We start from the raw sequence: 144,179 nt of genomic DNA, 5'->3' as shown, positions 1-144,179 counted from the left end.
GGAACTCAACTGAACTCTTAAACTACCACCCAATAGCTTTACTCTCTCCTTTATCTAAAATAATGGAAAAATGTATCCACCGCCAACTACTAGACCACCTACTCCAAAATAACATACTGGCTAACTATCAGTACAGCTTCAGGCCTTACCATAGTACCACCACAGCCCTCTTATCCTTTTCCAACTGTATTAACAATAACCAAAACAACAATACTCTCTCCTCAGCACTCTTTATCGACCTATCAAAAGCCTTTGATATGGTCAACTATCAGCTTCTCTTGAATACATTTAAGTCTTTCTCACTCTTTATCGACCTATCAAAAGCCTTTGATATGGTCAACTATCAGCTTCTCTTGAATACATTTAAGTCTCTCTCACTAGATACACAGGCTTTACAATGGTTTAAATCTTACCTTGAAAATAGGCAACAGGATGTTCTTTGGGAAAATAATCTATCCTCTCACCTTCCTATTACCCTAGGCATCCCTCAAGGTTCAATCCTGGGCCCTCTCCTTTTCTCAATTTTCATCAATGATCTTAATCTCATTATTCCTCAAGCTACATGTATCCAATATGCTGATGACTCCATGCTAATATGCTCGGCTACCTCTACACCTAAACTCCAGTCTATTACCCAAACAGTGCTTAACATAGTAGAAAGCTGGTTCTTACAGCACAGCCTTCTCCTGAACCCTAAAAAGACAAAACTACTACTCTTCACTCCCACACAAAGGCCCCCCCCCAATTGACTTCACAGTTATATCCAATGATGTCTCCTGACCCAACTACCAAGCTCTTAGGGTTAACAATAGACCATAATCTTAACTTTGACACACATATTAACTCAACAGTAAAAACAGTTAACAGAAAATTAGGCTCGCTCTACAGGATTAAACCCTTCCTTACTCCCAACAGCTAGAACAATTATTGCCCATACCCATCTAATTTCCACCCACCTCTATGCCTCTCCCATCTGTACCAACCTATCAAAAAACAACCTTAACAAACTAGCTACCTCCTACAACAATATTGACAGATTTGCGACTGCTTCCTCTTTTAGGACTCACCACTGTCAAAACCTAAAGCAACTAGGTTGGCTGGCACTACATAATCAACTTCAGATGCAACAACTTACTATTGCCCATAAGATCCTCTATCTTCCTAAAAATACTTCCATACTTACTAGCCTTTGAACCCCCGACAGTAATTTGACAACCCTTCACTCAGCCAATAAAGTGCTAGTATCTACAGTGAAATCCAAAAATAAGGCTGGGGATTCACTGTTCTCCAACACTGTGGGTAAATTCGGGAACTTGCTTCCGAAGGAACTCTCATCTCTCTCCTCAGTGAAACTGTTCAGAAAACAACTCAGAGAATACCTTAATAACCATTTGTTATGCCCATGTAGTAACCCAGACTAATCATACCAACACTTTGTCTGAACCCTACCTATATAACCATTTGCAATTTAATTCCAATTCTCTCTATGCCTCTGAGAGTAGACCTAGCTAAGCTAATTCAGTCTTTACAACTTTCTCTTACATAGGATCCACTTCAAAGTATGTACTGGTATAGTTTACATTTTACAGTATGAACTTGTGTTCACATATAAATACCTATAAAGAAATTCTTTATCTTTCTTATTACATGCTACTTTAAAGTTGCTATGCTACTATAGTATCAGTTGGATGACTCACTGTTAAATACTACTGTACCTGAAGATGCTATATTTGTTAGTGTGTTTTCACTTCTCGTTCTTATTATGTGCTACTTTATAATTGCTTTTTTATCTCTTTCTTATTATCTGCTACTTTAAAATTGCTATGTTGCTATATAACATTTGTATTCTTCACCTTAAAATAGTATTGTACCTAAATTTGCTAATATTTTACTTATCTGTACCTGAAGTTGCTAAATTTTGCTTATGTGGAGCTTTTCTACCCGGACCTTTACTGAAAATGGACATATATCCAGTTAGACCAGCCCGGTCAACAAATGTAAAATAAATAAATAAATAAAATAAAATGTTCTGACTCACTCTACTATATTATCCAGGTAGTGACATTGTTTCTGGGGAAAGAAAAAGCACATAGTAAATTAGCATTAGTTGTGGACTTGGACTTTTGCATTTTTATGTAGCTCCACTAGCAAAACAGCTCCCCACTCTATGGCTGGTGCCCAGGTAAAGCTGTAGCAGTTCAGCAGATGCAGAAACACTCAGGCTTACCACACTGCAGAAACCTCTTGAGTACAGGCTTCCACAATGTGGTAAGCCTTTCTGAATTTCAGGGCTCCAGAAAAGTTAGATATGCCTACACACTATCTGCCAACCTATAGTACAGCACAGCACAAAGTAACATGTCAGCAATGCAAATGGCATACATAAACTTTATTTTACACTATTGCTAACAAGAGTAAAACTAAAATGCAGGCTAGGTTACTTGTCATATAGCAACACTTCCTGGAATACATCAATCATCCCATCAGCAGTAGGATGTAACACTGCTACTTTATTATATTTGTCCTTAGATTACTGAGAATTTCTTGAAAAATCAAGTTGTGATTAACAGCAAAACAAACCTACAAACATTGTGAAAAATAAGTGATATTTAAAAGGTGTAAATAGCAATACTTTTCAACAAAAGCTGTTCTAATGGTGAAAATAGCCAATATAGTTAAATAATAGTCAAAAGATTTAAAGTGTTTTACGAGTACTGCAATATATTGAAATGGAAAATAAGCATTTAGATTATGTACACTTTCAAAGGCATTTTTTAGCATTTCTTGAAAACTTTAAAACATATCAAGAATCATCAACATTTTATTAGACACGACTTTTCATATGATGACAAGCAATAACTTTCTAAGTATTTTTTCCCTTTTTAATAGTTAGTAAAAACTAAAAGAAAAATCTAGCCAAACTAGAGTTTCCACTGTAATTCCTTAAACCTCTTGTTTTAGAGTTGCATGGGATATATGCAAATGGCCCTCTGATAAAGCCATAAGAAGGCTGAAACATGAATGTCCATGCCTAGTGGGGTTTGACTTTATTGGAATAAATTTGTCCATAACAGTCTTAAAAAGAAAAAAGTCATGGGCATTCAGAACTGCCTTATAGCTGAAACACCTGAAGTCCTTAAAGGGTAATTTGCATATATTTCATGTGCCTATGATACAAGAGGTTTAAGGAATCACACAGAGTGGAAACTCTAGCTTGGCTAGAGTTTTCTTTTACATTTTTATGGATTGGTTTGGCTGTGTGACCTTTACTCATTGTTTTAGTTTTTAATAGTCAGAAAATGTAACCCATAGGCATAGCTAGGGTGAGGCTAAAGGGGCAGATTGCACAGGTGCAAGCTGTTAGGGGGAGTGATCAGCACCATAGAACTCAGAGCCAATAATCATTTCAGCAAACATGGTTAAGCAGGGCCATAGCTATACCATCTGACAATGTGGGCGGTTCCCAGACTGGCCAAATTGAGGGAAAAAAAGGGCTTCCAAAAATGAACTTCCACTCTGAACTGTACCAAGTTACCTGCCACAGTTACTAACAGACTTGGCTAAGCAAACGCAGTGGCAACATTCCTTTAAGAATGTACAATGCCACCCAGCTTCTTAAATGAATACTGGTACTGCATACGGTCCCATTGGCAGCTGTTAATCGTGCCCACCAATAGCTTCCACCTAGAACAGCTACCCCCTTCGCCCCACCATAGTTATTCCTATGTGATTCATAAACTCATAGCACAGTCAGCTTTTTGTCTGATTAACAGTGTGGTTGTTTAAATGATTTAAAAGACTATCTGTTTATCTATAAAAATGTAAATCTGTGAATCAATTTAAAAAATATGCTAGATACTTAATTTCCAGCATCACAATCACCCTGGCTTGGATTCTGACTTCCTACAGGAGAAGGAAAATGAGAAATTTACCACATACAGACCTATCAGTTTAATTTTGTTTCCTAAATGACTCTACACTTCCTTCACTCAGTCATTCATCCCGCACTGTATGACTTCATCAGGATACCATCAACGCATAGTGACATTGACTAAAACATCAGTAGGTACAAATAATCATGTTAATTTTAGTATAGTGCTTTGAAAGGCAGGAACTCCAACCTGGGAGATCTCACATGTTTACTTATCTAGGTTACTGCTCAGACGTGCATCTGGTTACAATGAATAAACAAAACAAACTTTTTGGCTACGCTCATGTTCAGCCCATTATTAAAGCAGAACACTAAGTGTGACTATGAATCTGAAGTCAGGCACAAACCTTATAGGCACAGTTTTAACTTTATCGCGCGCGCGCGCGCGCGCGCGTGTGTGTGTGTGTGTGTGTGTGTGTGTGTGTGTGTGTGTGTGTGTGTGTGTGTGTGTGTGTGTGTGTGTGTGTATGTGTGTGTGTGTGGGCGAGGGGGGCTAAAGGAAAAATATGACTCAGTGCAGATTTACTTTAAAGTCACTCCTCCCCTTCCCAAAATACTAAGACACATTTGAATTTAAGTCAATAAGTGAATATCTTCAAGAGTGTTTTAAGACAAAGGGCTGACTGTGCTATGAGTTTATGAAAGAGATATACACATGTAAATAGCTGAATAGATGCTTCTATCTCTTCAGAAGTAAACACAACACCAAACTTAAGCAATGCACTCTGTGGTGGAACCCTAATATAATCAGACTCGATAATTAATGTAAAATCTCAATGTATGCAAAAATAAATTTTACTGTCAAGATGCCAATAGTGCACTTGATGAACTTGAACTGCAGACCCTGATGAAATCAAGCAAAGCCAGATATGAGGCAAAAATAGCAATCCAGGCGAAGAATAACTACAAAGTCTTCATCTGTTTTAGAAATCAAAAAAACAATGCCCAACACTGTGCTGAAATAACAATAAAGGATATCATGTACTCAGACCAAACAGACATAGCCAATATTGGAGGAGAACCTCCTGCATATTCACAAAACAAACAGCTCCAGAATTACCCATTCTAAAGACTTAAACCTTGCCTGTGATATAAATAGGACCTGGTGGAGAGACAGGTATGTATCCCAGAGACTACCCCGAGTTCCTCCCTAACCCAATTCAAGTGCAACTTAGATAACTGGATGGGAAACCGAAAATTCATCCCTGGTTTGGCACCTATGTTTCTAATGGACACAGGTAACCTGTAAATGGTTCATCTCCTAGGCCCATGCTTACACTGATCAAGGGTATCAGAACTTGTCAGAGATTTGGGATGCATGGCTAGGCTTAAAAAGGCCCTTGTGGTTGTTAGCCTAGTAAACACCTATAAACCTATGAGACAAATTCAGTTCAAACTTCATGCCTTTCTCACCTGCTATATTCCCAAAATAACATACCTGCATTGATACCGCCCTCAAATCTCCCAAGAATAAGTCCTTAGGTACTATCCAGGGCATAGAACATTACTTCTATGGGGCCAGATAACATACCGAGCTCCCTACTTGTTAGTCTAAAACATAGCTTGTCAGACCCCCTTTAGAGGTTATTCAATATTCAGCCTCCTAACAGGCATTATGATGGATGTGTGCAGGACAGCAACAGTAATCCCCTTGTACAAAAGTGGCGCATCAACAGACCTGGCTAATTATGGATCCGTAAGCCTGACTAACCTCATCTGTAAGTCTTTGGAAAGGATCATTATGGAATTAGTAAATAAGGACATAGATAACCTGCAGCCTCAAGCTAGTTTAAATTTATCAAGGGAAGATCCTGGCTACTTACCCTGGTTGACTTCCTCAAGAAAGTTCATGAAGAAATGGATGAGGAGTGAGTACAGAGCAGTTCACACCATACCTTTCAACTTTTCAGATTTTTGCAGAATGTCCAGATTTTGGCCCCTCATACTTTTGGTCCATTTTTCATAAAATTGTGCTTTTCTGGCAAATTAGTGGTAAATCATTAAATATTGAAGTTCAAAAATAATGGCAGACATTTGAGTTTCCGACTTCATTTCCTTCAGAAAATTTGTGTAAGGCAAAACTTGTTATTCTATCAAATTTCAAGTTTGTAACAACAATATTTAAAAATTGCCCTTATTTCGGGGCCTTTGTCCTACTTTTATTTATGGCTTTATCCAGATTTCTTGCTCTATGAGGTTGAGAGGTATGGTTCACACCACATACCTAGATTAGACCTTGCAAAGGTATTCATCACCATGCCATATTCAGGTATCACAGATAAATTCTCCCAGATAAATATAAATCCGTATGAAATGACAGGATAGCAAGCTGGCTCATGAATAGAATCCAGGAAATTAGTGATGGCGGCGGTACCTTCTCCAAGAGATCTATCACTAGCGGTGTACCCCAGTTTCTAGTTCTTGGGCCACTTCTCTTTGACATTTAGCTTTATGGCTGACCAAGATTGTAGCCAACAATTAACTTGGTACTATCATAAACTCCCCAGAGGGCACCAAAATGCCCCAAGAGGGCCTTTCATAACCCAATAGCTAGTATCACAACCATGGATTAAACCTAAATGCCAATAAATGTATAATTATATCCTTTGGTAAGCATGACTTCCCTTGTAACTATCACATTGACATCATACGGCTGAAAGTTAATCCTGTAGTAAAGGATGTGGGAACCTATGCTGACAATTATCTGTCCATTGATCACCATGTATGCACTGTTGTAAAGAAGTAATTTTTCATTGCACAAGTTATATCTAATGGTATGTACTCAGCTCTCCTCAGGCCAGTCATTGAATATAATGCCTCATTCAGTACGTACCTGTCCAAACTCTTCTCACAACTGGACCAGCTACAACACTTTCTCACTAAAAAAATCAAGGGCCTAAATCACATAAACTATGCAAACCATTTCAAAGCTTTGTCCCTCTACCAAGTATCATACACGCTACTAACAGGTGACCTTTGCCTCATGAAGACAGCCTCAGTAGACCCAACCCTTTTAGAGATCTTACACATTTGTAAGTCCAATAAGTACCTGCTCAAGGGATCTCAATCGCTTTTACAACACAAATACAACATGTTGGAGGAAAATGTATGTATCACAGAGAATACCTGTTCTGCAGGACTGCCTTCTACTTCACATAAAGCAAAGTACTTTCCATAATCTATTCAAATGCAGTGTTGCTGAATGGGTGGGAAACTGCAAATTCATCCCTGGTTTAGCCCCTGTGTCCATATACAAAGGACAACAAGTAAATGTTCCAAGAGTTCCTTGTTCTGCCCACCTCTGGGTTATTTGTATGCTTAATATAAAGGGTAAAAACTACCTACTAAGGTTAGTAAACATCTATAAACCTGTATATGTATGCATGTTTCTGAGGGACAGTTCTTTAATATGAAAATGAATACAACGTATGCTGATTAGGAAATACAACAATTTCAGATTAACAACTACAAGATGGTGTATTATCATGAACTAACACTCATACACAAAACAGAATGATGTATAAAAAGCACTTTACCATGACAACCTAAAGAATTACTATAGGACTCAAAAAGAACACAAGTCTGTGAAAACAGCAACAGCTTTCAGAAGATGTTACTTTCCTGCCTGGAATTCTTCTTGCAGTAGTAGTCAAACTAAGTTTCCAAAAGGCAGCTACAGGCTGAAAAAAATGGTTTATAAATAATAACCATACCTACTTCAACTTGAATCCCACACATCTCATATGAAGTGCATCTGACATCAAAGAGTAGAGGCTTGCACATCACACGTTATGTGGACTTAGATCCAGGTTTTCACATTTATATCTGAACTGTACTCTTTATGCATTAATTACTACCTTTAGCAATCCATTATCTTTTGGTAAAGATTTGAAATGGCAGGATCTGCTAGAGTCCCAAAACAGAGAATGAATTGCCAAGAAAACAGACTTACACATGTTAAGTCCAAGATGGCCACTTCCTGGAATACTACCTTTTTTTCCAGGGTATGGTCATCTCAGAGTTGGTATATATGTACGTTCTGGGGGTGTGGAGGGCTTGCCCCCCCCCCCCCGCAAAAAAAAGATGTTTAATGAAGAACATAGATTTTCAAGATTTGCTCTTCTCCTAAAGTTTTCATCTTTTTTTTTTTTTTTTGGCTTATCAGCAAGCAGCATTTTGAGTGCTGACATTTTGATAGGGAGCCTTTATCTAGTGTTTCTACTTCTGTAATGTATCAGCTTAACAGTATTTATGTGTTCTTCTTATTAAATGTCCTTTCATTTATTACTTCTGCCTGTTTTTCTGGGCTGGAGCTAAAACTGGGCTGTTGTGATTAGAACTCTACCCCAATCAATAGGGCCAGTCTTTTAGCAACCAGACTCATTTGGTCGCTCCTATAGGGAGCCCTGCACTTGACTGTGGCAGGATCATGTCTTAGTTGGACTATATTTGGATGGGAGATTGGCATAATGGTTAGGATGTTTACTTGACAGACATAAGGTGTGGGGCTTGATTTCCACATGGGGTAGTTTGCGAGGCTTAAAATGGCCCACAAAGGCAGTCAGCCTAGTGTGAACCTATGAACAAAGCTTGCTTAAGAGTTACTACTGCAAAGTGGAAGGCATTTTTATGCCTGCAGTCTTGCTTTGGAAGTATTTACAAATCTCGTCAGTGGAGCAGGCTACATTTCTTGTCAGTCATTGCACTAGTGGCTGATATGGTGTTATTACTACTGCACTTTTGTGACACTTATATGACTCTCAGTGTTAGTTTCTCATTCTCCCATAGTACTTAGCTGCTGTTGCTGAGTAATCAACACGGTTTTCAACCAAAAACTGAGATTGGATTAACTATCCAGTTATTGTTGCTGAAGAGACTATATGAATACTGAGACTGGCATATATATATATATATATATATATATATATATATATAGATATATATATATATATATATATATATATTATTTATGACTGGCTCTTACTGAATAATATTATAATAAATAACTGTGAAATAGTCTCAGGCAGTATAAAAACAGATACTAGTAAGCAAAACCAAAAAAAAAAAAAAAAAAATGAATAGATACTGTGATGTGAGCTAATTTCTAATCACCAAGATGTATAACAGAATGTCACCATTTAAATAGTATGGCAAAGAAACAATTGGTGTAGAATTGCTGAAAAAGCAAAATAATCCAAGAGAAGTGAAACATAAGAGTGGAGGAAGGCTGACTGATATGGATAGAAAAATGTTTCCACTAGGCTAAAACAGGAAAGCATTAATAGAAACAGTTTGGCCCATAAAGGTACTGAAAGGATAACATAGTGGGGCCAAAGATATAAAAATGTAAAGGTAGAAAATGGTTGGCCTTGACTGGGGATAAGTTTGGGGGGGGGGGTGCAGAAAGTTGAATAATTTATGTGAGTTTTGCATTTTATGTTTCTATATCCATGTAGGTTTCCATCTGCGAAGGATGTGTGTGAGGAATACCATTAATAACAAGAGACTTGAGAGGATGACGGTGACAATTTTTATTATTATTATTATTATTATTATTATTAATAATAATAATAATAATAATAATAATTCTGAAGAAGTCCAACAGTTCTGTGGTTGCAACAAGATATGAGAATTAACTAGGTAACGGACTTAAACAGTTCAGAGCAGATGCAGAAGGTAAATATAAACCCATGAAGGAAGAAAGGGGTGCTATGATATGAGAACATACAGCTGAGTTTAAAAAAATTCTATCTCACCACCACCATCATCAAGCTCAGCCCCAATCATGCAATTGTCCAAAAGTCATATCCCCTACTCTGGAATCATAGATAAATTTACTAAGCTGGGCATTAATCCCTAAGTCACTCTATGGGTTGCCAACTGGCTTACTGACAGAACCCATTCTATAAAAGTAGCCAACTCCAAATCCAGCTCCAGACAAGTGACAAGTGGAGTACCTCAGGGTTCAGTCCTGGGACCACTCTTGTTCAGCATCTACGTCTCTGAAGTACAGGCCAACACTAAAGGACTCTGGCTAACAAATTTCACAGATGACTGCAAACTGGGAGCCATTACTGAATCTCCAAATGATGTGGATATTCTGCAAAAGGGCCTTACAGGAAACAGATGCTTGGTGCCAGAGCCATGGGCTCAAGCTCAGTGCCAAGAAATGTATAGTTATCCCCTTTGGGAAAAAAACATGTACCAGTGAATTACCACATAGGTGGCAGTACACTAAACACCAAAAGTGTGATAAGAGACTTAGGGACACAGGTGGACAGTGGTCTCACCTTCGATAATCACATCGCCACAACAGTCAGGAAATCCTTCTAGGTGCACACCTCATTACTAAGGGCTTTTCATCCAGAGAAAAGGAGGTCATTATCCCACTGTGCTCATCCCTCATTAGACCCATTATAGAATACAGCACCCCGTTTGGTATGTACTTCTCATGACATCTGCAACAACTGGAAAGGCCGCAGAAATACCTCACTAAAAGAATCACAGGCCTAAAGCAGATGCCCTATGCTGACCATCTAAAAAAACTCCAGCTATACTCTGTCACATATCGTCTACTCAGAGGCGATCTCTGCTTAACATACAATGCCATGTTAAACCCAGAGCTGTTGGACATGCTAACTTCCAAGGCCTCAGAGCCACACGCTCTAGGGATCTAAACCTTGTCATCGCAATGAACAAAACATGCTGGAGGGACAGATTCCTGACCCAGAGACTCCCCAGACTCTGGAATAGACTGCCCATACATATCAAGCAGAGCACCTCTTTGGCTCTCTTCAAAAGGAACCTTGACAATTGGATGGGAGATAGGAAGTTCACCCCAAGGATCAGATCAGTCGCCCTGCTAGACAGGGGTCCAGGGAAGAAAATATTGTGGGAAGAAATAGCCAGGGAATTGTTATGGCTAGGCTTGTATAGGCCCTAGGGCCGATAGCCTAGTACCAACCTATGAACTTATGAACCTATGAATCATAGCAACCAAGCATATTGGGCATGGAAGTGAAAGTTGAGAAATGTGATGAGTCAGAAGATTTTTTCTGGTTTCAGGTTTCAACTAAAGTTACTTCACAGTAGCGTGGTCTGTTTAGTGTTGCGTGTTTTTTTTTTAAATGTAAGATGATAAATCATGTATTTATTTATTTGATATTTGTTTACTGGGAAAATCCAGTTGGGCCAAAAAGTGTCCATTTTCAGATGAGGCCCAGTGAGAAAAGTTCCACAATCACAATCTTTCACAAATCAATTATAGATATTTTAAATCACAAAGTATTATGTAACACCACAAAACAGAGGAGTAAAAAATGTTGTAATGAGAAGAACATAGAACACATGTTTTTTAGTAGAGTGCAATGAAATGCAATAACATGAGTTGGATAAAGTATGTGAGGAAAAACTCAGTAATCATATTATTTGTTACACAGATTAGTATTCGATAAAGGAGACCTGATACAATTCTAATAAGATATTTAAAAGAGATATTAGAGATTACATGATTAGAGTCAGTGAGAAAAAAAATGAGTGATGTTTTAGAATGACAGAGGGTGCTCATATTACGGTTACAGAAGGAAGTAAGGATGGAGAGAAAAAGGAGATTATAAGAGAGTACAGGGTAGGGCATCTTCAGGTAGCTTAGGTGAATAGGGTGGAAAGAGAAAGAGGTACAGGAAAGATCTGCAGAGACAAAGTGGATATGGTAAGGTAGTGGCGGAAAAAAGAAAGGAGTGGAGTAGGAGGTTGGAGGGGATGGTGAGGTGTAACTTATGCTGAGAGGGGTGAGAGAAGTATAGTGAGTAAGGACAGCTTAAAATATATAGTAATAACATGCATTCCTCACACCTAATTTGGAATAAACTAAATCCCATGGCCAGAGGGAGGAAGGAGGTTGAAATGGGCTGGTGGGTGTGATATGTGGTGTGGTCAGTTGAAGGGACCAATGAAAATGGTCTAAATTGGGCCCACAGTTGCTAAGGCTGACCTTGTCAACAAATTTGATAAAATAAATAAATAAATAAATCCAATGAGAATACAGTCTATAGATACTGTATCTCAACTCTGAAAAGAGGAAATAGTCACAAAGAAATGAATTTGGCACAGAAAAGTAGCATTAGTTATTGTTTGCCGCAGACATGGTATAACCTATATGCTTAGTTATTTGATCAGTCTCAGAAAATTTGCCATAATCAGTCTGACCATCCATTTACATAAGAAACAACCCTTTTCAATTTCAATGCCAATAGTTATAATACAACTCACTTGCATAACAAAAGGCTTTTTGACAAACTTCTCTGTCCTTTAGTGAGTAGAAAAAAGCTCACAACCAGAGTTCCCTGATTACAGATTTTCTATTTCCTTCAAAATAGAATAAATTAATAAAAAATTATTCTTCTCTCTCAGTGACTATAGTTACTCATCCCATGCAAAGAATTATGAAAATAAATTATACTTTATCTATATATATATATATATATATATATATATATATATATACTTATATATACTTTATATATATATATATATATATATATATATATATATATATATATATTTATATATATATATATATATATATATATATATATATATATATATATATGTTATCAGACAGAATGCCACCACCCTTTGATATGGACCACTGTTTTATAGGCAGCAATCTCATACCCAGTAATATCTGCTGAATAATGCTTCAAGGAGTACTCTTTCCAGTACGAAGGACTATGTAATAGAAAAATGGGACAGGCATTGCTGAGACCTTTGACTACCAGCATGGGAACTGTCAATGCCATACTGCATATGCTAGTGTGTTCAGCACTGTAAACTCATGTTAGTTGTTCAGTGCCAAGCTGCATATGCTAGTGTGTTCAGCACTGTAAACTCATGGTAGTTGTTCAGTGCCGCACTGCATATGCTAATGTGTTCAGCACTGTAAACTATTGGTAGTTGTTCAGTGCCATGCTGCATATGCTAGTGTGTTCAACACTGTAAACTCATGTTAGTTGTTCAGTGCCATGCTGCATATGCCAGTGTGTTCAGCACTGTAAACTCATGGTAGTTGTTCAGTGCCGTACTGCATATGCTAATGTGTTCAGCACTGAAAACTCATGGTAGTTGTTCAGTGCCATACTGCATATGCTAGTGTGTAGAGCATGGTAAACTCGTATTAGTTGTTCAGTGCCATACTGCATATGCTAATGTGTTCAGCACGTAAACTTATGTTAGTTGTTCAGTGCCATACTGCATATGCTAGTGTGTTCAGCACTGTAAACTCATGTTAGTTGTGCAGTGCCATACTGCATATGCTAATGTTTTCAGCACTGTAAACTCATGTTAGTTGTTCAGTGCCAAGCTGCATATGCTAGTGTGTTCAGCACTGTAAACTCATGTTAGTTGTGCAGTGCTATACTGCATATGCTAATGTGTTCAGCACTGTAAACTCATGGTAGTTGTTCAGTGCCATGCTGCATATGCTAGCATGTTCAGCACTGTAGACTCATGGTAGTTGGCTTGCGTGGTGAACATTGTTATTAATGTGGCAAGCATTTGTAATGGAAAAAATAAATAAATGTTTTAAACACTACCACAAGTATTTTTTTCTACTTGAGTGGCTAAATCTGTTAATACCAGTGCAGTACACACCTACTATGCTGTAACCTGTACCCAGTATTTTTACTGTATACAGTGCAGGCATGAACAGGTTATGCCAACAAAGTAGGATGATGATGTGGCATTTAAACTCTTCATTTGTTATTAAAAATAAAAATAATTGCTTGGTATATTAGTAGTTGTTCCATTCATTAATAAGCTAACTGAGATGTGTTAACAGTCCTGAACATAATTAAGTTCCTCTAAGTATTTTGTTTTAGACAAGCATGGCTGGCTGGCCATGGGCCTTCCTGAAGATATGGACCCTTTGCAGACACTTGAACCACCATATTCTATTCTGTCCTTGCCCAGAGGCATCTCATAGGCTATTTTTCTTTGTCTTGACAGTCTGCAAGTGTTAGCCACCATCTTTTTCCAGTTAGTCAGGCAAATTCATACCCGGATCATCAGTTTTGGCCACTCTGTCATAGTTAAGTAGTATATTGTTTTTGGATCTAGCTAATCTTGCCCATGGTTGGGATGTTCTTATCATGAGAGTGAAGCCTCAGTGACCAAACAAGCTAGCTGTGGGTAAACCTTTATTGCCCACATCCAAATATGATATATTTCTATTATGCAATGACATTGTTTTAAAAAGAACTGCCTTACATTTTAATAATGTAATTGAATAGTGGAACGTCATACTGCTTCATTTCCTGAGGTCTGTTTGAAATGTATTAGGATCCTTGTATATGAGGAAGCCTGCATATTACACCTCTGAATGCTATTATTGTCACTTTCCTTATATATATTTATATATATATATATTTCTGTATATATATATATATATATATATATATATATATATATATGTATATATATATATAGTTTCCCTTTAGAATCTCGAATTGCTGAAAGCTCGAAATTCATAAGCTCGAGCCCAGAATCTCGAGTTTTCAGCAACTCGAAATTCTAAAGCAGACGTAGAAGACATTCAAAAATGTCTTTACAATGTTTTTGCAGGGGGACAAGCCCCCCTGCACCACCCACACCCCCCTACTTAAATATGCCAACTCCGAGATCGCACTACAATGGGAATGAGGGAAATATATATATATATATATATATATATATATAGACATACATACACACACATACACACACACACACACACACACACACACACACATATATATATATATATATATATATATATATATATATATATATATATGTATACATATATGTATACATAGATATGACATACTTAACAACAGCTATCTGTCCTGCCATGTTTCCTTTCAGAATAATAACTCTGAATAGGATTTTATAGTATATGCAATTATTTGATGGGAGAATTAGCATTTTTAAGATGAAAATTGCCATTCAGTTTTTGAGGTTAGTTAGGCAGAGAAAGTGGCAGCTGTAATTTTTGTGTGATAGTGATCTTTATTTCAACATGGCTGTGGAACTACATTTTCTAAGTAATGCTGGCTTTATCCTAGTAAGCTGGTAATGTCTTTATGTTACTGTTTTATTATGAGAGATGCTACATTGGACAAACGACAGCCACAACAATTACAGGAGTGGTAGATGCAGTAATATTTATTTCAGTGTGGTTACTATTTCCTTTCTGTGAATAATGCAGGATTTGCCAGGGGCATACTGACTGGACTGTCTAATAAACTCTTGCATTTTCAGTTATTTGTTAGTTGCTACTGCACAACTTTCAATTTTTTAACCAATGACTTGGTAGTCACCAATGACAGCAATGACAATGATAGTCTCAAAGTCTTTTCTAAAGTCAAATACACCATAGCTATAGGGTCCCTTCTGTTTACCTCAAAGGTAACCAAATCACATAACCTCAATCTTCACTGATAAGATGTCTGGTTGGTATAGCCACAGTACGTCCCATTTAAGGAATAAAGGATTGTATGCGATACACCAGCCTATTTCACAGGATATTTTCCATAATATTCCTTTGGACGGGTATGAGACTGTCAGGTCAGTGATTCCATTGCTCTTTTTTGATCTGACTTTGTGAAAGGGGGCCACAGTCTGGTCTGCACCCCTCACCTTCATAATACAACTCTGGTGTCTCCCTGGTGCTTTCACAGTAGACAACCCAGATACCCTTGAGAACTCTTTGAGGAGGATGGTAGCCCGATCACCTGGATTATACACCTTATCTACCTTAATATACTTGTACATCTTGTCTTTCCTAGCTACAGCCCTATATATCCATTTTTTAACCTTCCCATACAAACATTATACACTTTTGTTCCTTTGTAATTACCAAGGAAAATTACTACTTCAGGACTTTTGCCTGACCTCTAATATTCTCCCCACTTCCCAGTCCACATTTTCATTTATGTGTGCAGTTTGGTACACAAAAATAATATTAGACACGTCATCACAGAGACCATAAGATGCCTAGCCATATACACCTTTAATTAGACAAACTTAAAAGTCTTTGCCACCCTTGTAAAGTACTCAGTACTGCTTACCTAGTAAATTGACCAGGGCTTTACATGATAAGCCTGATGTAAATGTATTTCCACACATGCAGTCATTGAGGCAAGCTTTATATGTATGAGCTGTTAAGCCTTTTGTACTTAAGGAACTTATCAAAAGAATAATCCTAACTTTCCAGAGCACTGCTTCCCATATAATGGAAGTTTGGGGCATGTTAATTATCTTTGATGTTATATATACGTCTTCATGAATTTGGCACTTAGAGGGATCAGATCCATTTTCTGGATTCCTAGCTCTATTGAAACATGCATTAATGTCATTAGCATCTCTCTCTCTTGCTACATAAAAGCAAACTAGTTTTTAATGAGTTCCATCCCTTCCTAGGCCATTTGTTCACGTGTGTTTTTAGTGAAGCTATTCAGCTAGCAGCTGAGCTGTGAATGGGAATCTCCAGTCTGAGGACTTAGTCACTTTATGTATGATAACCAGCCTTTGACACTTACAGCTTACTCTTCAACAAGGTGAGCACCATGTTATCAGTTGTAGCAGTATGAACCAGAGACCATGCGTAAAAGCCATAATCAACGTGCGTAATCTCAACTCATGAAAACAAAATACTGTCAAATTCACATGTGGTCAGAAAGTTAATTTTCGTAAATCTAATTCAAATTCAAACTTATTAAGTGCTTGTAGTGAAGCACCAAACAATGAAATAATGCAAACATGTAAAGAAGGAAAAAAATAAATAAAATAAAATGAGAAAATAATAATAATAAATAAACACTCAAAATAAATTACTGTACATAAAATGATGTTAAAATCAATCAGTATTGTATGTTATAGTATATAAAGGGCTTTTAAGGGACATTAAAAGCTGGAAGTGAGCAGCACTTCCATTTGCTATTGGGGAAGAGGTAACAAAATGGCTGAATACAAGATGCCTCCAGACACATGCCAGGCTTTTCCAACAAAAAAAAAAAAAAATGCAAGGAAAAGGAATATAAGGCCTGGAAGGCAGTAGGACTCTAAGGGTTCCTTAGTTACCACAGTTTCAAAATACCGCTGCTTTTGGCATGACATTCTTCCTTTTCTTTTTCTTACAGATACTTGGAAATAACTGGCTTTATTATTGCTATTTTGCTGTTCATAGGTATATACTAGGCTAATGATCACCAGGGTCTTTATAAGCGTAGTTGAGCAATCCAACCCAATTGTGACCCCATGGGCATTTATTAGGAGAGGATATTATACTTAGTAAGTTCCTAGAGGTTATGTGTGGGGTTTGTTAGTTTGGGCATTACTGCCTGGCTTTGTCTACCAGAGACATGGGAGCCAGAACTGGGCTGAATTTCTGATTTCCAATCCATTACTCAAGATTACACTTAAATAAAGTTAGTGATGATTTACATGGATCAGGACTCTGTTCCAGAGCAAGGGGATCCTCTGAGACATATATCTGTCTTTCCAACGCATCTTATTTATGTCATTAGCAAAATTAATTCCTTGGATTTAGGGGTTCTGGTGCTGTTCATTTTGAGGATGTGCAAAAGGTCTATCAGTGCTGGATCCAAGAATGCCTTGCATGCCGGGCCTAGTCTAGGTCTCAGTAACCTGTAACAGAGAGAGACTAGAGAAAGGGCTTTAAGGTGTTCCATAGAGGAGAATGTATTTATACACTGGATTCTCCTAGTAAGGAACCTTTGTGGACATTCTAGCTGTTGCATAGGTCTGGTCAGGTACATGCTGAAGGAGGCATTATACTAAATGTTGGGTATAAGTGCAGAATAAAGTGGCACTATCACTTTCCTGGACCTTGATGACATGCCCTTACTTATAAGCTGGGTGACAGAATTATTCTCTTACTGCCTTGGCCACATGTTGGACTATGGCCAGATTATTATCTACATATCTTCCCAGATTCCTGACTACTGGGTCAACTCTTAGGAGTGTCTTATTGATGGAGTAACTAGTCTGGGTGGAAGTTTTCCCAAAAGACACTACAATGCATTTCTTGGCATTTAGTTTTAATCTGTGACTTTGACAGCAGCCATTTCTCCGTGTTAGACCCTGTTGTAGGATGTTTGTGTCATGAGGGGATCTATGATAGCTTCCAGTTTGCAGTTATCTGCAGACTTGGTCAGCCTACAGAAACAAAATTAATGGAATTCCTGAAAGCATGAAGCAAAAACTCTGCCAGTGCCTACAAGCACTCTTTATCATTTTGTACTTAGTAACTGGCATTTTACTTGCTTCATCCTACCATCAAAAAGTTAATTATTTTTTACCAAGAATATCACAAACTAAAAACAAACATGAAGGAGATATTATACCAAGATGCCCATGTTCAAATATTCTGTATGTAAAACCATACTCAGCCTCAGTCAGGGCTGTTATCCAACTACCTACATGAAAATCTACAAGGCTTTGGGTTGCCATGAGTGCCCTAACCTCAGGACATTAAGCAGATTTCAAGTCACTGCAATCGTGAACACAAATAATGCCACTGTGTCATTTGGATAGCCAAGTGTTCTTTGTACTAACCTTCAGAAAATATACCCCAGGATTCATGAAGGTTGGCACAAGGACGGCGTTAGCCTTGCACCGACAGTGCGGTGTAGAGATGGTGCAGCAGCACCACATGCATATTAATGAAGGCACACTGCCACAATGTCTACATATATAGGAAATGTGCACAAGTGCAGGGGGCATGTCTAAGCGCTGCACGGAGGAGTGAACATGTCGGCTGCAAATGCGCAACCTAAAATGCTGACTAGTACAGCCTGCCTCTAATAATAATCACTCCTGTCAGTGTCCGTGGTTACTGAAATGTATGCAAAGCATACAAGACAGTTTTGCGAACACCAAAATAAAAAGTAAACACAAAGGCACGTAGCTGAATATTGAGTCCCCGTCCCTCGAACAAATGACATTTAAAACCCTGTGCCTGTATTCCATTGTAGTGTTGATTGTTATACCAAGTGGAAGTGAAATGCAGCATGTTAGTATGCCGCTGCCCTTTGCTATGCCTAGCCCAATGGTTAGGGTTACCACCTGCCCCACTCTGTGAGGGACAGTCCCTCTCTGGGCAGTTGTGTTCTTACCAAAACTATTAAAAATGTTAAATGTCCTGCAATTGTAGGACATAATTATGTCCCATATTTTATGTAATAGTTCCATAAAATACTTAAGTCTGTATGTAAAATACCTAAATGTTACAAGAAACAGAATAAGCAACTAAACTGCTACAACAATAAGCTTTCATTTAGACATAAAACTAAAGTACTATCCTTTGTACTGACCATGGGTATGTGTTCTCCTGTAAAATCTGATGTGTGTCCTGAAAATGTCTCACTTTGGTCATTTGAAATGGTGGCAACCCTACCAATGGTCAGAGCAGTCACTCAATATCTGCCCATTCGCGGTCCAAGTCGTCCTTGTCTGAACGGCCCAAAGATGAACAGGTATTACCCGGGTCTACCTACCATGTCATGAAAGATGAGTATTTGCATGTATCTATGTGCGTGAAGTACAGCATGTGGAAGATCAAAAATGCTAAGGTCATCCCCACAACCATATTGGTACCAGAGATATGTAGTGTACACAATGTGTTCTGTTGTCTGTGCCATGGGCCATCAACCAGAGAAGTGATGGATGGTGTGTGTGGAATATGAGGGTGGGGGTGACGGGTAATGTAATAATTCGCCAAGGAGAGACTGGGTCAGATGCACAATAGGTGAACTGGAGGTGTACAAGGGAGCAGTGGGTGAATCAGAAAGAAAACCAAAAAACAAACATTCACATCCGCAATACAACCTGACAGGCCATACTGTAGAACACAATCCCACAAACATATGAACATTAAAATGTGCGATACACATGTACAGAAACATTACTGGCTCACACCCACATAATGGTCTGGCCTGAACTGAGCCATCCAACCCCAACATACCTGGACATAATTGAATACCCATCATCCCCTCCACAGCACCCCCACCTTCCTGAACATCCACCAAAACCACCCATACTTGGGCTACTAGCTTGGCGCAGCCATATCTGCACATAGTGACCCCTACTGATATCTAATAGGCAGTCTCACCCTAGGCAGTCTCAGGATTGCAAACTATGCATCCCTTGCATGTATAACCCTACCTCATTTTCATAAATCCAAAAGAACTGTGGTCATTGGTCCCCAAAAGTTTTGGATATCCCTCATGGGATAAGTATCTGTTCTAAAGATTAGACATGGTGGCACGACATGATGTCCAGTCCCGTAGACATCTGGACACAAGTTGTATGAGCAGTAGTTGTCCACAACCCTGCTCAACCTCCAGCCAGTCCTGCAGAACCTACGACCCGGGATTAAACACTTGACCGTGATGCATGTCTCCCCACGTTCATTATCGGGAATATATACCTTTCACATTTGCATAGCTACACATCACACATACATGAATATAAGTAGTTGTCAAGTATGTGTCCAGTTCATAAATATGTATACTGGCAAATGTATTTATGCGTCTCAGAAACATATGAATAGTAACATGTTCTATACATATGTACACCACCCGACTGTCACATTTGTTGCCTGTACTGTGGAATGGCTGTAGTAAAGTCATATATCCTAATTACCATCCACAGAGAATGTATCACAGATGGTTTAGTGGTAAAACCAGTAACTATGGTGTTCCTGTTCCCGGGTCCAAGCCATGCAAGGTCTAATTTTATATGATGGCCACAATAATGGCAGTCAGATATAGGGTGATTAAGGCACTTTAAAGCAGATGTAAGTAGGGTTACCACCTGTCCCACTTTGCGAGGGACAGTCCCTTTTTGGGCAGTTGCGTCCTGACCAAAAATATTAAAAATGGCAAATGTCCTGAGATTGTAGGACGTTATTATGTCCCATATTTCATGTAATAGTTGCATAAAATAGTTATTTCTGTATGTAAATTGCCTAAATGTTACAAGAAACAGAATAAGTAACTAAACTGCTACAAGAATAAGCTTTCATTTAGGCAAAAAAGTAAAGTTCTATCCTTTGTACTGACCATGGGTATGTGACGGCCTGTAAAATAAGATGTGTGTCCCGAAAATGTTCCACTTTGGCCATTTGAAAAGGTGGCAACCCTAGACGTAAGCGGGTATGCAAGCGTGTATGCATGACGGTAAGTTACGGTAATTCAACAGTATGGGAAATGTAAATAAGCATGTAGGTGTATATCCATGTGTATGTACAGACAGATATATATATATATATATGTATGTATATATATATATATATATATATATATATATATATATATATATATATATAAAAGAATGAACATGGTCACAATATAGCAGTCATAACAAATGTGAAGGGAAACAGCAGCAGAACCCCCTGTAATATTTAGTGCTATCATATCAGGTTGGCCAGAGGTGAGCCTAAAGTGGAACTAACTATGTCCCCATGCTAAGTCTCACTTTCAAACAGGTACAGGGCAGTCCCAGTCAACAGTTGGATGAGCCAAAAATCAGAAGACTAATTAAACACCTTGACCATGAAATGAATGTATGTCCCAGGACTATAAGCTTGGGACGTCTGAATATACTTGGAGTGAGCCAACATATGTGACGTGTCTAAAGCTGTAGGGAATGGTGCATGTGTAGTAGTGCAGTTTTCCCAACAGGAAAATGTACACCTGCTGTGTTAGTGAAGTGTTGAGGCGTGTGTTCAGGTAACTATGAACCATGGGTATACATATAAATGAAGCAGAACACCAATAGTGTAGTGGTTAGAGCATCCGACTATCAAGCAGACATTGCCAGTTTGACTGCAGCACACACCATTTATGACGCGTAATCCGTATACGAGCATATCTTGCTAATTTTATGCTGTATAACGATATAATACCATTTTAATATGAACTGGGGTGACGTATCACAGTAAGAATGTAGAAGGTTTTTGTGTGACATGAATCAGCGGTTAAATGGAAAACCGCAGATGAAAAGTGTTGTACTCACCCTTTGTCCAACGGCCCTTGTTCTGCTCAGCAACACAATAAACCGCATTGGCCAGGCCTGACTCCAGGACCCTTCACATCACAATCAATGTGATTTACCACTAAGCCATGGCAGTTATACCTAACTTCGATGTTATCACAAACATAGCAGACAGCACAGTCATTCAACAGTATGATCAAAGTAATTAAATTCACACATATATATATATATATATATATATATATATATATATATATATATATATATATATATATATATATATATATATTTACATATATATAGGGTAACCACCTGTCCCACTTTGCAAGGGACTCTTTGGGCAGTTGTGTCCTGTACAATTAATGTAAAATGGCAGATGTCCTGAGATTTAATGACAAAATTATTTCCTATATTTATGTAATAGTTGCATAAAACAGTTATTCTGTATCTGAAACACCTAAATGTTATAAGAAACAGAATAAGCAACTAAAATGCTACAAGAGTAAGCTGTCATTTAGGCATAAAAGTGAGGTTCTGTCCTTTGTACTGGCTGTGGGTATGTGTCGGCCTGCAAAATCTGACGTTTGTACCAAAAATGTCCCACTTTGGCCATATGAAAGGGTGGCAAACCTACATATTTATATTTATATTTATATATATATATATATATATATATATATATATATATATATATATATATATAAATATATACACACACAGAACGAACATGGGAACAAGAAAGCATTCATAACAAATGTGAAGGAAAATAGCAGTGGAACTCCCGTATTATCTAGTGCTAACATATCAAGCTGGCCAGAGGTGGCCAAAATCCCTGCGTCTCTAACCACAGGTAGGATGCTAACAGTGGGAGTAACCTTGTCCATGTGCTAAATCTGACTTTCAAATGGGTACAGGGCAGTCCCGGTCCCCAGTCAGACAAGCCTAAACCCGGATGACTACATGAACATCCTGACAATCAAACACACGTATGTGCCAGGACTATAGACTTTGGAGATCTGAATATACTTTGAGTGAGTCAACATGCGACACGGGTCCAGAGCAGTAGGGAATGGCGCATGTGCAGTAGTGCAGTTTTCCCAACAGGAAAATGCTGTGTAAGTGAAGTGTTGAGGCGTGTGTTTGGGTAACTATGAACCATGGGTATACATATAAATGAAGCAGAACACCAATAGTGTAGTGGTTAGAGCATCCGCCTAATGAACAGGCATATACATATAATTTTCCTTGTGGAATGAATGTCGTTCTGCTGTAAAGCTGACATTAAAACATGTAAAAGTGAATGTGAGTATCGCATGGGACTATTAACCAGATCCCTTCAATCAAAGTATTACTGTCATAATGAATAAGGCACAAGTAAGCACAAATAAGTGGCAGTAAACATATGTAACACACAGTAAGCATATGCGAGTGCACCTGCACGGGTGTAAGCAGCGCCCAGCATAGGAAATGTATATATGTATGTACAGATGTAATATATATACATATATATATATATATATATATATATATATATATATATATGTGTATGTGTGTGTGTGTGTGTGTGTGTGTGTGTGTATATATATATATATATATATATATATATATATATATACACATTTTATAGATATATATACATATATATATATATATATATATATATATATATATATATATATATATGAAGAATGAACATTGTAACAATAAAGCATACACAAAGGATGTGAAGGGAATCAAGAGCAAATATGGTATTATATAGTGTTGTCAGTGTATGTCATAAAAAGCTGCCCAAGAGTGAGGAAGATCACTGCTACTCACACCACAGGCAGGGTTTTACCAGTGAGAGTAACATCGTTGAATTGCTAAGTCTACTTTACACACAGATGGAAAATAGTCCATGCTGGGACTAACAAAAATTGTAAAGTGCAAATGGCCGTAATCCAAAACTCCAGCAAAGGCACGTATGTGCAAATATTACATGCCGGGAGAGCCTGTGAATACATGAGGTGGGACAAAATATGTGTAGGGCCCCAAACGATCTGAAGAGGGCAATATTTAAAGGTGTGTCATGGCTGCGATAAAAGTGGATAATGGAATTTACGCGTGTAAATTCAACACGGGTGGGGTGGAGGAACTATGGGTATGAAATTATGGATCCAGGCATGCCAGGGTTGGATGGCCCGGTTCTAATTGGACCACCCCATGGTGGTCAGCGAGTTCGTAATAGGTATATATGCTTACACACATGCAGACAACAATATGTAGAATTACATTCTCTGTAACACATGCATTTCATTTGTTGACATAAATAATAGGAATGTGTACATACAAACATCGACAGTAGATGGAATAATAGGCTGTGCAGAAGAGGGACGGGACGAAACTGCTAGAACGCAGAGGTGTGTACAGTGTCCAAAGTCAGTGCTGTGCTGACGATAATCCAGTATGAGGTCTTCCCCACACATGGAAGCCTTCATGTGATCTGCCCGGTACGGCAACGACAGGTACTTAACCGGTCTAATTGTAAGAGAAATACGCTGAACACATACATATCTAGGCTCCCATGTTGAACGTGTGCGATACCGCATAGTCATACATATTAATGAATTGTAGTGTCATGTTAACGGGAGTAAAAATGTAATAAAGTCTAGAGTCTAATCCTGCCATAAACACTTGCATGTCCCATGTGGATCAGCCCAATAATTGTAAAATGTATTCCTTTGGTCGCTCACATCAGCAATGTTCATGGACTAAACGTATGGGAGGTTGGAGGTTACATGGACTGAGTAAACTGGATGGGATGGCTCTATAGGAATAGGGTGTAGCTAGTGTGTAGTGGTGTCGATACACAGTGAATCCAACAGGAGAATGAATGACAGCAGTGTTAGGGAGGTGTTGGGGTGTGTTTGGGGAACCAAGAGCCATGGGTATATGGGTATATATGCATATGGAGCGGCACAGCAATAGTGCATTCGTTAGAGCAATCCCCTAACGAACAGACATTCTCATACCAAATCACACTGTATCACATTCCAATTACCATTGGTAATCTGTACATGAACATTTTGCGACATCTGTCCACTGTATAACGTACTAAATACCGATTACAAGATAACTGGAGTGAAGTGTCGGTGTCATAATGAATAAGGCACTAGTATACTGGTGAGGCATATAGAAACACTATTACGCATGAGTAAGTGCTTATGCATGGGGAATGTATTGGTTTACAGACACACACAGATATATATGAATATATATACATATATGTATAGACATATATATATATATATATATATATATATATATATATATATATATATATATATAGTTGCAGACATACATATACGTATATATATATATATATATATATATATATATATATATATATATATATATATATATACGCATATATAAATACATAAATACATATATATATCTATATGTGTGTGTGTGTGCATAGATATATAGAGATATACAGCTATGATAGGAAAAAGCACACAGGAATGACATTTGTTCACAGGCTATGGCAATGGAAGTGAGGAGCCCAGGCAAGACACATGACACATGCAGCATGCCCTTCCACCACCCCCTACAGTTGGACACAGGAACTATACACGCAATCAATGTAAAGTGTCCACTGCTCCCCAGACCACCACCTAGGATATGATACAGCAGTTACAGGTAACATATGTTCAGTCTGGGCATATGTTGGTGGGAGGTCCAATAAACAAACATCTACCCCCCCCACCCCCCAGCTAGGTCGGTGAGACATACAGACACCCAATAAAGGTAAATACACCACTGCTTCCCAGCCCACCAGCAGGAAACTACCAGTGGGAGAGATCTGTAAGGTCTACACTTGAAACATGGACAGTGATGTCCCTTGTGGGACACCAAAAATTAGTGATTGGAGCCAAGCCTTGTAATGATTGATGTGACCAGGCTGTAGATGTACACGGACCAGTAGGTTGTGCAAGTCTGATAACACATGGGTTGACACAACATACGACATGCGTCCCAACATGGGGAGAGTGGGCAGTGTGTAGGGGTGTGTTTATACCCCACCTACGCCCACAGTAAGGATGAGTGCTGTAGAGGAGTGGCAGGTAGGGGAACTATGGGTATACGATTATGGGCCTAGGCATGCAGGTGTTGGCTGCCAGAGCCATATTAGGACCGCCCCGTGGATGTAAGTAATATTCCGATGTGGGCATAGCAGATGCCCATACCTCCCAAACCTTAAGAGCACATCCACTGGATAGTCCGTAAACCATTGGGGGAACACATAGGGACCATACCATTGAACTGTCCCCGATTACCAGGGACATCCATGATTATGACTCAGAATCTAACTCTGTCCCACCTAAACCCTCCTAGAACTAGTGATATTAGGAGGAAAGGTGGCAGAATACACGTAATGAATAATGACAACATGTAAGAGTCATAAACAGCATGTACCTCAGACAATGTGTATGAAAACATATGCTCTGGGTCTGTCAATGTTTCAGGTTAATAGCACCAAACTTCTAAATGTGTCCCTGAGGTTGTTATGCAGTGTCCCTGATTCAATGTTCATTCTTTCTCGTTCGTATGAGCGGTCTGCTAGTGACAGAAAGTGCATATTCCGCCGACTACCTTAGAAAGATGATAGAATAATAGGTTGGGGTTACCACCTGTCCACCTTTGCGTGGGACACTCCCCTTTGGGCAGTTATGTCCTGCAAAATAATTGAAATTATGGCAAATGTCCTGAGATGTAGGAGAAAGATTTCCTATATTGTCTGTAGTAGTCGCATAAAACAATTATTTTGTATCTGAAACACCTAAATGTTATAAGAAACAGTATAAGCAACTATAATGCTACAAAAATAACCTTTTATTTAGGCAAAACGGTGAAGTACTCTCCTTTGTAGTGGCTGTGGGTATGTTTTTCCCTGCAAAATCTGACGTCTCTACATAAAGGTCCTATAGGGTTGCCACCTTTTCAAATGCCCAAAGTGGGACATGTTCTGTAGAAATGTCAGATTTTCTAGGACAAAACATACCTACAGCCGTGCATAGTACAGAACTTTACTTTTTTGCACAAATAAAAGCTTATTCTAGTAACATTTGAATTGCTTATGCTACTTCACATAACATATAGAAGTTTCATATATAAAATAATTGTTTTATGCAACTATTAAAGAAACTTAGGATATAATTTTGTCGTGTAATCTCAGGACATTTGCTATGTCTTGATTATTTTCGCAGGACACAACTGCCTAAAGAGGGACTGCCCCTCGCAAAGTGGGACAGGTGGTAACCCTAAAGTCCCACCTTGGCCAACTGAAAAAGTGGCAACCCTATAATAGGTATGCAGTAGCATGACTCAGCTGACGGTTGTGGCTCCCAAAACCCAATTACTTGTCTGTATTGAATAGTCTCGGTTCCCATGTATCAGTCAGACAGGAGCAAATTGTATGAGGAACACACAAATAATATGATTAAATCACTGGACAGGCCGCCAATTCCATACAGTCGAATGCCATGCCATTGCCTAATGTGCAGCCATTCCCGATACTGTAGGCATGTAATCTGATGTAATAGGCATCACAAGGTAATATTGTGGTCCTCGCTCCCACCCAGGGTGTGAGTGTTAGATGCAAGCACCAATGTTGGTGCATTTGCAAGTGCAGGAGCGAGCGGGTGTATGCCTGTTTGGCTACCAGTATGCGAGTATTGCACTGGTAAAGCAATGTAGAGGCTAACCGAGTGTAAGAAGCTATAACCAGAGGTCAGCATTGCTTAACACCGTGCAAACCCATGCACACCCATTCCCAACTGCTTTAATGTGCCTTACTCCCTCCATATCCAATGGCCTTGTTCTGCCCTGCAACCAAATAAACATCCTCTGCCAGGCTCGGAACCAGGACCCTGCACACACAGCTAATGTGATTTACCAATACGCCATGGCAGATATACAGACAATGGACAGTACCACAAACATATCATACAGCGCAGTCATTCAACAGTATAGGAATGTATCCCATCATGTAGATGTATATGTGAGTGTTTATGTCCAGCATATAGGTACATACATATATAGATATATATCAGGAACATACCATGTGGCAACAAAGCATTACAAACAAAGAAACAGGAAACACCAGCGATACCTGTATTATGTAGTGGTGTTGTTCTATGTGACCTCAAGACTCCCTCAGACAGACATGTGTCATTCATGGATCACCTTTAAAATCCTGAAAGCTCAAAATCCTGAATCTCAAAATCCTGAACACAAAATCCTGAAAGCTCAAAATCCTGAAAACTCATAATCCTGAATCTCATAATACTGAAAAACATACAGGACACCAACACAGACTATATTGCAGCTACACTACACTGCACATACACTACTATCTATCCACTTACCCTAACCCAGACCCTAACCCTAAGGTCCGTCACTATCGCACACTCACCTCACCTGTGCCCTAACCCTAACTCACTTAACCCGCCCCTAACCCCAAATTCTGTCACTATCGCACAATCACCTCACCCGCACCCTAACCCTAACTCACTTAACCCACCCCTAACCCTAACATCCATCGCACACTCACCTCACCTGTGCCCTAACCCTAACTCACTTAACCGCCCCCTAACCCCAAATTCTGTCACTATCACTTTAATCACCTCACCCGCACCCTAACCCTAACTCACTTAACCTGCCCCTAACCCTAACATCCATCACAATCGCACACTTACCTGACCTGCTCCCTACCCCGAATGTCCACACAATCACACGTCAGTGTTGGTGTCCTGTATGTTTTTCAGTATTATGAGATTCAGGATTATGAGTTTTCAGGATTTTGAGCTTTCAGGATTTTGTGTTCAGGATTTTGAGATTCAGGATTTTGAGCTTTCAGGATTTTAAAGGTGACCCGTCATTCATACACGCAAATAGTTGTACATTGGCCGTATACATCACTCTGTGCATGTAATGTACATTAACACAACAGTACCCGTCCAATCATTATGTGTGAACCAGTACTCTTGCAAGGTGCTGTATGCAACATCATCATCATGATAAAGGTAAATGGGGTAACCATAGAGGGACCGGTAGTGTTGTGTGTACAATGGGGTCATCCTCATCACGTGTACCTGGACCATTTAGGAGTGATGTGCATACCAGGATCATGCGCCTGAGGGACAGGGGTGAGGATAACAGGAGTATGTTGTGATGCATATTACAAGGGTTACATGTGTCCAGTGGGCACGTGTGTGAAATGGACAGCTATGTATAGGGCAGATGCTGTCCTAGGAGCTGATTGGCCTTATGTTTCCGTAGGTGAGGGTCGGATGTAGGGGAAGGAGTGCAGGTATGGCCATGGAGGATAGGTAGGTTAGGATCACAGACAAGACAGCATACAGGATTGGTATATGACACATGTGGGGGGATACACCCCGGACGGGGATGGGTGTTTGGCATTCACAAGCCCATGGGAACAGTGAGATGGAGGTCCCCAGCCATGAGCAGCTGCCACTGTACCTAAACAGCTGCAAATGAAGCAGTGCTGGGGGCTGTCCAGGAGGGGCAGCATCACCCTGTAAATGTGACACTCCGCCCTTGAGCTTGCGTATCTGGCTTCGGAACCCCTTAGTGAGCCCTCAATGCAACACGTCCGGGACCACACAACAGCAGACATGTACCTGTCTGGTCCTGCTCCCAGGGGGACGGACATGCTCCATCCTCAGTGGTGGTACCACCAGAAGGTGGTGCAGAGCCAACAGAGGTTGATGTCCAAGGCTGGACCCAGATGTGCTAGTGTCCGGTGCCATGGTTGGCTGAAGTGGGACAGGAGGTTCTGCCGGGACCTCCCAACTCATTCAGCCTATGGTGTTGCAGTTTAAACCCACATATGGCTTAGTGATAGACAACAGCATACAGGATTACCTATGACAGTATGCATAGATATCACCAGCAACCCAACACAACAGATGGTATACATTTGCAGAGGGAGCACAACACATGCATATATACTGCATGCCAACTGTACAATGTGTAGTAGATGTGTGACCGCAGCTATGAACAGTTGCCCATTATTGGCTTGTCACTGGGAACCCCAGACAGTGTCTGTCATACCACTGTTTCATGTGACACATGTCCAGTCAGGGATGCGATGGCAGTGACACATCCCTGTCATCATGTACTGTCTGCAATCCTCACACTATGCACCTGCTGTGCACAGATGTGTGTTCAGTGTGTAACACAGGAAACAAATGGTTGCACACAATGACCAGTTCACAGATGGCCCTACAGATGGGAGTCCCTCATGAACAGAGTACTGTCATGTCTGTATTAAAACATGCAGAATAGCCATTACCACACACATGTTAAATAGGCAGTAGTCTCAATGCAGCATAGCTACACTTACATGCTGTAGTCATGTGTGGCACATCACCCTCCTGTCTTTAGGCTATTTCCCACTGTGTATGATGTTTGAGGTGCATCCAGATATCATCTGTGATGCCGTCTCAGAACACCACATCCAGGTACCACTTACAGTGACTGTCATGGCCAAATACCAACATGTTTTCCATAGATAGTGTACTGTGTTTATCATGCGAATGGCTATGGGAACACCATCACAGCTGTTCAACATGCAATCGTTTAGAGGAGGACTGAAATAGGTGCAGAGGCCATCACCTGATCATGTCCATCACTTACAATACACATGCTGCTGCTGAGCAGGTGTACACCTTTATATCCACCAGAGAGTGTGTGGGTGGGACAGGCAAAGTACACCAGAGAAGGGCTTGGAGACTTAACCGTAAGCATCGTCTGCCACACACCTAACAGTACAGGGGACAAACCCCTCACTGACTAGTCATTACTATTACATGTGCATGATGCTACTACATGTGCCACAAAAGTGACATGTTGTGCTGTAAGAACATATATGTATGTAGGTGAGTGACATCTGCAACAGAGATATAGTGTACATACATTAGGTGTGGCACACATGGCTGTCCACGTGAACAGATGCCATTGTCACCATAACCACACTCTCTAATGGACACGCATTGACACTGTTTGCCAGGGCCACAAATATACAACCTAACTACTTAGTTTGCCACACTGCAGTAATGCACAGGACTACATGCACCACAGGGGATATCTGGAGGTTCTATGGGCTAGGGCATGTGAAAGTGTTTGACATCTGTTGGTATGCCAACGAGGGTTATACTGGGAGTGACTGTGGTTGGGAGCATCATAACCCACACACAGACACAAGGTGCCAGGACTGACATGCATGTATGCATTGCTTCATGGGTGTGTAGTTATTGGCTGTGCAAGATGGCTGTACAAGGCTGGGTGAGCTGTAATCCTTGGCATCGCGTCACCCGACAATGGTGTGCAGTGCAGGGGTGTAGTGTCTGCAATGTCCCACACAGATGGGTACTGCATGATCTGCCCTGACATCCTGGTTACCAATGTGTATGGCCATAGCTTTGCAATGTATGCCACGTCTGTGTTTGATAGTCCTTCACATGGACATTGCCTGGGATGTTCATGTCCCACAATACTGTGCAGTGACATGTACAGGTGTACCTGGTTTGACAGGCACATGTGTACACAGACTGTTATCCCCCGATCTGCCAATACTGGCCTGGTGTGGCAAAACCTGCTTATAGTGAGCAGGTTGACCCTGGACCTGCATTGATAGTATGATACAGGTATTCCCTGGTGTCAGTGGCATTGGTCCATACAGGGCACATGTGTATGGCATTATATGGCCTATGTGGATCACATTTGATGGCACCACATATGTTGCAGGCATCCAGTGGGGAACATAGTGAAGGCACATTGTCCACAAATATGTGCCTATTGTACCTCTGTACAGGGTGCCATGTCCTCTGCAGGCGACTGCATTCACACCATGCCTACTATATGTCATCAATGTGCATGGTACTAGCAACATAGTGGGATATCCTAGGCAAGTGTGTTTGTGAATGGCACATGGTTGCAGGACATATACTGGGTACTAGTAGGGTTGTATACTTTGTTCACCAGGCCTTTTGCCAGATGTAGGGGTATGGCTTGCCAACACAGTCCCTTGGCTGACTGACAGCTGTACTCCTCATGAGTTGGCCAATGTGTCATAAGATGGACACCATATAGGAAAACTACAAAATCCACTCTCCAATGGTAAGGCACTCACAGCCACCTCTACACAGGCTCCGAGAGACAAACACACACACTTGCCATGTCCTGTATACAAATCCCTACCTACCATATCACACTGCAGCAATATGCTTTTAGGGCACGCGCTACGGTGAATACTGGGTTACAGTGTTACAGCACACCTACACGTGTATACCTAGGTGGGTGACAACAGCAGGATTGACAAAGGTGGTCATGTGATTTGTACAGAGAGTGCATACTCTACAAAGAACTGTACTTGTCTCACGAAGGCAGACACACACACACACACACACACACACACACACACACACGCACACACTTGGCATGTCTGGGATTAGAACACCGACCTAACTACCTTAGCGCACTACAGCATTACGCAGTTACAGAACGCACTACCCAGATTACTGGGTTACAGTACTCCTAGAGGTGTATTTCTAGGTGGGTGACATCATCAGTCTTGCCAAAGGTAGGTATAGGAATGGTATGGAGTGTGAGCAGTCTAAAAGCATTATTCAGTCCTCAGGCAGATGGGGACAAACACACACACACACACACACACACACACACACACACACACACACACACACACACACTTGGCAAGTCTAGGATTAGAACACCGACCTAACTACTTTATTACACTTCAACATTACACAGTTACAGAATGCGCTACCAAGATTACTGGGTCACAGCACTCCCAGAGGTGTATTTGTAGGTGGGTGACATCATCAGCCTTGCCAAAGGTGGGTATAGGAATTGTATGGAGAGTGAGCAGTCTAAAAGCATTATTCAGTCCTCAGGCAGAAGGGTACAAACACACACACACACACACACACACACACACACACACACACACACACACACACACACACACACACACACACACACACACACACACACATGTCAGTGGTGGGAACAGAACACCTGCCTATCTACAGATCACTATTACAATGCTACATAGTTATGAGTCACACCATACAGACTACACATTTCAAGGCTGTCATTATGACCTTCTCAGAATGCGGACATCAACAGGGATGCTGGCAGTTAAGATGTACATACCTGTAAACCTGTATATTTAATGTAGGAATCCATCCTGACCTGGAGTATGCCCATCTGTGGAATGGATGACTACTATCAGTATACAGGGTTACAATCTCCATGCCCATACACATAGAGGCACAACAAGGTGCCACTGGGCATGCTCACACACTTAGTAGCACAGGGCTGTTCAGAATGCACTATATGTCCATCTACACAAGGTTATACTGGGCATGCTCATACACTTAGTAGCACAGGGCTGTCTGGGATGCACTCTGATTCTAAACATGGAAGGCAACAGTGGCCATGCTATTACAGTTAGACATAAAGAACACATTGTAATGGACTCTGGTGTTAGTAGTTGTCATTGTTAGCAGGAACGCTGCTCTACATATATCTGACACTGGTCTTATACACAACATCTGCTGCTGTCCGTCACCTTAGATGTACCATTCTATACCAAGCACAATACTATCACTCGCAGTGATCTCTGGATAGGAGTGGCAACTGCTTGACCAACACAATGAGCCTTACTAGGAGTAGCAACTGCTTGACCAACACAATGAGACAATATCCTGCTGTAATTACAAGGTTGTCCAGTATTTGTTATTCTGGGATGACATGACTGAAAGTAGACAGGCCTTTGTCACATACCACATGCATCCATGATTCAAGGGAGTGGAGATAATACCTAAGGCACATTCGCCCATATAGTGCCATTCCAAGGCAAATGTCCTAAACACAGGATAACACCCTGACACCTAGAGGACAACTGCATTGTATGCTTATGCTAACCAGTGCTAGATGTGTAGCATCCGTAATCACAGCTGCTCTCTGTAGATCCAACAATGGGGAGTACTGACATCTGTGCAGTGAGGAACACCTGGCTGAAGGCTCTGTAGAACACAATAGCACTACCACCATATACCTCAGAACCAGACATGTGGGCCATAACACAGGTACGGACCGCTCCAGGTGGTGGTGTCCCCACATACATAGAGGCCACTCACATGTACTGACCAGTACTCCCACAAAAGGCATCACAGATGAGTCAGGTGCAGGACACAGTGTCAAATGCTGCATTCTAGGATGTAAACCTCAGACACCATCATGCCCTCGGACCAGCAACACACAGCCATACATTTGGTAGGACATATAATAGTACACCACCATGTGACCCTTGACCAGTGGACTGTACCAAGCTCTACATCAACTGTGCAGAGTACCCATGTTCTGACACAATTGCATCATGTGTTATGCAATGCAATGATACCACTGTCTGTAACCAGGTCAGCTGTACACATACCAGGAGTCCTCAGTTATTTACAGCATTAACAGATGACTGTTGCTGTACACCAGTAAACACCCTCATTTTTGGATATGACATACATGTACCTGCCCTGGATATGTACATGCCACACACACACACAACATAGATGTAAATAGCATAGCTGTTGTTGTTTTTTGTGCAGAAAGGTGGCTACAGCCATTACACACATGTGCATGGAATGTAGGTCCATGGCTGCTGAATACTAACAGTACATAAGGTGTGATATCAATGTTGACAGAGGTAACATTCCCTCTGTACCGGTCACCCATTACACCTATCATATCATACAACAGTCCATGTGTCATGTATGTCATTACATATGTCCACCAATTGCAATGCCTACAAACATGCCCAAATGACAGGATTGTAGGACCTACACACATGTACATGTAGTGGTGTGCATTCAGATATCATGCATGTGCAGTTGCTGATGTATGCAGGTGATGTGTATCTTAGTACATCATGCAGTTGCAATGCAGCCTCAACATTGCCAATTGTATATGGTGATATGCTGAATGTATGGAAAGATGTACCTCAGGTATGGACAGATGTGTGGAAATAACTAAGTGGTGGGGCATCCTTGCAGATGGATGATGTTCTTCATTCCACATTGCTGCAGTCCTAACTATTGGGTAGTCCGCTGTCCAGTCGGCCCGAATACCAAAGTATATGGCTGACGTCGGTCAGGGCGCATTAGACTGACGTCAGTACGTCAGGGTACTAATGCGCATGACCGACATCATATCCTCAGTCTTTTTTGCCACATGGTCCGATGCAGAAGCAATTTTGCGAGTGCAGGTTGGCGTTCTGAAAGTTTCTGAAGTCAGAGTTTCAGACCGAATCAAAGTTGGTTAAGTACCCCGTTGGGGAATATTTTGTTTTTTTCTTGCCTCAGTATTTAACCGGATGTCAGAAAAAGTGAATAACTGTATTTCTTGTGGGAAACAGATACCTCATAGGGATTACCATACTTTGTGTATACCTTGTTTAGGGCCTGAGCACGACGTTGTTGGATGCCGCTCTTGTGCTAGATTTAACAAACGCACTATTAAGAGAAGGTTAGACTGTGCCAGGTTAGTGTTTGGGAAGCGTTGTAATTATAAAATGCCGTCGGATGCTCCGGCTTCGACTAAAAGCAAAGATAAAGCAGCAAAGCCTAGGGTGGAGGAACCGACAGTCCCAGGCCGGTTCTTTGGAAGGCTCAGTGGAGCGGAGGTTTTGCCAGGTGTCTCTTTGGAGTCTCAGGAAGAGACTTTACTGTTACAGGATGTATCCTCTCAGGAAGTAGGCCAGGCTGAGGGGCTTCTCAGGTGGCTGTTCTTCCCTCTTCCTAAGGTGGTTAGAGCCTCTCCTTCAGTTTCCAAGGCTTCTTTGAGGGCAGGCCAAGTTTAGCTTCTGTGGGGTTTCTCCTAGTACTTCAGGATCTTTGCCTAAGAAACATATGCTTAAAATGGCAGAGGATTTGATTACTATGATTAGGGGTTCTATGCCCCTCCTGATAAGAGGCCTAGGGTGGAACCTGAGTTTGAGAGTTTTGAGCAATGCTCGGAGGCTTGAGTCTTCAGCTGAAGACTTGCAGGAGTACCCTCCTTATTCTGATTCTGATGTGGATGATTCTACTCCTTCTGCTTCTCCTCCTGAGGATTTTTCTTTTCAGAGACTCTGCATTCCATGAGGGAGCATTTTAAATGGGAAGGTCAAGATTTCTCTGTTTCCAGGAAAAGGCTTAGGGAATTCTTGTTTTACCCCAGCATAGGCCTTTAGCTATACCTCCTGTTTTGAATGTGGTGGAAGATGTGTTTGCAGAGGCTTCCCTGAATCCTGATTCTTTGCCTCCTGCCCCAGTTAAACCGGATAGGTATTATAGGGTGCCTGAAGCTCATAAGTATCTTTTAAGAGTCCTAGGGCAGACCCAGAAACTGTCTCTCAGGGGCCTAAAGGTGTGAAGGCCTCAGTTGTTAAAAATCCTGTCCCTCCTGATAAAGAGGCAAGGGCTTTGGATAGATGGGAAAGAAAGTGTATACTTCTTCCACTTTAGCCATGAGGGCGTTGAATTGTCAGTTTCACATGTTAAAATATCAGAATTATCTTCTTTCACAGTTGAAATCTAAGGTGGATGCTCTGGCTGAAGGTATTGAGTGTAAAGAGTTGCAGGATTTAGTTCATGTGTCTGAACAGGTCGGTAAACATTCTTTGCAGTGTGGTTTTGATGCTGTGCAGGCCTCCTCCAGGGTGGCTGCCACTGGTTCTGTTCTTCGTAGGCACACCTGGCTGAGAGATCAGAATTTAGCTGAGCATGTTAAGACAAGGATTTTGGATGCTCCTTTACAGTCTGATGTGTTGTTTGGTTCGCCTGTGGAAGCAGTTTTGAAGAAAATGGAGGACAAGGCTAAGTCTATGCAAACTGTTAAAGATTTTTTACAGGTGCAGCCTCAGTTTAGTAGAAATTGGCCTACTAAGGGATGGACTTATCCTGCTTATGATTCCCAGTCTAGGGGTAGGTCTAGACGTGGTAGGGGCAGAGCTCAGGGTTCTTTTAGGCCTAGGACAGGGAGTTCCCTGCTCAGACTTCTGGTGAGGGCAGGGTCAGTCCTTCGTAAGCAGACCCAATGACCTACCTTTTCAGCTGCCAGTACATTCTCGCCTGGCAGCACCTTTGGGAGGAAGGCTGTCTCTTTTCAAAGAAAATTGGGATTTAATTACCCAAGACAGATGGGTTCTGGATATTATTCACCACGGTTACAGGTTTTATTTCCATACCTTGCCTCCTTTCAAAGGCATGCCAGACATTCCTCCTCTTCAAAGGACAGAGGCTCACAAGCAAATTTCTCTGTTGCTCCAAATAGGGGCCATTCAGTCAGTTCCTGTGCGGAAAGGGGCCTAGGATTTTATTCTCGCCTGTTCCTAGTACCAAAGAAGGGGAACACGTGGAGACCAATTCTGGATTTATCTATCCTCAACACTTATCTGGACATTCCCAAGTTCAAAATGTTGACGTTACAACAGCTTTTACCTCTGCTGGGCAAAGATCACTGGATGGTAACTTTAGATCTCAAGGAAGCTTACCTTCATGTGCCAATCAGACTAAGTTGCAGGAAGTATCTGCGTTTTCGAGCTGGAAATTCTCATTATCAGTTCTCTGCATTGCCCTTTGGCTTATCTACTGCGCCCAGAGTATTCACAAAGGTTCTGGCTCCAGTGATAGCTTACTTCAGGCTAAAAGGAATCCAAATCTATCCTTACTTGGACGACTGCCTGATTCTGGCTCAAGAAAAAGAAGATCTTCTACAGCATCTGGAATTTGTCATAGCAGTGCTAAGATGCCTAGGGTATTCTGTGAACGAAATAAAGTCCAGTCTAGTACCCTCTCAAGACATGTGCTTTCTGGGTGTGAGACTGAATACAGCAGCCCAGATGGCCTTTCTAACCCCGGACAAACAAAAGAATCTTTCCAGTTACTTCCATCATCTATCTCTTCAGTCCGGGCTGACTGCAAGGACAGTCCTTCAAGCCTTAGGGTTCATGGCATCTTGTATTCTGGTGCTTCCCAATGCCAAACTGCATATGAGGAAGCTACAATGGTATCTCAAAAATCTGTGGACACAGCACTGCCAGGATTTGGACACTGTCATTCAAATAATACCTTGCATTCAAAAGGAATTTTTGTGGTGGGCTCAGAAATGTCACCTAAACAAGGGACTCTCTGTGACCCGGCCAGAGGCAAGTCAGATTCTAACGACAGATGCCTCAGATGTTGCTTGGGGAGCTCATCTAAATGGAAAGTGGATACAAGACAAGTGGCCTGCCAGACTACAGCATCTACATATCAACATGAAAGAGATGTTAGCAGTTCAGTTTGCATTAATGGCTTTCAAGGAGTTACTTCTTCCAGGGCAGGTGTTGATTCTAACAGACAACACAACTGTCATGTGGTACATCAACAAACAAGGGGAACACATTCTTACCCATTGTGCAGACAAGCAATGATTTTATGGGAGACTGCGCTCAGTCTGCAACTAACTCTTCAGGCAAGGTTTCTGCGGAGCACAGAACTCCTTAGCAGATGTATTAAGCAGACAAATCATGGATCCCCACGAGTGGAAACTGGATCTTCATGTATTTCAAAATTGACAGTGTCATGGGGAACTCCAGACATAGATCTGTTCGCTTCTCCACTAAACCACCAGCTGCCAAAGTTTTGCACGAAAGGATTTCATCACACAGCTTGGAAAGTGGATGCTCTTTCTTTCAGTTGGAAAAATCTTCATGTGTATGCCTTTCCACCTCTGCCTCTTCTTCCAAAGGTGCTTCTAAAGGTCAGACAAGACAAGCCAAGGATGATTTTAATAGCTCCAGATTGGCCTCGGCAGCACTGGTACCCATTACTAAGGAGTCTGGTAAGGAAGCCTCCATGGCCTTTACCCTTGATTCCACACCTGTTGTCTCAGAGGGACGGTCATCTGCTCAATGTCAAGCTTCACTCTCTACATCTAACAGCCTGGCATATTCTGTTTTGAAAGACAGCAGGTCTCAGCTTCCTCAACAAGTTTTAAATGTGATTATGGAAGCCAGAAGACCTAGTACAAGGAAAGTGTGCAGAAAAATGGAAGAGATTTTTGTTTTGGAGTGCAGCAAACAATTTGGAGATTACTGAGCCTAATTTGAGTGTGGCTCTTCAATATCTTACTGAGTTACTGGACAAAGGTTTGTCTTTCTCTTCCATTAAGATTCATGCTGCAGCTATTTCAGCTCACTATGATTGTGACCCACCATTGTTTTCGCATCCTTTGTTCAAGCAATTTCTTAGAGGGCAAAGAATATAAGACCCCCATTAGAACTCCTACTCCTGCTTGGGATCTCAATTTTGTGTTGGAGAAACTTACTCTACAACCTTTTGAGCCTCGGCTACTGCTGAATTGAAATACTTGTCATGGAAGACTGTTTTTGTTGGCCATTACTTCTGCAAGAAGGGTTTCTGAGTTGCAGGCCCTTATGGCAGTGGAGCCTTTTGATTTTTCATAAGGATAGGGTATCTTTTGCATACTAATCCTTCCTTTATGCCTAAGGTGGTTTCTAGTGTGGCTTTAAACCAAACTATTCATTTGCCTACCTTTTATGCAGATCCCCAAAATAAAGGGAAAAGATTTTGCACACTTTAGATGTACACAGGCTATTGCGTTATTATTTGAGCAGGACTAAGGATTTTAGGCAGTCTCAGCAGTTGTTTGTTTCTTTGCTTTGACTTCAAAGGGCAAGCCTGTGTCAAAACAAACTATTTCTAGGTGGATTGGGTGTTGCATTACATTTTGTTATTCCCATCATGGCAAGGAGATTCCAGCTGGGATTAGGCCTCATTCCACTAGGGCTACTGCCACTTCCACAGCATTTCTAAGGGGGGTGGCAACTAAGGATATTTTGGAGGCAGCTACTTGGAGTTCAGTGCATACTTTCTCTAAGCATTATCACCTTCCTCTCTACTCTAAGTCTAGGGCTGGTTTTGCCACAGCTATTTTGCAAGGCATGTTGTCTGTTCCTGCTTCCTTATGATTTGCCAGCCTCCCTTACCTCTGCTTTGGGATTCTACCCAATAGTTAGGACTGCAGCAATGTGGAATGAAGAACATAGTACAGTTTTGTACCTACCATAAATGTAGATGTTCGAGGATCCACATTGCTGCAGTCCAATCCCTCCTCCTTCCCTCTGTGTTTAGGGGTGGTTGTGTAGGTGAGGTTATATTCTGCTAATTGTGTATATATTGTATATATATATTTTTTGGTGCAGGTATTTTGGGAGTTTTTGTTTTTGGGCTTATCTTTTCAGGGTCTTCTGACATCTGGGGCAAGAAAAGACTGAGGATATGACGTCGGTCATGCGCATTAGTACCCTGACGTACTGACGTCAGTCTAATGCGCCCTGACCGACGTCAGCCATATACTTTGGTATTCGGGCCGACTGGACAGCGGTCTACCCAATAGTTAGGACTGCAGCAATGTGGATCCTCGAACATCTACATTTATGGTAGGTACAAAACTGTACTTTTGCTGAGGACAGCTCACAGGTGTGTCACAAGTGGTCCTACAATAACCTGTGTAACCGGTAAGCAATGGTTTTGTTAATTGAAGGGAAACACACACAACATAGACAGCGGTCAGGGTGACACCGAAGGTAAATCACTTGACACCTGTAACAGTTAAGACCTCCCGTGTGCATATATCAGCACTGTTACCAAAGGAAGTGTCAGTACACTTTGTAATGCGTGCAATACTGCTGTAAGTCTGTCATACATATCATGTGCTAGGCAGGTGTTTGATTCACAGTACTGGCATGTGTGGTTGCATGTGTGTCCATATATGTCACATATGGTGGGGAATACATCTTAATTGTTACTCACTCTCCTGTACACTGTTCTAGACATCTGTACAGACTGCAATGCAGAAAGCAGGACATAGGCAGGGACGTGTATCTCACACATGTGAGGTATCTGTATGTGCATGACATAGGTGTATTCAATAGTGAATGCCACAGCGTGTGTGTGTGTGTGTGTGTGTGTGTGTGTGTGTGTGTGTGTGTGTGTGTGTGTGTGTGTGTGTGTGTGTGTGTGTATGTATGGCTGTCAGGTCCCTGGAGTGAGGATGTATGTTACCATACTGAACTGATAAGACCCCTCCCCCATCCAGGCAATGCAATCTACTATCCGTGTTGATGTCCCTAATCTTAGGCCATACTGACTACCTGTACATGTGTATTCTCTGTGGCGTGTCATGTAGGTGCACAGTACTGTAATGATGATTTGCACATAGGCAGGGATCCTCACCTCAACAGTAGCAACTGTGTGTGAGTGTGTGTTACTGTGTTGGTGAATCCGTGAGTGTGTGGGTGTGTTACTGTGTCACTGAATGCATGTGTGTCAATACCTGAGTATGTGGGTGCAGTTGTGTGTTGGTATCCTGTCATGGGAATGTGTATTACTACTTCCCAATGAGGCACACTTCCCACTGGTCTCTACCCTTGTCATCAGCTAGGCTGCTCTCTTACCTCACCACTCCATGTAACTGTACCTGTGATGTTACCCAGTATGGATGTCACGTCTGTAGCCACAGTAGCTTAATACACAGCTATCATGCTCTTGGATCAGGAGAAGTGTTTGGAACATGGGACATTTTAACTGTGATGTGGAAGCTACAAGGTGCATGCTGGTATATTCATACATACATGTGAGTAGTCCACATTTACATATGGGACACTAACTACAAACACTAACATCCACCGGCACGTGCAATTAGACCTGAAGGAGGAAAGCAGAACATCATGTCCAACATGAAGTTACTGTTGTTACACAATCACATACTGTTAACAGTACGAAATGCATTCTACACCTGTACTACATGGTATGTCTGCTGCCTCTCAATAGTACACAACAATTGTAATCTAAACATATCTTCCTAGTTTGTTCACCCTGTGCATCAGAATATATGAGCATGTCTCTGCACCGATGGTGTGGATGACAGGGATGGAGCACAGGCATCATCATATGCACAGGGTGATAATGTTTGCCAGAGGCCTAGGCTGCACCATTGGATGACATCATGTGTGTGGGTTAGGGCCTTTGATCTAATTGGGTATGTGTGGATGTTATGCATGTGTGTGTTGTGGTACCCTACGTATGTTTCCGGTGTGTGCGTGTATGTATGCACACAGTTCTGGCATGTGTCTGGCCTACACAGGGGTATTATTGACAGCTGCAGACTGTACAGGCCAGGTTTTGCAGTTCACGGTGTCCAGCCACGGCCATGTGACCTGTGCCTGCCAGGGGCTACACGGGCACTAACAGGCAGAGGTGCAGATTGGGTACTGTCTGATGACACATGTCCACTGGAATCGTGTCCCTGTTGGGACCATCCAGGACCATGTGCATGTGGCCTGCTGTGTCATGGTGTGGACAGCACAGCACCAGCTGCACTGCTGCTGCTACTGCCACTATGGGAGCAGGCATGTGAGGTAGCTCGTTCACGTAGACCTGAAACAGGTGATGTAGCAGGCCTACGTCTATGTGACCAGCGTCTCACTCCTACCAGATGTTCCAACACAGACAGCTCACACTCGTGGATTGTCATGCCACAGTCAAGGACTCCAACCATGTCACCCAATCATCTACCCAAAGCTTCAGCAATCAGGCTGTTGAGCATTTACCATTGCCTGGATGTTGTTGTTTAAAGAACGGACAGTAGTGATCTTCTCTGTTGTGCCATTCAGCACATGCCTGTGCCTCCATTACAGCCTGAAACGTGCTTCTGGTGACACCAGCTGCTGTGCTCTGTCTTGCAGGGGCATGTTGGCCAGAGGTCCTCCTACAAGCAGCACTAGCCACGTGCCTGTGTGGGGCATCACCAGTCAGTTGGCTGACACCATGATGTGCAGGCACACCTTCCATAGCAAAAACACTTTCCTGTTCCAAGCTACCACATGCCAACTGTCCTTCCTCTATGGCTACTGGTGAGGGGTTATGTGTAGGCATGAGATCTGTGTGCGTGGATGAGGGGAATATAGGTGTAATGGCAGCCAATGGCACAGATTCAGCCTCTGACAACCCTGCATGTGCCTCAATCATACGTTCATCATCACTGCTAGAGTCTGTGGGGACACTAACATCAGATGGACTGCAGGAGGGCAACGCACCTACATCACCTGTGAGAGGTAGACAAGAACTGTACATTACAATCTATACAATAGACACACACACGGACAGACACACACACACACACACACACACACACACACACACACACACACACACAGACACACACATGCTATGGCACCCAACATGCATGTGATATGGCACCCAACATGCATGTGATATGGCAGAAGGCATGCAACATGCATGTGATACGGCAGTCGGCATGCAGCATAGGCAATAATAGTGGCAGTTATCATACATCCCTGGGTTGCACACAGCAGCATGTATGTGTCATAGCAGAAGGCATGTAAATTACACAATCATAGTAGTAGTTAGCATGCATCCCTGTGTTACACCATGTAGACCAGCACAGGTTAACAGTATACCTGCCTGATGTGTGGCATATGACCTTGACAATCACATGTAGTATGACATGTGATCTGCTGACATGTACAATGACATACATACATGTTTAACACAATGGTGTCCTGTCAAATATACAGTGGGGTAATGGTGTCCCAATGCAGTGTTGTCTGTCCGCCCTACAGATATACTGCACATTTAGCTGATGTGCATGGCCATTGCAGGCAATCATGAGGCGTCTCTATTGCTATACAGTGTGAGTTACAGACATAGTTCATAGTGTTCAGATACAATACATATATACTGTGGAATGTGTCCCACGTCACTGAGGTGTATACACACTAAACCATGATGTGGAATGTGTGACACAGGTCACTGAAGGGTATACGGATGACACCCCTGCACATCTGCAACCATATTGCTGCTGCCTGGCAACTATGTTCAGACATGGCAAACTCGTCGGTACACCATGTACCACATGACATCTGTGTACCACACACACACACACACACACACACACACACACACACACGAGGAGCAAGGATGACACTGATGTCCAACACCAGCAGGGGGAATGTACTGTATCTGTGGGCTGATGTGGATACTGTACAGGTGACTGCTGTCATGTCGTGACACACTCAAGATGTTCAACACATCTTATGTGGTGGATTGATGTCATGCCTACACAAGATGTGCACAGGCCTGTAGGATGTCTAGTGTTCCACATCTGCAATATAACCATTACACAAAGGCCATAGTTGGACCATGTGGAGCCAATATACGACAGGGTGTACACACAAGCACATCACGTCTACTGTGTGTGTTGCTTCATGTCTCTGGCCATCCTCCATGGCCATGTGTGTACATGTGTTGGCCAATCTATTGTGATGGGCATCTATTTCACATGTCTGTGTTGTCCCATATGACATACACCCATAGATGTCATATGCTCCACTGACAACAGGGTTATGCAGACAAAGGGTATTTCACATGTCTGTGTTGTCTCATATGACATACACCCATGGATGTCATATGCTCCACTGACGACAGGGTTATGCAGACAAAGGGTGGTATGTGGGATATATTTTTCAGGATAGTTAGGTAGTGTTACAGCCAGGCCACTAGATGTCATGGGCATGTCAAGATAGCACATCACATTGTGTGACATTCATAGCAGGGCTATGAACCACACCAGTGAATCCTGTGGGCTGGCCACACTCCAGCTCACTGTGTAGTACTGTTTGTATTCCCCACATGTGTAGTTCTGATCTGCAGTACATGTCCCTACAGTGAACAGCACCTCCACCATTGTATGCACAGCTGTCCACACATCTGGGGATGACAGTTTGTGAGGTTTCATGTCGGTTTTCACATAGTTTGCAAGTATTGCACATGGGTAGCCATTGTGATGCATTGCAGGTCCAACCTGCATATTGTGGCAGGACCATACATTATGTGTACATGTGGTACATGGCCACATGGCAGATAGATCTGTGCATTAAGATGCCTGATAAATAATAACAGTCTCACCTGCAACGGGCTGCTGTCACAGCAGAATGCCAGAGGTACCGAAATAGGAGTAACACAGCAGTATGATCATTATCCATGCCTGTATGATAGCTACAAGGTGCAATGTGCATGTTAACACATACACCAGTACAATAGACTATACTATGGAGTATGCACATGTGTGCATACACAGAGTAGCATACTGTAGTATGCGGCATGTGTGTATACATGCCTTGCATATGATGTTACATTACATATTGTACAGTGACACATGTAACTATATGGAATACAGTTGTTATAGGTGCAGTAGTGACTTACCAGGCAACTACAGGCTCGGTGGCTGAGAGACACCCACCTCCACAATATCGGCTAAGGCTTGTGGATGTTGTTCTGCAGGTGTCCCCAGGTTGGCCAGTAGCTCTTCGGTGTGTGTGAGTGAGGGCTGGATTGCTGGCTCACCACCTGTTGCACCTTGTTCCCTGACGATTGCATTTGCACGCTGCTTCGCCCATCTAATAAGGTCTGTACAGTGTCTGTGCACCTGCTGGTATGTGCAGTTGTGGCCACCCACATCATTAACCCTCCTGCAAAGTTCCATCCACAGGGCATCCCGCTGCTGTGCATCCTGTGGTACATGGCTGAACAGGATATCATGATTGTCATGTAGGTATAGGATGAGGGCCTCATCCTCCAAGTGGGTATAAGGGGGTAGCCTTGCATACAGCATACCTGGAAGACATAAAGATGGAGACAGGTCACAGTAACTCACAGAGACATACAGAGCTACAGCTGAACATACATATGTATCACATTTATTATGAGAAAATAGTTGTCTTTGCAAATCTACATGACACTGACACCACTGACATGTTTGTGTCACACACGTGTGACACTCAATGGTGACTGGATATTATCACCATATATGTGTGTGTGTGTCACCTGATTACATTGCTCATACTCCATGTGGATGCTGTCTTGATGTGGGAATGTCTGTTTGCCTGTACTGGTGTTCCTACCTATCAGCACATGGCTGGATGTGTCCATATTAATGCAGTCTACCTTGATGCTGTGTATATGTCACATATAAAGACTTACACTGCCTTAATGGACATGACCTGTGACCCTGCAGACTTGCTCACGGAAGGTTTTACATGTATGTGTTTTGCCATGTACATCTACATGGCACTGTACAGCAGTTCAACATCCTGCCATGTATCACCTGTGTTGCACATGTGATACACATAGGACACTGGCTAGCCAGATGGCATTTGCAGGGATGGATATCAACTATAGCATGTGCAGTCAAAGTCAACTAGTAGGCTATATGCTCTGGGCCATGTATGAATCTAGGATGAAAGGTTACCAAGCTATAGCCGACAGGCGGGTCTCTGGGGCCAGGTGGAGCGATGCCACATAACTGATCCATAGGGTTAATGATACATTTACCATGCAGTCATCACACCATGTCTGAGAGGGGGGTGATGTGCAGCTTTGCTGGACAGGAATGCATAGTATGGCAGGACTATGTAAAGTGTATGGGACAAGTATCTATCCAGCATGTGGTGATCCTAGTACTAGGAAGGTGGATGTCCATGAAGTATGTGTTTGAGATCAGGATGTGTGCGTGTAGCATGTCCAACATCACTGGGTTGGACATAGCTTTATTCAGGGTAGGCATCATGCTACATAGTGGAGATGGGGAATGGGAAGCCTGGTGTAGGCCATCTGAACATGGCCAATACCCCTTAAAGGAAATATGTGATCTGACATGGGTCACTTGAGTGTTGATTATGGCTGGACAATGATCTCTATATTGATGGATGGCACCCTGTCATGATTAGGGTTGCCACATACGACTACCTGACAGGTGTGGTGATGTAACTATCACAGGAAAGACAACTGCCCAGCTGCATCCCTTACACACAGTGTCCATTATGTTGACCACTGCCTAGGTGGTAGTTCATGGGTACAGGGTTCTTAACATAGGGACGACAATGCAATATGTAGCTGTCAGATTGTGCCCACATGTCACACACCTCACCCACAAAACCCCTTCTGTATGTTGTCCACAACACTCTGAGTCAGCTATTGCTCCTAGGTCATAGTCATTTGCATACTTCAACAGGCAGATGCTTTCTGTTAGTCTGTGTGGTATAGACTACAATGAGGGGAGGGTACAATGAATTAACCCTGTCTTACTGTAGCTGGCACTGGTGTGATGTGCATGTATTATTCAGACACCTTCTGTAGTGTTGGTTCTGCCAGCAGTCCCGTTGCAAAGCACTCCTGTGACATAGGAATGTGCATCTAGTATACTGAGTGTAGGTGGAACACAGTATGGGTGATGATGTCCTATGACCTGGCAAGGTTATGATATGCAGTGTGAAATCAACCTTACTGTCATCTACATCTGTACTGTTGACATCAAATAATTTGATCAAGGTTCATGGCCTTTCAGACCAGACTCAGCAGGGTAGTAGTGCAGTACTTCCCATTATCAGTGGTGTCTCCCCCTTTGTGGGTTGTGATACCTGTTGCTGTGCGCCATTCGGTGTGTACACAGCCTGACTGAAGCTATGTTTTACATGATGTGTATGTGGAGAGGAACTTGTTTTGCCATATGTGTATGATACAACCTGGGATGTGGACAGGTCCCATGCAGCCTGAGGGCAGCTTGTACCTGCATAGTTGTGGTTACAGGGGCTCTGTAGTGTACATGGATATATGATTGTGTACCTGTTGGAGGGGCAGTGTGTTTATGTTATCCAAGACCCTATCTGGAGTGCTTATTCATGCTCAGCACTTGTTCAGAACATGTAAGCACTACGTAAGCTACTAATTACTATAGCACTCAATTTTGCTCATTATCTTGAGGTAAACAGTTTTTGTACATACTTTTCTCACTTGCTTAGAGCAAAATAGCTCTTGTACTCACTTTCCTCACTTATCTAGGGGAAAATAGTTTTATATTCAAGCATGTCCAAGGGTCAGCTCCCAGTGTTCTCTCCTGTCTATCTGATGAATCTGGACATCTTGAGGCAATGTAGACATTGCCTCATGTACACAGACAACCCTCTCCGCCTACCACCTAACACTACAACCTGTGAGAGATGCACTTATCTAGCCAAACTGGAGGTAAAGCTCCTCCAACCAAGACTGACCCTGACAGTCATGTGGAGAAGGTAAACATTTGCACCACACCACACTCATCACATAGTCTCACTAAATCTACACCACCATAATCCACACATAGTAACACAAAAACATTCATGGAGGCTCTCAATAATAATCTGTCTAAGCAACAGAGACCTCCAAAGCGGAAGTGCAAGCAGCCTCCATCCCCCAACACAACCCTAATGGCACATAGCCCACAGAGTCAGTGTGCCACTCAACCGCAGCCAATAAGGCAAATCAACATACCCAACACACTAGTCATAGGCGACTCTATAGTCAGACACACTGATGTTCCACTCACCAGGCTAAACAAGGAGAGGGTTACTGTCAGCTGCCTGTCGGGTACCAGGATCCGCCACATAGCCCCCTCACTCAGGTCACTCCACAACAAGTACAAATATGACTCTGTCATTGTCCATGTTGGTGTGAATGACCTGAGACGTACCTCTCTGGACTACATGAAAAGATACATGGAAGAGCTCTCCGATTTTGTCAGCCAGGTAGTTATGACCCTAGCCCTGAGTATCATTCTGCCATTGCCCAGAATGATACTGCAGTACGAGGACAAAATGATTGACTTCAACAATTGGCTAAGCTTCTGGTGTCATTCTAAGGGGATCCAGTATTTGTCTGCTTGGGATGACATGGTTGACAGACCATGATGCTTCGCAACAGATGGGCTGCACCTGTCACCCCTGGGATTCTGGATACTGGCTAAGGCTTTTGCTGCTCCTATAGTGCCTTTTTTAGGCAAGGTTCAAATAACATATTCACCACCATAATTGGAACAGGCAAGCACAAACTGAGGGTAATGCTACTCAATGCTGGAAGTCTAAATCTCAAAATGCACTCACTCGAGGCACTCCTTGTAATGGAGAACATCGATATCTGTGCAGTGACTTAGACCTGGTTCAAGGCTCCAGAGAGCACCCCTGCACTACCAGGCTATAACTCATAGCACACTTTTCGGCCATGCAACCTAGACCGGAACACTAAGGATATCCACCCCTTCAGGCTAGTTGCTTAGCACAATGCATCTGAGGTTATCCAAGTGCAACTACCTCTAGGCTAAACTGCAATCCAAATCATAGCTTGCTACAGATCCCCCACCTTACCCCAAGATTTCCACCCCTCTTTTCTTGATGTACTGGAAATTATTAGGATTCAACCAAACACCCTACTAATGGGCGACTTCACCTACCCCACAATTAACTGGGATAACTACTCATGTACCAACTTATTAGCTCAACACTTTCTGGAATTCATAAACACCAATTCCCTGGATCAACTTATCCACACACCCACCAGGAGCAACAATATCCTAGACCTAGGCATTACCAACATGAGTGACCGGTGTTCCACACCTGAAGTCAACTCCCCGTTAGTCCGATCCGACCATAAGCTAAACACCTTTGATATCCATATCCCGCCCCCACCCCACATTAAGGAAACCACAGTATAATATTTCTACAAAGCCAACTTCATGCTTCTTAAGACAGACGTGGTGAACTTCATGACACCCATGCAGATGGACAATACAGTTATAACTGCTGAATTCTACACAAATGCACTCTATAAGCACTTACACGAGTGCATGGATCGTGCTATCCCAAATAGAACCAAGATGCTATACTCCTAATTAATGAAGCCAATCTGGTGGTCTCCTGCCATAAACAAACTGTACAACAGAAGGAAGACACTGTTGCAAAAGAAAGTACAATCCCATGCATGGAGGAGCTCCCTGGTCAGCCTCAGTAAGAAGCTGAGATCCCTTATAAGATCTTCCAAAGCTAGCTACAGAAACAAAACCACCACTAATTCCAAGACAACCACAAAGCATTCTATAGCTATGTCAAATATCTCGATGTCAACACCCAGATCTGCTCTGTGTTACAACACAAAGGCACGAACATTACAGAACCAACTGATATTGCCATCATCCTGGCAGATAGGTTCAGTGTTATCTTTCCCCCCTCTCATCCCCTAAAGGGCCCACATCTATACAGGAAGAATGCAGAGTCCCTGTAATCACAACTACACAGGTAAAAGCTGCACACTCTAAAGCCAATATCACAGCATCCATGAGACCGGACAACATTCCAGGCTGTGTTTTACACAAACTTCAGAATGTACTGGCTCCCCACCTATGCACCATGTTCAATAATAGCCTCACATCAGGCTTTGTGCTCCCTGAATGGCGCACAGCAACAGTTATCCCACTCCACAAAGGTGGCGCCACAATGGACCACGGGACCTATTGCCCTATAGGTCTGACTAGCCTGGTCTGCAAGGCTATGGAGCACATCATCATGGATCTCAGTCACAGAGACATTGGGTACCTCCAAACCTTTGACACCTCCCAATTTGCCTTAGTTAAGGGCAGACCATGCCTTCTAAACCTGGTGGACTTCTTTGAGACAGTTACCAAAGCATTAGATGAGGGTAAGGAGGTCCACACAGCCTACCTTGATCTCTCAAAAGCTTTCAACACCATTCCCCATTCTGGTATTATCAACATACCCATCCACCTGAACATTAACCCCTACATCATGAAATGGTTTGTAAAGTGGCTCACGGACAGAACCCACACAGTGGGAGTTGGATACCCTAAGTCTGACTGTAAACCAGTTACAAGTGGCATCCCCCAGGACTCAGTCCTAGGACCCCTCATGTTCGGTATATACTTCTCTGGGGTACAGACAAGCACAGGAGGGCTTTAGCTGAAAAGGTTTGCAGATGACTGCAAACTAGGGGCCATAATTGTTTCCCCAGCTGATACAGACACCCTCCGGAAGGGTCACACTGAGACAGATACCTGGTGTCAATATCATGGCCTCAAGCTGAATGCCACAAAGTGCATAGTCATCCCCTTTGGATAAAACTAATTACCTGCGGACTACCACATAGGTGCTAGTCCCCTACATACAGAAAAGGTAATAAGGGATCTGGGAACCCTAGTAGATAGCACTCTCTCCTTCGATAACCATAATACCAAGGTGGTTAAAATATCCTTTGACATGGCCCCCCTAATCTCTAATAGGTTCGCATCCAGAACAAAAGAGGCCATTGTGCCTCTCTACTCATGACTTATTAGACCCATTAAAGGATACAACACCCCAATTGGGATGTACCTTACAAGACAACTGCAACAGCTTGGAAGACCACAACAATACCACACCAAGAGGATTACTGACCTCAAACAGATGACCTATGCAGCCCAACTAAAGTAACTCCAGCTGTACTCGGATGCATACCACGTACTCACAGGTGACCTCTGCTTGACATACAAGGCCCATGTCCAACCCAGTATTGCTGGATATGCTCCACCTAAACAGATGTCCCTGAGAGCCACATGCTCTAGGGATATACACCTAACCACAACGATGACTAGGACATGCTGGATGGGTAGATTCCTGACCTGGAGACTCCCCATGCTTTGGAACATGATTCCAATGTACATCAGGCAGGGCCCCTCACTAGCACTCTTCAATAGAAACCTTGACGGGTGGATGGGAGACAGACATGTACCCTGGGGATCACTGCAGTGACTCTGCTGGACAGAGGCACAGAGAACTAATGGCTCTGCTGTTCAGAGGCACAGGGAACTAACCTAAGGGGGTGGCGGAAGCCAACACGCTCTAGCTAGGCTTATAAATACCCTTGGGCAGACAGCCTAGTACCTATCTTTGAACTTATTACATGTCTTATGTGCATGGATAGTTAACTAGCTCTTCCATTTTACTTTGTTATCATGCTGTTAAACTGTCGGGTGACTACAAGTCATATGTATCCTGTTATTGTGTATTGTAAATGCCAACAGACATAACTAATGTTTGCCTAACATAACAGTAATGCTATGTAACTTGTAATACATATCTGCCTACAATACTGTACATTACACAGTTATTGGCACAATATCCAACAATGCAAATCATAATTGCATAGTAGGCCAACCTTCGACATGTTATTCTCAGTAATACACCCATACATATGCCTACTGTTACAATATATCAACATATACTATCCCCTGTTAAAGCACATACTTGTTGGATGAACCCTGCCACTGACAGCGGCTGGTGAAGATTTGTTGGGTTCAAAGCCCCTATATAGCATCCCTTGTGGTATATGCGGTGTTTGCCTTGTGACCTACAGCAGTACACACATAAATACTACAAGTGTTACTATGCTCAACAATACATCACTACAAGATAACTGTTTCCACTATATGAATTGCGTACACTTTAAATATTACAGAACAGGTACTACATACACAGACATACTGAGTGTTCTACATACCTTATTAGTAACCCGAGGTGTTGTTGACTGTTATTTCAATCCTTTTCAGTTTGTGTTTCAATCTTCTTTGTAACGTTCTGCTGGTATATACAGATGGTTTCAATGTGTGATAAGCCATCCTTTTATAGTTAAATATCGGTAACATATGATATCCTGACCACCAATTGGTGTTCCAAAGTAGTTAATTAGATGCACATCAGCTGTGCAGCTACTCCATTAGCCAATGCCATGGCAACAGTGGTGTATAATTGAGTACTCCACTTCGGCATTGTTCCTTTGCCTTACTTTCGTGGAAGATGGCCTGGATGTGTTGTTTGTGATGTATTTCAACAGCTTTATGGAGACAGATAGAGATATATTAGCTTTATGACTCCTGTGGATTGTGTGTAATGGTTAGAAGATGTTGTTCTACATGTGAGTACAGCTGTTATATTTCAGAACATTGCTACTTATGCAGGGTTTGTTTGTACCTGATCCTTCTGCAGATGTTGGAAGTCTGGCAAGGAAGTTTGGGCAGCTCAAGGCTGTATGGCTATGCATGAAATGTTAGGTGGTTTAAAGTGTGCTCACCAGACATCTTTGGTTTAGTGTACATGTGTATCATACTGTGCTGTTAATCAGTAATTGGTAACACTTCCCGGTGTACACACAACCCTCTGAAATGGGATTAGTGCAAACAAACCCTGTAACATCAGCAGCTGTTCCATTGTATAACAGCAACTATTTCACATAGGGCCATGTTAGTGTGTCTCTGACAAGGCATGTTAAGGCTTCTGCAGATGTCATACAGTGAGTGAATGATTTGTGATGTTATTACAGTTTGTATTGTAATTTGTTCGGGTGTGGGGGAGATGTTGGTGGGTGTACATAGCAGATGCAGGTGTGTAGGAACTGCTTTTATACATGATCGATATGTGCATGAGGGGTCCTTCCCTATTTGAACACCTATCCTTTAGTGGACTAATACTATGGTAATTGCAGGCTGATTCATTAAGGCACTGCTAATTGGTTCCTGTATAGCATGCAGGTGATGTTAGTCCTTGAATCCTTTTGGCAATACATTGGAATGTAATAAAGTGTTGCTACATGAAAGCTGTGTATTTCTGTCATAGGTATTTGCAGTCATTGGAGTTGTGTTGGTTAATGACCCTCTTTGGCTAGGGTTGCCACCTTTTCAAATGGCCATAGTGGGACATTTTCAAGACACAAATCAGATTTTACAGGCCGACACAAACCCACAGTCAGTACAAAGGATAGAACTTTCCTTTTTTGCCTAAATATAAGCTTATTCTTGTAGCAGTTTAGATGCTTATCCTGTTTCTTGTAACATGTAGGTATTTTAGATACAGAAAGAACTATTGTATGCAACTATTACATTACATATGGGACATAATTATGTCCTACAATCTCAGGACATTTGCCACGTTTAATATTTTGGTCATGACACAACCGCCCAAAGAGGGACTGTCCCTCACAAAGTGGGACAGGTGGTAACCCTATCTTTAGCTCATGTCCATAGCACATATTTGTAATAGTGTATAGGCATATACTCTCCATATCCTTTGTTCATAAAGTTTGGTCGTGGCGGAATGTGTGATTGCTATAGTCTGTTATACTCATATATGAACACTTCAACCACTGTATACGGGAAATCTATGGAATCCCGAACACACCCAATTCTGACGCCCACAGTACCAGGCCCAGACTCCCATACCCCACATTACCGACAGCAGCAGTCAAACTCGCAAAAGTAACACAAACATAAAACACACACATGCACACACAGACACACTGCTACCCACCACATCCAAACAAACCATCCTACACTACTTATGAGAACACACACCACACTCAGAACACACACCTACACACACTACAGCCCTCAGAAACACACTTACACACAGTAACCTACCTGAACCGTAACACCAGAAGCACTGACTAAATGTCCCTTAACATCGGGATTTTAAACCTCGCGCTTTTGGTGTTTCGGTACTGTGGTCTTTCAGTCTCGTGATTACACGTGTCGGTATGTCAAGCATTCGGTATTTGGTAGGTATCCCATTTATGTGTACCTCCATGGTTATGTAGATGTTGTTAACCTATCTATATATCTACATATATATGTATATGCCAATATATCGACATATATCTCTCTCTCTCCCTCTCTCTCTCTATAGATATATATATATATATATATATATATATATATATATATATATATATATATATATATATATATATGTATATATATATATATATATATATATATATATATATATGTTGATTTATATATACAGCATACACCTTTCATTGGGTACATGCCGGTTTGTCCTATTTCCACACATTCCTACCTTTTGTGTTTTAACCTGTCAGAATACACAGCTGCCATTGATACATCTCAGGTAGCTTAGTGGTAGGTTATTGTGAAGATTGTGTACATGGTTGCGGGTTCTAATCCTGGCAGTGGTCATTTTACCTCTCAGACCAGGCACTGGTAGTATAAGGGTGATTAACGCACATTTCAGCAGTTGTGTGTTCCAAATGTTTATTATTCTGTGGAATAATACCTATATATGCAAGCTGTGGTTAAGGTATACTATGTAACATGTAAATCATCTCTGACTTTATTGGGATTTGAACCAGGACTGCACAGATATTATGCAAATGCTGTAGCCATGACACTATTGACATTAACGTTTCATCTGCCTATTTCCTATGTCCAGGAATCCTATGTGTAAGCTTGGCTACACAACAGGCGGAGCCACCCACACCCAGTGAGCTTCTCGAAATACCAACATGACACATGAATTGAGAGACTATACATTAACATCCTAACTACATTTGGCATAGCCACTCACTGACACACTTCAGGGGAAACCTTATTGTGTGACTGGCCAACAGTATATACACCCCTGGGATCATGTGTCCCAGACACATACAGCCAGGGTGTGCAAGACCTGTTGTGGAAATTGAATGCTGGTGGTTTGTCATGTTAATATGCCCTTTTGAGATCACTATGTGTCCCTATCAACCTACAGCACACCAGTCTTCAGCAGCTTCCAGCAACTCTGCCTGGAATCACTTCATTGGCTATGCTTGACAGATGCTCAGTTACTTCATCAATGGTGCAGGTAAAGCCACCACACTGTAGCTATGCTTCTAAATGCCCTTGGGCAGATAGCCTACTACCTATCTATGAACCTCTGCAGTGCAGGCCATCTCCAACATCATATGTGATTATACGGAGTTTTCTGATCACAATATACAGTGTAAATTCACCAGTAATCAGACAACAGTTAAGTACAGCAATAGTATACAGACTACTGATACATAATCACACCAAAAGTCTATCTTGGAAGCTAGTGGACATGTATAGGTTTCAGGCTTTGTATTGCTTACCAGTAGGTTACCTACAGGAAGGATGGGACACAAGCACAGATGGGATACATGCCTGCAACAATGCCATACCAACTTACATGTGTCAGCCTAAGGCTTTGGAATGCTGGGCAAGACTATTGGTGACCCCATGGTGCTGTAATTAGGCAGGTCTCAGAAGTGAATCTTACCTCCATGAACTGCACAATAGTGGAACCAATGAGGATTAGGCTACTCAACACCAGGGGTAGTACTCACAACATGCACGCACTCACAGCACCCCTCAGTATGGACAACACCTACATCGGTTCTGTGACAGGGACCTGTATAAGGCTCCTGTGAGCACACCAGCACAACCAGACTACAACCCATAACACACATTTCAGCCACTGTACATGGACTGGCACAGACTTGGAGGGGGTGTATCCATATTCATCAGGGATACATACACCTCCAAGTTAGTGGGGCAGCATGATACCCCTGTGATCATCCATGTGCAGCTAACGTCAGCCACAACTGCAATGCACACTGTGAGCTGCTACAGATAACCCTCCATGACCCAGGAGCACCACTACAACTATCTTGAGACAGTGGTAAACATGACAGTCCTACCAGACACCCTGTTATTGGTCAGTGTCGGCTACCCTACACTTAACTGGATAACCTACTCGAGTATTCACTTCCAGACCCAGTACTTCCTGGGATTTATCACCTCATATGGCCTGTATCAGTTGTAAATGGACTAACGAGAGGTGAAAACATACTAGAAGTAGTAATCACTGACATGTGCAACAGGTGCACTACAGCAGAAATAAACTGGTCACTGTTTAGATCTGACCATGAAGTATTCACTGATGATTTCTACTCCCAACCATCTCCCCCACCCAAGGAACACACAGTGAATACCTTTCCTACATCTAAATTCACAGTACTAATGACAGAGGTGGAAGGGTTCACAGCCCCCACGCTCAGGGATGACACTGCTCAAGATACAGACAGAATTACGAATGCACTCTATAAGCACCTACAAAGATGTATGGGTCATTCCATCAATGGTAAACCAGGACTAGCTACTCCTACAGAAGGACAGCAGTCTGCTGAACTTGAGCATTATACAGGCTATACAACAGAAGTAGTACAGTAGTCCAGAACAACAGCAAATCCCAAGACATGCAGACGACCGTGACCAGTATTAACAAGATACTTATGTTACTCATGTAATCATCCAAGGCTGACATCCACAGGTAAATAGGCATGGATTCGGAATATGACCACAAAGGCTTCTTTGGCTGTCAAGGATGTAAGCAGTAACACAGAGATTTGCACTGTGCTGGTGCAATATTGCACTGAATATACTGACCCTACTGATATCACCAACACGCTTGATGATACATTCGGAGCAAGCTTCACCCCCTACTGGGTCCACAACATTACTCAAAATGTACAGTATCCCAGACATCTGAGACATACAAGTGATAATGGCCCTTTCAAATGGCATGACAGAGCATCAATGGAGGCAGATGGTGTCCCAGACTGCATCCTGCAGACACTACAAGACAAAGTGCCCCCCATCCTAATATAGCAATTCAACATCAGCCTACATGGCCATTCACTGGCGCATGGCAACAGCTATGACACTCCACCAAGGTGGTGGCACAACTGACCATGGTAACTACCACCCCATAGGCCTGAGTAGCCTGATCTGCATGGCTATGGAGTGCATCCCCATGGCACTCATTAACATAGACAATGGTAACCTCCAGACACTTGGCCCAACCCAGGTCACCTTGATTGAGTGCAGATCTTGCCTACTGAACCAGTTGACATCTTACAGCCACCTAGACTTTAGGTGTGGAGTGTGGTAGTTCACACATACTACCTGGACCTCACCAAGGGTTTTGACACCATTCCCCACTCAGGTATTATTTCTACACTCACCAGCCAGTACATACACCCATACATCACAGGTTGGTTTTCCAACAGGCTTACACACAGAACCCACATGGTAAGCCTAGCAGCCTCCAAGTCCAACTCTTGACCAGTCACAACTGGTGTCCCACAGGACTCAGTCCTGGGACCCTTACTGTTTGCCATATACTTCTCAGAGGTATGGGCTGACACAGGTGGACTACAGCAGGGCGTGTGTGGTGATTACTGCAGACTGGGAGCCATAACTGACAGTCCAGCTGTCACAGACGTCCTTCAAGGGGCCTCACATAGACCAACACAAGCTGTCAGATTGATGGTCTCCAGCTAAAGGCCACATACTGCATGGTCATTCCATTTTGGGAAACTACACACACACATATTAACACATGAGTGTCAGACAATATAATTCAGATGACGTAATGGGTATGTGGAGACTACATTACATAGTGATCTGTCCTTTGACAGTCATACGTGTGAAGTAGTTAGGACATCCATCTATGTAGGCCATTTGATTACTTAAGAGTTCATATCTAAACAGACTTTGGTTATTGTGCCCCTTTACTCATCAGTATTCAGTCCCATCATTGAATATGATAACCCATTTTGGATGAACCTCAGAAGACACATCTGACAGCTGGAAGGGCCACGAACGTACCTTGCATAGAGGGATAATGCCCTCAGACATGTGTCCTATGCTGCCAGACTGCATAAACTCATGCATTACTCAGTGACATCTCATTTACTCAGAGATGATATTTGCTGGCCAACAAAGCCATGTCCAAGTCAGGCTTAATGGATATGATCCACCTATGGGCATCCATGTCACAGTGAGCCACACACTGTAATGAGCTACACCTTGCCATAACCATAACTGGAAGATGCTGGAGTGACAGATTCCTGTCACGGGTACTCCCCATTATTTGGAACTACATCCCTGATTACATTATACGGAACCTCTCACTAACACTCTAGGGAATCCTTGCAGAGTGGGTGGAGAATAGTGGATACACCCCAGGGATCCCGAAATTGGCTCTGCTCCACAGAGGGACAGTTAGTTAATCAATGGAGTGATGACAGCAGACACATTTTGGCTATGCTTATGACTGGCCTCGGGCAGTTAGGCTTGTACTGAACCTATACATACATTATTGAAACATGCTGATAGCTTAATTTACTGTTCAGGTATTGACTTACCTTGTGACAATGGCACTTGTGTGTACAATAGTTGAGGGCTGCATATGTAGGATGCACACAGTAGACCACCTATACATGACAATTTACAGGTAGTCGTGTGTGTGTGTGCCATCTATGTTTGCTGTGTGTGTAGGCGGAGAAGGGTGTCAGTTCATAGGTGCCTACACTGTCAGTGTGTGTGCTATATGTTCCCTCTTTGCCAAGGCATGAGCATACTGGGCACGCCTCTGTCTGCCTACTGGGGCTGGCACAGGGTGTTCGTGGTCTGAGTCCCTCTGTGCCTGTGGGGCCCTTGGCAATGGTGGTGGGCTGTGAGGGCCTTCACCATTCTGTCCCTGCTGCACCTGTTTCCGCAGGATCATATTGTGTAGCATGGCACATACTATGAAGATGTGGGCACATGTGCCTGGAGAGTACTGCAAGGCTCCACAACATATGTCCAAGCAACGGAACCATGATTTCGGCATCCCAAACACACACTCTATGATGATTCTGGTTTCTGCGTGTGCCTCATTATGGCATTCTTGCATGGCTGTTTGTGCATTTCTGATGGGAGTCATCATCCACGGTTCCAGTGCATAGCCAGCATCCCCCAACAGGTGGCCATATGGGATGTCCACCCTGGCAAATACCTGATACAGCTGTGAGGTGTGCCAGATGTGGGAGTCATGATAGCTTCCAGGGCTGCCAGCACACACATCCATGATAATGCCCAGGGCATTGCACATGACCTGGCAGTTGATGGAGGGGTATCCCTTGTGGTTTATGTAGCACCTACCCTGCTCACGGGGTGGTGTCTTGATGTGTATGTGCGTGCAGTCTATTGCACCCAGTACCTCCGGGTAGTCTGCCACACTGTGGAAGAGACGCATATTGCTGGCCAACTCCTCCTGCGTTCAGGGGAAGTACACATGCTCATTGGCATGTGGCAACACTGCATCCAGGAAATGGTGGAGTACCCTGGATGCTGATGCCTGTGAGATCCCCATGATATCCCCAGTTGGCCTTTGAAAGGTACCTGTGGCTAGTATTCTCAAGCTTACACATACCTTCGTGTCCACTGGGATGGGTTCCCCTCTGTTATTTCTAGTTCTGAGGCGTGGCCAGCACAGCTCAACAAGTTGCTGTATGGTGTCCCTGTCCACCCTGTAACGCTCTACTATCTCCAGATCATGTAGCCCCTTGCAGGTTACCCTGGGTCTGAACACTCTTCTCCACCTCCAGTGCCTGAGATGGTTGTCAGCATCATCCTCCACACCACTGTCAGTCTCCAACACATGCTGGTGAATCAAAGCTATGGCAGCCCCTAGCATGTACATATTAAAATTTCCCAGTCTGTATACACCAATGGTGCAGAGTGTCTGGGAATACACAAAAGTGTGTGTGGGGCTTTCACACTTTATACTATTGTGCAATGGATGCTGCTGGTGTAATTGTGTGTGTATGTGCAATTCCAGCTGCAGGATATCTTAATTATGAGTTTTACAGCAGGTAGTGCTATTGTGGGGCCTTTGGTGTTGACTTACGCTTGGCTGCCATGATTCATCTATTGCCCTTTACTTCACTTTTCAACCCCCCCCACCCCCCCCCACCCCCATTGTCAGGCATGCATCCAGCTGCCTGCTTTCTTGTTTTGTACTTTCCCAACCCAGGATTGTGTTGTGAAATGTGTTATGTAGCAGAGCTACTGCAAGTTTGCTTTGTTCTGCTTTGACAGTTCTCTTTTCTTTGCAGTACGGCACCTCCCCTTTCCTGTTCTGCACGTAGCTGCTAGCAGCCTTGTTAGCTGTTGCCAATGGCCCACTGTTAGTTCCAAGGTGTTAATTATTCATTTGTACTCCAATTACCATGCTGCAGCATTTCCTTATTATCTTCCCGTATCCTTCCTGTTTCAGCTATGGTGAGCACCGCGCACAGCCGTTTACCTGGTTTTGAGCGCGTTTTCTTTTACGTTCACATGCACTTTCAGTTACCTTGTGTGCTGTCAGCTAAGCAAAGCTATGGCTACTTCCACACCCCTATCCTGCGGCTTTGCTTAGCAACAGGCAACCCGGATTAGCAATGCTCCAACGTGCTTACAGCTAAGGTGGCGCACCCCTCTCTTGATGTCATGTTTATCTCCAGGCCACACCTCGGTGTTGTACCACTAAGCTGTGTGGTACATCCTTATGCCGGCGGGGATTTTGCGATTCAGTATTACTTGACTCATTTGCATGGCATTGACTACTAATTCCTACTTACTGTGCAGAACACTGTCATAGACCCTTAGCAACCCTTGCGCCATGGCTGTGGTGTAGCATGCGTGCCATTGACTATTATGGGATTTCATGAATTGGGTTACATTGCAGTTTTATTACATATAAATATATTTTCATTGTGATCCCATTTGCGCACCGATGCACTGCGATTTTACTTTGCGTTATTGTGGCCATGACATTAAATTTTATTTTTTATGTGTTGTGCATGTTTTATTATGCCGTTGGCTATATATTTAGCCATTGGCATATATTAACATTATAATACGTAAGTTTGGTGCACTTTTATGGCTCTGATTTTATGTTTGAAAAAATGTAAACTGTTTTTTGGTTTACATTTCTGCATGCTTACGCTACGCCTGCACCACTTCATGAATCGCTATATACCTTCATTTGCATGCTACACTGCTGTTCATGGGGTAATTAGCATACATGCACCAGGAGCTGTGCAGCTCTGGCGTACGCTGGTAGTGCACGTGGAAACAGCTCATACATGAATCGCTCGGCAGCCATATTTGGCATTAGATCGCCGACGCTACGCCTACGCCTGGCACAAGCTTAATGAATCCCGGGGATAGTCTATAACATAAAGCTTGAATGTAAGGAATATTAGTTTAAATCCAACATCAATAGGTCTAGCTACATAAAAGCTTCTTCTTGTTTACCAATATTATAATTCACTGTATTCTGCTGATAAAGGGTTATTAGAGACCCTGCAGGTGCATTTTATTAATCGGAACACATTTTGTTTATGTGAAACCATCTGCACTTTTTGCAATTTTCTACCTTGTCAGGTACTATGAAACTTTCAGACTAATCCCTTGCAAAATGGCAATCACATTTGAAAGCAATATGTTTACTGGAGTCTATGTCAAAACAACAAAAAGAATAAATATCGACCACTCAGATGAGCGAAAATGCATATGATCTACATCAATATTGTGAGATCGTGGTACAGTGAAGATCAGAAAATTTGCCCTTTCCTCACTGTAGTCCGATCTCGGAGTTGGAATATATTTTTAGGGGGGGGGGGGCACAGCCCCCCACAATAGCGATTTCAATCATATGCGTTTTTGCTCATCTGAGCGTTCAATATTTATTCTTTTCATTGTTTTGACATAGACCCATTTACTGTACCTTGTCTTCAAATATGCATTTTCATTTTAAAACTCTTTGTCTCACTGTTCTGCTTGCTTATACAGTTCTTAGGGGTAGTATGTCAGTATTGTGATCAGTACTGTTGCCTCACAGATACTGGGCCTCTAATCTGATTTACAGCTCAGATGTCTTCTATGTGTTGTTTGCATGTTTCCTCCTGGTTCTCCGTCTATATTGCAAAAGCTTTAACTCCATTCCTTAGGAAAGCACAACCAAAGATCCATCTACCTGCCAAATGGACTTGGCCTTGTGGGATTTTTCTTCTTTTGACTTTTTCCCAGTTAGGGGTCGCCACAGCAGATCACCTGTCTGCTCATGACTGGCAGTGGAATTTTACAGTGTCAAGTTGCCAGCCCAACCTTCCACAGAAGGCACATACATGCCTAGGGCCAATTTAGAGTGACCAATCCACCTACAGCATGTCTTTGGGATGTGGGAGGAAACTAGAGCGCCCAGAGAGAACCCACACAACCACAGGGAGGACATGCAGACTCCGCATAGAAGGCACCCCAGCTGAGCATCAAACCAGAGAGCCTCTTGCTGTGAGGTGGCAACGCTAACCACTATACCACCGCAGCCACATTACTTGGCCTTGTGGAATACCACACTGATTATTTATTGCTTCCAAACCACACAGTGTTTAACAATGGGTACATGATAATATCAAGAAGGATGTAAATGTCGACTGTGAGAAGTCTGAAACCTAAATGTAGGCTTTGAGAATGATGATGTATAGGGAGAAAGTGGAAATTTGCAGTGTGACTTCAGTACAGTAGAGGTCAGGGGATTGACCTCTTGTCTGATGTAGTGTGATCTTGGAGTTAGTATATGTAATTAGCAGGGGATGGGGGTGCAGGTGGACATGTTTTTGATTTGATATTCTGGATGTTAGTATTCTGACACATGACATTCAGGATGCTCAATCAAATAACATGAATATCTAACCAAATAGCATCATAGCTATTTCTATTTGCTCTGACTTTCCAATTTCCTTCACTCAGTAGCAACACACTACTCACACTGGAAGTGATTCGTTTCCCTCTTCTCTGACTTATACTCAATACATCCTTGAGTTCTTATTAACTGAAATAATACTTTACTAGCCTCAATTTACCCAAACATTCCCCTACAATTCACCTGCATGAACTTTGGCTACTGACTGTTAGACTATGCATAATGCAAACTGTACGCAATGCTCACTTTTCTAATTTACTGTTCTAGTACAGCTTAGTGGTCTTTGTTTTATTAGTATAAGTGATGTTTTGTGCCAAGACTTCTGCTGAAAAGTGACAAAAGGTCAGACTGACAATCACAGTAAACAAATGCAAACAAATAAATAAATATTTAAGCAAATAAATGAATACATGAAATTAATAAATGAAAGAATAGCCCAAGAAGATTTCTGCCAATGTATTTAACCCCTCCCATACTCTGGAGAAATGCTGGCAGGTTGAGTGGCAATGTTATAATACCCCTATAAGTGTTTCTATGCATGTGTGCCCTGTAATGAGCTGGTTTCTCACCTGAGGCTGGTTTCTGCCATGTACCTATAGCTTACCATGATATATTCTAGCCACCATGACCATGAAGTAGGTGAAATTAAGTATAGACAATGTGAGTATGGATGGATAGCTGTACCAGATGGGTAAATGGATGGATGGATGGATGGACGGATGGATGGATGGATGGATGGATGGATGGATGGATGGATGGATGGATGGATAAAGTGCTTTGGTTCTAGTAAGCTGTGATTAATGAGAAATATTTGCAGATTGTCTTATCCTGGTTGCTAGAACCTACCTCTGTATCTAAACTGTAGGCTCAGCACTGTAGAACAATATTTGACTTGTGCTACTCCTGTCATATTTATCATGATGTTTGAGTTCTATCAGTCCTTCATAAGAGTATACTCTCCATTCATAATTTGTCAGTTCTTCAGAAAAATGAAGGATCCAAGAATTGCAGCTCATTAAAGGAGCAGCACAGAGTGAATAAAAGCATAGCAGAGACACCAGTGAGGTGTTTGGGTTGTGGACCAATTGTTTGTTGAAGGGAATTTTGGTAAACAGAAAATGTGTTGCCTGTTCAAGAATGGGGGATCCTCAAGAAAGAATATGGGACCTAAAGATGGGAATGAAATGAGCATTTCAGGCAAAAGAGCGTCAACTGCATCTGAAAAGAAGGAGGTAATAGAGACATAAAGAGACGGGTAAAAATAAGAGGGAGAAATGCAGAGGACAATAGAACCTAAGTTAGTAAGGATCAAAGATGTACAGCCAAGTAGGTGGCACAGAAAAAGAAGATGCAACCAAAAATACAGTACAAGTTGAAGAAAGACCGAGAGGAAGGACAAGTGCAGATGAAAGTAATAAATGATGAATGGTAGGCACACCCAGAGGTGACCATGAGGGAGGCAAAACCACATGGAATGGAGTAGTAAAGTGGACAGGGATGGGCATATAGGTTCATAAGTTCATAGGCAGGTACTAGGCTATTGGCCCTGGGGCCTATACAAGCCCAGCCAAAAAGGTACCCTGGCTTTTGCCACCCAAGAAAATTATTTTCCTGTGCCACTGTCGAGCAGAGCCACAGAGGTGATCCCCGGGGTGAATTTCCTATTTCCCATCCAATCATCAAGATTTTTCTTGAAGAGTGCTAATGAGGAGCTTTGTTTGATATAGCTAGGTAGTTTATTCCAGAGTATGGGAAGTCTCTGGGACAGGATTTCTTTAAGTGGACCATGTCCAACAGCTCTGGGTTTGACATAGCTTTGTATGTTAGGCAGAGATCACCACTGAGTAGGCGATATGCGACGGAGTAAAGTTGGAGTTTTTTGAGACGGTCTGCATAGGGCATTTGTTTGAGGCCAGTAATCCTCTTTGTGAGGTATTTCTGCGACCTTTCCAGTTATTGTAGATATCTTGTGAGGTACATACCAAAAGGGGCGTTGTACTCTATAATGGGTCTAATGAGTGATGAGTAGAGGGGAACAATGACCTCTTTTTTCCTGGATGAGAAACCTTTTGTGATGAGGTGTGCCATGTAGAAGGATTTCCTGACTACTGTGGCAATGTGATTATCAAAGGAGAGACTACTGTCCACCTGTGTCCCAAGGTCTCTTATCACACTTTCGGTGTTAAGTATAGTACCGCCTATGTTGTATTTCATGGGTACAGAGTTTTTACCAAAGGACATGACAATGCACTTTTTGGCATTGAGCTTGAGGCCATGGCTGTGACACCAGGCATCTGTCTCAGTAAGGCCCTTTTGTAGGATGTCCACATTGTTAGGAGTTTCGATTATGGCTCCTAGTTTGCAGTCATCTGCGAACTTCATTAGCCAAAGACCTTCTGTATTAGCCTGTACTTCATAGAAGTAGATACGAAACAGGAGAGGTCCCAGGACTGAACCCTGTGGTACTCTACTTGTCACTGGTCTGAAGTCGGATTTGGAGTCTGCTACTTTCACAGTGTGGGATCTGTCAGTGAGCCAGTTGGCAACCCATCTTGTGACATAGGGATTTATAGCCAGCTAGGAGTGCAGAGGGTTGAAAGAGACAGAACAGGAGGACAAACTAAGGGATGAAAAAATATCAGATGCAGCACAAGATGGAAAATAATCAACCCTCACAGTGACTAGGGCAGTGGTGGTAGAAGTGGAAGTGGTGAAATTGTAGATAGGCGGTGTAGTTGTGAGAGGCATGAAGTTAAGGTGATGTGAGCTAGTGTGAGGAAGCAGAAGAGGGTTTTTGTGACAGAAGACTCCACCACCAAGGAGATTTAAAACCTTGGTATGGGAGAAAAAAAGAAATCACTCTTGGGTCTTAGACTCAGTAAGACATATAAGTAGGTGATCAAGGTCGTCACCAAAGGGAAAGGGTGGCTGAACATAGGTGCCAATGACCTATCTGAGGAGAAAGTTACAATGGTGCAACAGGACAACTATGTGCCAAAGAGATGCCAACATGAGAGGTGGAGTCAGTGTTCATAATTGTGTTACCTGTACCAGCAGGTAATAAACTAAAGAAAGAGAGAATCAAAGAGTATAATGAATAGATGTTGCAGTGGACAGGGAGAAAGGGCTTAGGACTAGGAAAGGGATAGGACAGACCTGATAGAGACACTAGATACATGGCACAGACAGGCTCCACTTTGATTCAGAAATGGAAGCCAGTGCTTGCCACTGGGTTATACAAGTACATCCTCATGACAGTGCGATTTTAACAATGAAGGGGCAGATTTGTCACAGAAGTTGAAAGAGATGGTTAGTAGCTAGAAGGAAAATGTGAACATAGAACACAGCACAGAAACAAACAAGAGTGCCGCAGGGCAACATTGGTTAGTATTACTTTAGAATACAGGCAGTCTGTACAGAAATATGGGGGAAATGCATGTAGTGATGCTGAAGTGGAGGAGGAAATTTGCTAGCATCATTGAAAAATGAGCCACTAAAAAGAATAGTGGCATATGGAAGTACTTGAGTTTATATGTTTTGAAAGTGACAGAACAGTGATAGGTGGATGTGTAGCAATAATCTGCATAAACAGAGACAACGCCAAATTGATAAAACTTCCAACATAGCAAAATTTACCTGAGGAAATCTAAAGGTGTTACTGCTCAATGCCAGGAGTCTAAACAAGAATCTCCACTCCCTCCAGACTCTCCCCACCTTGTAGTATGCAGACATCTGAGACATGGTTTAAAGCCACAGAGAGTATCCTGGCAGTGGAAGGCTTCAGTGCTTTCCACACATTTACACCAGCAACTGTATAAACAGAGACTAAAGGTGGAGGTGTCTTGATCTATAGCAATAATAAATGTATCTCTATGCTGGTGAATGGAATCTGATGAAGCGTGGTTTTAACCGCGTGAAAGCGCTCATTCTTGTTTGTTCACAATAAAAGATTGCTCGTTTTATGACAGAGTAGCGTCTTTTTGTTAAGGAAGGAGTAATACGTTCTAGTGAAATACATGGACTAACTTTGGATGTCTTGTTTGGTGAATACCTTTGTTCCAGCTTTCTGAGTATCAAGAATTTACAGCCGAGTGTTCCTGGTGGTTGGTTCACAGCTACTTTTGACTATTATGCTGGTGAAAAAGGAGACAACTTAGACATATTGGAAACACATACAATTCAACCAGATACCACATGGGGGGACTTTAATTATCCCTGTATAAACTGGGAATCCTACACAACCCCAAATTTGCTGGTGCAGATTCCTAGACTTTGTAAACACAAACACCCTGGACCAGTTAGTGCATACTCCTACCGGATCAACAAACATATTGGACCTGGTACTCACAATTATGGGAGAACACTGCACCACAGCCCTAGGGTTGTGTTCTCTCTGGTAAGATCAGACCACAAAGTAGTCTACTTCAAAATAATAATCAATTCTGCAACCCCAGCAAACCCTGTAACAGTTAGAAACTACTCCAAGGCAAATTACCTTTTATTAAGTAATAGCTTGTCAGAATTTCAACCCCTCCAAACCTAGATATTACAGCAACATATGCAGAATTACTCACAGAAGCTCTGTTCAGCCATGTCAGTGACTGCACAGAGGCTGCTGTGCCTACCATAAGTAAACTCAAAACTAACTCAAAACAGACCATCCTGTTGGAATCCAAAATTATTCAAGTTGTACAAAATAAAAAAGTCATAGCTGAAATTAGAAAGTGTAGCACCAAAAAAGATAAATCTCTCTCATCAAACTGAATAGACAACTAGGAGGACTAATTAAGTTCAACAAAAGCAAATTTTGAGGTAAAAATAGCATCCCACTCCAAGGACAACCAGGCCTACTTTTGTTACATCATACATCTCAAATGCAGCACACAACAGTGTGACAAACTGTTGACAAATGGAACCACATTCATGGAATCAGGAGATTTAGCAAATCTTCTAGCTAACAAATTCAGCTCCAGTTTTACCATATTTTCACCCACAGCCATCCCCCAGGAAATACCATCTTACCTAATCCCTCCAATTATCACTTGGGAGCAAGTTTTGGATGGGCTCCCTAAAGCCAATAATACAGCAGCTTCAATGCACTGTGATAATATCCTAGGATGCCTCCTTAATAGCCTGAAATATGACCTATCATGACCACTGGTGTGACTATTCAACCAGTGAACAATGAATGAGGTCAAAATTGTACAAACTACCAACCTTGACTTAGCTAAGGCATTTGATACAATACCCCACTCAAGCATTGTAAACAAACTCACAGATAGAGGCATAAACCCCCATGTAACTCACTGGATAGCCAGCTGGCTCACAGACAGGACCCAAGAAGTTAAGACTGGAGAGACCACCTCAACAAAGAGGCCAGTGACCAATGGCATCTCCCAGGGCTCTGTGATGGGTCCGCTCCTCTTTGGCATCTATTTTTCAAAAGTCAATGCCAGAGTCAAGGGCCTCTGGCTTACCAAGTTGCAAATAATTGTAAGCTTGGAACAATCATAGAAAGTTTCTAAGATATTAACATCTTACAGGAAGGTCTAACACAGACAAATGACTGGTGCCAAAGCCATGTCTTAAAACAAAGCATTACGAAATGAATACCAGTACCTTTTGAGAAGTTGAACATCAAGTGAAACTGCCTCATTGCTAAAACATCCATAAAAGTAGGCACAGTAGTCTGGGATTTGGAAATTCTAGCAGATAGTAATCTGGCTTTCAATCTACTTGTGTCTAAGGGAGTAAGAAAATCATTCTCTGCCATTCAACTTATAAGTAAGGACATGGCATCTAGGTCAGGAGAAGTCAGCTTGCCGCTGTACTCAATACGTTCTCATTATACCCATCACTGAGTATAACGCCCCTTTCTGCATATACTTCACCAGGCACATGCAACAAATGGAATCTCTAGAGAGGTTCCTCGCAAAAAGAATACAGGGTATAAACACAATGCCCTATGCAGATCACCTCAGACCCCTATCTCCATACTCTGTTTCCTACAGACCATTGAGAGACAGTTTATGCTTGGCATACAAGGCATCCTTAGATCCCCTTCTGATGGACCTTTAGCATAGCCACAAAACAAACAGCACCAGAACTACTTGACCTAAGGATTTAAACTTTGCCTGCAACTTAAATAGGACATGTCAGTGGGACAGGTACATATCTCAGAAAATCCAAATTCTTTTGTATAGACTTCCCATACATGTGAAGCACAGCCATTCCCTAACCATATTCAAGAACAATCTGGACCAGTGGATGGGAAATCAGAAATTCACTCCTGGTCTGATACCTATGTCTCTTATGGGCAGAGGCAGCCATTAAATCATGCCCTAATTAACATCCTTCCTTCAGTTTACTATGAAAAGGGCAATCAGACTTTGTTCAAGTTCTCTAAGTCTGAATGCCCAATCTGACATTCATAAATAATGAAAAAAAATGTTGAAATGCACAACAGTGAATAGTAGTGTGCATTCACTGTTGTGAAGTTCAACATTTTGAATGTAGATTGCACTGTAGTGGGGATCGGGATATGTACCCTTTCCCTCACTATAGTGTGATCTCGGAGTTTGTATATATAAGTATCAGGGGGTGTGGTGAGCATAGCCCCCCACATGGGGGGAGCAGGGGGGCTTGTACCCCTGCAAAAATGTTCTTTGCTGTTGACAGGAAGTGTGGTAATTTCAAAAAATTTGATATTTCTGAGATGTTGACTTTTTTGAAATAACTCATTTGGTCTTTTTTAGTTCGATGGCTTGATTCCCAATCTTTTGGTTCGAAAATCTGATAACTCACCCAATGTCGGTGTGAGATTGTGATAGTAAACCCATCCATCTATCCATCCATCCATCCATCCATCCATCCATCCAGCCATCCATCCATCCATCCATCCATCCATCCATCCATCCATCCATCCATCCATCCATTATCAACCCCTTTTTCCCATTTACATACACTCCTTAAAATAAGCTCTAAGGCACAATAGCTTACAATGGGATACATTGGGGTTGCATGGCTATGCTTAATAAAGGCCCAAATGATCATTAGGCTGGTATACATCAATGAACTTATGTGTGAATGAATAAGGACTGAAGTAAAGAGTGAGGTATGAGGCAGAGGATAATACCCTTGTAGATGTGAATTTACCAGAACTAGACAGGGAAATGTTGGTCTCCATGGTCAGCAGAAAGAATGAATTGACTGAGGCGTTGAAGAACTTGGACATTTATTTTAAGACTCTTCCAAAAAGCACTGCTGATATTATCCTAACTAAAGAAGAAGGGGGTCATATATACTCAGGGAAATACAATGTTAGCCAGCATCGACCACTATTCTGTGCATTTAAAGCATTTTTGTAGTTCAGAAAAAAAACTAAAGATGATGGAGTGGGATTTCTGAGGAGTGAATTATTCTTAGAGGGTCGAAGATAGTTAAATGACTGAGAGCAATCTGAATGAGAATAGGAATGAGGACAGATAAGTGTCTAAGAAAAAAGTAAAAAGGCAAGGAAGGTAATTCTAGCAATTGGGTCAAAAGACAGGGCATGCAAAATGAAGAAATAAAAAGGTGGGTAAGTTGGGGAGTTTATACTAGTAAAACAGTAAGAAGGATAGCAAAGCTGCATTTAGAAACAAAGCTGACAAAAAGAATAATGGTGGGGGAGCAGGTGCAAGTTTCTTTTTTAGTTTTTAGATATACAGATTCCCTTCACTTTCTTATCTCTAAACAATCGAACCTCATTCATCATTTCTCTCATATCCTTTCCAATCTCTCCTGCTCAGGCAACATCCACCCCAATCCAGGACCTACCATTTCTTACAACCACTCAAACTCTAACCTCCCCACATATCCCAAATCACTTCACATAACTACTCTCAATTTCCAAAGCATCTGTAATAAAACTTCAGAGCTGCATACTTGGCTTGGCCTAGCAGCCATTGAAGCATTGCTAAAATCCCCCATTCAGGATTCAGAGCTTCTTCCGCCAAACTTTAGTATTATTAGATCAGACCATCAAAAGAAACAAAGTGGTGTGGCCCTCATCTATCCAAACTCCCTCAGTATTACTCCATGCAAAGGCCAGATCCCATTGTTCCATAATACTGAAATGTTGATCTCTTTTCTTGAAATTAATCACTCAAAAAGACTTTGCAGCATTGTCCTATACATCCCTCCTGTAAATAACATCCCAGCTCTAGAAAGCATTTTATCTTGGATTTCCATCACTATAAAAAATGAAACAATTATCCTCAGGGGCATGAATATTGATTGGTCCTCTATCTCTTCCAATCAGTCCCTCACTAGCATAAACCTATTTCACTTCACCCAATATATTATTACTCTTACTAGGTACAACAACAAAACTAATGTTGGATCCATCCTCTACTGGATTCTAGTCTCAGATCCTCCTAAATTTATAACATCTGGAACAATGTCTAACTCTGTTAGTGACCATCTCCCCACCTATGCTATCCGAGCATGCGTAGCAATCCCAAAAACCCATATCAAATTAATCCAAAACCTTTCCAAATTTAACCCCAACTCCTTCAACAGTATTCTGAAAAGCATTAACTGGAATATCCTTAAGATCCTCCCCCTGGACAATGCTTTGGTCTATTTCAATAGTCCTTTTCAAAACATTTTAGATAGTCTAGCTCCTTCAAGAACTACAAGAACCAAAACTAGTAATGCCCCTGGCTAACAAAAGCTACAAAACAAATCATGACTGACAGAGACAAAGCATGGGAAGCTTGGCTTAAATCTAAAAATGTATTTGATCTTATTCATTATAGACAGCTCTGCAACCTAGTTAAGAAACTTATCTCTAAAGGCAAGCAGCACTACCTCTGAACCAGCAAAGTAGCAGAAAAAATAATCCAAAAGCTTTCTGGTCTTCTATCAACAGCTTTCTTAAACCTGGCACTAAACCCAACCCCTGCCCATACCCTGATAAACCACCAGAACAAATTGCAAGTCTATTCAATTCTTACTTTATTGACAATATTGCCAACATTACCTCTACCTTCTCCCATCCTCTCCCCAACACCAGCACTACTTCTTCACCATAGTCTTCTCACCACCACTCTCCACCCACTGACACTTTCTCTCCAAATGACATACATCTTTCTCCTCCACCACTTTTTACAGTCTCTCCTATCCCTACCTACCAGATCAAAAAACTGCTTCTAAAACTAAAGCCCTGCTCCAACTCTGCTGACAATATCTCTGCCAAATTCCTCAGACTTGTAGCAGACTCAGTGACCTACCCCATTAGCATCCTGATTAATAGATCCATACAGGAATCCTATGCCTCTGGACTCTGGAAAAAAGCTATAATATTAGCACTTCATAAAGGTGGTCCTTCAGTGGACATCTCCAACTTCTGACCCATAGCTCTACACTCCCTTATCTCAAAAATTCTAGAAAAGTGTGTTCAAAAACAACTTTTACACTACCTTCTAAAATATAATCTTCTCTCTCTCCTACTCAGCATGGTTTCCGCCCTGGACATAGCACATCCACTGCATTAATCTCATTCTTAGACATTGTGAACAAAGCACGAGACTCTGGTAACATTGTCTCAGCCATTTTCCTGGACTTATCTAAAGCTTTTGTTACTATCTCTCACTCTGTCCTTCTCTCCCAACTCTCTAGTATTGACCTATCTCCTCAGTCTCTTAACTGGTTCAAAACCTAACTCTTTAACAGAGAGCATGCTGTTAAATGGCAGAAATCCACTTCCCCTTGCATTTATGACCCTACTGGTATTCCCCAAGGTTCAGTTTTAGACCCCCTTCTGTTTAACATTTTCATTAATAATCTCCACCAAGCTATTCAGCAGGCCTCCCTAGTCCAGTATGCAGATGACTCCACAATAGTCTGCACTGCCCACAACTTAAACACTCTAAAACAAATCACCCAAGCTGCTTTTACCATAGTAGAAACCTGGCTTCACAATAATCACCTCTCTCTAAGTCCCCCAAAAACAAACGTATGATCTTCACTCCCAAGAGAAATGTACCCATTAATATAGCTGATATTGAAACTCTCTCCCTTAACTCTACTAAAATTGAGTTAGTTACCCATACTAAACTATTAGGGGTAATCATAGATGAAAATCTCAAATTCGATCATCACATTCAAAATAACATAAACAAAATCCATAAGAAACTGGGGCTACTATATAAACATAACAAATTCCTCTCTCTTCCTTTTAAACAAGCACTAGCTCTGTCATACCTTCTACCTTCACTTACTTATGGTGCTCCCCTATTAACTAATCTGCAGTCTTCCCTAATGACAAATTTAGAAACATGCTAAAATAAGATTGCCAAATTTGCTACTAATAATTACCACTCCACTCACCATTGTATTTCTCTAAAGCAACTACAATGGCTGAAACTCCCCCATTACCTTCTCCTCCTCCAGCTCACAATCGCTTATAAACATATATATAAACCTCAAGACTGTCCAGCACTCTGCTCCTTCTTTACCTTGTATACTCCAACTTGTTCCCTATGCTCTAAAAACCAATACTTTCTCCAAGTACACAAACCCAAAACTACCTGCAGGTCAATTCTTATTCTCCTGGACAATTTCCAAAATTTGGAATAATCTTCCAACATCTATATGCCTTCAACCGAGACTTTCTAGCTTCAAAAGTGCTCTGCATAGTCACTTCTCTCCCATGCGGATACATAACTGCTCAATTCTCTCCACAGCCATTACCTAAACTCAATCCTTCCAGCTCACTTACTCACAATTTCCTTTCTTACTCTTAAACTCACAAATTAAGATCTTATCTACTCAATTGATACATTCCTTTACCTTTGAGTACAGCTTGTTAGTCTGTACTGCCACTCATCAGTGTATAATGCTTTGTACGATGTAGACATATTAGATTTCTTTATGAATCTTAATTTATAATATGAAAGCTATCTTTTTGTTTTTCCAGTCAGTTTTTGTATCCTCTGTAATTTTAATCTCTATATCCTAAAATACTTCTTTGTAAAACACCTTTTAACTTTTGTTAATTTTGTTCAGTTTTGTTTTCTATGTAAATTCCCTGGAGCTTTTCTCCCCGGGCCTCCACTGAAAATGGGCTAGCCTGGCCCAGTTGACTTTTCCATTAAAAAATGTCAACAAATAAATAAATAAATAATAGAGAGTCAGACCTAGGTAGAATAAACAAATATGGAATGGACATTATAGAAGACTGGTAAAAACAAAGGTACTGCATGAATACTTTAACTCTTAGCAATTCTAAGGAATGCAAGTGGAGGTTGCCATATGGGGAGAATTAGGGCAGAGTGGGTACACATCAGTGAACAGACACTGACATAGGTAGGAGATGGAGTAGGAACTGATTGGACTTAGAAATATGAAGCTTAATAATCAGATGGACTACCTCCAAATCAAAAATCCTTCTTCAAAGACCTGTTTCAGACACATTAAAGCTAAAAAGATGAAAAATGCACACTCTACATGTATGAAAATAATAAAAAAGTCCACTTAAAATATCACCCCACCTTAAACACTATAATCCAAATCAAGCATTACTTTCATAAAAAAATATTAAAACATAAAATAGAATGATAAATGAAACACAGTCATAACCTCTGTAATATTCATGCACACAAACTTAGAACTTTGGCAGCATACCTAGGATGGGGCAAAGGTGTTGGGGGTGGAATCATAAGCACTGAGAATGGCATTTTTTCTTCTTATTATTATTATTTTTTTATTTTTATTTAGTGTTTTTTTTTCCTCACATTGATGTGAGGGCATTGCAGAAGTGAAATGACACATGAGGGAGAAGTTCCACATCGGACCAGAGACCTTTTCCCTCAATTTAATGTTAAGGGTGACAGATCAAGGATTAGCACCAGTTATCATATGAGCCAGCTTCAGCTCTGACAGGAACACATGGGGGTCAGATATGCAAATTTCATTATGAATGTTGAAGCAGTGAACCAAGCTTTCTAATCCTATCAGCTATTTCATTTATAACACAAACCACAATGCACATATTCTAATAATCTGTTTTGTGTGTGTGTGTGGTGTGTGTGTGTGTCTGTTTGTCTGCCTGTGTGAATTTTAGGTAAGAGTAGTGCTGCCTTCCAAATTCAGTTGGCTATATTTATTGCCCAAGAATTACAGTAAACTGGGCTATAGGTAGTTTAAAAATAGTCTGCATCATGGCACTCTTTATCTTTTTTTTTATTTTATATATTTATTTACTAATTTATATTAGTACCTCTGTTTTTTTATGTATTTTATCATGTTGTAAGAAATTCCCACCACTCTACCACAAGGACAGATTGAAATATGCCAGCAAGAAACTTAAGAACACTATTAGAAAATATAAAGCAGAGTGCTAATTTATTGTCACTAGAGATACCAATGGAAACTGCAAATCTTTATTTACATCAACAAATTAGTAAATAACTTAAAAATGCACTTAGCTCATCCATAACAACATCACACATTCCAATCCCAAGGATCTGGACAATGTATTAGCAGATCTCTGAAAATGTAATTTCCCCTATAATCACCTTGGAACAAGTCTTAGAAACCCTGCCAAAGGCTAGAACTACTGGGCCAGATTCAGAAAGGGCTACCACAAGAAGTAAGCCTTTTCGTAGGGTGTGAGCACTCACAGTACCTTTTTGGATTTGAAGACAGGCCCACCACAGTGATCCTACACAGTTTACAGGATCAACACAGAGTGGATACCTCTCTACATCTAAATACAAGAAATCTGGACAAAACCAAACATAATAGGGGAACGAAGGCCAAAAATCAGAGACAAATAGATATTGTTATCAATCAACTTAGAAAGTTGCTAGACTAAAGATTTTTCATTAGCATGCATTTTTTGAAGGATATGACGTCTGAAACTCAATATATCATTATTTATTGACTTAATTCCCCAATGATTTGCAAGAAAACCTTACATTTTATGATGAACAGACCAAAAATATGAGCCAAAAATATGAGGATCACTAAGCTGCATAATTTAGCTCAGCCAGCTGAGTTAATTAACTCAGCAGGCCAAATTAATTAACATGGCCAAAACTTTACATTCACATATTACTGTCAGAGGGTAATATCATGTTAGAAGTTAAGTGCTACGGAGTTTAGCACAGAGGAAGTAGGGGGGTGTACGTGTGTATGTATGTGGCTGCATGTGTGAATGCATGCAGTGGAACAAGTGGTATTAGGTGAGTGTGTGTATATGTGTGTGTGTGTGTGTGTGTGTGTGTGTGTGTGTGTGTGTGTGTGTGTGTGTGTGTGTGTGTGTGTGTGTGTGTGTGTGTGTACGCGTGCGCGCCTGTGTATGAATGTGTGAATGTGTGAATGTGCGTGGGGGGCTGTCCTATCTCTAAACTCCCCTAGACTAATGAACAAATCCTGTAATATTATGTGGGGAACATGTAGAATGCCTGAAATCTAAAAGACTAAAAAATTCCCTTTTTCTTGTTATATATACAAACTCAACAGTAATACCAACTCAAAGAAGGGAGAAAGCTCCCTAAACAACTGAATCATTGCCAGCACACAATTATAAATCTCACCAGAAATGATTTCCTATTGGAAAAATATTTAGAGTAATGCCTTTTGTCTGTTTATTTTTCATTGGGCTACTGATTCTTGAGCAATTTCAGCTTGAGTATGTGGAGGGAAGCTACCTTGGGTACACCATGCTTCCTGAATACTATCATGGATTCTGTCTCCACAACTCTTTTGATACACAAAACCTGCTTGTAGACTATTCTGTGAGTCACACAACTCCAATAAAGTACTTTTACATCTTCAGTGAGAAGTTAGTGCTTACATTTCCTCCTCCTTCTTCTCCCATATTTTTATTTTGGTGACCCCTTTACATCACCAAATACATGATCATTTGCACCCTTTTCCTCTCAGCTCTGTGCCATCTGATCTATTAATATAATTCCAGCTCCTGCAATCTCTGGTCATATACTTTTCCTTCATACATCATTCAATAAACACTTGTGGTTGTCTTCCTGTAGAATTCTTCCAACTGTATAATGGATTTCTTCTTAAATGGTCTATGGAATTCTGTGCAATATCTAAGGGGTGATCAGACCACAAGCAGACAGATCATGTGTGTTACATCTTTGTTTTTATAGGCTTAGGTCTATGCCCATGAATATACACCCACCTTTCTTTTTCCTGCTGTCATAGCTCCTTCACTTTTCTCCTTGTGGTTCAATTAAGGTGTAGCATACTCCCCTAAAGTCCTTTCCCTGCTCTGCTGCTAATAATTCCACTCCTCACATTATACTTGGCAGCAGACTGCATTGACTCACTGCTGTGACCCAAGTACAGTACTTAGCATGTGTTTGCATTGAACCTCAGCTGTCATCTATTTGCCTACTCAGACAACCTCCAGTCCTCAGCTACTGCGCCTATCTTTGTGTTGTCCACAAACAAGATGCTTCTTTGATGTATTCTATCATATATATTTGAAATTAACACATTAACAAGATGAACCTCTGCTGCATTCCACCCGTAGCTTCCATTACTATATTATTCTTGACAAACCTCTAGATCTACCCTCCAACCATGTTGCAGTACAGTCCCTCTAACCCAATCCAGTATTCAGCACCTGCAAGTTTCCTGGCAGCTGTCTGGTGGGACTAATTCAAAGGCCTGCATTAGTCCATTGGGATCACATTGACTGCTACTCCACTATCAAGTTTTACTGTAACCCAGTCATAAAACTGGTTATGTTTAAACAATGGTTTCCTGTGGTTATTAATCCATGCTAGTTCTTGCTCTGGACATTGCTATCCTAAAGGAAAGCTAGCAGTCTTTTCCTCAGGAGTTTCTACGTGTTTTTTCCCTGTCACATCTTGCAAGCCAAGTGAGCAGCAGTTCCACTAATTTGTTCCTGCTCCTGTACAAGGGTATCATACTTGCTGTCATTCAGTCCTCAGACATTTCTGAACTAACCAGTGATCTACAGACCAGGACCCTGAGGACTATGCAAGGTAATTGTGCTGGACTCTGCTTCTTGTCCTCTTTCATTATAGTCACTTCCCTTTCCATGACTTAATTGTCTATTCCAATATCCATCTACTGCTTTCTCCATATTACGCTGTCTCTTTTCACATTGGCAGTCTCCCTGTCCCCTCCTTCCCGAAGAATTAAGAAAAGTATTCATTCAGTTCCTCTATTTGTTCTCTGTCTTCATTGCTCTCCCACTCATCTATAGTCAACCTGGTCAGATATCTATCCCCTTCCTCCTTTCTACATTACACCTAAAACCCACCAGCTCCCCTTCTTGACCTCTTAATCCAACTTCTTTTCTATTTTTGTATATGTTGCTCTTATCTTCATTGTTGCCTTCTGTTTGCCTCCTTGCACGGTCTTTGCCTCCATGGTTAATCATTTCTGCATGTATGCCCTGCTTTTTGTTGTTATTACTAATCTCACATTTTTTGTTGTTACACTGGCTTTTTCCTCTTTTTTCCATTTTACCTTTTCGTCAGCCCTTTGTCCATAGCACTGAGTACTCCATTCCTTACCCAGCCCCACACCTTGTTCACCACTTGAATTTCTCCCTGTCTCCTAATTAATCATTCTTCTTCTGGATATAATCTGCACTCCACTCTATCCCTAAAATCCTCAGATCTTTGTCTTTGTCCTTGGTATCATCTCCTCAAACCCTAAACAATGCAGTAGTATGATCACTGCTGGCTAGTGATTCTTTCATCTGGATGTCTCTGACCCTTCTGCTTTGGTTAAGACCATGTCCAGAACTTCTAGTTCCATCTCACAGATGGATAAAGTCTTGACTGAGTTCCAAATGATATTGGATAGACTGGCACCAATGCACTAGACAAGCATGTAAGGCAGTATAGTAGTTAGTAACTGATATCAGCTCACTCACGCTTATTGAGAATAGAGGCAATCCAGTTGGCTGAATATAAACTAAGAACATGCATGTGGCTGTAGCCAAGTGCTTTTCAAGTTGTAATCTTCATCCTGGAAGCACACACACACACACACACACACACACACACACACACACACACACACACACACACACACACACACACACACACACACACACACACACACACACACACACACACTCACACTGGAGAAGCATAGCATACATTCCTTCACTTCAGTGGGCATGCAGGTCAGCAACCAGTGGGGATAGGGTTAGGGCATGAGTAAGAAATCTGGAGCAGCAGTGGATGGCAGCCTCTAAGCACACAACTCTTGCCTCCACTATCTAGATATGAGGTGAGCTTGCCAAATCTCATTCTCCTCGGGAAAGAGGAGACTAGCTATGAGCTTATATGTGGTGGTAAAATTAGACAGGATGAGAAAACAAATGATAAAGGCTTAATGATAAAAGAGTGGTAAAATCCAAAATAGAATATCTAAAAAAGGGTCACCTTTAGAACTGTAGCCAGATTCCATCAACCGTCAAAGACTCTCCACATTGGGTCTCTCAACTTTTACCTTAGAAAAATGAAAATATTAAAAAGTCAAAAATATGAAATATGCAGATTGAGGCAAAACCCTTTTAAATTGCTTCCCCATTTCTAGTTATATTTCCTCAACATTCTCTGCATTCCATCCCTTGATGTAAATTAGTCATTTCCTGCAATCAAAAAGACAGAACTACTTCAGAGCAGCTGGCATAAAAAGCTTTGTTTGTGCCTGTGTACTGTGTTTTCTTTCAAGTGTATACTCCGTATGGTCAGTGTCAAAAGTGACTATGACATTATAACCATGGAAATGAAGAAGTCTTTCCTCTTACAGAAGGTAAAGCTACAGAGTAATTTAACAGTAGATCATATACAGAAAAAAAAATATGTCATTCCTTATTCATAACATTTGGGGTTCCTTATTTTTCTCTATCATTAGCTCTAGTATCTGGATCTGATCTCACAGAGAGCTTTCTCTTTGTGTGCGTGTGTGTGTGTGTGTGTGTGTGTGTGTGTGTGTGTGTGTGTGTGTGTGTGTGTGTGTGTCTGTATTTGCAATTTGGCTACTCTTAACTGAACACTTTCATGCCATCATAATCAAGGCTGACATTGGCTTGAGCTTTCTTTTGGTCTTCAAATTGATTAATTTATCCTTCTGCTGAAAAACAGAGGCTTTCTACTGCCATCATTAGCAATGTAGAAATGGCTACCAATAAACTGTAAACTATATAAGAAGCAACTCAACAGTCACAACTATATAAGTTTATGTACAAGCATAAACAAAACTTTCCGGCACTGAAGGGAGCAGCAATAGCAGAAACACTTCTGTCTTGAAGATCTACTGTTAAGGCAAGAGCCTGCTTTATCTGTGTTGTCTTATTATAAGTAGAATGTTCAGTGTATTGGTATTTCAAACTTAGAGCCTCCAAAGTAACTTTATTTGAGTTTGCCAACTATTAATGGAAAACAAAACAAACTTAACTAACAAACAAACCTCTCAACTGTCCTTATTTTGGATGAATGTTTATATGTTCAGGCCTGGTTGACTCCAGAATGTGAAGTACCTATTTTGGAGGTATGTCCCTATTTCCAGGCTTGATTTACCCCTTCACGCAGTTTTCTAAATCGCCCACAACATGATTTTTGAAGCTGTCTAGAGCACAGAAAACCATACTACATGACCAACATAACAGTGGCACCAATAATTTAAAGAAAGAGCACAAACAATTTTACATCCCCCATTTTAGAATCAAAGATAAGTCATTTTAGAAGCAAAAATAAGTTGTATGGTAGAATTTGCAATACAGTTCATTAAAGTGTACAGATTTTGCGGTTTGAAAATATTCTTATACTTTTCCATCAATTTATTTTTTAAAAATGTGTTTCTCAGTAGTATCCCACATTCCAACTGGAAGATGGAAGAGTTATGTACTATTTGATATTCAAATGTTACGCTAATTAGATATCCAGATTTTGGCTGGATGTCCCTACTTTTCAAAGACCTTTGTACCTATTTTCACTGTCTGCAGTTTGAGAGGTATGCTACCAAAGCAATCGTCCACTACTCCTTTAAATATGTCCATGTTACCAAAGCAATTACCCACTACTCCTTTAAATATCTCCAGGTTATTAGATATTTTTATTCATAAAGGTAATCCATTTCATAGACTACCTGCTGTCCTCTGGAATGATCTCCCAAAATCAGTTTTAAAAACTGGAAAGTCAACATAAAGATCAAAGGGATTTGACCTAAAAAGAGGCCCTATAGAAGCTGCCAGAAGACCATTTGTCAGTCATTTATAAATAAAAATCACATCACCCCAAAATGACCTATAGTTAAGACAGTACAAAGAAAACTCTTTCAGACCAGCCATATATCCCAAGTATTTGATCCTACTAATTGGCCTAGAGAAAATTGTCTGAATTATTTTCAGTCTCAATAACTGCTCAATTATACATACAAGCAAAAGCACAATATTAAATATATGGCCTAACCTTATAAAGTGAAAGGAGAACTCTTTCATCCCTACTGGAAATACAAAGCAAGATATCATTTATTGCTGAATTACCATGCATAGATTATTCTCACAAGAAACCACTCTGAAAAGAAAAAAAAAATCAGTCAAAAAAATAAAGTCATTAATGACTTTCAGATAAGTTTGTCATTAAGCTTAAAAGGGCATATCGTATTAAATTTCAAAATCAATTATGCCTCCTTTTTTCACAAATGCTTATCTAAAGATAGGCAATCACTATAATTTACAAGTACATGATCTAAAACACAGCTCTTCAACTCATTAAACATCCATGTTGTATTATTATTTTTTATCCTCCTATGATAGCCTACTGACTACAGTTATACCCAAGTCCCTTGCTTTTCATTCTTTGCTTTGAATAATGTTATTTGTGACATACAGGCTGCAAAAGTTATTATTTCAGAAGTGGGATACTTGTTTTGCTGATATTGAATTCCATGAAATTACTCTTTAGTGTTATATATATGTTATCAACACACTAAGTTCTTGCTTGAGCTTTGTCAGGGTTCACAACGGACCCAATTTTTGAACATCAGCTCACTTGGAGTAGCAATGCCAACGCAGATGGGATCTCATGTCAGGGAATGGGATGAGGTACACTCAGATAGACCTAACCCTCTCAAGTGGCGTTTCATAATGGTACCTTTAAAAACTAGCTTGAGTTCTCCAGGGGGGAAGAGATGTGAAGATTGGGGAAAGATGGGTGAAGGCTGCCAGCCTAGTCAAATAGAATATGATACATAATTCTATCATTTGTATAAATAAATGTAAAATACAGGCTTGTGTTCTTAAATGAAAGAAAACACTGTAAAATGTGAACTTCAAGATTGTCGCAACATTGCCATCTGCTGTAAGAAAAATCAAGCCAAGCATTTCAAATGTTCTTTGAAGTTACAATTATCTAAAAAAGTGGTGCCGAAGCATCTGGCTGAAAACATTCTTTCTATTGCCTTAACTTAGGGAATAATTGTTAGAGTATACATGTGAAATGTCTTTTATTGTTGTAGTTTCCTGAGCAGGTGTTAGCTTGCTGAATAATGCAGTTTGTTTGCCTGGGAACTCCAGACTAAGTGTCAAGATGATGTAATGTGAATACTGGGAAAACCTAAGTGTCAAAATGATGTAATTTGGGAGGGCCTTAGCAAAGCTGTTTGTTAGCATTTTTAAAAACTATAATTCAGTGAGAGACTAAAAGCATTTGTCTTGGACCATCAACCCAGCACTGCTTATGCTCTTTATGTATGTAAGTAGGATTATAGCACTGTGTTTTCTCTTAAGATTAGCTAAAGATTAGAAAGTTAGATTCAGTGTTTTTCTTTGACATCAGACCTGTCTTACTGTATTATTTTAAGTTTCTGTGTGATCTCTAAACTCTTAGATATCTCTGTGGTCTAGTAGTATTCTCTTGTGTTTTAATTATTTATTATTAAATATTTTAAAACCTTTACCTGTGGCTGGTTTGTGTAGAGAAGTAGGCTCTATAGCACATTGATATTTATAGAGGTTATTGTAATAGGCCACTCTAATAAGCCTTAGACTGAATAGTCACATTACCAATTGGATAATAATTTCCAAAAGACAACCACTAGAATTCAACCCAGGTACTATTTCAAACACAACCAAAGCAAGGCAAATCTTCAGGAAGGCAACAGGATTAAATTAGTATAAAATACAATATTTATTTGACCAAAAGAATGTAAGCGCTTCTTCAACTGTGAAATCAGACATAAACATATTAAAAAGAACTGGCCCTAAGGCCAGTGTTTGTGGGACTCCCACAGTGAAAGGATAATCCTTAGAAGTGGCATGTTCAACTTTGACACTCAAAGATCTTGCTGAAAATCAATTAGTAATTCACCTTATTATGTAGCTATTAACATTTACATTATGTTTATGATCCCTCTGTGGGATGAATATCAAAAGCCTTGGAAAGATCCAAGTATGTAACACCCGCTGACAAACCCATATACACAATTTCCTAAATATTCTGATAAAAATTAATCAGATTAGTCATACTGGATCTTTTCTCAACAAAATCCATGTTAGAAAATATCCAAATCTGGCCTTAACTCCACATTCATTACTTTTATAAAGGCCACATTCAAAACATTTCCCAATAATAAAAGTATTTCTTCAGTTCACAATTATGAAGAATCCCAAGCAGTACCCTCCTAGAAGGATATCAAAGTCTATAATTCAGAGCAGCTATAGAGAATTGTGAAATACATTTACAGTAGCATGTCTACCTTATAATATCTGGAAAAATAGTGGCTTTAGGAATTAGCAGCTTCATGTCTTGTGCTTATATTTATTCATTTATGTATTGAATTTTGTTAAAAAGGATAATACACTGCTGATAAGGGATCGGTTTCAATCATTGTATGAGTACAACGAAGAAAAAGGAGATAAAGACAGGTATCAATTTTACATCAGATTAGTTAGGTAAAGGTATAATGTAGTAAATCGTTCCCTAGTGAAATGCCAGCAATCGAAAAGCTGTGTGCCAAAAAGAAAAAGAGCAAAATCACAGGAGAACAGCAAATCTCAAAAATCACTCTTTCCCTTTAAATGTCTTTTTGCAAGGGGCACCCCTCTTGCACTCCCACTCCCCTCAAATGTATATATACCTACTCCAAGATTGCCATACCTCTGAGAAAAAGGAATATTCCAAGAAATGGCATCTCGGACTTGGTATATATAAGTCCAATCATTCAACCATTCAGTGTCCATATTTCAGGACTCAGTCTAGTGGGTCCTGACATTTCAAATGGTTACTGTAGTGGATACTCTATGCTTTCTCTTCAAATAAGTAGATCACTATGCACATAGTGATCTATTTATATGAAAAGAAAATGGCATGGTAAAATGAAGCAACTGATTTATTAAATCCTCAGGTAAAATGATACAACTAAGACATAAAAGTTACATAAAACAAGGATTTTAACTGCATCTGTTTTATATATTTTCTAACCCCTATAATGCAGACCATTGTTTGCCGCTGGTGCTCTGCTTGATCTCAGCTGCTGAGACTCATTTCTGACTCCCCAGACCTGATCTAAAACCTTCCAGTGCAGCACCATACTCATGACAATAGAGATTTTTATTTATATGTCCTACTCACCCATCCCTCGCACCTAATGTGCAATGATATAACGCCAATATAGTTGTGAAGATTGGGGAAAGATGGGCGAAGGCTGCCAGCCTAGTCAAATAGAATTTGATACATAAATCTATCATTTGTATAAATAAATGTAAAATACAGGCTTGTGTTCTTAAATGAAATAAAATACTATAAAATGTGAACTTCAAGATTGTTGTGACTTTGCCATCTGCTGTAAGGAAAATCAAGCCAAGCATTTCAAATGTTCTTTGAAGTTACAATTATCTAAAAAAGTGGTGCCAAAGTGTCTGGCTGAACACATTCTTTCTATTGTCTTAACTTAAGGAATAATTGTTAGAGTATACATGTGAAATGACTTTTATTGTTGTAGTTTCCTGAGCAGGTGTTAGATTGCTAAATAATGCAGTTTGTGGCCTGGGAACTCCAGACTAAGTGTCAAAATTATGTAATTTGGGAGGGCCTTAGCAAAGCTGTTTGTTAGTATTTTTAAAAACTATAGTTCAGTGAGAGACTAAAAGCATTTGTCTTGGACCATCAACCCAGCACTGCGTATGCTCTTTATATATGTAAGTAGGATTATAGCACTGTGTTTTCTCTTAAGATTAGCTAAAGATTAGAGAGTTAGATTGTGTTTTTCTTTGACATCAGACTTGTCCTATTGTATTATTTTAAGTTTCTGTGTGATCTCTGAACTCTTAGATATCTCTGTGGTCTAGTAGTATTGTCTTGTGTTTTAATTATTTATTATTAAATATTTTAAAACCTTTACCTGTGGCTGGTTTGTGTAGAGAAGTAGGCTCTAGAGTACATTGCATATTTATAGAGGTTATTGTAATAGACCACTCTAATAAGCCTTAGACTGAATAGTCACGTTACCAATTGGATAATAATACTGCGCAGTAATAATTGGACACCCTTTCAAGGGCCTTTGGGTAGCTGATAATATTAGCTGGTGGTGGCAGTAATTACTACTGTATAGTCTGGGTAAAGGGGCACAGCTAGAGAATCTGTGTCAGCCTTTCCCAGGAGGGTCTGTGAAGTTGTATAAATACTTATCTCAAAGTGTGGGTGTGTGTCAGCTACCTGAGCAGGGACACAAAGCACTGGTTGGACAAAGAGGGTACTGGAGGTTAGCTTGCCAGCTAAGCTGAGATCTGGACTGTATAGCTGTGCCATTGGGGAGTCTTATTGGGGACATGGAGAGGAAGGGAGCGATCAGCCTCAGACTAACTGTGATCTCTGTGTGCACTTGAGCGAAATTGTACTTTACTGTGAGTATTTGTTATCCTTTCCTCTTCAAGGAGATGACCTCCCTGGTGTTAGTGGTAAGGATTGAGGCTCCTTGATTTCTGGGCCAGGGCATGGTCATCACAAGTGTTGGCAGTGATTGGGATAAGATAGTCTCACATATCTGTTTGGCAGTGGTGTGGGTAGCGTGAATCCTGTAGCTTATGTACAGTGATCTCTGAAAGTGTTTTGTACTCTAAATTAGCCACTCAAAGTATACTCAGAGTTCAGATCACAATTGTTTCATTTCTTTTTTTAGCTTAGTTAGTCAGGGTGAGCAGGCAACATGTCAGCACAGGAATATAGAAAACTGACAAAGAGCCAGCTGGTGGAGATGTGCCAGGCTAGGGGACTGGTGCATGGAAACCTGACTAAGGCAGACCTGGTTGCAGCCTTGGTTACAGCTGCATCAATAAACAGCATCCAGAAGGACAATCAGACTGGCAATGTAGATACAATATCCTCAGAGAATGGACAGCTCAACCTTTCTATGAAAAACAATCAGACTTGCAGTGGAAATACAATATCCTCAGAGAATGGGCAGCTCAACCTTTCTGCAGTGGACTTAAAAATCCAGCTGGAGCTAAAGAGACTTGAGTTGGAGGCCAGATGTTTGGAGATAGAAGCCGAAGAAAAGGAGCATCAGAGGAAACATGAGAGGGAAATACTGACTCTTTGCCAGAGTTATTGAGGTAATGGGGAAGGGAGTAACTGGACCCCAGAAGCACAACAAGTCAATAAATTTCTTAAACAATTTAAAGAGGTGGATAATTTTCATAGTTTCATTCACATGTTTGAAAGGGTATGCAAACAGTATAGTGTTGACCAAAGACTCTGGGTACAGTTCCTGACCCCCTTTCTCCATGGGAAAGCTGTAACTTGTATATCGCAAATGCCTGACTCTGTCTGTTTTGATTATACCACTGTAAAGAAATGTCTGTTACAATGTTTTAAGATAACACCTGAACTGTATAGGAAAAAGTTTCATGAGCATAGACGCAAGGCAGATGAAAATGTATGTGACTATGTTCTTGAACTGAGCACTTATTTTCATAGCTGGGGGAGTGGATGTCAGGTCACCACTTTTGAAGGACTGGCAGACCTATGGGTGAAGGAACAAGCCCTTAGCACTTTGCCTGAGGACATGAGAATCTGGTTAGCTGATAGACAATGTGCTACTTCAGATGAGTTTGGGAAGGAGGAAGACCTATACCTGGCCAGCAGGGCAGCCCTGCACAGGAAGGGGACCCCCAGTACTGCTCATGGGTCTAAAGGAACTCATGGTGGGCAGCACAGACTGTCCCAGCAGAATCTGCCAGTAGCAGGGGAAGCCACAAGTCCAGGTACACGTCCCGGATCTAGGGTGAAATGTTTTGAATGCAATCAGTGGGGCCATTTGGTGTACAGGTGTCCACAGAGGCAAGGTGGAAACCAAAAGTGAGGGAGCCAGTAAGTGGGAAAGACAAAATGCCAATGGTGGGTTGTCTTGAGAGAACCAGGGTATGGAACTACCATCATGCAGATGTCCTGAGAGGGAAGGATTTGGATGAGGCAGTACTATGTACTCATGCAGTTACATACAGTGAGGCTGGGAGACAAGCATGCAAGTCTGGTAGCCTGGGGGAGACCCAGACAGACTGCATACTTGCAGCCAGGCCTGCTGAGGTGGTTACGTCAGGGAGTGAGCTATGCTGTAGCAGTGAGACTGAATGTGAGCCACAGCTGCTTGTGGGTACTGATGTTCCCTTGGACAGGGTAACTGCAAAGGTAGAGGTGAGTAGTAGTACCAAGGCTGACAGTGAGGCACCACTGTCAGAAGATACCAGACTTCCAATGGAAGGGGTGCTGGAAGGGTTACAAGGAGAGAGTTGAGACAGGCTCAGCTCTCAGACCCTATATTGCAAGGCCTGAGGCAGGTAGCTAGGGAGGCACTTGATTCTCAAGGGAAGGGGTAATCTGTATACTGGGACAAAGGGTTACTATACAGAGAGTGGACCCCTGAGGGTGGGCTAGAAGGTGAGAGAATACAGAATTTGGTAGTGCCTAGAGCTTACCAACTGGTGCTTCTAACCATAGCCCATGAAATTCCCTTTGCATGTCATATGAGCATAAAACATACAAAGAGGCATATTATGCAAAACTTCTATTGGCCTGGAATTTCCAGAGATGTAACAGGGTACTGCAGGACGTGTGAGCAGTGCCAAAACTTAGGCAAGGCAGGAGACAAGGTGAGAGCTCCTTTGATGCCTTTACCTGTGATTGAGGAGCCATTTCAGAGGGTAGCTATGGATATTGTGGGTCCTCTGAGTACCCCAAGTTCCACACAGAAAAAGTATATCCTAGTGGTAGTGGATTATGCTACATGATACCCTGAGGCAGGGGCTTTGTCCTCCATTGAGTCAGAGAAGGTGGCAAATGCTTTGTTAGAGATTTTCAGCAGGGTAGGTTTCCCAAAAGAAATACTGGCTGACTGAGGTGCCATTTTCATGTCAGACCTGCTGGCTTGTCTGTGGAAGTCCTGTGGGGTGAAGCACATGAAGGCCATCCCCTACAATCCCCAGATTAATGGTCTTGTTGAGAAGTTAAACTCTACTATCAAGTTGATGCTACAGGCATTTGCAGAGCAGTTTTAGAGGGAGTGGGACAAATATTTGCCCCATATGTTGTTTGCTTACAGAGAGGTTCCCCAGGAATCCACAGGTTTTTCACCCTTTGAGTTGCTTTATGGGCATAGGGTGAGGGGACCTCTAGATTTAATTTGAGATGAGTGGGAAGGTGAGTGTGAGTCGCACAAGGCATCTGTTGTGGCATACATCCTAAACCTCAGGACAAGGCTCAGGGAACTCATGGGCTTGGCCCAGGAGAACCTTGCAGAAGCCCAACAACAGAAAAAGGTGTGGTATGACAGGAATGCTCGAGCTTGAGAATATGCTGTGGGGCAGCAGGTAATGGTTCTCATGCCTGTCAGACACAACAAGTTGCAAGCAGCTTGGGAGGGACCCTACAAGGTGGTAAGAAAGGTAAGTGATGTTAACTACATGGTGGAAGTGCTAGGCAGATGGCAGGGGCACATATTGTACCATCTTAACATGATGAAACCTTACCATAATAGGGAAGTCCTTGTGCTGAGTATTTGCAGTGGATTGCAGGAGGAGTCTGAGGGAGATCTGAGGACTAATCTCCTCAGTGAGGCTTGGGCTGACACTTCGATGGAAGGGGTAGCGATGTCCCAGCAGCTGTCTCCTACCCATGTTCGAGAAATCCGAGCAGTGCTGCAGGAATTTGTGGACGTGTTCACTGTGAAACCAGAGTGCACCCACCTGGTGCAGCACCAGGTGGATACAGAACCCCAAAGGCCTATTAGGCAGGCCCCTTATAGGGTGCCTGAGAGAGTCAAACAGACTCTGAGGGAGGAGGTGCAGGAGATGTTGGAACTAGGGGTGATTCAAGAATCCAACAGTCCCTGGGCCTCACCAGTGGTGTTGGTGCCAAAGAAGGATGGCAGCACAAGGTTCTGTGTGGATTACAGGAAATTAAATAGTCACACAGAGTCAGATGCTTACCCCATGCCTAGGACATATGAGGCCCTAGAGCAGCTGGGTGGGGCTAAGTATCTTACAACCATTGATCTTACCAAGGGTTACTGGCAGGTGCCCATGACTCCTAATGCTAGACAGAAGTCAGACTTTGTGACTCCTTTTGGCTTGTATGAGTTCACAAAGATGCACTTTGGGATGAGGAATGCCACAGCAACTTTCCAGAGGCTGGTGGGTAATATCCTAGCAGGAGCAGGAGGGTTTGCCCTTGCTTACCTAGATGATATTGCCATCTACAGCCATTCCTGGCCAGAGCACCTTCAGCATGTCAGGGAGGTGCTGGGCAAACTACAAAGGGCAGGGTTGACCCTTAAGAAAAGCAAATGTCAGGTGGATATGGCAGAGGTCTCCTACCTAGGACATACAGTAGGGGAGTGGAAAGATAAGGCCAGAACCTGCCAAAGTGGAAGCTATTCAGGCATGGCCTGCACCTGTTACCAAAAAGCAGGTGAGGGCATTCTTAGGGGCAGCAGAGTACTACAGAAAGTTCATCCCCAGTTATAGTACCATAGCTGCTCCCCTTACAGACCTGACAAGGAAGAACAGGCCAGATAAGATAGTGTGGACCCCAGCATGTGAGCAGGCATTTCAGAAGCTTAAAGAAGTTTTGGGAGGACCCCCTGTGTTAGCCAGTCCAGATTACAGCAAAGAATTTGTTGTGCAAGTGGATACTTCAAACCATGGGGTGGGGGCTGCACTTAGCCAGATTTCTTCAGAGGGGGGAGAGCATCCAGTGGTTTATCTCAGTTGTAGGCTCCAACCCAGGGAGGAATGCTATGCAGCTGTAGAAAAGGAATGTCTAGCTATAGTGTGGGCATGGCAGAAACTTCAGCCTTATCTGTATGGAAGAAAATTCACTGTAATGAAAGATCACAACCCTCTAATGTGGTTAAACAGAGCCAGTCAGCAAAATGCCAAATTGCTAAGATGGAGCCTGGGGTTGCAAGCATATGATATATCAGTGCAGCACCGCACTGGGAGTAGCAATGCCAATGCAGATGGGATTTCATGACAGGGAATGGGATGAGGTACACTCAGATAGACCTAACCCTCTCAAGTGGCGTTTCACAACAGTACCTTTAAAAACTAGCTTGAGTTCTCCAGGGGGGAAGAGATGTGAAGATTGGGGAAAGAAGGGTGAAGGCTGCCAGCCTAGTCAAATAGAATATGATACATAATTATATCATTTGTATAAATAAATGTAAAATACAGGCTTGTGTTCTTAAATGAAAGAAAACACTGTAAAATGTGAACTTCAAGATTGTCGCAACACTGTAAGGAAAATCAAGCCAAGCATTTCAAATGTTCTTTGAAGTTACAATTATCTAAAAAAGTGGTGCCGAAGCATCTGGCTGAAAACATTCTTTCTATTGTCTTAACTTAAGGAATAATTGTTAGAGTATACATGTGAAATGTCTTTTATTGTTGTAGTTTCCTGAGCAGGTGTTAGCTTGCTGAATAATGCAGTTTGTTTGCCTGGGAACTCCAGACTAAGTGTCAAGATGATGTAATGTGAATACTGGGAAAACCTAAGTGTCAAAATGATGTAATTTGGGAGGGCCTTAGCAAAGCTGTTTGTTAGTATTTTTAAAAACTATAGTTCAGTGAGAGACTAAAAGCATTTGTCTTGGACCATCAACCCAGCACTGCTTATGCTCTTTATGCATGTAAGTAGGATTATAGCACTGTGTTTTCTCTTAAGATTAGTTAAAGATTAGAAAGTTAGATTCAGTGTTTTTCTTTGACATCAGACCTGTCCTACTGTATTATTTTAAGTTTCTGTGTGATCTCTAAACTCTTAGATATCTCTGTGGTGTAGTAGTATTCTCTTGTGTTTTAATTATTTATTATTAAATATTTTAAAACCTTTACCTGTGGCTGGTTTGTGTAGAGAAGTAGGCTCTAGAGCATATTGCATATTTATAGAGGTTATTGTAATAGGCCACTCTAATAAGCCTTAGACTGAATAGTCACATTACCAGTTGGATAATAATTCCCAAAAGACAACCACTATAATTCAACCCAGGTACTATTTTGAACACAACCAAAGCAAGGCAAATCTTCAGGAAGGCAACAGGATTAAATTAGTGTAAAATACAATATTTATTTGACCAAAAGAACGTAAGCGTTTTCACGGTACTAAAAAAAAACGCTTCATCAGACGTATATTCAAAAATTCAGTATCCATGTTTAAATAGCTAAAACAATTAATTTCTAATGAATGGCTCTAATGGAACAATCAATTAATTAAACAAAGGAGCCATTTAAAGATGTATGCCCTATACTTAAATAAAAATATATATATATATAAATATATAACATAAAAATATATTAGAGCAAATATAAAATCACTTTAGTATAACAATTCAATAAATAACAACACATTCCTAAGGTCAAATAGTGAAGCTATCTTACTAAAGATTCTAAACATTTTTACTCACTTAATTCTTCTGTTTTTTAATATGGGTTTTAAAGGTACTGTATCATTAAGGCCATGCCCCCTATGTGCACCTAGCCTTAAAATCCATTTAATTTCCAAGGTTTCAGTATCATTTACTAAGTCACCCATTCTTATATTTGTATTTTGTAATTGTAGTACTTGAAACCTAAACTGATGTTGCTCTCCTAAAAGTAATGTGTGTTTAGCTAATGTGCTATAGACAAATCCCTTAGTAGTGCAGTATATGTGGTCCATAATTCGTTCACGTAGAGAGCGATTAGTTTTACCTACATAGAATGAAAAACATTCTATGCAGGTTACTATATACACTAGGTTTTTTGTAATACAAGTACTAGAATTTCTTAACTCCCATAAGTAACTAGTATCAGGGTGTCTAACGAAGCGTGATTCATCAATATATTGACATTGTGCACATTTACCACACTTTTTAGTGCCTAGCCACATCACATCAGCATTATTTATCATATTAGTTGGGTAGCATAATAAATGTTTTAAATATGTTTTATTTTTATATATAAAAGTGGGATAATTTCCTACTATATTAGCTATCCAATCATCTATTAACAAAATATGCCAATTTTGAGATATAATATCTTATATTATGTTTACATTTACAGCATAGGGTAAAATAATAAGCAATCTGGTGGGAGCTGTTCTCAAACTTATATTCTGAAAATCTACTTGTCTATGTGAAAAATATGGTTTGGCTTGACCTCCTCTTTGTGATTTTACTTGTTTATAGATTTTATTAATTTCCAATTCATCATAACCTCTTCCAACAAGATGAGTCTTTAATTTAATCAATTCTTTGTCATACATTTCTTGATTACAACATAATCTAGATGTACGCATTGCTTGTCCTTTGACAATGTTGTGAAAAATTCTGGGGTTGTGCATGCTATCTCTGTGTAAGTAAGATGGTTTATAACAGGGTTTTCTAAATATCTTAGTGCTACATACCCCTTGCTGTATATAAACAGTAACATCTAGATAATCTATAGTTTCCCTAGAATGTTTCATAGTAAATTTTAAAAAGTCATTACTATTGTTGATTATTTCATAAAATTGTAATAGAGACATTTCATCACCTTGCCAAAGAACAAAGAGGTCAACCTCAAACCTTCTGTAATATATTACTTGTGGCGTCATTAACAAGTGTTGCAGCTCCCAGGCTACCATGACTACGTTAGCGTAAGAGTTAGCACAGCTGGTGCCCATTGCTACACCTGTTGTTTGTTTATAACAATTGTTTTGGAAAGAATCAACAATAGTAATGACTTTTTAAAATTTACTATGAAACATTCTAGGGAAACTATAGATTATCTAGATGTTACTGTTTATATACAGCAAGGGGTATGTCGCACTAAGATATAAGATATTTAGAAAACCCTGTTATAAACCATCTTACTTACACAGAGATAGCATGCACAACCCCAGAATTTTTCACAACATTGTCAAAGGACAAGCAATGCGTACATCTAGATTATGTTGAAATCAAGAAATGTATGACAAAGAATTGATTAAATTAAAGACTCATCTTGTTGGAAGAGGTTATGATGAATTGGAAATTAATAAAATATATAAACAAGTAAAATCACAAAGAGGAGGTCAAGCCAAACAATATTTTTCACATAGACAAGGAGATTTTCAGAATATAAGTTTGAGAACATCTCCCACCAGATTACCTATTATTTTACCCTATGCTGTAAATGTAAACATAATACAAGGGATTATAGCTCAAAATTGGCATATTTTGTTAATAGATGATCGGATAGCTAATATAGTAGGAAATTATCCCACGTTTATATATAAAAATAAAACATGTTTAAAACATTTATTATGCTACCCAACTAATGTGATAAATAATGCTGATGTGATGTGGCTAGGCACTAAAAAGTGTGGTAAATGTACACAATGTCAATATATTGATGAATCACGCTTCTTTAGACACCTGATACTGGTTACTTATGGGAGTTAAGAAACTCTAGTACTTGTATTACAAAATCTGGTGTATAGCAACCTGCATAGAATGTTTTTCATTCTATAGGTAAAACTAATAAATCTCTGTGAGCGAATTAGGGACCACATATACTGCACTACTAAGGGATTTGTCTATAGTGCACTAGCTAAACACACATTACTTTTAGGAGAGCAACATCAGTTTAGGTTTCATGTACTACAATTACAAAATACAAATATAAGAATGGGTGACTTAGTAAATGATACTGAAACCTTGGAAATTAAATGGATTTTAAGGCTAGGTGCACATAGGGGGCATGGCCTTAATGATACAGTACCTTTAAAACCCATATTAAAAAACAGAAGAATTAAGTGAGTAAAAATGTTTACAATCTTTAGTAAGATAGCTTCACTATTTGACCTTAGGGATGTGTTGTTATTTATTGAATTGTTATACTAAAGTGATTTTATATTTGGTCTGATATATTTTTATGTGTTATATATTTATATATATTTTTTTATTTAAGTAAAGGGCATATATCTTTAAATGGCTCCTTTGTTTAATTAATCGATTGTTCCATTTGAGCCATTGGTTAAAAATTAATTGTTTTAACTATTTAAACATGGATACTGCATTTTTGAATATACGTCTGATGAAGCGTTTTTTTAGTACCGTGAAAGCGCTTACGTTCTTTTGGTCAAATAAATATTGTATTTTACACTAATTTAATCCTGTTGCCTTCCTGAAGATTTGCCTTGCTTTGGTTGTGTTCGAAATAGTACCTGGGTTGAATTCTAGTGGTTGTCTTTTGGGAGTTTTTTGCCTGAATTTTTACCTTTGCCTTGCTGGATGGAAGGAACGGAGATGAGCATGTCAGGGGCTCAAGGAGAAATACAACTGGATACACGTTTACGAGGTATTCTATTAAAGACAGTTAATCCACTGCTACAAGCAGAAATTAGAAGATTTCAGCATGAAGAGACTGTAAACACTAATGATGAGTTAAAGGTACGTGCTCTGAAAAGAAATTTAGAAAATGACTTCTTCAAATTTAAGCGTTTGCAATGTCAAAGGTATCATTTGGAAGCCTGTCTAAAGCTTAATGTAATAGCGAGAGGTCTTAGGATATTGACTATGCCTACTAATGGCAACTTTTATCCGGACCTCTTAGCAAAATGGCAACAAATTAACCTAAATGTGAGCAAGGCTTATATGCAGCTGTTAATAGACTTTTTTATGCCGATAGAAACTACACTCTCTACAAGTATAATGCGGAGTCAGCATGAGCTTTCCATTATCTATGGCTCTGATTTGATGGAGCTGCATGTGAATGAAGTCATAGATAAGGTCTCGAGATATGAAGTTCAGCTCTTGGAACAAAAAAAGAAAAAATTGTCCAGAGACTTATTTGATTTTGAACATCAGTAGGTTTTTGCCTGGCCGAAAGTCCCTTATAATAACAACAATAATAGTAATAATGGGGCATATGCTACACGTACTAATCATTATCGCAAATATTCAATACAGAACTTTGAACACTCAAGGGATATATCTCATAATGATACTGCTAATTCTAATAAGAGACCAGCACAAATGAGAGATACAATCTCTCCTCACGTCTCCCGAACTGAAGTAGGAGAGGTGAATAATTTGAATAATGAAACTGCTTTGCTATTGGATCAACGTGCAGATAAGGAAGTACTCTCACAAACAAATATAACCTCAGTTTACTCTACACCTTCAGAAGTACCTAGTACTGAAGCATCTAATTTACTGACACTCGAAGGACCATCTGTAGAGTGTTCAGTACGACAAAAAATTTATAACAACAATAAGGAAAACAATTCCATGCAGGATTTTCCTATTCTGCCCCTTCCGATATGTTTAGAATGGAAAGGCTCAGCAGACAAGGAGAACTACAGGGGGCAGAAGCAAAAAGAAGTGCCGAACCAACAACCACATACTCAAATATTAAAGAAAATGTGGGGCAAGGAGACTTGATTTGGAAGATTTCCTGTTACCAGCTTTCTGCACATGAGGTATCTTTATTAAATAAAGGTTTAACCTTCATACCTACATCTGCTATTGACATTAGTGAAGCCGTCATTGCTATTCGTACGTTTACTAGGAATTTAACTTTAAAAAACATGTTTTCTGATTCAGTGATGACGGATACTACTGATAGAACTATTTTTAAAAAGAAAAGTCTGTATGTTCCGCCTATGCCTTACAATGTTGAGATATTTATTTATTTATTTTTATTTTATTTATTTAACATTTGTTGACCGGGAATGTCCGACTAGGTTCCACAGAGCCTGTTTTCAGCGGAGGCCCGGGGAGAAATGCTCCAGATGCATGTCTTTGGAATTTATTTATAAAAGCATGTGAGAAAAACATAGCAATGCTTTTCAATATAATTATACTGCACATAATCTTACTAAATGTGAAAAAATAGCATTAGATAAACTTAAGAATGACCATCAAATTGTTATTAGGCCCTCAGATAAAGGGGGTCCTATTGTCGTTATGGATGCGCATTACTATTTTACTTCCATGGTTAATATGTTACAACAAGAAAATACCTATCAAGAAATATCAGTAGATGTGGTATATGAGATGCAACATAGAATTTTTTGTATGCTGCATGAATGTTTAAATATGGGTTTAATAACTAAAGAGTTCTTTAGTTATTGTATAGTGGAGTTTCCTTTAATACCTAGGATGCAAGGGTTACCAAAGATCCATAAGAATGCTTTGTTTCCACCATTTAGACCTATAGTTGCTGGTTCTAACTGGTTAACTGAACCTATTTCGATTTATCTAGATGTAGAGTTGAAGAAAGTGTTAGCTCATTATGATTACGTTTTAAGAGACACTGAACAGTTTTTGACTAGTCTCTATGAAACTACCACTAGGTTAGATACATTTAATAACATCATACTGGTTACCCTAGATGTTGTTGCCCTGTTTACTTCTATCCCAAATAATAAAGGGTTAGATATGGTAAGAACTTTAATGATAGAACAAAAAATATTTGATAAAAATAAAATAGATTTGTTATGTATGTTGTTAGAAAAAGTTCTTGATAATAACATCTTTTTGTTCCAAAACAATTGTTATAAACAAACAACAGGTGTAGCAATGGGCACCAGCTGTGCTAACTCTTACCCTAACCTAGTCATGGTAGCCTGGGAGCTGCAACACTTGTTAATGACACCACAAATAATATATTACAGAAGGTTTGTGGATGACCTCTTTGTTCTTTGGCAAGGTGATGAAATGTCTCTATTACAATTGTATGAAAGAATCAACAATAGTAATGACTTTTTTAAATTTACTATGAAACATTCTAGGGAAACTATAGATTATCTAGATGTTACTGTTTATATATAGCAAGGGGTATGTAGCACTAAGATATTTAGAAAAGCCTGTTATAAACCATCTTACTTACACAGAGATAGCATGCACAACCCCAGATTTTTTCACAACATTGTCAAAGGATACATCTAGATTATGTTAAAATCAAGAAATGTATGATAAAGAATTGATTAAATTAAAGACTCATCTTGTTGGAAGAGGTTATGATGAATTGGAAATTAATAAAATCTATAAACAAGTAAAATCACAAAGAGGAGGTCAAGCCAAACCACATTTTTCACATAGACAAGGAGATTTTCAGAATATAAGTTTGAGAACAGCTCCCACCAGATTACATATTATTTTACCCTATGCTGTAAATGTAAACATAATACAAGAGATTATAGCTCAACATTGGCATATTTTGTTAATAGACGATCGGATAGCTAATATAGTAGGGAATTATCCCACTTTTATATATAAAAATAAAACATGTTTAAAACATTTATTATGCTACCCAACTAATGTGATAAATAATGCTGACGTGATGTGGCTAGGCACTAAAAAGTGTGGTAAATGTGCACAATGTCAATATATTGATGAATCACGCTTCTTTAGACACCCTGATACTGGTTACTTATGGGAGTTAAGAAACTCTAGTACTTGTATTACAAAAAAACCTGGTGTATATAGCAACCTGCATAGAATGTTTTTCATTCTATGTAGGTAAAACTAATCGCTCTCTACGTGAATGAATTAGGGACCACATATACTGCACTACTAAGGGATTTGTCTATAGCGCACTAGCTAAACACACATTACTTTTAGGAGAGCAACATCAGTTTAGGTTTCAAGTACTACAATTACAAAATACAAATATAAGAATGGGTGACTTAGTAAATGATACTGAAACCTTGGAAATTAAATGGATTTTAAGGCTAGGTGCACATAGGGTGCATAACCTTAATGATACAGTACCTTTAAAACCCATATTAAAAAAACAGAAGAATTAAGTGAGTAAATATGTTTAGAATCTTTAGTAAGATATCTTCACTATTTGACCTTAGGAATGTGTTGTTATTTATTGAATTGTTATACTAAAGTGATTTTATATTTGCTCTGATATATTTTTATGTGTTATATATTTATATATATTGTTTTATTTAAGTATAGGGCATATATCTTTAAACGGCTCCTTTGTTTAATTAATTGATTGTTCCATTAGAGCCATTGGTTAGAAATGAATTGTTTTAACTATTTTAAATGGATACTGCATTTTTGAATATACATCTGATGAAGCGGTTTTTTAGTACCGTGAAAGCGCTTACGTTCTTTTGGTCAAATAAATATTGTATTTTACACTAATTTAATCCTGTTGCCTTCCTGAAGATTTGCCTTGCTTTGGTTGTGTTCGAAATTGGATAATAATATTGCACAGTAATAATTGGACACCCTTTCAAGGGCCTTTGGGTAGCTGATAATATTAGCTGGTGGTGGCAGTAATTACTACCGTATAGTCTGGGTAAAGAGGCACAGCTAGAGAATCTTTGTAAGCCTTTCCCAGGAGTGTCTGTGAAGTTGTATAAATACTTCTCTCAAAGTGTGAGTGTGTGTCAGCTACCTGGGCAGGGACATGAAGCACTGATTGGGCAGAGAGGGTACTACCAGTTAGCTTGCCAGTTAGGCTGAGATCTGGACCCTATAGCTGTGCCAGTGGGGAGTCTGATTGGGGATGTGGAGAGGAAGGGAGTGGCCAGCCCTAGACTGACTGAGATATCTGTGTGCACTTAAGGGAAACTGTACTTTACTGTGAGTATTTGTTATCCTTTCCTCATCTAGGAGACAAACTCCCTGGTGTTAGTGGTGAGGATTGAGACTCCTTGATTGCTGGGCCAGGCCACAGTCATCACAATAGTCAAGAACATCTGTTAGTGTATGCCCCTAAATTCTGTAAGCATGACATGTATACCCCAGCACCACAAGTAAGACTGCCCTTCCTGCTTGTGATCCTTCCCCTCTCCCTAAAATAAGTGAGCTTGTAAAATACCACTGCCTCTCTTGTCCCTGCAAGTCATCTCCTCAAGTGTCAGGCTCGCTAGTGGAACTCAGGTCACCTGGTTCTTAGTGAACATAATTTTCCGTAACGTAAAATGGTCTCGAGAAGGGGAGAGTTTACAGAAACTGGAAGAGCTTGAATCTAGCTAAATATCAACAGGCACTTTAAAAAAATGTTAATTGTGTTCCTGAATAGGGAAATTGGGATTACCACAGTTTGGGCCCTCAGATAGTAAAACTGTGATTACTACAATTTAAGGTGAAAAATTATATGGTGCTGCTTACTGTGATGGATTTGAAGTCTTCTGAAGACACTCAGTCTTGCTGGCGAGATTCTGCTGAAATCAAAGTCTGGTTATATTTGCATTCACAGTCTGTTGCATACAGAAACTTGCAGAATATACACTGATGAGAGAATATACTTTGTAGCATCAACTTAGAGCAGTAACAAATAACTTTTTATAATAAACCAGATGGACTAACATTGCAGCTTAAAGTACTGTTCCACTTTACTTCTCATATAGTACAGATGATGTGAGAGATATAACATTTACCACGGGACAAATCTGTCCCTACCAATACCCCCTAACATAACTGGATTAATACAGATCTTTATATACAATTTTAGTCTTACACACACATATACATTTCCTCTTGGTATTCTATTTTGAAGAATTGCTCATCCTGTAGAAGCAATACTGATTGTTGCAGATGCTGATGCAAACTGCTGACTTAATGATATTATTTTTCAGCTTTTCTGACAGTGTGAACATCCTGTTTTTTGTCTTTAGTATTCTATTTGTATCTTTGTATAAGAACATCTGTTCTTGTGCCAGTGCTGATAAGGATGCACATTGTAACAGTATCATAAACATGTCCTGTTATCCATTCTTTTTATATGCAGAAAACATGTTTTTTTAAGGAAACACACTGTCACAGTGTTCTTTAAAAGCAGATTTTGCATTTTTGCTCTTGCATACATCCTATTTTTAAGTCTGTAAGGAAAAAATATCCATTTAGCAGATTCCTTATTTTCCAAGCCACGATCATTTAGTATGAATGCTGATCACATATTACTAAACTCTGTTTCTGCATTTAAGCAAGCTTTATTTTATACCTTATTTATGTTACATATTTGTAACAGAATTACTTTCAGTCTTAAAACCCTCTTGAGCATAATCTTACAATTCCCTCTTTTTATTTTAATGTACTAAAAACACGTTATACTGATATGTATTTTTGATCACATTATATAGAAAACACATTAAGAAACAAAACCTTTAGTCTTCTTTTGATACAAGTCAAAATGCAATTTTACACAGTTAATACAATAATATAAAAGTATTACTACCAAAACTGAATGTATTTAACAACTTTTTCTTTTGCAGACCATTCTGTGAAAATATTTCATCAATTATGGGCTGTGTCTGCTTTAATTTTATTTTTTAAATTGATTAATTTATTCTTTTGCAATTACAAAATTTAATTTATGACTTAGAACTGTTCCATTAAATCTTTGCAACTGTTGAATTAACTATAACAGACAAGAACTATGTGCTAGTGCAAGCATTTATACACTGCCAAAAATATACAGTTTCAATGTCATTTTAACCATCACATTGTGGTCATGTCTCTGAACTGCCCATTAACATCTTGGTTGACAGTGAAGTGAACATAAAGTACTGAACTGGGCTTATATATTTGAATGTAATTATTTCAGTATATTTAATACTTAAGGATTTAAAAAAAAACATGGTTTATACACTAAAGAATGCTATGTACATATTAGTCTATTAGTTGTATGAGTACAATATTTTAATATAATTTTCCCCTAACTGGGGTAAAACCAGTGATATTACAACTTGACAAATTACTTTTGAACTTATTACACTGTATCTTGTACAGTATGTATTTACACAGACTGTTTGCTATTTATGCATTTCTATCTAGTAGGTACCCTGGACCCATTTTTTAAACATGGTTCTACTGAATGCTTTTGTATTTGTGGATACAAAGACTGTAAAGTACATTTAGTCTAATCTTACAAATTTAATAACATTAATATTAAGCAAAATCTTGGAAAATGGTTATGTCTCTTTAGAAATATCTAGTAGAATTGGCACCAAAGGCATATGTCCTGTTATTTTAAACTACAAACTCAGCAATTAGAAACATTCATGCTTTTTTATAACAACATTGTTTTGCCAAAAACATATTAAAATAGTGAATAGTGACCAGTCTTGTTCAATTTTTTTACATATCTTTACTCTCTCTTGTACAGCTGTAATAAAGCAATTTTAAGCCATCTCTTGTTTTTTAAACAATCTCTTGTATAGCTTTATGGTTTAACAGGTTGTAAATACAATTTAATACTAAACAATACAATAATAACCATTATGATAGCTATTAACAACTTGTAAAATACCTTATCTTGTCAGGTTTAATCCAGTTTACCAGTATTTCTAATACACTAATACATGTTTTTCCCTCCCCCTAAAAGAGTATTGTCAAGAAGGAATTAAATATTACTTCTTCCTGTAGCTTTATTTTAGACCCTTGTGCAGTACTGCTTATGCAGTCAGTGTAAAACTGAGAGAGTGCCCCTTTCCCTGTAGTATACTGCAGTATTGTTTATTTGCTTTAGAATGTACACCAGCCCAATACTTTGGCCACACATCTGCTCCACTAGGTTACCAAACTATAAACCCCTGTCTGATTTGATGATTTTATAAATCTTTTGCTGTTTATTACCACTAGTAGGTATTTACAGCCTCCTGCACAATGGATTTGAACTGTATGTATACTATAGCCCATTTGCTGGTTGTACTTGATGCAACTGAGTTTTTTTTTCTTTTAACATTTACTTGCAAACAGATTCTCAGTGACATCTATGCACAATTGTGACATTTTATTACAATTACCAAATAGTGTTGCATGTAAACATTTTAACAATTATGTTTTAATAACAATAATGCTTTAGAAAATCTCAAGCTACTTGTCTGGCAATCAGTCTTGTTTATCTTATCTTTCCAACATTTCCTGTAACTATTCATCTAGTCTAGGAAGGTCTGAGCTCACATTTTATACTTTATAAACTACAGTTAATTCTGTTGGCATTTTCCTTTAATTTGATTGTGATTTGCATAACTATTCATTTATACTACATAAATAGACATTATTTTAAAATTAGCTTACATGGATTTCAGTATTTTTTATTTATTTAACTGCCCTACCATTAATTTTACAAAAACTGTTTGACTAATTCCATCTGTGATTCTATATTTAATTTTTATACACTAGAACAATTTTGTTTACCTTTTGACTATGCTAAGAATGGCACTCATATGCTCTACTTTACTGTAGTACTGATAAATGTCTTGCTTTAACTGAATTGAAGTGTTAAACATTTGAGAATGATTTGTCCAGACATCAGATCCTACCATCCTACCATGCATGCTTAACCATTTTCAAAACACAAACATATTATAAAATATATCTCTTTTGTACAGATCAGCTGTAGTTTCCTGCTCTTTCCCAATGTTCTCTTAAGCTCAGCTAATTTATTTTCTTTATTTTGTAACTGCTGTTGAAGAGTTTCCTGTAATGTTGCATGGTCTTTCTGATATTTTTTCTGATATTTTTTAGTAACCTGTTCTGCTGAATCTAAAACTCCTATGCACTTTTGAAAATATGTATCTATAACTTGTCTAAGCTTCCTGAACTCATTGTGGCTGTCTTTTAAAAGTTTATTACATTCTTTTGTAATAAAAGGTACTAGAGGTCCTGTCAGTAACTGATTTGACTCACATGTGACAGGACATAACTGTTTAACATCTGAATATAATAGAAACACTTTACCTTTAGTTAATTCTTTATCATGAACAGATGTGTCTTCACAGTCCATTTTTTAGCAATATGATGCAATACATTTTATGGCATAATACACAAAATGCAGTTTTTGTTGAATCACACAATAAATATTTGTCATACCCCACATGGTTTTCTTTGAGATACCAGTCAAATATTGTAATACATTTGTATAATGCCTTACTATCAATTTGCCCTGATAAGGTGTTACATTTATGTCTAATAATATCCATACTGTCTAATAACATCCAAAATGTCTAATAATATGCAAACTGTCTAATAGCATCCATACTAAAAATGTGACACAGAAAAAGGTCTTACCAGTTAGCAAGAAAACAGGTGATCAGGCTGTTGTTGCTGATGGTTGGACATTTTTCAGTGTCACTTGAGAAGCTGGTGAAGTACAACAGGCAGCGAACTGCTGTACAAAGTAGATATCCACCTTTTCTTGGAGAATTTATGGCACTGCGACTTTCCTGAACTAGTGTCACTCTGGATTTAGAAGTCTAAAAAAACTTGACTACTGCAAGCTGCATAAACTGGAATACTTCTGTTTAGGATTTGCACATACGTACAAATGTTAGTTACTGCAATTTAACTGAAGTGACCCTCTGCAGGGCTTACCATCACTCCCCCTGGTGTTTGAATGCATATTTTATGTTCAAATGCAGGCTAGCTTGCCATTGAAAAATTATATGGTGTTGCTTACTGTGATGGATTTGAAGTCTTCTTAAGACACTCTGTCTTGCTGGCTGGATTCTACTGAAATCATAGTCTGGTTATATTTGCTTTCACTGTCTGTTGCATACAGAAACATGCAGAATATACACTGATGAGAGAATATACTTTGTAGCATCAACTTAGAGCAGTAACAAATAACTTTTTATAATAAACCAGATGGACTAACATTGCAGCTTAAAGTACTGTTCCACTTTACTTCTCATATAGTACAGATGATGTGAGAGATATAGCATTTACCTCGGGACAAATGTGTCCCTACCAATGCCCCTAACATAACTGGATTAATACAGATCTTTATATACAATTTTAATTATGCACACACATATACATTTCTTCTTGGTATTCTGTTTTGGAGAATTGCTCATCCTGCAGAAACAATACTGATTGTTGCAGATGCTGACGCAAACTGCTGAATTAATGATATTATTTTTCAGCTTTTCTGAGAGTGTGAACATCCTGTTTTTTGTCTTTAGTATTCTGTTTGTATCTTTGTATAAGAACATCTGTTCTTGTGCCAGTGCTGATAAGGAAACACATTGTAACCCTGTCATAAACATGTCCTGTTTTCCATTCTTTTTATATGCAGAAAAATATGTTTTTTAAGGAAACACATTGTCACAGTGTTCTTTAAAATCAGATTTTGCATTTTTGCTCTTGCATACATCCTATTTTTAAGTCTGTAAGGAAAAATGTCCATTTAGCAGATTCCTTATTTTCCAAGCCACGGTCATTTAGTATGGATGCTGATCACATATTACTAAACTCTGTTTCTGCATTTAAGCAAGCTTTATTTTATACCTTATTTATGTTACATATTTGTAACAGAATTACTTTCAACCTTAAAACCCTGTTGAGCATAATCTTACATAAGGTAGCATGTGACCTTCTAAGAGTTAGGGTATCGACAGATATGGAATGAAGACAGTAATCAGATGAACTGAGAATCTGACAGAAAGAAATGGAAATGCTTCAAGCTTCAGAATTTTAAATAAGAAAGATTGAACTGCAAGCTAATGGGCTCACCAAAGAACTGTTTAGAGATGCTCTCTTTAGAACTAGAGAGGTGATCTAACATATTCCTTTCAAGATTGTCTGCTGTGTTGTGAGGTTTCATTTCAAAATGGCATCACTAAGGGGAAACTGTTCTTTTATTTAGGCTAAAATGGTTCCCTTGCAAATGACACCCTGGGTATTCTGGGCAGATCCCTGAACTTCCCTTCTCAACTGAAAGTGAAGGAGCACAAAAAATAGCTCTTCTCCTCTGAAACTGTGGCAAGATGCTTCTTACTAATGAGCAGTCAAATCAGCACATACTGAATATTTGAGCTACAACCACAAATGCAGTATTGGCATTTATTTATGATGTGGGTGCTGTTTTCCCCCACCCTTGGCACCTGCTGATCACACTCCTTGACAGCTTGCACCCAGGGCAACTACCCCTTTTGCTCCATCCTAGTTACACCTCTGATTCTGGGAACAGAAAGCTGAAGATCTTCCAGATGCAGAAGAGTAGCTTATGTATTCTAGCCTTAGTTTGCTTTCTGTGCAGTGTTTGAAGAACAGTGATTTGTCCAGTCAGACTGCCAAGTACTTGAAGACAGAAATGGATGGCTGGACCAAGAGGGGTAATTCTTGTGGCGGTTTAGAGGGACTGATTTAAGTTTCTGTTTAGTTTTGAATATCATTTAACCAATTGTCTAGGAATTAAAGAAGAATTATCAGTAAATTTTATTTCTTGATGCTTTTTGATGGTGATGTGTAATCATAATAACAATGGCTCACGTTGTCAGAGTAAAAAATTATTTGAACTTTTGAAGTTCAAAGGGTAGTTCTTTGGAAAACCGGATAGAAGAGGCAGTAGACTGAACCTTGTGGAGGCACTACAGGAAAGGACAAGGGCTGGGAGGGAGACAGAGGAACAGAATTTAACAGAAATGGATATGCTGAGCTGAAAATTGGTGAAACAAATGTCACTTTTGGAACTAAAGCCTGTTTCAACGGCAGCTACCCTCAGAAGATTATGCAGACTGAAGTTTATGAGACTCCATTCCATTAATCTACCATCCTCTCCATGAAAAAGTGCTTTCAGGGTGCCAGGTAGTGGGATGTTTCTACAGTCTGCTGACCTTCCTGTTCAGGATGACCCCTTCACATCTCCAGAGTACTTGATACTTTTAACATTATTTATTTTATTTATTTGCAATTTGATTACCGGGGAAGTCCACTGGCCGAATTGACCCATTTTCAGTGGAGGCCTTGGGAGAAAAGCCCCAAGATGCATTATATAATTTAGATACAAATGATAGTTAATATTAAAGATCTTATGTAGAATAGTTACTCATAAATGCATTCAATATCATGCATAGCTTGAAGGTAGGGATCACATAGTTTCATATTTGAGGAAAACAGATATGGGTTAGATGTGGAAACAGTTTACATACAAACCTTTTAAGAAAATGTAAATACGCTTTACATACACACATCAACAATAGAATGTTATTTACAATATTTACAAGGTTGGGCTGTGTGAGGGTAGCTATAGGAGGTGAGAGCTTAGAGAAAAGCTATAGAAATCGTTGAGAGCTTAGATAGGCTCATAGGAAGATAACTATGAGAGTTGTAGAGCTTAGGAACCAGAGCGAGAACCCCCTTGGATTAGGTTGGGTGAAGGCAGGTACATTTCCATTTAGTGAACAGGTGTTTGAATAGTTGGGTTTTGAAGTTTTCTGAGTTTGGTATGGTTCTTTGCGTGGAGGGAAGAGAATTCCATTTTTTGCCTAGTGAGAAAGATAGGAGAAGTTGGCCAGCAGGACGTTTAGGTTTATGGATAGTAATTACGTTCTGACTTAACTGACATAACTGGGGGAAGATATTTTTTAATTGATGGGTTAAAATATGATGCAGAGCATACCTTTCAACTTCTTAGAGTAAGAAATCTGGACAAAGCCATAACAAAGTGGAACAAATAGGGACAATTTTGAAATATTGCTATTACAAATTTAGAAAGTTGATAGAATAACAGGTTTTGCATTAGCATGACTTTTCTGAAGAGTAGGAAGTCTAAAACTCAATTGCCAGTCATTATTTTCTAACTTCGATCTTTAATGATTTGCCACTAATTTGCCAGAAAGCCACAATTTTATTCAAAACAGACCAAAATGCAAGGCAAAAATCTGGGCATTCTGCGAAAATGTGTACAGTTGAGAGGTATGATGCAGAGTAGAATAACATATTGTTGAAAAAAGCCTGAAAAATAGTTGTTGTTCTAGCAGAGTGTGCCCTCACCACCCTTACAAGGATTTGTTATATGAATCACAAAAACAAAAATATATGCAACTACCTTGCCATATGCATAGATTCTGTGAGCTAGCTTAATCTTTTTCTCTCTGACAGAATAAACAAATGACTGGTCTGTCTTCATGATATATGAAATCTAATCCAGATAATTCCTTGCTGCTTGCATGAGTTCAAAGCATGCAAAGAAATATTTTCTTTATATTTTTTGTTTGAGAAACCAGGAAGTTGAACAGACTGAGTCAAGCTTTTCAAAAATTGTACGTCAAACATAACAGAAGGATTTATTCTGAGTCTTAATATGTCTTGTTGAAAAAAAAAAAGAAAGCATTATTTTCAGTTTAAGCTGTAACTCTGAAATCCTTCTGACAGAAATAAACATTACCAGAAACAATATCTTCCATGATAAAAACTTACACATTGTTAAAGATCCAAAAGGCTGTGATGTTAATTTTTCTACAACAGAATTTGCATCTCATGTTAGAGACATATTTCATCTCATAGGTCTTAGACTGAAGATGCATCTGCCTCAAGGAAAGTGCTAGTGGTATAATGTTATGACATGAGTTTTTAATTTAGGAGAAATCTATCCTTAATTCATAAAGAGGCTGTGGATTATCAACAACTACAGAAAAAGCAACAGAAAGAGGGTCGGTATGTCCCTTCCTCACCCAAACTGAACATGTCTGCCACTTCCTAATTAATATAAAACACCCTAGTGACAACTTCCTTGCTTTTGCACCATTTGCAACACACTCATTTATTTATTTATTTAACATTTGTTTACTGGGAAAGCCCAGCTTGGAACAAAGCCAATTTTCAACAGATGCCCGGGGAGAAAGGCTCCAGATGCATGTCTTTGTGATGTCTGGCTTCCTCTGACATCACAAAGACATGCTCCAGATGCATGTCTTTGTAATGTCAGAGGAAACCAGAGTACCCAGAGGAAACCCACACAAATGCAGGGAGGACATGCAGACTCTGCACAGAAGGTACCCCAGCCAAGAATCAAACCAGAGAATCTCTTACTGTGAGGCAACAACACAACCACTGCACCACCGCACCATCCTACAGACATGTTGACAATTAAGGGACAATTCCTCTCAGCAGAAGATTTAGATGCATGGCACTGTCACTTTTTTTAAGTGAACGTCAGTGATATGGTTAACTTAACTAAGGTAGGATTAAGTAGTGTGCAATTTTATTTATTTATTTGACATTTGTTTACTGGGAAAATCTAATTTGGCCAGAATTAGCCCATTTTCAGTGGAGGCCCAGGGAGAAAATCTCCATTATTGCTGTAAAGAAAATATACAGGGTGGTCTAAGTTGGTATACCAGTAACTCAGTATGTATATAAACATTACAAAGCATAGGAAAACTAATCATTTCATATAGTGATAGCTGTTTGGGAAGACATAATGTAGGATATAAGTAGAATGAACAGAGCTATTAGACATGCTACACCTAAAGAAATCCCAATCCCTCCGAGCTACACGCTCTAGGGACCTAAGCCTTGTCACCGCAATAAACAGGACATGCTGGAGAGATAGATTCCTGTCAAAGAGACTTCCCATACTCTGCAACAGGCTACCCATCTATGTCAAGCAAAGTTCTTCATTAGCACTCTTCAAGAAAAATCTTGATGAGTGGATGGGAAATAGGAAATACACCCTGGGGATCACTTATGTGTCTCTGCTCAACAGTGGCACAGGAAAATAAATTTCTTGGGTAGCATAAGCCAGGGAACCTTGTTGGCTAGGCTTACATAGGCCTTTGGGCCTATAGCCTAGTACCTACCTATGAACATATGAACCTATAAATAGAGGAGTGAAAGAGGAAAATGGAGAAAAGAAAATAAGGGAAAAGAAGAAAGAAGAACAGTGGTAAGTAGTAGAAGTATCAAGAATTAGGGATATTATTAGCCTGGGGTTGAGCAGGAGCATATCCAAGATTTGGAAAGATATTCTTTAAGTGAGAGTTTTGTTGTAGACAAACATTACAACAAATGATAAAAAATTGATCATAATAAACAATAAGAAAAGTCTGAAAGGTAGGAAAGTTCAAAGAGGGAAAATAGGTTTGATTTAACAGTAGGCAGATTAAAGAGTCAGTAATAGGAAAGTTAGTAAGGGAAATAATCTGAGTCTTTTGAAACTGCTCTTACAAGGGCTAGTAAAGAAGGCTCAGGAAGAAACATGATGTAATTTTGAACGTATAAAACGTGTATAGGATAAGATTCTTATTTTCTGACCTGAGAGATCTCTTTGGTATGAAACTTTGAAATTTTGTATTAAGAGCTGGGGAGGCCATGGGTCTATGAATGATTTTATGTGTCATTTTAAGTTGTAGGAAGGTAAGGTATTGTGGGAGTTCAAGCCACTTGAGAGTGTGGAGTGGTATACAATGATGTGTTGAGGGTATACAGTGCTGTATGAAATATTTGGAAAATTTTGCAATTTTATCGTAGCATGTTTCTAGCTTACATTTTAGGGTAGTTTTATGTTTGTAAGTACTGGGGCACAATATGAGTGTGGATAGAAGGTAAGAAGTGGCTAAAGTGCACTTAGTGGGTGTATCTTGGCATTGTTTGTGCCGGTAGAGAATTTCCAGTCTCTGGTGTGTTTTCTTAATACTATTTTGAGTATGTAGGTCAAACTTAAGATGTTCGTCTCTGGTAACACCTAGTAGTTTTGTATAGGGAACTACTTCAATTTTTCTGTTATTCTGTGAGAGAATAGTGAATTGAGTTTTGTTTAGAGAGTATGTTTTATGGGTGAAAAGCAGAAGTTTCATTTTTGAAGGGTTAAGTAACAGTCCATTACTGGAAAGCCAGCCTTTCAATGGAAGTAAAGGCAGCTAAATTACATTTTCTTGAAACTCAAAAGCAAAAACATAAAGGATAGTTCTCTATATCCCTCATACAGGGGGCTTTACCCATTGCATCATTTTACTTAATATAACCTATCATAAGGTTGTGCTTCGTTGGTGTGGATTACTAAATTAAAGAATGGTGGCCAGGAGCTATATGGATTGGGAAGACATCATCTGTGACATTTTCTAGCTCAGTATGATACCCATGTCTTGAAAAAACCTGTAAAACCTAGACTTAATTATGCAGAAGCTCTTGAGAGGACAAAAAGATCACCAGACAGTTGTCCGAGTATGGAAACATATGAAGACATGATATGTGCTAACACTGGGGCCATGAACTTCTTGAAAGTTCTTGGTGTAATAACTAAACTTAAGGACAATGATGTATACTTGAAATTATGATTCCCTATTTATAGAATCATACAAGATCATAAGAAATTACTAGGCTATCGACCCAGAGGTCATTTCAAGCCTAGTCGTTTCATCCCAATGCAATACTAGAGAAATTCTAGTCAATACCCAAGATTGCATTTAGTAATGACTGCCCATGTCCAGGAGGGATGTGGGTACTATCACTGATAAGAATTTTTAGTCCCCCATCCACTTGTCCAGGTTCCTCTTGAAAAGCATCATAGAAGTGCTCTGTTTCACATTGGATTGGTAACCTATTCCAAAGACATGGCAGTCACTGGGAGAGAAATATGTCCCTCCAGCATGTTCTATTTAAGTTGCAGGCCATATTTAGGTCCCTGGAATGGGTAGCCACAGTCCCGTTTGATTTATGGATGTGCAGCAAGTTCATTAGGATTGGGTCTGAGATTGCGCTGTAAATCAGGCATAAGTCTCCCCTAAGAAGTCTATATGACTAGTGTCAGGGACGTTAGTCAGTCTGTGTAAGGCATGTGCTGGAGTCCCTTGATCTTCTTTGTTAGAAACCTCTGAGGTCTCTCCAGTTGTTGCAGGTGCTTTGTATGGTATGTGCTAAACCAGGCTTTATACTCAATTATGGGCCAGATTACTGCAGAGTATAGAGGGGTTATAACCTCCTTTGGTGTAGAGGCAATGCCTTTACTAATCAAGTATGCTATGTAGAAAGACTTCCTGGCTACAGTAGATGTATGGTGGTTGAAGGTCACAGTCAACTTGTGATGCCAGATCATGGGTACTTAGGGTATTGTTGTTGATTTGATACTGTGAAGAGACATTGTTTGTGCCAAAGGGAATGATGATGCATTTCTTTGCATTCAGTTTGTGACCGCTACTAAACACCAGCCATTGGTCTGTGTAACACCCTCCTGGAATATACTGGCATCATTTGGGGATTCAATAATTGCACACAGTTTGCAATTGTCTGCAAACTTGGTCAGCCACAACCTCTTAGTTTTGACCTGAACTTCTGAGAAGTATATACAAAACAGTAGGGGACCTAGCACTGACCCCTGTGGCACCCTGCTGGTGTCAGGTCTGCTGGATGATGTGGAGTCACCCACTTTGATATTGCGTGTCCATTTTGTGAGCCAGTTGGCAACCCATCTTACAACAAAGGGGTTTACATTCAGTTTGCTAAGTTTATCAGTAATGCCTGAGTGTGGGATTGTGTCAAAAGCCTTTGCCAAGTAAAGGTAAGCTGTGTGCACAGATTTGCCCTCGTTACTGGCCCTGGTCATATTTTTGAAGAAATCCAACAGATTTAACAGGCAGAGTCTGCCTTAATGAAGCCATACTGGCTTGGATCCACAGTTTGGAGATCACCTATGTCTTTATTTATGAGGCCCATAATGATACATTCCATCGCCTTACAGATGAGGCTGATCAGGCTTATGGGTCTGTAATTCCCTGTGTCTGTTGCTAGGCAACCTTTATGGAGGGGAATAGCTGTTACTGTCCTCCATTCCATAGGAACAAAGCCCGTGGTTAGGCTATGATTGAAAAGGGTTCTTAATGGTGATGCTAGTTCATGTTTTAGCCTGTTTAGAAAACAGCCTGGAATGCTGTCTGGTCCCATAAAGGATGTGTTTTTTGCCTTAGACAAGGCTTTAATGACTTGCTCTTCAGATATGTAGGGTGGGAGGATGTTTAGGGGAAAATTTATGATAAGTTTGGAGAGGATAAGGGAATTAAATTTTTGCCAAACCTATCCGTTAGCAGGTTTGCTATCTCTGTGGGGTCAGTGTATGTGATACCGTTAGTCACTAGTTCTGCACATGCTTGAGTCCTACCTTTTAGGCTATGTACAAAGCTGTAAAAAGATATATGGTTATTGTTGGCTGTGCTTGCTAAATTTTTCTCAAAGATGCTTTTACAGGATCTGAAAAGTTGTCTTATTTGCCTGTTGAGGCTGAGGAGAGTGCTTTTCCATTGTTGGGGCCTCGTCTTTGTTTTCTTGGACAAATTTTTGTGTTTATTGTAAAGTTTGTTGATGCTGGATGGAGGCTTGTTTTTACTAGGGGCTCTGGCTTTGATTATCTCTGGTACACTTGAGTCTATACGCTTTTGCAAGTGATTGTACAGAACTTTAATGTAAGCTTTGTAGTAGTTGCCACTTCCAGCTTAGGTTTGAGCTTGAAATGCATTTATACCTTCAACTAGGAAGGTATAGTTTGCCTTAGTGAAGTTTTTTTATCTAATTTCTCCCCTTGTGAGTTCTAGTGCTAGTGCCAACTCGAAGGTGACTGATTTGTGATCAGATTTAACTAATGTACGTCTGAAAGTTGCAGCAGTGCATCTGTTTGACATGTCAGTGAGGACCATATCTAGTTATGTTTGTTCCTCTTGTTGGGGTATGAACAATTAGTTCCAGGGCACTTGAGTCAAGGAACTTTTCTGCTAGCAAGTTAGGGCTAGACTAGGTTTCCCAGTTGATGGTGGAACAATTGAAATCCCTCATAGTCAGAGTGTTCAGTAATATTTGGATTGACTCCAGTTTGGTCAAGTATGCTTTGTGCATGTCATGACCCATCGAAGAAATACAGTACAATTTTCATGTGTCACACTTTCTGTTTTCCCCACAGAAACATACCTTATGTTTTTAGAGTTTTAGAGTTTTATAAAGGAAATGGGCGGCCACGGTGGTGCAGTGGTTAGCATTGCCGCCTCACAGCAAGAGGTTCTCCGGTTCGATCCTCGGCTGGGGTGCCTTCTGTGCGGAGTCTGCATGTCCTCCCTGTGGTCGCGTGGGTTTCCTCCGGGTGCTCCGGTTTCCTCCCACATCCCAAAGACATGCTGCAGGTGGATTGGACACTCTAAATTGGCCCTAGGTGTGCGTATGAGTGTGCCTTCTGTGGAAGGTTGGGCGCCGGGCTGGCAACTCGACACCGTAAAACTCCACTGCCATTCAATGTGCGGACAGGTGATCCGCTGTGGCGACCCCTAACCGGGATAAAGCCGAAAGAAGAAGAAGAAGAAGAGTTTTATAAAGGAAGACAGGAATAAATTCCCTCTCTCCCCAACCTGCGAACAAGACAAACCAAACAAATAGTATAGGGTACAGTATTAGTCAGACCTATTTTTGATAGTAACTCTCAAGCAACTAGAAACTGCAGTCATCCGGCATCTACCAATCCCCATGGGTGCTGGTTAACTGAGAGTTTACTGTATCAGGATACAGAAAGGCAACCCTGAGGGATGTGGATCTATAATATGCCTGGTGAGACTGGTAGACTGATAAATTATGCTGCACACCATGAAGAAATATTTCTGAAAATGAAACCAACTGCCCTCCTATCATAGATGACCAAACCTGAGGAAAGACCAAGCATTTAGATGACTTGAATGATATGCAGAGGGGAGAAGTGAAACCACAGCAACTGAAAAAGGAACTTGGGTGATGCCTGTAGATCTCATCAGTTTGGTGTCAAAGATGCTCTTTTTTCATGGGTTGTTGCAGAAGAAGATAGTTTCAGTTGTTCTTTAAACTGATTCTGATATTTTCTGAAAACAGCAGGGAAATTTCTTGAGAAGGGCCTAGATAGAGTCTACCTTTTATTCAGGCCTGTTTATGTCTTTCCTTCTTCTCAAAGTCTGAAACTGCCTAGCAAGTCTTGACTGCAAAAATATTGTAAAGATTCAAGGGCATCTAATAAAACTATCTTGGCATCCTTGGGTTAGATTTGTAATTTTAGCCCTGAATGCCAACATGATAATTGCTGATGCCCTGAATGATACACCCGAACATCTTTATAACAGTTAGTCATATGGTGTACTAGCTTGTCAGCTGTTTTATTAAGCTTTGTCATCTTTTCTTGAAAGATGTTATGCCTCCATCTCATGCTACATTTATTTAAGAATCAAGCCCCATTCCCATGTGATCCTTATAATCAGGTTCTCTCATTTCCAGAGTACATGATACATACACCTTTGTCCACATTTGTCCATCTTCCGTTCCCGATTGTCTGATGCCAGTATCCCAAAGGACAGCTTCATCATGTCAAAAGCAGCATTCAAATTCTCTACAAGCCCAGGATGATCTTCTGCTGCCCTGTGAAGCTTTCATGGGTGTCTGATAGTTGTGGTGGGAGTGTCATGGTGACAGACTGTCTCTTCTAATATAACTTTCAGCTTACTCTAACCTGATAAATCCATTGAGAAGGAAATCTTTGTTGCGTCTTCAGTTGTAAAATTCAGTGCAACAGCGCACTGGATAATTGCTTCCTCAGGACACTTGTTCTCTCTCTGTTCATTTCCTGGTTGGAGTGCCTTCCATGTGGGGTCTGCATGTTCTCCCTGTGTCCATGTTTGTTTTTGCCAGGTACTTCAGTTAACTTCTATATCCCAAACACATATTGTAGATGAATTGGCGATCCTTTGATTTTTGATTTGCCTTTAGATGTGTGTATCACATGTGAGTGAATGTGTGTGTGTGTGTGTGTGTGTGTGTGTGTGTGTGTGTGTGTGTGTGTGTGTGTGTGTGTGTGTGTGTGTGTGTGCGTGTTTGCGTGTGTGCGTGTTTGCGCGTGTGTGTGTGTGTGTGTGTGTGTGTGTGTGTGTGTGTGTGTGTGTGTGTGTGTGTGTGTGTGTGTGTGTGTGTGTGTGTGTGTATGTGTGGTGTGTCTGCCCAGTGATAGATTGACATTCTATTCAGGATTAGTTTTACTGCCTTGTGTCTATCAACAGATAAATAAACCTGAGTAGAATAATTCAGGTATCACACAATGAATTAATTAATGAGTTTTAAAACTGCTTTACAAGTATTATGATTTTACTAACCTAAATAATGCATGCATCCCACAATGAATGAATGAATGAGTTGTAAACCTCCTTCACAAAAATTAATGATTTCCTTAAATGAAATATCTACTGAAGGTCACCCAAAAGCATAAAAAGAAAAAAATAGAGAGAGCATCACAGTCTTTAGGTCTTTCTTTTCTACTTTCTCAGAATTCTGCATGCCAACTCTTCTTTTAAAACTAGAGTACAGAGTGATTGTTGCTCATAGAAGCCCCAAAAATTAAGGTCTTTGTGGTATCACAGTGAGAGAGAAGGGTCTGTTAGTATCTTGAATGGCTACTTATTTAACATACTTTTGTGGTGGTCTAGGATAATTTATTTTAGGCTTAGCCATGACAGTGAAATATGCATTCACTAGTGAGACCTACAGTGGTGTAACTTTCATCACTTCAGTATATAATGGCAGTCTCTCATTATATAACTGACAAAAACAGAAAAGGTCGGTTACCATTCTTTATCCATGAAGTCACCCTCCAAGTATGGACTTATTGTAGGTTTATAAAAGTAAGACTGCACTTTTATTTTTCTTTCTCTTTTTCAAATATTCAGTCTTCTCATGCTCTGCATCAGGGGTGTGTTGAGGGGTGTTTTCTCTTTTCCTTTCTCATCAGAACTTTGAACCACTAAAGGAAGGATCTCTTCTGTATCACCTCCTTTACAGCATTTAGGACTTCACCTTCAGGAGACTTACCTGCTATGTCCTTACTTTTTCTTTTACCAAACAGGGATCAGCTGATTTTAGGCTACTCTTTTAAGTTTTTAAAATTTGTCACTGATCACTTTCCAATTTGGTGTCTTCTTCTACTAAAGAAAAACACATGGAATATGATAATCTTTGGTTTGGGTATTACCTACCGCAATACAATCACATTTAATAAATAGGGAGAAGAAAACAAAAGTTCTCAACAAAAGCACCAGTGCCAATAAAAATATAAACAATAAGCAGATATTGCAATAAATAAAACTGAGTTACAGCTAAAACAAGTCAAATTAATTTCAAATTCAAAATACTGGCGCGATTTAAAAAATGATGAAATAGACATAAAACATTGAGGAACCATCTTAAAACTGTGAGAGAACTGGGGACGTCTGCTGTGGCACCTTGATTGGCAGCAGGGCTTTCAGGGCTATCTCCTTATGGTACATGCATATCTATGTAAAAGTTGGCTGTGGGCAAAATGAGCAATCAAAGCTGCTGCATTATAAACTGTTCTGCTCTTCTAAACAGAGGTATAGTTATTACAGTAGTTAGCATGGAATCCATGTAAGATCACATGGCAAATGGTGAAATAGAAGGTTCTCCTATTGCCTTTGGTTACTGTACTGCCCCCTCCAGACCTTATAATGATACAGATAGAAAAAAGGTGAATAACACAAATGATTAAAACCTTGTTGTAGGAAAAGCAGGTTAATAAGCCATAATGAGATTAGTCCTACTCAGTAGTGAACCTCCAGCCTGAAATAACTCACTAAAGGAGCAACCTGTAGACTGGAAAGTAAATATGGAGTTATTGGACAAAAGACTTCTTTACCAAGAAAACACAGATAGAGGAAAGAATGTGCATATGTTGCAGGTAGTTTAAAAGGCTGAAGACATGGACTGTGCAACATTCATTGAGGGCAGCTTCTAAACTGGACTTAACTGAAAGGACCCGTAGGGTATTTATCTTGGGTCCCATTGCTTCAGCCTCATATGGTGAGCAAATTCTAGTGTAAGTTCAGAGCTACAGTTTTTCGAAGCCAGATGTGTTCTAGCTAAAGCTGAAAGTATTCAAGCTCTATCTAAGGTAAGGTTGTTATGGTGGAAGTAGATGGGTTTGTATGGAATAAAACTATTTTATTGCAACTAGGAAGACATCCTCCAGTTTTATTTTCTGGGTGTGAAAGAATGCAGAGCAAAGAAATGAAAGTTTAGACTGTTGCATCATGCATACTTCAGAGTCTTATTTTTCAATGGACTCTAAAACTTTTACAGAAGAATTTTAGATGCTGGACTAAATGAAAATGTATTGAATTATCACTTATGAAATAGGCAATCATACATAAATGAAAACAAACCATATTTACCTATTTTCAGTTGCAAACATTATACATTACATATAATCTTGTATATAGTCATTGTCAACCAAACTTACATAACTCATTCAAGTCCCGCCTTCCCATAAACCTCATTCTACCTCCAAAACATTACTCTGCATGTATTGTTCCCACAATTCCCATTTTTTCTAAGTAATCTGCTCCTCTCCTTTTCTAAAGATCCCATTGTTTTTTTTATATCTGTTACTGTATTCATTACTTCTAGTATAGTTGGTTTAGATTTTGATTTCCATTTTCTAGTAATTGCTTTTTTGGCAGCTACCAGAATTAAACTCAGGAGGGCTTTACTATGTCTAAGCAATTCCAATTCTGTTATCACAGCTCAAAAAATCATTCCCTTAGTTGCACCAATTTGCTCACCCGGTATTTCTGACAGAGTAATCTGCAGGGATCTTTTTAAAGTCTGACAATTCATTACACTCCCATCCCAATTATCTATTTCTTCTGCATCACACCCCCAACATTTGCAATCTACCTGAGGAAAAATTCTTTGTAGTCTGCCTAGGAAATAAAAATGCCTAGGCAAACACTTCCAAGCAAAGATCCTAAATCTTTTAGACTTTGTTGTATATTTGAAAGTCATACATATATCCGCCCATTCTTTCTTTGTGAGTTGCTTATCCAGTCTCTCTTTCCAATCCTTTCTAACCTCCTCTGCTATATTCTTATTCCTATCATGCAATATTTTATATGCCCGACTAATTATCCTTTTTTAACAGCAGCTTCTGTTCTAGATTGTGCCGAAAACTCTACCAGTGACTTGTCTTTCACGATCGATTTAAGATTTATGGCTGAGTGGCTGACCTTTTTTCTGTTGGTCAAATGGCCATGTCATTAGTAAGAACAAACAAGAATGAAATTAACTAATATGAGCAAGTATAAGCTATAATGACATTTTACATTTATAGTTTGGTTAAGAGAACATATGACTGTTCAAGCACCACAATTGTTCACTAGGTCATTCACTTTTCTGCAACTATGCTTATATAGAAAACTACACCATTACTGCTAAAGGAGTTCACAACGTAATGGGAAAGTAAATAGGTGAATTCTTCTCAGTAAAAACAAAGTATTATAAAATAAAAATGTACTGCATCTATATGCATGTTATTCAAATATCCTGACACGTTAGTGTCTTATTAATTAATTAATTAACAAATTCTTTGAATGTATTTATCTGGGTAGAACACTAATCAGTTCTGACAAATTTTAGTCTCACCCTCGGAAAAATGCACAGTGGAAGGTAAAGGAAGATATGCCCCTGGATTCACTAATCTTCCGTGCAGGACTAGGCTAGTCCTGCATGGAAGTGGCTGTTCAGGAGGAATACAGCAGTGCTTCAGACATATTAATGATGGCGTGCTGCCTGACCTCCTAATACTACACAGAGCATGGATGCAGGGGGCATATCTGAGAGCAGAGCTCTCAGAATAAACACGCCCCTGCAAAGTAGAGCAGCAGAAACTGTAAATAAACGAGCGAGACCACTCATAGGTGTCCTCATATCCCCATCAACAGTCCCCCATGTGTACAACACCAACAGGACATAAAAATAAAAAGAAGTAACCCCTGTATTTATCTCTAAAACTCTGAGTACAGCTAACCATAGGTGTGCGGGTGTGCCCATCACTTAGCTACGGTTAAAGCAGCTTAAAAGGCTGAAGGGAATAACAAGAAAGATATATGCAAATGAAACAGCACAGCAATAGTGTAGTGGTCAAAGCATTCGTCTAATGAGAAAGCATTCCTGGTTCGAGTCCCACTGCAGCACATACCATTTTCGATGTGAAATCTGTATACGAACATATATTTACATTTTATTGCTGTATAACCTACTAAATAACATTTAAATGTGAACTGGAGTACTGCATGAAATGCACATGTGAAGAGTCAGCAGTATGCAGGCATAAGTACAGATAAGCAGTAGTAAGCATATGTAAGCAGTAGTAAGCGTGTGCAAGTGCGTTTGGGTGGGGTGAAGCACCGCCGACACAGATCAAGCAAAGGAGATGCTAAATGCATGTATGACACTGTGACTTGATGTCAGCAGTGCTAATCTCTGTGCAAACCTGCTTACAACTGCTTGAAAGTGCCTTAAGCACACCATATCCAATGGCCGGTGTCACGTGTGACTCTGTGTACACTAACAGAATCAGTTTTGGTTCCGCAAAGCATAGGTGGCACACATGGTTGGCTGGCATGCACACAAAACACAGTATCCCGCAATACCAGTCAACATTACCGAATATGTAGCTAAAGATTTAGAGGTATATGTGTTTGTATGAATACCCAGAACTATATAGATATATACCTCCCCATAACTGTAGTATAAATGTACTACAAAACATAGATAGACATATAGGCTTTGTATTAGAACATTACCCCACCGCGATTGTCGCGCAGGAATAGGCGTGGTCTACATGATTGACAGGGCAAGCCCATGTGACGTTGCATGCTGAGTGACAAACCATGCAGATTACCAAGTGACATGCTGAATATTCAATGACTGACCATTGTTAACATAGTGAAGAGCTGGGGGGGAAGGCGTCTGTATGCCAGACTGGGGAAGAGACAGCACTCAGAGAAAATGAAAATTTACTACATATATCAGCAGGCGCAGGAAAGAAATGCAGATTCGTTCAACTATTAATGGGTCAGAATCTTTGTAGGTCCAAACACAAAATAAACACTTGAAGCAAAACACACACTCCTGGGCTGCGGAGGAAAACACTATTTTCAGGTAACTGCAACAGTGAACTAGTTAAGAAACGCCAAAACCCAAACCATAACCCCTGCCCCCCTACCTTTATTTACTATAATTTTGTGCAGTACCTGCATTAGCAGGGGGGCAAGCCCCCCTGCACTCCCCATCTTTCCTTGAACATATTTCTGGAGATAAAGCAACGAGCAATATTCCGAGGCAGTGAGACACTAAATACATTCAATAAATGCAATGCAAAAAAGTTCCCAGAAAGGTTGCTACCCACACCCTTACAGAACTGTAATTTTAAGTATGTGTAATACTGCAATAGATTGTATACATTTGGCATATTATGTCCGCACCCCTCACCGTTTAAAATATTGTGATGTTAGGTCTGATATTGTAATACTTTTTATAAATGCAGCATATTCTGTGTTCGTTTTTATAATTGAATCTTTTGTTCACTGGAAATTGGACTGCTTTCGTGTCACAATACTGGTATCAGCAAATAAGACAGAAAAGGAGTTTGTACTGAAATAATTACAAAGCTTTGCATATTCATTTTGCAGGCGATGGTCTTCTGATGTGTATTCAAAGCACTTCTAAAAGAAAATGTTATGCATAGAGTGTTGGGATGGCTATGGGCGGTCCATGCTACTGAACATCTGATGTGGTAATGTTATACCCACATATACATATATACATATGCAGACTCCCATACATCCACATGTCGTTCGATCGATATATATATATATATATATATATATATATATATATATATATATATATATATATATATATATACACAGCAATATATATACAGCAATATATTTATATATATATATATATATATATATATATATATATATATATATATATGTATATATATATCTTTATGCAGACATATACATATATATATGAACATATAACTCTATATATATATATATATATATATATATATATATATATATATATGTGTGTGTGTGTGTGTGTGTGTGTGTGTGTGTGTGTGTGTGTGTGTGTGAGTGTGTGTGTGTGTGTATATGATAAGATACAGCATCTAAGAATGACATATGTTCACAGACCATGCCAATGGAGGTGAGGGGCTCAAGCAAGAAACGTGTAACACGTAGCAAGACCCCCCCCCCCCAAGCAGGACAAGGGAAACACAAACAAATCCACAATGTAAACAATCCACTGCTCCCCAGACCACAGGCAGGATACAACTGGGGGGGACACAGTGGACCCGAGAAGTCTAATCTTGGAACAGAGACAGGAGCGTCGCTTCTGGGACACCCCAAAAATTGTCTTGTTATAGGAGGAAACCCGTGCAATGACCTATCAAGGCGGGGCATGTACATACCCAGACTACAAGGGTGGAAAAGTCCGAAGACCCATGGGTCGAGACAACGTATGAGATGGGTCCAGTGAAGTGGAGAGTGGGTAGTGTGTAGTGGTGTGTTTATACCCAACCTGTGCCCAGAGTAAGGATGAGTGCTGTAGAGGAGGTGCAGGTGGGGGAACTATGGTTATGTAATTCCGGGTAAAGGCGTGCAGGTGTTTGCTGGAGTGGGTCTATTCGGACCACCCCAGAGATGTAAGCAATAGTGTTCATTGGGCAGAGCCGCTGCCTAACAGGCAGCCACTCCCGCTATGAGTCCCACTACAGCACAGTCTATTTTACATGACAAAGAACGGAATAATCAGATGTAGATGTATATACGTAGAGGTATGTGTGTGTATATATACCCATACCTACATGGACATATACCTCTCTGTAGTACAAATGTATACATACATAGACAGAATATATATAGGCTCATAGGTAGGTACTAGGCTATCTGTCCGAAGGCATTTATAAGCCTAGCTGGAATGTGTTGGCTTTATCCGCCCCCTTAGATTAGTTCCTTGTGCCTCTGTCCAGCAGAGCCATTGAAGTGATCCCTGTGGTAAACTTTCTGTTTCCCATCCACTCGTCAAGGTTTCTCTTGAAGAGGGTTAGAGAGAAGCTCTGCCTAATGTAGATTGGAATCTTGTTCCACAGCATGGAAAGTCTCTGGGACAGGAATCTATCCCTCCAGCACGTCCTATTTATTGTTGTGGTGAGGTTTAGATCCCAGCATCGTGTGGCTCAAGGGGATATGGTTTTCTTTAGGTGGAGCATGTCCATCAATTATGGGTTGGACATGGCCTTGTATGTCAGGCAGAGGTCACCTCTGAGTAGGCGGTATGCAACTGTGTACAGCTGGAGTTTCTTCAGTCGAGCTGCATAGGGCACCTACTTGAGGCCGGTGATCCTCTTGGTAAGGTACTTCTGTGGTCTTTCCAGTTGTTGCAGATGTCTTGTAAGGTACATCTCAAATGGGGCATTGTACTCTATGATGGGTCTGATGAGTGATGCATAGAGGGGCCCAATGACCTCTTTTGATCTGGATGCAAACCCTTTTGTGATTAGGTGGGCCACATAGAAAGATTTTCTAATCACTTTGGCAATGTGATTATCAAAGGAGAGGTTACTATCTACTTGGGTCCCCAGATCCCTTATTACATCTTCCGTATTTAAGGGGCTACCACCTATGTGATAGTTTGTGGGTACTTTGTTTTTTTCCAAAGGAGATGACTATGCACTTTTTGGCATTTAGCTTGAGGCCATGGTTTTGATGCCAGATATCTGTCTCAGTGAGACCCTTTTGGAGGATGTCTGTGTCAGCCGTAGAGTCAGTTATAGCCCCTAGTTTGCAGTCATCTGCGAACTTGGTTAGCCATAGTCCTCTTGTGTTTTCCTGTACCTCTGAGAAGTATATGCCAAACAGGAGGGGTCCTAAAACTGAGCCCTGGGGAATGCCACTTGTAACCGGTTTAGAGTCAGACCTAGCTCCTGCAACTCTTACCATGTGGGTTCTGTCCATGAGCCAGCTGGCAACCCATCTCGTGAAGTAGGGGTTTATGTTCAGGCTGGTGAGGTTGTCTATAATACCTGAGTGGGGAATGGTGTTGAAGGCCTTTGTGAGGTCTAGGTAGGCTGTGTGGACCACCTTTCCCTCATCTATAGCCTTGGTAACTGTCTCAAAGAAGTCCACCAGGTTTAGGAGGCATGATCTGTCCTTAACAAAGCCGAAAAGGGTAGGGTCCAGTGTTTGGAGGTTCCCAATGTCTCTGTTAATGAGATCCATGATGATGCGCTCCATAGCTTTGCAGAACAAGCTAGTCAGGCTTATAGGGTGATAGTTCCTGGGGTCTGTTGTGGATCTACCTTTGTGGAATGGAATAACCATTGCTGTGCACCACTCTGTGGGCACATAGCCTGTGGAGAGGCTGAGTTTAAACAGTGTGTTTAGGTGAGGGGTTTGTTCATCTTTGAGCTCATGTAGGACACAGCCTGGGACACCATCCCATCCCATTGATGCTGTTTTTTTGGCTTTGGAGAGGGCTGTTTTAACCTGAGTGTCTGTGATTTCAGGGGCACTACATTCTTCTGGTATAGTTATGGGCCCTTGTGGGGTGAGAAGGGGGTGAAGTTTGCACTGAACCTGTATGCCAGGATGTTGGCTATATTGGTCTGTTCAGTGTATTTTGTGCCATTCTGCACTAACTCCAAGCAGATCTGAGCATTGCCACTTAGATTCTTGACATAGCTAAGGAATGCCTTGTGGTTATCTTTGGAGTCCATGGCAATTTTTCTTTCAAAACTCGCCTTAGATGATTTTATGAGGGATCATAGTTTCTTGCTGATACTGATCAGGGATGTCTTCCCTTCTTGGGATATTACTCTTTTCTGTACTAGTTTCCTCCTTCTATTGTATAGCTTGTTTATGGCAGGAGTCCACCAGACTGGTTTCCTTTTCTTGGAGGAGTGAGTCTTGGTTTTGTTTGGGATGGCATGATCCATGCATTCTTGTAGATGCCTGTAGAGTGCATTAGTAAAGGATTTTGCAGCTTGGACAGCGTTATCCTTTAGCATGGGGGCTTTAAAACTTCCCACCTCCGTCTTAAGTAACTTGAAGTTTGCTTTTGAAAAGTTTTTCACGGTGGTTTCTTTGACGGGGGGGGGGGGGTGGCAGAATGTGGATATCCAGAGTGATTAGTTTATGGTCAGATCTAACTAATGAGAGGTTGACGTCCTTTGTGGAACACCGGTTGCCCATGTTGGTGATGACCAGGTCCAATATGTTGTCACCTCTGGTGGGGGTGTTGACCATTTGATCCAGGGCATTTGAGTTTATAAATTCTAGGAAATGTTGGGCAAGGGAATTTGTACTTGAGTAGTTCTCCCAGTTAATGTTTGGGTAATTGAAATCACCCAATATCAGGGTGTTTTGTAGGACCTTTATGTTTCCCAGTGTTTCCAGGAATGCAGCGTGGGGGTCCTGGGACATGGTGGGTGATCTGTAGCAAGCTATAATTTGAATAATGGTTTTGCCCATTGTAAGTTGCACGTGGATGATCTCTGAAGCATCATGCTGTGGCACTAACCTGGAGGTGTGGGTATCCTTGATGAATATGGATACTCCCCCACCTTTTGTATTTCGGTCCGGGTTTTGTGGCTGAAATGTATGGTATGAGTTGCAGCCTGGTAGTGCTGGGGTGCTCTCTGGAGCCTTAAACCAGGTTTCTGTTACTGCACATATATCGATTTTTTCCATACTGAGGAGTGCCTTGAGTGCGTGCATTTTGAGGTTTAGACTTCTGGCATTGAGTAGCATTACCCTCAGTTTTTTGTTACTTGCGCTATTTACAGTGGTGGGTTTGTCTTTTGAGCCTTGCCTAAAAAAGGCACTATGGGAGTGGCAAGAGCCTTGGCCAGTATTTGAAAGCCTAAGGGTGACAGGTGCAAGACATCTGTAGCGAAGCAGCGTGGCTTGTCGAGCATGTCATCCCAGGCTGACAGACACTGGATCCCCTTTGAATGACACCAGAAGCTTAGCCAATTGTTGAAATTGATATTTTTTCTCTATACCATGGTATCATTCTTGGTGAGGGCAGGATGCTACTCAGGGTCAGGGTCATACTGGCCTGGGCTACGTGAACAGAGAGCTCCTCCATGTCTCTTTTCATGTACTCCAGGGAGGTATGGCTCAGGTCATTCACACCAACATGGACAATGACAGTCATATTTGTACTTGTTCTGGAGTGACCTGAGTGCTTGTGTTATGTGGCAGATCCTGGCACCCCACAGGCAGCTAACAGTAACCTTCTCCTTGTTCAGCCTAGTGAGTGGGACATCAATGTGCCTGACTATAGAGTCACCTATTACTAGTGTGTTGGGTATGTTATTTTGCCTTAAGGGATGTGATTGCATTGCACACTGGTTTGGTGAAGTATGTGTTTCATGGTTTGTGTCAGGGGGTGGAGGTTGCTTGGATGTCTGCTTTGGAGGTCTCTGTTACTTTTGCAGATTTTTATTTAGAGCCTCCGAGTATGTTTTCGCGTATTTATGTGTGTTTTTTGCCTGTGCTGGTTTCATGGGTCTGTGTGAGACTGGTGGTGTGATGCAAGTAATTCCCTTCTCCTCTTGACTGCCTGGTCCAGTCTTGGGTTCATAGGTTCATAGGTAGGTACTAGGCTATCGGCCCAAGGGCTAAGGGCCTATATAAGCCTAGCCAACAAGGTTCCCTGGCTTATGCCACCCAAGAAAGTTATTTTCCTGTGCCACTGTCGAGTAGAGACACAGAAGTGATCCCCGGGGTGTATTTCTTATTTCCCATCCACTCAGCAAGATTTTTCTTGAAGAGTGCTAATGAAGAACTTTTCTTGACATTGATGGGTAGCCTGTTCCAGAGTATGCAAAGTCTCTGGGACAGGAATCTATCCCTCCAGCATGTCCTGTTTATTGTGGTACAAGGTTTAGGTCCCTAGAGTATGTATCTTGGACAGACTGGGATTTCTTTAGGTGTAGCATGTCCAACAGCTCTGGGTTTGACATAGCTTTATATGTTAGGCAGAGATCACCTTGGAGTAGGTGATATGCCGTGGAGTAAAGCTAGAATGTTTTGAGGTGGTCAGTGTAGGGCATTTGTTTGAGGCCAGTAATCCTCTTTGTGAGGTACTTCTTTGGCCTTTCCAGCTGCTGCAGGTGTCCTGTGAGGTACATTCCAAAAGGGGCAGTGTACTCTATAATGGGTCTAATGAGTGTCGAGTAGAGGGGAACAATGACCTGTTTTTTCTTGGATGAGAACCCTTTTATGAGGAGGTGTGCCATGTTGAAGGACTTCCTGACTTCTGTGGTGATGTGACTATCAAAGGAGAAACTATTGTCCACCTGGGTCCCAAGGTCTCTTATCACGCATTCGGTGTTAAGTAGATTGCTGCCTATGTGGTAATTCATGGGTGCAGAGTTTTTACCAAAGGGGATGACACTGCACTTTTTGGCACTGAGCTTGAGGCCATGGCTCTGACACCAGGCATCTGTCTCAGTGAGGCCCTTCTCTAGGATGTCCACATCATTTGGAGACTTGACTATCACTCCTAGTTTGCAGTCATCTGAGAACTTCATTAGCCAGAGGCCTTCTGTGTTAGCCTGTACTTCAGAGGAGTAGATACCAAACAGGAGAGGTCCCAGGACAGAACCCTTGGGTACTCCACTTGTCACTGCTTTGAGGTCAGATTTGGAGTCTGCAACTTTTACAGTGTGGATTCTGTCAGTGAGCCAGATGGCAACCCATCTTGTGACGTAGGAATTTATACCTAGTTTAGTGAGTTTAGCTATAATTCCAGAATGGGGGATGGTGTTGAATGCCTAAGCGAGGTCAAGATAGGCTGCGTGAACTACCTTACCCTCATCTATGACTTTGGTGACTGCCTCAAAGAAGTCGATCAGGTTCAGGAGGCATGATCTGCCTTTCACAAACCCGAACTGGGTGGGATCCAGAGTTTGGAGGTTACCAATGTCTTTGTTTATGAGTTCCATGATGATACGTTCCATGGCCTTGCAGACCAGGCTCATCAGGCTAATAGGTTGATAGTTCCCAGGATCAGTGGTGGCTCCCCCTTTGTGGAGTGGGATAACTGTTGCTGTGCACCATTCAGTGGGCACAAAGCCTGATGTGCGGCTATAACTGAACATGGTGCTTAAGTGGGGAGCCAGTTCATTCTGAAGTTCATGTAAAACGCAGCCTGGGATGTTGTCCGGTCCCATGTATGCTGTGTTTTCAGCTTTAGAGAGTGCAGCTTTTACCTGCGTAGTTGCGATTACAAGGACTCTGCATTCTTCCTGTATAGATATGGGCCCTTTAGGGGGTGAGAGGGGGGTAAAGTTTGCACTGAACCTATCTGCCAGAATGTTGGCAATATCAGTTGGTTCTGTAATTTTCTTGCCTTTGTGCTGTCACTCAGAACAGACCAGTTGAGAGCTTAGCCTCCAGTTTGACTGTATAATTGCATCTCTTGCATGTATTAGTGTTTGGTGGAAGGAGGAGAGGGTTGTCTGTGTACATGAGGCAATTGTAACATTGCCTCAAAATTCCCAAATTCACCAGTTGGACTGGAGAGTACACCTGAAACTGCCCTTTAGACATGCCTGGATAGGTACAGTGAACTGTTTTACTGATTGGCTGGTAAGGTCGAATAGAGAGCCTTGTCCTTCTCCAAAGTATAGTGGGGTCTAGTGCTAAGGTTTATTAGTGCTTGTTATGAGTTTTGAGCAAGTGCCGGGTTGAGAAGTGAATGGTTTGAGTGCTTAAGTTGAAAGTTTTTTTAGTTCCAAGGGAAAATTTGAAGAGAAGACTTTGTGGAGCCGGGAAGAGTTATACCCTAGCTAACCAACCTATCCGGCTCGCAAAACCGTGCAAATGAGGGTTTTATAGCAGGGAAATGAAAGAGATAGAAATTAGCCCAAAATGGCCAATAAACTACTAATTTCTGGGCTGAAAACACTCCTCCAGGGACAGATAGGCTGCTCAAAGCTCCCTCTCTCACAGTGAACAGAGAAACTTCCTTCTATCCAAGTAAGGTATGGGCAAACACAGAAACTTGTAACACAGCCCTGAATTCAGCACTAACCTGAAAACTGGACTATACTAGCTTAGAAAGGTGGGAAAACAAGTATATATATATATATATATATATATATATATATATATATATATATATATATATATATATATATATATATATATATATATATATATATATATATATATATATATATATATACACATATAGATATATACATATGCAGACACCCATACATCCATATGTCATTAGATACATACATATATATCTATATATATATATATATATATATATATATATATACAGCAATACATACATATATATATATATATATATATATATATATATATATATATATATATATATATATATATATATATATATATATAGGTTCATAGGTTCATAGGTAAGTACTAGGCTATCTGGCCAAGGGCATTTATAAGCCTAGCCAGAATGTGTTGGCTTTCACCAGCCCCTTAGATTAGTTCCCTGTGCCTCTGTCCAGCAGAGCCATTAGTTCCCTATGCCACTGTCCAGCAGAGCCAGTGCAGTGATCCCCTGGGTAAATTTTCTGTTTCCCATCCAATATATATATATATATATATATATATATATATATATATATATATATATATATATTATGTGGGGGGGTGTGTGGGTGTGTGTGTAAATATACACATATATATAGCTAAGATATGATACAGCAGTTAAGAATTACATATGTTCACAGGCCATGCCAATGGGAGTGAGAGGTCCAGTCAACAAACAGGTAACATGTAGAATCAACCCCCCCCCAGCTAGACAGGTGAAACATACAAACACCCAATAAAAGTAAACACACCACTGCTTCCCAGACTACAGGCAGGATACTACCAGTGGGAGAGACCCGCCAAGTCTAATCTTGAAACAAAGACAAGAATGTCCCTTCTGGGACACTCCCAAAATTCCATGGTATTCGGATTTCCAGCCATTATATCGATGTCCAATGGCAGGCCATGCATGTTCTCGGTCTACAAGGTTGGGGAAGCCTGATGATCCATGGGGCAAGACAACATACGAGATGGGTCCCATGAAGTGGAGAGTGGTTAGTGTGTAGTAGTGTGTTCATACCCAATCTGCACCCAGAGTAAAGATGAGTGCTGTAGAGGAGGTGCGGGTGGGGGAACTATGGGTATGTAATTATGGGTCTAGGCATGCAGGTGTTTGCTACAGTGGGTCTATTCGGATCACCCCAGAGATGTAAGCAATAGTGTGCATTGGGCAGAGCCGATGCCTAACGAGCAGCTACACCCGCTACAAGTCCCACTGCAGCAAAGTCTAGTTTACATGGCAAAGGATGGTATAACCAGATGTGTTATTGCAAACCCACTAAATGACACCAAAGAACACCTGGTCGCAACACCCCACTGTAGGCATATAGGCCGAACTATTTGGCATCACAAGGTATTATTGCTGTCCAGACCTCTCGACTGTCCCTCATATAGACTCCGATTTTAGGTCTGTCCCTCTTAATCCCCCTGAAAACTGGTGAGTGCTGAAAAAGAGGTGGTGACTTGCCCTTAATAAATAATGATAGTAATTCAGAGTTATAGACGTTTCACATCATAAAACCTATATTAATCCACATTCTCATATTCTGCAAATGATTCAGGTTAATACTAGAAATATTTCAAAAATGTTCCTGATAGTCTCTGATTATTTGAGGGGTTGTCCCTGATTCTGTTGAGATATGTCTCCTGTCGGTTGAGAGCTATGTTGCTGTCCTCACCCCCACCCAGGGGTGTGATTGTCCAGACCTACCCCCATATGCAGGGTATATACACAGCTTTCACTGTAGAAGAAATGGCCAGCTGTGGACCTTCCCGTCAGCTGACCTGCACATCCCTAGACATGTCCCCTACTATCAGCCCCTCTGTGTGGTCCAATAACACCACTTACCTATCGACCCCTGCTGCATTCATAGTAATGTCCACAGTCACAAGTAGGTGACACCCTCCACACAACTATATTGGCAGAATCTGGAACCCCAAATCCAGGTGTATTACCTCAGCTGTCCCAGATTGCACATGTAAAAACACATGAAGGGAAAACCCAAGCACACTTGGATCACCACCTGGTGAAGTCCGCCACCTCCCACCACTACAGACCACTACACCAACTACTGACACTGACACCTCCTGTCCTGCCTCGCATACATATCCCAACACCCTGCAAACCTGTACTACCGCTACCCCACCAATCAGTTGAATGGCCTACTATACAGTTAAAATGTCCACCCCTCCACCTACCCGCCTACAACTCCACTATTCACATCTACTCTACAAAACAGGTATGGCATAACTAAACCTAACCTGAATACCTGAGTGTAGCCTAACCAGAAATGCTAAACTGGCATTCCTCTTAACCTTACACTGCCCTTCGTGAACAGTCATACCTGACATGTACACCTGACGTAAGCATGTATAAAACCGACATGTATATGAAGTAGGGTGGGGGTATGCAGCAGCAGGGGGGAGTACGCCTGTGTGGGTGGTGACAAGCATTGCCTACACAGATTAAGCAAAGTAGATGCCAACTGTGCCAATGGGAGTGAGAGGCCCAATCAACAAACGTGTAACACGTGGCACCCCCCCCTCCAGCCAGACAGGGGACACATACAAACAAACACGCAAACAATGTAAACAATCCACCGCTCCCCATACCACAGGCAGGACACAACCAGTGGGGGGGACACTGTGGACCTGCCAAGTCTAATCTTGCAACAGAGACCAGAGCGTCCCTTGCGGGACACCCCAAAAATTGATGATGATCAGAGTCAGTCTTTGTAACGATTTATCTACCCAGGCTGTGCACTTACATGGACTACAAGTTTGGCCAAGCCTGATGTCCCATGGATCGAGACAATGTACGACATGGGTCCCGAGATGTGGAGAGTGGGCAGTGTGTAGTGGTGTGGTTAGACCCGACCTGCATCCACAGTAAGAAGAATGAGTGCTCCCCTCCCCCAGCCCTAACAGATATGTTGTGCAATCCAATATCCAGCACATGCAGTACTTGATGTCAGGACCCTCCACAACACAGCTACAATATTCCAACAGTAATCCAAGTCACCTGTACATGTCAGGGCAATGTCTGTAACATATCATGCAGAAAAGTCATTCTACCATAGGGAATGCACAATGTTGAAGGAGTACACATTACAATGGTACAGATATGCACACACATCTATACATTGACAATTATGTTCAGGTATATGTATATATATATATATATATATATATATATATATATATATATATATATATATATATATATATATAATATATCAGATATATAGGTACAAACACATATACACAGACAAAAGGTATTTGTAGCCATGCATATGTAGAAGTAGTGTAGACGTACTGGGTGCAATGTATATCCTTCAGCCACAAGCCCTGTAACTGGTACCTGTGACATGTGTAGTGTGGCAACCAGCCCCACAAAGGGAATACTTGCATTACACATACACCCACTCACAATTCAAAGGACATGACACGACACACAGGTATGCATACACAGAAAACCTTTATTTGTGTACTATACAATAATGTATGCCATTACTGACAGCACATAGAATTTGAAATATTTAAGCAATGATGGATGCAAGTCCCACACAAAACAGTAGATGCAGACAGTGCAGATATATAACATACTATGGTGTCCAGGCCAGGCCATTCAATTCGTACAACAGTAGACAAAGGATTTGCCTTCATGATAAGTAACAATCAACAATACCAGATGTAGTTCAGCAGCCTCCAATTACACCCTGTAGTCAAGCCCTTGGGGGACAGTCATTACTTGTGGTAATGTCACTGTAACTGTCACATGTATGGACCCTGACCAACAAATGTTGTGGGAGTTCACGATATGACTGGGATGATAGCAGGAATGCTAGCAGTAATTAATGATTGGCCATTACCTAACAACCCCTAGCCATATCACAGCAGGACAAAGCCTGCCATATATGTGGAGGACAAAGGCATGAACACAGGGCCATACTCGCAATATTGCTATTACACACCCTGGAACTTGCAGGTGTTACAGGATGTGTTGCAAAATACCCTTATGCAGGAATAAGACATCAGGAACACAAATGGATGTAGCCATGTACTGATAGCACGCAACACACACACTGTCAGTGTAATATCTGACACAGGACCTGTGTGGTGGACAGACAACACATGATAGGCATACCTCTGTCCAGCAAGAGGATAGCCCCACAGTAGTGAGCTATGCAGACAGACTGCATTCCAAGGTAAACTAGTATGTACACACACACACACACACACACACACCCTGTAACACCAGTACTATACAAAGCATAACACAACTCTACTCACAGTCTGTCTGTATTTCCTGGTCCCCCTACATATATGTGGCTGCCCTGAGTATGCAGGTTGTCCTGTAAGAGGTATGTCTACCTGCTGTCTGTAACATTGATGCCCATACACAGGAAGGATGTCCATCACACAGGAAATGTACAGGAAATACGCCCACATGATGTAGGGATTCATAGTGGGTGGTTGCCATGACAGTGATAATTGGAAGTACTACACATGTAATCATATATATATGGCTAGCTGGATAAGTATATGTCCATATATTTCCACCATATGTTCTGGAGATGGAGTGTAGCCCTTCCCCAGCCCCTATAGTCCCAAAGTCATAATGCAAGGGAATGTCAGGTATGTATAGCAGGTATATTACTAGACTATTGCTACTGTCATTGGGATTGCCTTCACAGACATGGTGTGGGTGGAAGGTGACATCTACTTATAACATGTGTGCCACTGGCTACTGACAGACATCCTAAGGAAATCATTGTAAAGTCCCGCTGCTAGCATGTAATGCCCCTGTGGAGTGCAGCAGAGCTATTGGCCAATATATGTGGAACTTCGGACACACCCTGTACAGTCCAGAAGTATACACATAATCCCTTAGTGCACAACATGTGTACCAGGCCTGACAATATGGATGTAGAAGCCATGTAGATGGGTATAACATATAACGAGTGGTATACATTTGCCACCATAGGTTTTGGATTTACACACTCCTGTCTGGCCTGACACATAAAGACTGCTGGTACAGGGGTGCCATGGACACATATTACCCACTGGATATTGACATACATCTGTACAGCACCCCACTACTCTGTCTGACATACATGACTTTTAAGTAAGGCCTGGCAGCAGTACATCTGGCAAGTATCTGCACATGATATCTCACTGAGTAAGTACACTAAGCTGCTACGCATGTAACAATGCACTGTGCAGGCTACAGGCAGACTGGCTCAACATTGACGTACATCTCGTATGGGGGAATACACATGTACCTGCATATATGGCAGGCTCAACAGCCATGTCATAGCACAGGGCAAGATACACCTGTGTTAAAGTGCATAACCACAACCAATGTGATCACAGCCACAGCCACATATGGTAAGCTAGCATAATATTACAGTATATGGACTATCTGTTCTACGCCATCCTCATATGTGCCACTCCCAGAATGATCCTACATATACTGGGCTTCTACACAGTTTGGTCTGATGGATGTCTGTGGTATGGGACATGTTTGTGTATGGCCCTACAAACATGTACAGCAAAACGGTACCATACAGTGGGGCAGCGTGTAACATCAGATAGAAGGGGAGCTAGAACAATGACATCTACCACAGTCTGTACACAGGCTAAAGTACATATTAACAATACACACACTGCTGACATTCACCATCACTACACAGACCTCAGTACTGTACAAACATCCACAGAATGTCCAGGTTATGTCATGAAATGCAACCGCTTATGTACATGACGTGTAGAAATCTGATATATCAACGGCTTGTCATCAGATATGATGACACTGTTATTGGTGTACAGCACATATGCACCACTTCATGCACGACATTTGTACAAAGATTGACAGAGGTGTGGCTGACAGCACATACACAGGGCCAGTATAGACATGTTGCTGTGATAACCTCATATATTTATCATTGTAACAGGGTTTGTTGCAACATATGTCCAATGTGGGATATGAAGTCAGTAACTGTCACGGCCATCACCATCTACAGACTGCAATCTTCACACTACCTTCTGCATTCCACAGATAGATGCACCATGGCTAACACATGAAACCAAAGGCACAACACTGCTCAGTCTGCAGATGACCCTGCAGATGGGGATTCCTCATACACATGGAACTGACATGGCAGGTATTGCAACATGTACGACAGGGATATCCAGACAAACACTGTTAAACCAACATTACTCCAAATGCAGTATAGCAGCACTTACAGTCTGTAGTCAGGTTAGGCACATCCCACTCCTGTTTGTTGCCCTCTTTCCACAGTGTATGTTGTTAGAGACAAATCTCCAATCCATCTGAGATGCTGTTTGCCAAATGACAGATCTAGTTCCTGCTCACAGTAACAGAAAAGGGCCAACACCACCATGATGTTCCCCAGTATTGGAGTGCGTTTCCATGCAATTGGCTATGGGAATGCTACCACAGCTGTTCCACATGCAATCAGCTAGGGGAGGGCTGCAATTCATGCAGAGACCATCAGCTGATCATGAACATCACTTAAAATACACATGCTGCTGCCTAAGCAAACCAGGTGTGGGTCTCCACGTGCAAAAGAGAGGGAGTGGGGGAGGCAGACAGAGGCGAGTACATGTCAGGGAGGGGTGGGAGAGTAAAACTGAAGCATGTTTGTGTCACACACCTATCAGCACAGGGTATCAAACCCCCAACAACTATGTAGTGCTATCACAGTTCGATGCAGTTATTGGATGCGCCACATGGGGTTATCTGCTGGGGAGCACTCAGAACATATATGTGATGGTGAGTGACATCTGCAACAGGGATATGGTAGATATACAGTAGGTGATGTACATGTGTCTGTCTTCATGAACAGGTGCCAGACTCAACACAGGCAAACTCACACAGGGATGCACACACATTGACACACTTGGCAGGGCTAGGAGTGCAACTCATCACTAGTGGAATTGCCACGACACATCAGTGTGCAGGTAACACATGCACCACATGGGTCATACGGAGGTCGTTTGGGCAGTGAGTATGAGGAGGTGTCAGTCATCAGACAGCATGCTTCACTGTGCCCTGGGGGGTTGTAGTGAGCGTGGATGTGGACATACACACCATACAACACACACGAACACACAGGGTGGCAGTTCTGACATGCATGGGTGTATGTCTGCATGGGTGTGTGGTGGTCAACAGTGCCAGCAGGCTATACAAGGGTAGGCGATGGGTATACCTTGGCATCAGGCCACATGACAATGGTCTGCAGTGTGGCTCAGGCCTGTAGTTTTTGCATTTGCCCACACAGGTGGGTATTGCATCCCCCATCCTTGCCATGTATGGGTTCCCTAGTCCATGATATGGATGGTGTCTAGGATGTGCACGCCTCCCACATGCATGTACAATGACATGTGGAACTGTACCTGGGGTGTCTGACCCATACTGTGAACACAGATTATCATCAGATTTGCCAGTCTTGCCCACCTGTGGCAGGAACTGGTAATGGCCAGCAGGTGTACCCTGTACCTCCATTGGTAGCATGCTAACAGCATTCCCTGATGTCAGTGTCATCTATCCATACAGGGCATGTTGTCAGGCATGGTATGTCCATTGTGAGTCACATGTGAAGGCAGAGTGGGGTTACTAACTGTGATTGGCTGGCCTTGATGTCACATGTATGGGTATGGCTTTGCACCCCAGCCTCTCAGCTAATTAACATATGTTATCCTGTATGGTTGACATTGTGATATATAGTAGGGCCACCATAAATGAAATAAGCAAAACCCCCTCCACATTACCCACAGGTGTCACACACCTCTACATAGGATATGAGTTACAAACACACACACACACACACACACACACACACACACACACACACACACACACACACACACACACCTGTCATGTCTAGGAGTAGAACCCTTACCTAACTAGTTTATTACTCTACAGCACTATGCAGTTATAGTACGTGCCACATTACTGAAGTACATCTTCCCCAAAGGTGTATTTCACAATGAATGACATCAGCAGGATTACCAAACCAGGGCATGTTAACTGTTCTGTGAGTGACTAGCCTAAAATGCATTGCTCCCTACACAGACAGTGATACACACACAAAACATCCACAACTGACATGTGTGGGCATAGCACCCCTGACCAAGGTCTATATCACACTATGGCATGTAGCTGTTATAGGATGCACCACAGAGATTACTAGAGAAACCCTTTTCCAAAGGTGTATTTCACAATGACTGATAGCAGGATTGCCAAAGTAGGGCATTTGTAATGTACTGCGAGTGAGTAGCCTATAATGCATTGCTCCATACACAGACATTGAAACACACACAAAACATCCAGAACTGCCATGGATGGAGATGAAACCCTACCACCGTTCTAAATCACACTACAGCAGTATGCAGTTAAAGGACGTGCTACAGAGATTAGTGAGCTACAACCTTCCCAGAGGTGTATTTCTAGGTGGGTGACATCAGCAGCTTTGCCAACATAGTATATGGATTCTAAGGAGTGGGAGTACCCTAAAAAGCATTGTTTTCTACTCAGTCAGACACACACACACACACACACACACACACACACACACACACACACACACACACACACACACACACACAGTTGGCAAGTCTGGGGTTAGAGCACCTACCTATCTACTTCATCACACTACAGCAGTATGCAGTTACAGGATGTGCTACGGAGATTACTGGGCCATCATTTTCCCAGAGGTGTATTTCTAGGTGAGTGACATCAGCAGCCTTGCCAAAGTTGAGTATATGAATTGTACAGAGTGTGAGTAGCCTAAAAAGCATTGCTCTCTACTCAGTCAAACACACACAGACACAGTTGCCAGGTCTGGGTTTAAAACACCTACCTAACTACTTTATCACACTACAGCAGTACGCAGTTACAGGACGTGCTACAGAGATTACTAGGCTATTACTTTCCCAGAGGTGTATTTCTAGGTGAGTGACATCAGCAGCCTTGCCAATGCTGAGTATATGAATTGTACGGAGTGTGAATAGCCTAAAAAGCATTGCTCTCAACTCAGTCAGGCACATACACACACACACACACACACACACACACACACACACACACACACACACACACACACACACACTTGCCAGGTTTGAGGTTAGCACACCTACCTAACTACTTTATCATACTACATCAGCACGCAGTTACAGGACATGCTACAGAGATTACTGGGCTATCACTTTCCCAGAGGTGTATTTCTAGGTGGGTGACATCAGCAGCCTTAGCCAAAGTTGAGTATATGTATTGTACGGAATGTGAGCAGCCTAAAAGGCATTTCTCTCTACACAGTCAGAGACAGACAGGCACACACACAAACTCACACAATTGTCAGGTCTGGGGTTAGAACTACTACCTAACTAGTTTATCACTGCAGTAGTACACAGTTATGAGACACGCCATGGAGATTACTGAGCTACAGCTCTCCCAAAGGTGTAATTCACAGTGGATGACCTCAGCAGGCTTGTCATAATACTGCTATGGGGAGGGCAGTGTGTGCATGGGCCATATCCCATTCATGTAGCGATTGACATGCCACATGCGGGCACACACGGGGCCATATGTCACAGGTACGTGTATACAGCTACTAGATGGCTACTCCCTTGTACAGTCATGTTGTACAGCTGGCATGTGCACCACATAGTCTGTCATGCTGACAGGTACTGGTGGCTAGTATCTGCAGTGAGTTACATCCGCACCTCATGCGTTTGGGGCCCTTTGGCTGTGTGCTGGGTGGGACAAGCTCGGATGGCTCCTTGTCACAGTCACCCTCTTCCACACATCTATGCTTGTGTACTTTTGGCTTATTATAGTGTGTTGTCCTTACATATATGTCTGTATTCCTATCCACTGTTTGTGCAAGGCAGGAGTGGTGCATACTGACATGTGTCTGCACTGAGAACTGTGACTGCCAGATATGTCTGGTCCACTGATGTTTGCAGAAATGTGTGTGAGGATGCCCAGTATGACCTTTCAGGTATGTTGTTGACTGACATTGCCTTCATTCCTCTAAGTGTATGAGCATGCCCAGTATGGTCATCTGTGTTGCATGTGTGGATCAAGTCCAGGTAGTTTGTACTGCGGTGCTGACCTTTGTGTTGTACACCAACAGGTAGCATGCTGTGTCTGCAAGGTATCAATCGGTCATTTGGCATTGACTGTTGCTACATTTCTGCATGGGGGGGGCACCTGACTGTTTCTACTGTTCTACACAGGAGTGTGGGCGGCACACCTGACTGTTACTATAAGTGTACATTGGATGGGGGGGCACACCCGACAATTGTACACATTTGCTAGGACTGTACTGGTATGTCAGGTACTCCATTTCAGTCTGTAGTCTTACCTATCCTGCTGGCTAGAGGCATATCAGTGTTCTACAGATCCTAGCGTTGTTTACCTACATATTAGTTTCTGACTTCCTAGCCTTCACAACTTACATCCCACTGCCTGGCCTGCTGTAGTCTGTTTGTGTAGGCCTGGGGGAGGGGTTACCCATAGGGCACATTCAGAGGCCATAGTACAGCATTTGTTTGTGTTTGTCTTCAACTGTCCTGCTGGCTGAGACTGTTGTTGGGTATGTGAGCCTTCCTGACTGGCATGTGTGGCTCTTATGGACGCACATGTTGTTCAGCTCATTTACTGCAGTGGGTTTTGTCATCCTGTGTAGTACTGGCTACTATGGTGACTCCAGTATGTGTTGCAGATGTCATGGTGCCACTATGGGTGTCTACTGTCTGCTGCCTTAACATTTGACCACCCAATTCCCTTGCATGGTCACACCCATACCATAGCTGCAGGTAACAACACATTCTACTCCATTTGGCAATTGGTAGGTTGATTGACTTACCTTGGGGGTGTGCCAGACTTGAGGATGGTGCTGGAGGGCTGCCTATGTCGGATGCACATAGTACACTCCCTATACATGGTTGGGCACAGGTAGTGTCATGTTTGGCATCCCTTTTACTGTCTGTGTGAGTCAGAGAGACGTGTCATTCCCTGGGTCCCTACTGTGACAGTGCATATGCTATGCATTGCCTCTTTGCCATGGCATACTGGGCACGCCTCCTTCTGTCTACTGGGGCAGGCTTAGGTTGTTCCTCTTCTGAGTCACTCTGTGCCTGTACAGGCCTTGGCATTGATGGGGGGCTGTGTGGCCCTGCCCCATGCTGTTCTTGCTGCAGTTGTTTCTGCAGGATCATATTAGCATAGCATAGCACATACCATAACAGTTTGGGTACATGTAGCTAGTGAATACTGCAGGGCTCCACCGGATGTGTCCAGACACTGGAACCATGAGCTGAGCATCCCAAACACATGCTCTATTATATGTCTGGCCTGTGCATGTGCCTCATTATGGCATTGTTGTTCAGGTGTGTGTGCATTTCTGATGGGTGTCATCAGCCACAGCTCCAGTGGGTACCCAGTATCCCCCAATAGGTGACCGTAGGGGATGTCCACATCAGCAAATCTGTGGTACAGCTGCATCAGAGGCAATATGTGTGAATCGTCATAGCTTCCAGGGCAGCCAGCCCACACATTCATTATAATGCCCTGGGCATCACATATGACTTGGCAGTTGATTGAGGGGATGCCCCTGCGGTTGATTTAGGCCCTACCCTGTTCACTAGGTGGTGTTTTGATGCATAAGTGCCTATAGCACCCACTACCCCAGGGTATTCTGATAGCTGGTGGAAGAGATGCATATTGCTGGTCAACAACTCACATGTGTTGAGGAAATATACATGCTCTCTGGCATGTGCTGACATGGCATCCAGGAACTGGTGGAATACTCTGGATGCTGATGCCTGTGAGATGCCCATGATATTCCTGGTTGTGCTTTGGAAGGTACCTGTGGCTAATATATCTAGGCCTACACATACCTTGGTATCCACTGGGATGGGTTCCCATTGGACAGTTTGGTGTGTCAGGTGTGGCCTGTACAGCTCAACAATTTTCTGTAGGAGGTCTCTGTCCACCCTATAGTGCTCCACTATCTCCAGCTCATGTAGCCCCTGGTAGGTTACCCTGGGTCTGTACACTCTTCTCTGTCTCCTCACTGTGGGTTGTTCAGCAGCATTCACATCCTCACCACCCTCAGCCTCTTGCACATGTTGTTCTATGTTGCCTGCTGCAGCCCTTCTCATTTTGAAGGTTTGTTTGTTAAAATTTCCCTGCTTGTATTCACCGGTGGTGTAGAGTGTGGAAAAACCAGGGGGGAGGGTGTTTGCTTTGTTTAGAGTAGTGTTCTGGGTTGGGCTGGTCTGCTGCCTGTGTAATTAGCTGATTCTGATACATTTCACCTGGTAGCTCAGCTAGTTCTCATTGATTACCTTCCTATTGCTGTTTTCCCTTCCCATTGCCTCCCTGTTCAAATGTGCATGGAGCTGCTATTTCCTGGTTTAACTTATTTTTTCATCCTGTACAACCCGGTGCACGGCGGGCACACCTGCTTACACTTTGTAAAGGGTGCTAGGTAAGTTTAGACACACCTCTAGCTTAGCTGTGCTATGTTAGGGGCAATCCTGAGTCACAGGGCTCCAATCCACTTACAGTTTGCCTGACACACACACCCATGATGTCACCTATAGCCTAGTCTTGCACCCAGTATTTATACTCTTACACTCTTGGGACCTGCCTCACACCCTGGGGAAAACTGGGATTCACTATCCTTCCCCTCATTTGCATAGATCTGCCTGCTAATGCATAGTTACATGTGTCACAGTGTGCCTCCCCCCTTAGCAACCACTTCTCACTGGCCAGGTTGTCTTTTGCCTGCCATTGACTTGCATGGCAGAATACTGATTTTAGTTGGAGTGTTGTTTTTAGGTTTATTTTTTTATTTCCCCACCGGTCCCATTTGAGCTCCGCTGCCCTATGCTTCAATGGACATGATTGGCGGACATATCATAAAGCTTGTATTTTGTACATCTGGCATTGTTTGTAATGCCAATGGCCTTCTATTTGGCCATTGGCATTCTTCCTCAATGCTATGCAGCCTTTATTTGGAGCTGTCATAGCTTTGTTTTGCAGTTTGCAGCGCCGTACTCAGTTACTAACCAAGTACATTTCTGCATATTACGCTAGTCCTGCATGCCCTGCTTCATGCTTCCTGGATGATAAATTTACCTCAGTTGCATGGTTTTCACCTGCAAATGGAGTGATTTGCATACGGGGGCTGGGGACGTGCAGCACTAGTGCTACAGCGCTCGCTCACGTCAAACGTGCAAGTATGTGAGTCGCTCGGCCGCCATATTGGCAACATTTTATCTAATACTAATCATGCACACCGTGCAGGCTTTTGAGAATCCAGGGGATACTCTTTGCACAAAAGAGAAGGGAGTTAATATTTTATGTAACTTGTCAGGATGTATATTGAATGTAAGAAAGTGGTTTAGCCATAGACAAAGGTATCACTTTACTATGTACTTTTGGCAAGGAAGTGGATGCTATATACCATTTCTTTTCATTTCAAAGGGCTAGAATATTACAAAGGAGTCAGTAATTAGTAAGCTCAGTGGATATTTTGTGATGAAAGGAAATATTCATGAAAGGACTTGCTTGTGTTCTAGCTAAAGCTGAAAGTGGTCAAGCACTTTTAAGGTCCTTGAATGAAGTGGCTGAAATTGTGTGTGTGTGTGTGGGGGTGGTTAATAAAATGAAAGATGAAGAGATTAGAGACAAAACTGCAGTTGGACTGACTGATAGTCTGATACTGAAGTGACTCAAAAGTTAAAATTATAAACACATTTATCTTTAGGAATAGAAACTACTACAGAAGTTGAACTAGTAAAGAAAGTGCTACATGAATATGACAAATAATGCATGTGAAGTAAAATGCTGAGAATATGGTACTGCCAAAGGTAAGCATGTACCAGCATGAAGCAAATAGAATGTAAGCTTGGTAAATGTACAAGGCCTAATGTTATCATGTTGAATTACAGCAGTGTGCAGCATATGCCAGGAGTAAGAACTGTAATAGGATGTGTTGTTATGCTGCTGTTTGTGAAAGTATGCTGAGTCCTGCAACTTAGAATACAACTGAGAAAAGGGTTCAGAAAGTTTTTTTTTTCCTAGTTACAGTAACTGCTGTTTCAAGCACTGAATCAAACTGGCAAGTAAAACTCCCTAATCATATAACTCCAGTGAGTTTCCAGATTGATACAGGGGCCTATGTTACTGTGAAATCACATATTTCCTATTGGAGAATCTCAGACTATCCACAGTTCCATGAAGCAGAGACAGCAATGCATAACCCTCCAAACAAATTCAAGTGCATTGGTAGATTTACAGCCATGTCTGATATTAAGGGGCACAAGTCTGAGTTATAGGTTTATGTGCTAGATGGTCCATATAAAAATATTTGACTTAGCAGACCTGCAGTATGGGAGCTGGGAATTCTTGCCAGGATAAACAAAACCTTTGTAGATATATTTGGTGATGCTGGTCCACTTTGTTAACCAGTAAAGAGAAGGTTAAAGCCAAATGCTGTCCCAAATGATGGGACCCCACCGGGGAGATTGGTATTTCTTGTGCTGTGTAAAGTAGAGGCAGAACGAAAGAGAACACAAGAGCAAGGTGTGATTGAAAGTGTAACTGAACCAACTGAATGGTGTGTGACAATGGTTCCAGTCATAAAAAAAGAATCGCAGTGTTCATATCTGTTCATTTGAAAAAGCATATTGATCCAGTCATGTGAGAAAGGTTTATTTTACCTACTCTACAAGAAATAGCACCTTAGATGGTCAGTGCCAAAATATATTCTATGTTAGGTGCTTCCAGTGGGTTTTGGCAAATACCCCTAGAGACGGTTCGTCAAACACTATCTGCATTACTCCAAAAGGAAGATTCTGTTTTAAGAGACAGCCATTTGGAAAAACTTCAAAACCACAAATATTTCAACACAAGATGAGTAATTTACTAAAGGGACATGAAGGTCTTATTCTTGTCATGGATGATGTACTGGTCTTTAGTCTTGATAAAGAAAACAGTGTAAGAAACTTCTCTGTGTGGAAGATTTTCAGTCCATATATTTCTAGTTAATCACTGTATATTAATCAGATCAGACAATAGTAGTAGTAGAAGTAGCGAACGTAAACTTGTCAAGTCAAAAAGTAATAATAGAAAATATATAATTCTACAGCATTACTAAGTATTCGAAAGTAATCCACGCAAGGCAGGCAGTCTGTTTCCAGTCGAAAATCCTTTATTAAGTACGCAGACAAGCGATCCAAGTAAAACAAAAATAGAGTAATAATTTCCTCACAAGCTTTCTAAATATATATGTACTTTTTATCAGGCATGGGAGTGGTTTATTGTGCTGTAAAACAAAGTGTTATTGGTACACATGTTAAATTCACATCCCTTCCCCCATCAGTGTGACAAGTAGCCGTCATAATAATATATAGCCCTAATGTACTTTAATGGTATATCTTATTTAACCAAATTATTAAGTAGATTATTAAGTCTGTGATTTTATACAAGGCAATATACTACATGGCTGGAAATATATCAACCTTA

The sequence above is a fragment of the Protopterus annectens genome, chromosome 3.part1 (assembly GCF_019279795.1).
Source record: "Protopterus annectens isolate FY-2018-M chromosome 3.part1, PAN1.0, whole genome shotgun sequence".
NCBI classification, from domain to species: Eukaryota; Metazoa; Chordata; order Ceratodontiformes; family Protopteridae; genus Protopterus; species Protopterus annectens.
The sequence above is the reverse complement of the archived record's forward strand: the minus strand, read 5'-3'. Positions refer to the sequence as shown.